The 136,971-nt window shown below is 41.9% G+C and overlaps 3 protein-coding genes across 4 annotated transcripts; all 3 read right to left on the reverse strand.

The window, feature by feature from the left end:
- Positions 1-25,249: 25,249 nt before the first annotated feature.
- LOC141968337 (gamma-aminobutyric acid receptor subunit rho-2-like) lies at positions 25,250-67,842 on the reverse strand. The gene is made up of 9 exons (XM_074922920.1): positions 67,410-67,842; positions 57,906-58,012; positions 43,431-43,498; positions 39,566-39,789; positions 35,457-35,539; positions 33,741-33,881; positions 33,347-33,499; positions 31,111-31,307; positions 25,250-27,283 (listed from the first exon to the last, which is right to left on the reverse strand). Exons 1-9 carry the CDS (start codon positions 67,595-67,597, stop codon positions 26,975-26,977), a joined length of 1,470 nt encoding a protein of 489 aa, XP_074779021.1. The 5' UTR covers positions 67,598-67,842; the 3' UTR covers positions 25,250-26,974.
- Positions 67,843-69,655: 1,813 nt separating this feature from the next.
- On the reverse strand, positions 69,656-101,407 carry UBE2J1 (ubiquitin conjugating enzyme E2 J1). 2 transcript variants are annotated; one of them, XM_074896026.1, is made up of 9 exons: positions 101,200-101,407; positions 86,666-86,739; positions 84,859-84,990; positions 84,129-84,213; positions 82,593-82,698; positions 80,028-80,157; positions 75,974-76,105; positions 71,845-71,956; positions 70,589-70,723 (listed from the first exon to the last, which is right to left on the reverse strand). In XM_074896026.1, the coding sequence occupies exons 1-9, from the start codon at positions 101,228-101,230 to the stop codon at positions 70,719-70,721; spliced, it is 807 nt and encodes a 268-aa protein (XP_074752127.1). In that variant the 5' UTR covers positions 101,231-101,407; the 3' UTR covers positions 70,589-70,718. The 2 variants fall into 2 exon arrangements, with proteins under 2 accessions (XP_074752126.1, XP_074752127.1); XM_074896025.1 differs by lacking the exon at positions 71,845-71,956 and having other exon boundaries at positions 69,656-70,723; positions 101,200-101,404.
- An 11,909-nt stretch (positions 101,408-113,316) lies between these two features.
- On the reverse strand, positions 113,317-134,144 carry RRAGD (Ras related GTP binding D). Its single transcript, XM_074896027.1, has 7 exons — positions 133,871-134,144; positions 126,362-126,657; positions 125,749-125,948; positions 124,663-124,777; positions 118,702-118,844; positions 116,783-116,931; positions 113,317-114,227 (listed from the first exon to the last, which is right to left on the reverse strand). The coding sequence occupies exons 1-7, from the start codon at positions 134,016-134,018 to the stop codon at positions 114,076-114,078; spliced, it is 1,203 nt and encodes a 400-aa protein (XP_074752128.1). The 5' UTR covers positions 134,019-134,144; the 3' UTR covers positions 113,317-114,075.
- Positions 134,145-136,971: the final 2,827 nt, after the last annotated feature.

Below are 136,971 nucleotides of genomic sequence, written 5' to 3' on the forward strand. Positions count from 1 at the left end.
AAGCCTTACAGCTCTGATCCCACTTGTGTCTTATTATAGAGATGTTGCCCTGTGTTCAGCAAACACCAGCCTTGTCCCATCCCTTTCCTGACAAGGTTCTTCTTCCTCTGCCTGTTACCCATGGATTTCTATTTTAGACCAGTTTGTCAAGTCACCCATGTCTTCAAGAAAGCCCTTTCTAGAAACCCTGGGGAGCTGATCTCTACATGGTCTGAGTTGCCGTGGCTTTATTGACTTCAATGTGCATTTACACTGCCTCAGAATCCACAGGAACAACACATCAAAAACCACTGAAATTTCATTCCATCCACTAAAATTCAATTTAATGATTTGCTGGGTTAAAATATTTCCTGCACAAAGTCACACAAGCTTCAAAAGATGGGCAATCAGTCACCAGCAGTCTACAGCAATGGTTAATTACTGTTGCTGTTCAAAGTTGTACCCATCTTATCTTTGAAAATTACCGGCATTCAGTTTCCACTGATTCACATATTCTTCTTAAGAAGAATAAAAAGTACCTTAATAACTGTTCTTTTCACCTGTGGTGATATTAGATATACTCTTCTCAGTCTTTGCAATAATCTGTATAAAGTTTTATGATGTCTTTCATCATAGGAACTTTTGAAATATATTTTGTTACTTCATACGCATCATTTAAAAATGCTAGTCCACTGCTTATGCACCAGAGGAGCAATGGGGATTTACAAGCAATGGATAACTATGAATTCACTCAGCTGCTCTGGAAAAGCTGAAGGTCTCTTGGTACACGAGAGGAGGGAAACATTCAACCTCTCGCTAACAGAGGGAATTTACTATAGGAAGATATGGAGAAGGCAAAAAAATGTGTTCAAATCCCCTTGTTTGAATTGTTGTTCATAGAAAAGTTCAAATATGAGCAATTCATAGAAAAATCCTGGAACAATCATTAGACAGCTTCTAAACTCCTGGAAGAAAATAGCTGGATGGGGAATAGACATGGGCTTATGAAGAACAAATAAGTTGAACAAACTTCATTTCTTTCCCTGACAGGCCATTAGGCTTCATAGCTTGGGGAGAAGCAGTAGGTTTAGATAAGCTGTCAACACCATCTCATACAACATTTTCATAAGCAGGACAGGGAAGCATGGTCTTGATGAAATATTTGTAGGACTGATGAAAAACATTGCTAGCTTTAGCTTGGTTTATCTTGCTGTACCTCAAGAGCAGTTATCCATGACACTACCAACATGCAAGAAAGCAACTTTTGCAAATGATCTGCAAGGAAGCTGTGAACCATCTGGGTGCGTAGCCCAAAGTGAAGGCTTGAAAGGGTAAAAATGGCAAAGTATATGTCTTCAGGTATGTAAGAGTCACTTTAAAGAGAAAAATATTCTGTTCCAAATGGCCATGATATACAGAACAAAAAGTAATGGGCTGAGAGATTAGTAAGGAAAAAATGAGGTTAGATACTAGATTAGATACTAGGAATATTTTCTAATAAGGACAGGGAATCACTGCAGTAGGTTACATGGGAAGAGATCGCAATTGCCGTCATTAGAAGTAATTAAGATAGGTATAGCTGATCTTGTTTTAAGACCAAAGGTTATACTATATTAACTTCTTGAGGTTACTTCCAGCACTACTTCTTTCTGGTTTTCTCAGAGGAAAAATTGTGGAAACTTGGCATATGAGAATTAGATGAGAACTAGACAAGGGATCGAGTGCACCCTCAGGCAGTTTGCAGATGACACCCAGTTGGGTGGGAGTGTTGATCTGCTCGAGGGTAGGGAGGCTCTGCAGAGAGACCTGGACAGGCTGGAGCCATGGGCTGAGGCCAACTGGAGGAGTTTCCATAAGGCCAAATGCCGGGGGCTGCCCTTGGGCCACAACAACCCCCAGCAGCGCTACAGGCTTGGGGAGGAGTGGCTGGAGAGCTGTCAGTCAGAGAGGGACCTGGGGGGTTGATTGACAGCTGGCTGAACAGGAGCCAGCAGTGTGCCCAGGTGGCCAAGAAGGCCAATGGCATCCTGGCTTGTGTCAGCAATGGCGTGGCCAGCAGGGACAGGGAAGGGATCTGACCCCTGTCCTCGGCACTGGTGAGGCCGCCCCTCGATTCCTGTGTTCAGTTTTGGGCCCCTCACTACAAAAAGGACATTGAATGACTCGAGCGTGTCCAGAGAAGGGCAACGGAGCTGGTGCAGGGTCTGGAGCACAGGTCGTACGAGGAGCGGCTGAGGGAACTGGGGGTGTTTAGTCTGGAGAAGAGGAGGCTGAGGGGAGACCTCATCGCCCTCTACAGCTCCCTGAAAGGAGGTTGCAGAGAGCTGGGGATGAGCCTCTTGAGCCAAGTAATAAGCGATAGGACAAGAGGGAATGGCCTCAAGTTGCACCAGGGAAGGTTTAGACTAGATGTCAGGAAGCATTTCTTTCCAGAAGGGGTTGTTAGGCATTGGAATGGGCTGCCCAGGGAGGTGGTGGAGTCCCCATCCCTGGAGGTGTTTAAGAGTCGGGTCGACATAGCGCTGACGGATCTGGTGGAGTTGGGAACAGTCAGTGTGAGGTTAATGGTTGGACTGGATGATCTTCAAGGTCCTTTCCAACCTAATTGATTCTGTGATTCTGTAATTAGAACAAATATGAAAGATTCAAACACCCAGGAAAAAGATAAAAGATAAATGATGAAAGATAAAAGATGGACTTAAATATAAGAAATAAAACAGAAAAATTGAACAAAATCTATCTTTAAATATTGTACTCAGATTTTGCTTGTGTAGATGTACAGTTAATTTTGCCTGCTTTCTTCATGAGAACAACTCGAGATCAAAGTTATAACACTATTCTCATTCACTAGAAACTCCCTGGATACCAAACAAGAAAAGAATTAATACTTTGCTGTGAACAGTAGTTTCAACAAGTTCCTATTATTTTACCGTTTGTACACTAGCTATGAGCTGAATGCAGTCTCCTCAAATGACTATTATTTATCAGGTAAGTTACTTGGGGGGAGAGTCCTAGGGATTTATATGAAAATATTTTAAATTTGAATTATTATTTAGTTTTATTTGGTTTGATAATCCCTCAGCACTTTTTTCCTGTTCATCCACCAAATGAGTATTCACAAACATAAACATACCCTCTGTTTTCCAGATTCCCAACTAGTAACAACGTTAAGTACTAACCTTCCACCCACATCTGACAATATTCACCAGATCACGGAGCAAATTTTAAAATGTCAATCGAAAGCTACAATTCCATTGATTTTCCTAACTTTAACACCAGTTCTATGGATAGGAGACAGCCATCCAAATGTGAAATGATTGTGCTAAATCCCTCATAGGCAGTCAGGAACTGATCCAGGAACAGATCAAGTAGTGGGGATGAACTGTAGACATGAAGTCAACTGAGCAGTGTTGAGTTTTGCAGCAGGAAAGGCCAACGATTTCCTTTTTACAGCTGAAGCCATCTTTCCTGGAATACTTTTGTGCTTAAAGCTGGATACCAGGCTTATTTGGGTTAGAATAGGAGCTGAATGCAAATGATAATCCACAAGGAAAAAACCCAACATCATCACAGGCAGCTGAAACAAGTTATATTGAACGGGAAAGGTTAAAAAAATTTAGAATTCTTGCTCAAGCAGAAATTAAGGTTTGAGTCCTTCATGTTGGAGGGCGGCTCTCAGCAGCTGCCCCCATGCCCAGTGGCTTGTCTTATCCCAAGACTTGCCACCCCCAGGTCCTGCTCAACATCACCAGCTGGTGTTGCTTTCCCTGCTACAGGGCTTTATCATTTTGGTCACTTTGCTCCTCAGAGGAGTTCAGTGGGACCTTGGGTTTTTACTTAGTTGCTGAGGCCATCTAAATGCAGGTTTCCCAGGCTGCTTGGGACTATAATCCTGTATTTCCTGGATTTTCATTAACAACGAATGATACAAAGGTAAGCACTTAATTCAGTTTGACCCAACAACATTATAATTTGTTAAATAAACAAGTTTTGAGCCAACCAAAGATACACTTCTTCCATTTGACCACAGAAAAGTCAACTATTTGTTCAATTCTGTTTATAACCCATCTATCTCCAAAATGAGAACATAGTCAGAAGAAAAAAAATGAGACTTTTTCTTTGAGTCAACCATCTTTTCCAGTCTGTAACTTGTGGATAGCAGAGACCAGGAGTACTGGCAAGAGTGGGACAGGGGAAATCTCCATACAGGAAGATTTTACTTTTCAGTATTAAAGATCAATGTATGAGCTGACATAAGTGTGCAGCAGGATGGAACTCACACCACTTTATACTGGCCAAGGATTTCACTGCAAATAGCTTTTGTGCTTTGTTATCACATTTGTGTTTATGGCTCTGTTCCTCTCTGGTTTCTCTTGCACGCCTTGCTTATAATACCACATCAGAGCAGATTCACATGCTCTTTGTGGCAAACCCTGACACTTCTGAAGGTAGTGACAAGGACACTGGTGAACCTCAAGAAATTTTAAACACTAATAAATAAGTAGATTTCCATGCAAGATGAATGGGGGGAGGATAGAAGTGCCAGCGAACTCATGACCCCAAGCCTTCTTATCACAGAATAGAAATCAGCTAGAGGCAAGGCACTGTACATGTGCCTCTAAGCTGCTATAAATCCCTAAATGGATTGTGCACTGTATAAAAGGCAAGGGAAATAGGCCAAGCCTGCACTGGGCAGAAACCTGAAAGGCTACAGCAAACAATGTGCTTGAGTGAATTGTGGTGCTCCAGGACTAATGCATTCAACCGCTGTTTCTCACTGCCAAAATGAATAACAATATTACAGCACCTCAACAAGGCACATCTTTAATACCACTCCGGTTTCATTAGAGCTCTTTCCTCGGGGATGTCTTTGTCCACTGAATGCTTCTTTTCTCCCCACGTGATGCACTGTTGTGCCCATGCAGACACATTTGAGTTTGCGAGTGTCTTTAGGTGGCCTTACACTCTGCCAGAGAGATTATGTGCATTGAGTGCTGAGCTGTGTCCTTTTGCTTCAGCCCCTTCTGAAATTTTCCTGGAGCTGCATTAGCTGGATTAGGTGGCTGTGTGTACTCAGCCACGGGGCAGCTGACCTTTTTGAGTGGAGGTTCTGCTACTAAAACTGGAAAAAGATACTTTAAAAAGTAAAAGAAAAAAAAGATACTTTTAGAAGGATACTTTTAACAGTTTAAGAGGTCTGAATTAAAACACTGAAACACGCATAGTAGTGCCTAGTGCAGCCCATTGGAAAGTATTTTTGTCTGCTACTAGCAGATATACTAGAGGAGGCAGACATGGGATGCTACTGGTGTTAAGGATTCCTTTGATGCTCCCCGATATGTCCTAAACCCCAGAGCACACGGTACACATTTACCAGGAGGGACTGCTCCCTTAAAGGCTGTGAGTTTAGCTCTGTCAGAAGATCCGGAACTAAAAGGTATGAAAGCATTCAGACTGGATTGAAATTATGTTCTGCAGGTCCTGGATAGGGACTAATTTCACTCTGACTACTGTATTCTGGGCCTCAGCCCTCCTATCCAGCCCACGCCATTCCCCATTTTTGCTTTAAGACCATTTCTTACACATACAACCCTAGCTATTGCACATACATATTGTACACATACAACCCTTGCAGCCCATGTGCATCACCCCCACAGGGAATTTCATCAGTAATACACTAAGGGCCCCTGCCCATCGATGAAGAAGTAATTCAAAATGCTTTTCAAAAGACAGCAACAAAATGGAATAAAAAAGAGGAGTGATGAGTCAGAAATTCTTATACACAAACACTGAGACTCCAGCAGGACCATCTCAAGGCAAAAGCTAACACAGGTATGAATAACAGCCACAGAACTGTCAATAGTAATTCAGAGAAGGCAGAAGTGCTTAATAAGAGAGTTGTTCTGCCAATATTCAGAGGGGATTAAAGGAACAACCGGAGTAATTACAACCCTCAGCCTGACACTGATCCCAGGCAAAATATTGGAATGGCTGATATGACACTCAATAAATAAAGAGTTAGAGGGTAATTTAATTAATGTCAGTTAGCATAGCTTTAAAGAAAAATAGATCTTTCCAAGCTAATCCTTTTTTGATTAATTTAAAATGTGTTTGCTGGAGGAAATGAAGCTATGCAATGTGCTTCTGTAAGGCATTTGATGTTGCACCATGTGGCATTTTGATTAAGGAACTGCAACAATATAGTATCAAAATAATGAAGGTATTTAAAAACTGGATAAAAACCCCGTGAGTATGACTGTAAATGGCAAATCTTCATCAGGAAAAGCAAATATCTTCCCAAAGAGACTGGGTCTTTTTCCTGTTCTGTCCTTGTCAATGAGCAAAACCCAGACTGCCTCCTGATTAAGTGACATGAAGTAGATAAGAAAAACTGAAGAATCACTGACAAGAAGCAAATGGAATAACATAGGGCAAGGTCCAGAAATTACTAGTGTCATTTGACTACAGCCTACTGCAAAATTATGCATCTAAAAGCCAAGAATATGTGTGAGTCATAATTTTATTTTAGGGAGGAGAAATTCTGGAAATCACCAGAGATGTTCTTGAAAACTAGCTGAACACTACCTGATACAGAGAAATGACCGCTTTCTTTGCAAATTATTTACTTCTAGCAACATATGATGATTTCTGAATGTTGCCTAAGAATCAAAATCACTGGAGAATGTTCTTGGAAAACTAGCTGAACACTACCTTCCCATACAAAAAAAAAAAAAAAAAAAAAAAAAAAAAGTGGCCAAAATTTGCTAGCTTGTGTTTTTAAAAAAGACAATTTGTAAGATTATGAAGGTTATATTACCTCTTTAAGTGATGATGCAGACTGTTTGAATCTTGAAAGTGAGAGTTCTCCTCTATCCACCAAGCCAAAGATTCATTAAAATAGCTTTATTGAAGCTGTTACAAGATCCACTGTCTGGAAGATCACAGAAGATAAATTTCAAATAGAAATAAAGTCATTTTTGTTTTATTAACAGTAACGATGAATTTTGTTTCACTATGAGTGTATTTTTTAACTGAAGATAGTACAGTTTTCCAAAGGGTACAGGCTAGTTCTCAAACAGGGATAAATCTGGGGAAGTCCAACAGCCAGTGCCATAAGGAAGAGCTGATTAAGGTGATCAAATAGTCAACGAGCCAGGCTCAGAACCATCAATTATTGGCACCAGCTAACATGGCAAATTCTAACAGTGCTATTGAAAAACAAATTTGTTTGGATCTGAAAACTTCTGCTGAATTTGGCAGTGATAACTTCAGAGGTCAGTATGTTATAACAGTTAAGTTTTACATAATTATTGGTCAAAAAGAGATTCTTAAACAGATAATAGATTATAGCTATTTGTATTTTAAAAAATACAAACAAACAACAATCACAATATTCTCTCTTGGTAGATGTACTCTGAGGTACAGAGTGGTTTTCAGTAAGCTGCTTCTTGGAATCACCTGCTTCCATGGGTGGCCATCTGGTGGACCCACCAGCCAGCCACAAATGATCTCTCTGGCCATCGCTCACAGGACTCACACATTTCAAACATGGCTTCAGCATCACTTTTAACTTTTTCAGTCAAACACTAGGCATCTGTATAGCTTATCTTGGATTTATTTGGCGCTGAACACATGAACAGGACAACTGAGAGAAGGATTTTCAAGCTACATAGTCTACTGGCAGCCTCTGGACTGTGTCCAAATCACTCTGCACCTCCCAGCACGTAAGGAGCCGGAGGGCTCGGCTGTCGAAATTCCTTACCTGCAGTGTGGTCAGCTACATTCGAGCCAGCCACCACGGGCTGCTGGGAAAGTGTCTCTAGAAAGCGGTGCATTTTATCAGGAGGTATCTAAGTCAGTCAGGTGCATTGCCTTCCAGCAGAGGCTGTCTCGGTGTTGAGGGCAGCAACCCGGTGCATCTGGCTAGTGTACAGAGAGCTGTGCTGTGGGGTCCTCCTCCTGGGCTTGTGAGAGTGTTTTTCTAAGTGTGCAGAGACAATGATGTGATTAATGTCAGCAAGTCTTTCTGTTCTTGTTTTGTTCTGATGGAGTCTCGTATGTTGAATGCCCGTGGACAACCTGTCCTGATGACTTCCTACATGTTTCCCCTCACTGGAATCACTGCAATCTTTTACTTTTGGCACAAGGAAATCCAGAAGCTTTTATTTTCCTCTGTGAATATGCTGCATCATCTTCAGCTCTGTCAATTCTGAGATATTTCATGATTTTGCACTAACATTGGAACACTGACTGCAGATCAGGGCAGGTCTAGCAGCAATATTTCTTGAATTTCTGTGCTGAAATGATGTTAGTCCAACATATGGATGTACTGAAGCTCTGTGAATTACACACGGTCATTTAGAAAATTACCAGTTGGCTCCTTTTACTCTGCTATTGATCTTCATCACTATACCACTGATGTCTTAAAGCAACAAGAGACAAACTTAAAAGGTATAATGAACTCCACAGAAACACACCAGGAAGAGAACAGCAAACAGGAGCCACAAATCTGTAACATGGAATTCCAATTTCAGTGGCCAGCTTCTAAAAGCTGCTAGATAGGTTATTGCATATAAACTTGTCTGACAGTTTCACCACTGCAGCTGGTATCGTTTACTGCCTCTGGATCTCAAACTGCCTGCAGTCCTTACAAGTCTTCAGATCGGTGACAAAACAGAAATGCCACAGCAGACATTCCTGACTGTGTCTCCCTTTACCTGTTGCCAGTAATTGTAACCCCCCTGGTGTTCAGTTGCCCTGTCCTCCAGATTTACAGAGATGGAGTTATTTTAGACCATTTTATCAACGAATGAACTCTCTGACAAAAATTCCTGTAATGGATACAGCTTAGATTTGCACTCTTTTAAAAAATTTTATTCTGAAACAATTTTCTGCTTTATTGTCTCCCAGGATCTCAATTTAGGAAAACATTCATTTGCTCGGTTTGTCTTACTGCTATTGTTAATGTCTCTATACAAATAGTGGGCTGAATCGATAGTGAAGCACACTGTATATCTCCGCCAGCTTAGTTTCTGTCCCTTGTCTGCAGATATGGTCTAATATGGGAATATACAAGACTGTAATTAGTAGAACATTAGTCTGATTGGAATATTTAACTGAAATAAAGTACTAATAAGAGGTCTTGTTTTGCAGCAGGAGACTGCAAGTATACAGGAATCAACAGATGATTATGTAGCATTGAAATCACTGCCACTGGCAAATGAGCAAGCTTAGCATGTCTGTAGAGCTTCCTGAGTATTAGAGCAACCTGCTTGTCCCTCTTCAGAATGAGGGGGTTCATCAGGTGTCATCACAGAGAGTTCTTAGAAGATGCTCATGTCACAGAGGGAAACAAAACAATAAAACCCCACCTGAAGAAACCAAGAATTTGTTCTGTCACTCTTACCCAAGGGAAACTTCATTTCAGATTACAAAACTGGTGATCAGGCTAATCCTGGGCACACAAGAAAAACACATCGGGCAGACACCTAAGAAGCTTTTCCAGAAGTCGAAAGAGGAGACCTCAGTGCCCAGTGTCCTGCCTCCATCTGTTGCCAATCTCTGCTGCACCATCAGAAGACAAAAGCAAAGCACCCCTACCCTCTCTCTCACTCAGGTAAAATATGAAGAGGAGCAAGTGTGACAGTGCCCCACCTTTGAAGGTGACCAGCTCAATACTGGAATGTGTCTTAAATCCATGTGATCTAAACAAATGACAATCATCAGCTTCTCTTACCTCCAGCCTTCCTTGCAGCACCCTTGTAAAGAAAACAAGCAAACGGATGCCCAAAATCTACAAGCATATCTCCATAAACTCATCAAGCCCCATCCTGTAAGACTTTAACTTCACTGACCTCACTTCCTGGTGGGTAACACAGGTCCTCAACATTACTGATAGAAATCTTCTACTTTCCAGTTTTGCATTATTCAGTCTATTCCTTTGAACCCATATCAGTTTACTATTTGACATCGATAATTCTCCTTGTCTAGTATTTATCCTTCCTGAAGTGTCTACAGACTGCAGTCATGTGCCTTCACAGCTGTGATTTTTCAAGGCTCAACAAGACAAGCTCTTTAATTCTCTCCTTGTAACACAGTCTCTATTTCCCTAACCCTTCCTAGGAGTCCTTCCCTAAAACTGCACCTATTCACATGCATATTTCGTCAACATAGCTAAACAGAATTGTAAAAAATATTAAAAAAGAGGTTTTACAAAATAGTCTACACCTGGTGATAATACTTTCTGCCTTTACCAAAGAAGTCTTGAATGTGAGACCATCAGCCTTGGTATCTGGTTTCTTGTTATTCCAATAAATTTTTTGGGAGCCAGACTTTTTATTAATACAACCACTATCTAAAGCTGATGTATTTATCCTGTGCCATGGGTTTAATTTCTTCCTTTGGTTTGCAAGAATATTTAAATCTTTATACAAGTATGAACTGAGCCTTAAGAAGAAGTCTTGATGTTTACATTTCTTTTCTGATGACCATACAGTGAAGAACAGGCTTGTTTTCCAGTATGATCTACTCAAAATGTCTTGATGGTACTTTCTGCTCTTAAACCTGGGAGATCCAACTTAGACCAGGCTTCTGAGGTCCCTGGAGTTGAATTTTGGATATCTCCAAGGGTGAAGATTCCACAGCCTCTCTGAGCAACTTTCTCCTTGTACTTTACTGCAGCTTGTGACTATTGCCACTTGCCTTTTGCTGAGCATTGCTGAGAACAGGTCTATGCCTCCCAGAAAACATAAAAGCCTCCTGAACATGCTGCACCGTTACTGGGTGAAGCAGACCTTTCTGTGCTGCTGGAAGCAGTGATTAAGCAGGGAACATCCAGCTCATCAAGGTCAGAGAGGCCTTGACCTGCTGTGAGTAGAAGCTTCATAGAAAAAACAGAGTGCCAGATGTTGAAAAGGAAGGGGTACAGCGTTGGGGTTGAAATGTGAGCTTGTCACAGGAAAAGCCAGTCTTTTTTTTTTTTTTTTTTTTTTTCATTTCCCCACATGGTTTCACCATTGTTTCTTCTTTTCCATTTCAAACCAGGTCAATGCCAGTTATACAAATCCGTGCATGTCCCACTAAAGCAGTCACATGCGGAAGCCATTGAAAAGAACCACTGAAGTGTATGAGTGAGCATGAGGCACAGCACCGGCAGAGACCAGGGCACAAAGAGTCCATCAGAAAGGTCTCAGCAGTTCACTAGAGGGAACAGATAGAATAGTCAGCATTTATCTTATATGGGTCTATTTCCAGCTATAATTAGAGAAAACTAGATGTACGCCTCTTTGCAAGCACACTAGCAGAGTGGTAGAGTTTTAAATATATTCAATACACCCATAAAAGAGGAAAACCTTCACACGCGCAAGCAAAATTAATACAGTTTTTGCTATGACTGTTTTGGGTTTTCACATCATCGCTTCCTGAACATTTGTCCTTTTCCTGCATATTTGTCCTCTTACCCTCTCACAGGCAGCACCTTACCTTCCTAATTCAACCTCTTGCTCTCATTTCATTGCACATTCAAGTCAAGGTATGCAGAAGAAAATGAGCAGCAGCAGGACAACGCAGCCCTGAGCAGCTGCCTGTCCCCCAGGACACATGTCCTCATCGTGGCTGCCCCACTTCTGCCACCAGTGCCCTTTGCTTGTGTCCCACGTGGGACTGGCCTTGGGGACCTTTGGGGATGAGATGGGATGGGAGGTGGGTCTTACACCCAGCACTGAAGTCTGGGGGTGCTCCTGTAATTGCAACCAGGGGAACAGGATAATCTGAAATTTTTATTTCTGTTGGGGTACAGAGACATAGAGCATAAGGAAAAGAAAGGGAGGATTTTTTTTTTTTAATCATTCACTCTATTTTCCTTGTGTTTTTCCACCTGGAATACCAGCTTGGTACTTTTTCTTTGCAGGAGACTCAAACTCTGCAGCTGGGAAGCGCCCCCAGCCCAAGCTGGCTCTCTGTCTCTTGGAGCGCAGTGCGGGCAGTGGTGTAGGCAGTGGCATGGGAAGCAGCGGGGGCAGTGGGGCAGGCAGGTGGGCAGTGGTTGGGGCTGTGGCGCTGAGAATGGTGCAGGCAGGTAGGCAGTGGTGGTCACTGTGGTGGAGGCAGTCATGCAGGCAGGCACGCAGTGGTGCAGGCAGGCAGCAGAGCAGGCAGTATAGTAGGTGGGCAGTGGTATCAACAGCCGTGTAGACAGCAGAGCAGGTGGGCAGCAGTGCAGGCAGTGTTATGGGCAGGCAGGAAAAAGTGTAGGTAGTTTGTGGGTGAGCAGGCAGCAGTGCAGGCAAGCAGGCAGGTAAGTGGGCAGCAGTGCGGGCAGAAGTGTGAGCAGTGATGCAGGCAGCAGTGTGAGCTGTGGTGCAGGCAGAAGTGTGAGCAGTGGTGCAGGCAGCAGTGCAGGCAGGCTCCCACCTGCTGGAGACAAGCAGCTCCACAGTTAAATTTCCTGGCTGCCTGGCAGGAGGGTTCCCGGCAGATGGAGGCCTGGCAGGGATATCCACACTGTGCAGCCCCAACATCATCACCCAGGGGCCAGGGTGGGCTGGGGAAGAGGTGAAGGGGTTTTTGAGAACAAGTCAGGGCTGGTCATATGTTGGTCACGCTGAGCAATCTGTGGCAGGAGTGGAAAGGGAAGGACGCATAAAAGCAATACAAAAAACTCTTCCTAATGGGAGGAATCATTTTTTCATTTAAAAAACCCCATGACCAGGAGACCTTTAGTATATTTGTGGCTTTTGAGGATCTTGCTCCTGCAGTGTGGTGTATTGGGGAAGTTTACCCCAGCATGAAAAAGAGAGTGTAAGCAGATGTATATTTGTATCTGCAAGGTAATGACACCTTCCTGGTACCCTCTGGGGAAGGGAGAGGATTGGGAAGGTCCCTCATAGCCCAGAAAATGCCCAGAGTGGGGAAAGTGTGAAAAAATCCAGAGTGCTACAGTCCACAGCCGCCCTAACCCGTGGATGGCTGGAGACTTCATGGGAGCTGGCTGAGCAGCTCCCACCAGTGGTAAAACTCACCCAAAGATGCAAAAAACAAAATAAAACGTATCTATCCTTTCTTCCCCCTCCCTCTTCAAAAGGCATCACTCTCTGATTATGGAAAGCTGCCTAGCATTAGTGGTTTTGTTTATGGCTTTGGTTTGAATGGCAGTTTCACTGAACTGTCAGGCACTTGAAAACGGGCTCTGATTTCTTAGGCCGAATCCTTTCCCCTCCCTCTTTGGCAAGAGTGAATTTATTATCAGAGGCTTGATATTAATAGCATTTGAGATATTAATAGCATTTGAGTGGTTTATCTTTAAAGGAAAATAATGTAATTATTTCAGAGAGAAATCCAGAGCAGAGCTAATAGAAGGGGAGACAGTGGTTTGAAATGCTCTGAGCAAGGACCCAAAAAGCAGACTCTGAGCATCTAGTTGTAAGTTGATGGCTTTGCAGCACAGCATGCTGATGTCAGCCAGAAATAGTCCAGGAAAAGCAGAAGTCCCCTCTGGAAATTCAGTCCATGATATGTAGGAACACAATGGCTGAGTTTTGTGCAGAATATATGAAGCATAACATGTCTGGGAAAACAATATGCTCTTGCCAAAAGAAAGAATATTCTAAGATCAGACTTAAGTTTTGATTTTAACAGGAAGAGAAAGTTGGTTTTCCATTATCAAACATAGAAATATGACACTATTACACTCATCCATGGATTATAAACCTGCAACTACTGTAGAAAATGGAACTGCACATTTTTTCCATACACGGGCACCTTCAAAGTGTGACCAAGAGACTCGGGGTGTCTGAGCACAGCCACTGCTGTGAGTGAATACTCCCTTATGGCGATACTCCACTCCTCTGTGTGTATGGTGTCAGAGGAAGGAGACATGTTTCTTTTTGACCATTGCACTGCAGTCTTCCCTGCTAAGAGGAGACTATGGGACAGACCTGCTTTCCCCTTTCTACAGTGGGCCCCAGGTAGGATCACTATATTTGTGGCAGAGAGAAAAGGGAGTGGTAGAGAAACATCCGGGAGCCCTGTGCAGAGCAGGTAGATGTGGAAGAACTGCCCCATGTGCCTGCGAGGCCCCAACACATACACATTATCATCAGCTACCAGTGCATGGTGTCCTACCCTACCACTCAGAGCTGAGCCCTGAGAATGCTGCTTCTCCAACATTAAAAAAACAAACAAACAAACCAACACAGAGAAAAAAACACCAAAACAAACCTGAATCATCTTCCCCTCCCCATTAAAATATTTCTGCAAGCTTTTCAAACTTTTTTCCTCTTGTTCACTTCCTTCATTCCCCTAGTTTCTTTTAATAGTAAGACTGAGCAAGAGAATTAAATAAACCCAGAAAAACTACAAAGAATATATTTCTAAGGCAGTATGTTTTGTGACAGAAAATATTGTGAACTTTTTTTAAAGACTCGACTCTTTTAAAACCCCAAAGCCCAAGAACATAAAGATTTCTGAATAATGTTGTCTGTTCTGTTTAGCTTTTCTCTAGCAAATAAAAAAAAAAAAAAAGGTTGCTATTAATTTGTACATGCTTTTTGCACATGGCTTCTGCAGATCCTTGGAAGAGCTCATCTCTCCATTTGACATTAAAATCATTGTCCAGTGTGCCAGAGCCAAAAAAGCCATTAACAATCTCCAGGCTGGCATCCCTTTAACAGTAACTTCTTTCATAGCTCAGACAAAGTATTAGAAAACATTCAACATTTTTGAGAGATGATTAAGATGATCTAATAAGACTGTTCCATCTCTGATGTCAATAATCAAATGTTTTCAGCTCATTGCTCACTTTGTATTAGTGTCACAAAATTTTCTGTTGGCTATAAATGTAGCCTGTAATTTCCATTACAGCACATGTAGATTTGCCCATGAATTAAAAGAAGTTGGATTTTCCTTTGTGCCAGGAAGTATAAATATCCTAATGGACTTTCATGGTAAAAAACAGAGTATTGAAAAGACTCAGAGAGGAGACGATGATCATTTTCTCTGCTCATGTCAGTACCCAACTTCCATTGCTTGCATGGTAGCCTGCTGGGAACCCTCATTTGCACACCTGGGTACCATCAGCTGACAACCCTTTGGTGGTTGGGGACTTCTCAGGATGTCTTCATTGGGCAGCGCTAGCCTGGGCAGAAGCCCCATGGTGTTTGTTTTCAGTTCTTTCATCTCCCACAGTGGCTAATTTGAGCCATGGAGCAGTTAGGGGGTGCTGCTGGCCAGGCTGTTGCATTGGCAGCATGGTCCCTCAGCAGTGGTGCCCCTGCCCTTCCATCCCTGGACCCAGGGAGATGGGAACCCCTTTGGGGCAACATCATGCTCCCAGACACGAGCACAAGTCTCTTCCAGGTCCCCTTAACATGAGTGTATGTAAATGGCAAAAACTCTAAGGAATCACTTAAATAGAAATTTGCAGAGTTCAGCCTCGTTGATGCAGCCTGCATACCTTGCTCTCTCTGTGCAGATTTGTTGCAAAGTTAATCACCTGCTGCGTCTCTTTTGAAGTCTCTGCCTATGACAGTATCTCTGTTGTCAGCTTTTGTCCCCATTTGAAGTCCTTTGCCTGCACAGAACTTACTTTTTTTTCTCACACTTCTTACAGATTTAATCTGCTTTCTGCATCTTGGCATCACTGTGGAAAGGCAAGGTGAAATGGAAAGGAGACAAAAGAAAACCCCAGCATCTGAGAGAGATCCCATTTTACCTGCCAAGGACCCACGCAGCTCAGGAGATGTGAGTTTCTTTTGCCTTCTCCTATTCACATGTCACAGTTTGTGGGGCTTCTTCTACTTTATGTACATTTATTTTGTGTAAGTCAGTATACTGTAAAATATAAAATGCACAGGTAAAATTGAATAATTCTTGCTTTAGGCACAATGGTAAAATTCCTTCCAAATTTTTCCTATGATATCATCAGTAAATCATAAGAAGACTCCTATCAGATCATGGATATAATTAAATATAGTAAAAAACCAGTCCTCCCAAGTACAAATCACTCTCCTGTATGTGAATCAGTTTTATTACATCTGTATCCTTAGGTCACAGGGTGACACTATTTATTGAATGTTCCCATGGATTTGGTTTTCCGGTGAGTTTTGCTTTTGATCTCATGGCTTTGGAAGAATATCTCAGACCCCCTGACAGGGTGTGTGCAGGTGCTTCTGTAAGTCTGCCCTGCAAGAGTGGCACTGGTACAGTCTGGAGAGATGGCGTCACCTGCAGAGGAGCCCAGGAACCAGCTCCTAAAGCCTCATCTCAAGAAACATCTTAAGGGAAGGAGATGAAAGTGAGTCAGTGTGAAATGCATTTCTCTCTTGCAAAGGGAAATAAAGGTCTCAGGAGCCTCTCTGATGGCTACAAGGGTGAAAGCTTGTGTGTGTGTGTCCACCATGACACTGGCTACCAGGGTCCAGGTGGCTGTGTGGTCCCCTGCTGAAATCTCTGCTGCTTAAGCTGGGTTTGACCTCTTACTTTTCACAGCTGATTTCCTCGTGGCTGCTGGGAGATGAGAGCTGGCTATCCCATCTCTACATTTAAGTATAGCCCAATATAGCTGTACCCCTGCTCCTCACACATTCTCAGGGCAACTCTGAGCAATCCAGCATGCCCTGACACACACTGGCCAGCCCCAAGCACCCGCGGCCACAGCCAGGGAGCCGGCATCATCCTGCCAGATGCAAGAGGACTGTCATGGCCAGGGCTGCACAAGGCCATCTCCTGCATTCCCAGGGAGTGGGGGCCATGTGGTACTCCCCTCCTGCCTCACACTGCCTCCTCCACCACATCCACATCACCAGGCTATGGTGCAACATATTGTACTCTTTAGGAAACAAGCTCAGTGCTCCTGGAATTAGCAGACGAGTGACGCTGGCAGAATCATAACCTTTAAAAAATAGATGATTTTTTGGGGGGTCTATTTTTCCCTCAGTGGAACAAAGCCGGATTTGAAGGTCTGCTGTGGGTGGATGATTGCAATCCTTGATCCCTGGCCAGAAGCATTACATTATATAAAGAGTTTTTTTCTTCATTAGGAATTAATCTGTGCTAACCAACTGTCAACAGCTGGTAACGACTGTTTATTAACATGCTGCCCTCCCTTGTCTAGGAGCGTTTAACTGACTTATTACATTAGATGTAATATGAAAACACACTTATTCGTATCCCAGGCAAACACGGGGCCCAGCGTTCCGCCTGCCAGCCCACGCGTGTGCTGGTGCAGTGGGGCAAGGGCAGTCAGGCAGGGAAGGGCAGTGGCTCAGCCTTCTCCTGCCTCACCACTGTCCAGCTGCAGGACATGGCATCAACTCATCAGAGCCTTCCCGCTGGAAAGTCGAGCTGATAAAAGAGATCCAGCCTGTGAAAGTTCTGCTTTGGATTATACTGGGGGCATTGTTTGCCACTATGTCAGGAACCAAAGTTTGCAGCAATGCAGAAGGCATGGAAAAGAACTTCTGTGCATTTATGGAATGCATGAGTTTATTGATGATTAAGTCAGGAGAGGGGTTTATTTTGCCTGGTAGAATTTTTGTAAATGTTCAAAACTGTTTTGGGCTGCCAGGTAATCTTAGTACATGCTATGGAAAAGATGGGGCTGTTGTTCATGGATGAGTTATCACCTCTATGTGGTATAAGGAGACATTTAATGTCATACTTGAAAAATATATAAACAAAAAATACCCCACATCAAACTGCAACCTCAAACCATGTCATTTCTTCTTCAGAAGGAAATGGTGGGAGCAAGCAGGGCTTGTATGGCTTGATGGAGGGCCTTCAAGGAGGGTCACAGACAGAGCAGAGGTCACCTAGTCCAAAGAAGTGAAGAGCAGAGGAAACCTGATGGATATCTGCACAAACTTAAGTACATAAACTTTCCTTCATACCCACTGATGGTAGCACAGGCATAACAGGCCCAAGTCACAGCAAGGCAGACCCAGTCTGGCTACCACTAAACACTTTCTAATTTTAAGACTGGTTAACCACTGGTATAAACTGCCCAGGGAGGCTGTGGGATTGCAGGTTTTGAAGAGCAGGCTGCATGAGCATCTATCAGAAATTAACTATGGGCAGTCGGTGCTGCCTTTGGGTGCAGGAGCTGGCTGGCTGGCCTCCCCGCAGCCCCATGGAGCCTGTTTTGCCTGGTTGCTGCAGCAGCGCTCGGGCATGGCGGCCTCGTCCTGGTGGTGGTGATGTGCCCCAGGTCTACCATTCCTTGGCCAGCAAGGTGTTGGTGTGGGAGCCAGGCCGGGCCTCACTGAGCCACACCAGAGCCTGGGCGCCCACCAGCCCTTTGTGCCATGCATGTGTGCTCTGCCCAAGCACCCAGAGACTGAGCACAGCAGCTTCACCCTCTCTAGCCTTCCCTCGAGAAACATTTTTCAGCCTCTTTCTCTCTTCTGCAGCTGCTGGAGTCTTGTTTCTGGGTGATTCCTGCTCTCCTCTCACAGCCTCATAGGAAGCAGAAACAAGGATTAGGGTAGAGACTGGAAGATGGCCAGAGAGGTGGCTGCTTGGCAGCAAGCATGTGTGAAGTCTTTGAGTCTGTTATCTGCTCTAATGACAGTGGAAAGCTGGGCTGAGGTATGGGCAAGGTGCTCAAGGTATCAAGGCGTATCCAGGTTGAGGGAGGCAGCTGGGAAATGGCACCAAGATCAGTTTAACACGATAGGGCTGAGCAGGGTGAACCAGCCTGAAGGCTCATGAGAGGTGAGCGGCAGGGCATTCAGTCCCATCCAGGCTGAGCCAGGGACCGCAGGCATGCCTAGGAGCAACCATGAGGCTTCAGGGCAGCCTCTGTACGGGGAACAGATGTGCCTGGAAGCAACCACGAGCATTTTAGGGCTTAAGCGTCAGCCCAGCAGCATGGGATGGAGAAGCTGAGGAATGAAACTCTGGATCTGAAGTGTTGCACCAGTCCTGGGGGCACGGGTGGGTCCTCCTGCGGGTTGTCTCCTGGACCAGCACCCACCAGCCGGCTGGGCCAGGCCTCTCATGGCTGTGTGACTTGCATCTGCGCTGGGTTGCTTGATACCCGAAGTGAGGCTAAGCCTCAGACTTCTTTCTGAGGCTGCTTTCTCTTCTGTGAAATCTAACAGAATATGATTTTTTATTTATTTGTACCAAGATGTTTTACCTCCTCCCAATTAAATTGTTCTACTTTATTGGACTCACATGGTAAGGAAACGGCCATACAGACAGGCTTTGTACTTGTAAAGCAGCCTCGATGGTTTCTCCCCTTGGCAGAGCACCAGCGCAAAGGTGGCTTGAATGGAGCTGTTAGTCACATATTTTCATGGGTTTTGTCACCAGCTGAGACGTGGGAAGAATATTGACATGCTGAAACATTTACGTCAGCTGACAGAGGACTAAGGAAGAGAAAGCACAAACTTTACAGCCATGATTAAATAAAAGCTGGAGAAGTGAGGAGCAGCTAATGGCTTGGCAAAATACTGCCTTTGGCACAGTCACAAAAATACTTTCATTTGTGGGAGGACCTTTTTCCTCTTCTTGCCTCTTTCTCTTTCCTTATTTTTTTTTTCTCTTTTTTAAAGAAATCATGTCCTGCTAAGCACTGCATGGCTGGGCCTGCATGAGAGCAGGCAAGAGATGGGGAGAGCCCTTCTGTGGGAGGCTGAGCTTGGGGAAGGGCAAACTGATGGACAGCATCGATCCTGGGTAGCATCACTGCTGGGCACCAGGCATTGCTGTGTGTGTTAGTGAGGTAAAGAATGACACCCGCAGAGCTCCTACCCTGGCTTTACTCTGTGTGAGTGGTGGTGAGGGCTCTGGGCAGCTCAGCAAGAGCTCTTTCCATTTAGCAGCTTGGATCAGAATTGGGTTGCACAGTTTTCATGTTCTCTGTCATTTAGGACAGAGAGCACCTGAGGGCCCTGGGCAGACCATTTGACTCCAAGTAACCCACAGGACCTCTCATTTTGATCCTTTCCTCTGCTTTTTGTGCTGTTCACCAGTTCCTCTCCAAAGGAATCAGCCCTTTGAAGCAAGGACTCCTCCTTCTCCTCTCCTGGGCCATAACCAGGAGGAAAGGGAGGTTTGGCATGGCGGCAATCTGACAGCAAAATCCTGCAAACAGTCACCACATCTGCAGACCAGGGCACTGACTTCCCTCATGGACAAAACACACATGGAGAGCCCTCAAAGGAAGATAAATGTTTCCTTCAGTGCACTGTTCCATGACCAGGTCGGAGCCTTTTGGGGCAGGTGGACACTGATCCCACAAAGAAAGGGTCTCACAGAGGCACAGCATGTGAGACCAAGCCCTGAGGAAACATCCTTTGTCACTTCCCTGGGGTGACAGTTTGCATCTGCGTCACCGTCATGGCTGGGCGTGACCATCTGAGATGGTGACTGTCTCCAGATCTAGCCCAAGCAAGAGCTTCTTTTCCTCCCCATGCAGTCCTCCTCAGCACTGCACCCGAGCACCTAGCAATATGTATTAGATGTTGAGGCTACTATCTGGTGCAAATGATGCAGTCTTTCTCTTGTCCAGCTCCTTGGAGAGTGTCTTGTCTCCCTGCCTGACAGCTGAATAACTCTGCCTTTCCTGTTTTGCAGAATGGCAGCTCTCCTGAAACTCTAGATGAAAAAAGTGGTTTTTCTTGGAGGCTGCTGCCATTACAGTCTGCGCACAGCACTGAAGGTGTCCTCCCAACCGTACCTATAAAAATGTGGTCATTATGCACCTTAATAAGAAAGGTTTAAAATTTCATGGTTGAAATGAATTTGAACCCTAATAAAAATCTAGATAAAATAGAAAGAGCCAGGAGGCTAGAGAGTTTTACAGCTCTAATGTTCTGTTCCATTTCCTGAAATATATTTGTTCAAGTAATTCAAACTGTCGTTACAATTAACTTGTCCTTTCATTTCCCTCTCCAAATTCCCTCTAAGCTAAACACACAATTTTCTTCTATAAATCTGCGTGACAAGTAGAGCAGTAAAATTTTTTTTTCCTCATCATTTATATGCATTTTGCATGAATTGAGTCGTCAGGCACTTTTCCTAAGCTAATTTCTATGCTTGCAAGTGCACATATCCATACTTAGAGCCACCTAAAGACTTGTCAGACAAGTCCAGTTTGGACAACTGGCCAAGATGAGTCTTTTGTGTTTTCTTGAAAGTAGGAAATCTTAAAAATCAGTCTTCAAATCATCTGCCGAGGGCTTTTCTCCTTGCTCCAAGGAGCAGGCAATGCAGGACTGTCCTGGTTTGGGGGTCTTCTTTTATGGGTGCAGCACAGGCTAATATCAAAAGTCAGTGGCATGAGGCATGATTCATTTAATTTGTGGGCAGCTATGGGTGCAAATATTGCTTGTCTTTCAAGGTCCCCCTGCCTCAAGCCCCAGTCCACCGCCAGCCTAAGACTAGCTTGCAGCAGAAGATAGCTTTTTCTTGCCCAAAACAAAAAGTGCCACATGGTGACATATGATGCCCAGGAACTGAGTGCCTTGGGAAAGATGGGTCCTCCAGTCCTCACCTCTGCAACAGGCTCTGCTCAGACTTGTGGTTGCCCCTGCTCTTGCTCCACCCCAAGAGCCAGATGCCAAGAGGAGCACCTTGCCCCATGCTCACAGACCATTTCCCTCCCCAATCTTCTCACTTCATCTGAAATGGTAATTCTTCTGACCAGGAAAGTAATGACCCCGATACATTATTTCAAATGTAATTTTTGCAGAGGAATTAATCAGCTTAGTGTGAGAATGGATTATATTTTAATTCTAATAGTGCTAAAGTCTTGCTGGTTTCTAAATTCATTTTTCTGTTCTTTAAATTTCAGCAGAGCAACATCTCACTTAGTTAGACTGTACCTTGCTGTAATCTCTCCATTATGGAAATCTGACAGACAATAGCCATTAGTCAGCCTGGCCCTTGCACATTTACTTTAGTCCCATTGTCTGCGTTAGGGTTAATAGCTGAGATCAGGCAGCCGGGACCTCAGAGCAGTTTTATCTCCCACTGGTAAATGTGAAGACAATCTTTTCAAAGGCACAAAGGAGGAATTAAATTACAAGTTCTCATTTATAGTCAAATGGAGATTGAGATATATACCTGTCATTTGGGCTTTTGAAAATGTGCCCTTAAATGTAATTACTAAAATTTCTTCTGTTGTGGGCTGCAGTTTTCACAAAAGGTCTCTCTAGCTTATAGCTGTAATTAATGGCTCAGTTTTCCCAAGGCTCTTTGCATACTTCAAAGTACTAGCATTCTTCCACTACATTTCTTCTACCTTGAGATACTTTTTATTAAAATTAATTACAAATGAGGTGCTTATTCAGATCCTTTACCCCTGGACGTTAGCTCATAGGTAACAGATCTCCAAACAGAATTAAAGTCACATTTTAGAGTTCACACCATGAAATGGACTCTTTTCCCCACTTTTCATCTGTTATTTTGTTACCAGGTTTGATTATAGCGATCAGTACAGTGGATTGTACCTGTTGTATAAACATTTTAGCATCAGTCTTTCTTGCAAACTTCTCAACACTTCCTTTTTTCAGAAGGAAAATGTGAGAGAACCCATAATTTTTGCCAGTACCTCATTTCTTGGCCCTTAGCTGACAATAAGAACCTTTTTCCGTTCAACATAGTAAGTTTTCTGGGCATAATAAATGGTAGTTTACATACAATATATTACAAATTAACGTATATACAATATTTAACATAAGTACATGTCCCGGTGTCTTCTTTTGTTATATGCTACCTGCATATACATTATACATATGTGTACATATCCTTATAGAGAGTTACTTTCTTTCAAAGACATCATTTGTTTAGAAGTAAGTAAAAGTACAATGGAGCCAGATGCAGAATGAGTGGGGCCCGACATTTTCTCTCTTCTCAATTGATCCAGGTTATTCTGAGAAAGTGCATTCATCAACAGGCTTTGTTTGCCCAAATTCCTTGTGCATTTCTGAAAATCCTGTCCTTCAGTATGTTAATTGCCCAGATGCTCAGTGCTTCACAGAACTGGATTGTATCCATCAAACAGTATTCAGAGCCTAGCTTCAGACACTATTTTTCAAAACATTGGCTGGATCTTGCAACTAGAAGTTAGTCAGTGCTCTTGTAATCTAGGGGAGATGAAAGGTGAAATATATTCTCAATCCACACTTCAAATATTCGTTCTAGCTTTCTGCCTAGCCACTCTCCTCTTAATAAGCAGAAAAATACAATTCATAGGCTGTCTGAAAGAGATGCCTTGGGTTTCTTTGCATCAATACTTTCATCTATTGTTTTAATGAATAAGTGCAAGTGCTGCTTAAGAGATATTTTTTTTTCCTTTAATGGAAAAATACCCTCCTTGATGGTTTTATAGGCTGTATAATTGTGTCTGGTAGAAACAGACATCAATCTCTGCCAGTTATGTACACATGCATATATAATAACAGTAAGGTAGCCTCTCCAAAAGATGATTAGACTAAGCTAGCATTTAAACTGCAGGGAGCGCTAGTAGAAAGACAATAGGATCTAAAGGTCTGTCTTTGTTGCCATATAACTTCTAAGAGAACAGGAGATGTAATAAAAACAAATGGCAAAGTAAAACACTAGGACTTCTTATTTTTGTATGCCAGGAGGCATTACTCATTGACCGTGCTTTTGGGTTGTTGGGCTACACTTATGTCTGATTTAATAGCATTATAATGTGGAGGAGTTATCTGGCTTAATGTCATTACAAGCAGGGGAGATGCCTGCTTTCTTCCAGCTGGACTGATTCAGAGGACACATTTGAAGAATTCACTGGTAACTAAGACTAAAACCTTTGGATTCCCGCTGGGTGACCTGCTCAGAAATCATAACCATGCCCTGCACCTGTGCTGGTTAAGCAAGTTAAGCCACTCGGCACCTCACGAGGTAGGTAAACATTATCACTCCCCACTCTCCAGATGGAGGAGACAAGGCACTGAGAGGTTAAATAGCACATGCCATTGGTAATGCAGAAAGACTGACGAAACAGGGGGCACAGGGACTCAGTTCCTCACTCCACGCACTGGTGACTTCATGGTGCAGTTCTGATGCCTTTGCCCAGCAAAGGTCCCTTCGCTGTGCTGTCCTGATGTTACTAGCTCCACTATTATGTCCAGGCTTTAACCTCTCAAAAGATAAATGGGCTATTTCTTTAATATTTTTTGCATCTTTATTGTGGTGATCTCCATCTGTTGATGTGAAAAATCTCCAGGTTTCAGTCCCAAGAATAGCAATGTATGGTATATGCACTGACTTGGTGGCTCAGGAGAGAAGTGGCAGGCTGGGATTTAACGCAATCCTTGCTTTCAGATACTGTCCCGCCATGGCTCCTCTTGTTGCCAGCAATTTCATGGATGTATTTAATTTTACGACCAGACAGAACTCCATTCATGTAATTTATTAACATGGCTGATGAAAGGGGAACACGGTTGTTAATTTTAGTTTCTCTCATCAGTTTTCTTTCCAGTAAATCTGTGCAACCATCAGTGTGACCTAGGCAGCAATATCTGAGGCACAAGGGAAAACCTGGGTATTGTTGACAGCCTGGAGTTGACACTTCCCTGCCATCTTCTACATCCCTTGAGATTTAGGGTACAAGAATAACTGCTACAGTAAGCAGAAAGTTTCACATGTCAGGAAATAGTTACGGTTTTATTAATATTTTTGTTTGCTTTACCTTGATTCATGTGATTTATCTGAATCTTCATGGACCAACTTATTGAGCTTCAATAAGGCCAAATGCCAGGGGCTGCCCTTGGGCCACAACAACCCCCAGCAGCGCTACAGGCTCGGGGAGGAGTGGCTGGAGAGCTGCCAGTCAGAGAGGGACCTGGGGTGTTGATTGACAGCCGGCTGAACAGGAGCCAGCAGTGTGCCCAGGTGGCCAAGAAGGCCAATGGCATCCTGGCTTGTGTCAGCAATAGCGTGGCCAGCAGGGACAGGGAAGGGATCTTACCCCTGTCCTCGGCACTGGTGAGGCTGCCCCTCGATTCCTGTGTTCAGTTTTGGGCCCCTCACTCCAAAAAGGACATTGAATGACTCTAGCGTGTCCAGAGAAGGGCAATGAAGCTGGTGCAGGGTCTGGAGCACAGGTCGTAGGAGGAGCGGCTGAGGGAACTGGGGGTGTTTAGTCTGGAGAAGAGGAGGCTGAGGGGAGACCTCATCGCCCTCTACAGCTCCCTGAGAGGAGGGTACGGAGAGCTGGGGATGAGCCTCTTTAACCAAGTAACAAGCGACAGGACAAGAGGGAATGGCCTCAAGTTGCACCAGGGAAAGTTCAGACTAGATATTAGGAAGCATTTCTTTCCAGAAGGGGTTGTTAGGTGTTTGAATGGGCTGCCCAGGGAGGTGGTGGAGTCCCCATCCTTGGAGGTGTTTAAGAGTAGGGTCGATTTACAGCTTAAGGATATGCTGTAGGTGGGAACTGTGCTAGGCAATCGGTTGGACTAAATGATCTCCAGGGTCCTTTCCAACCTAGATGATTCTATGATCCCCAGTCAGATGTATAACTTAATCTTATCATCGAGTCAGCTTCTAACAGTCCTGGACCTTCATGCTTCAGGCTCTGTCCACCCTGTTGAGTTTCAGCTTGGTAACCAGATGTTTGGATGAACATAATCTCCACCACAGCCAAAAAGTCATGGTGTTTTCTAAAACTATGGAGCACACAAACCTGGACATAATTGTCTTGTTGCTATCACGTTTCTACATTTGGGTTTTGCTGTCAGCATTGTTAGCAAGGGAAAGGGAGATAGCATGGGATGAAAAATGGAATGCCAAGCACAGAAGCTTGTTACAATGCTCTCCAGCAGCTTTAAAGGACTTACATTGACCTTGGAACCAGAAGCCAGACAGTCTCATTGAATCCCACAGTATTTTTCTTGGCCATTTATTCTCTGACATGCCTATGTTTCTACAGAGAGAGGTTCTGGCAGACATCTCCCTCTTAATCCAAAATGCCTGAACAGAAGGACAATGGATTGGGAGAGACACACTGGGATATACAGTTTCTCTGTGGGCTGCACTTTCCTCCACAGCGGTGCGGAAAATCCTCAGAAACCACTGGTGCTACCCTCAACACTGTTTTCTGCTTCTGGAGAGAGAAAGTGATGGTCCCAGAGACACTGCCCAATTACCATGTGCTGTCTCTACCTGCTACACATCGGCTTCCCCTCCCATTTTAGAGGGCAGGTGGCAGATGCTACATATCATGTGGTGAGCTCAAGATATATGGAGAACACATGCCTAAACCTTCCTGTTTTCATTACCCATGTACCCTGGCATCTTCTGTGAGTCTGTGGGCTTCTTTGCTCTGCTTCATGATCACTCTTTACTTCTAATCCGGACAGAAGTGACCACTGACTCAAACATACCACCTTCACTCTGTAACCAACACTGTTGGTCCTGACCAGTCAACAGTCCTAATGGTATTGATGAAGGTCCTATGCAGAGAAAGTAGAAGTCAGACCCTAAAAGGAGATATTCTTCACAAACCAATGGAAAGAAATGTTATGTTCATATGCCAAAGAAAAATAAAAGGATTTGCTCAAAAGTGGATAATTTGAAAAGGAAAGGCCTCATTCGGTTCCCTTACAGGAGATGCACTGTCCAGCCCTCCCTTTGCCAGTTGCATTTGTCTAAACCCTGACAGCCCACATGAGCACTGTCACTGGTTGCCCATTGAGCAGCAGACAGCACCAGCATGGCTGGTCCCAAATAAGCATACAGCACCTTTTGGGTGAATGGTGAGCACGTATTTTCAAGTATGAGAAATTACATCATAAAGCAAACAGGAGCTGGGATGTGGTTGGAAAGTAACCATCACAGCAGGTTCCTCTGTGATTCTGGTGAATGGAGTTGCCCACTGGAGGATGTGTCCTCCCCTTTACCCTCCAAGGAAGCAATAAATTAATCAGTTTTCTGGCTTTGCATTCAGATTAGAAAAAAAAAGAACCAACAAAAGAGAGTTTTGTAAATGTCTTCTGCTTCAGTCACTGCTGTGCCAGCATGCTTAGCTAAAGACAGACCAGTATATCAAATTAAAAAATATGTAAGTGCCTGGAAATATTAATCTTGAATATTTATCAATTGCATGACTGTTCTGGATGATGCGCAAGCCCACATGGCCCTTCAGGTCTCTCTTTCTTGGTGAATGACATTCATTGCTCATAGCTAAGTGCGCAACCATCTTTTGTTGGTTTTCTTCCTCTGGGACCATCTGGTTTCTTGTGTATCCCGCCAGGCTGTTGGCATCAGATTCACTGTAGTTTTCATCCAGCATCATAGTTTTTGAATGAGGTATTCCACATGTACATGGAAACTAGGAACATAAACAAGAAATAAAGCTGAACACTGGAAGAACACATTAGCAACAGAAATTATGTCTTTCTGTTAACAGACACCTTGTAAACAGTTGAGCCTACTGTAAGTTTCTCTTTGAACAAAAAACCCCACATTTTTTTTGTTTTGCTTGTGTTCCAAAAGGAAGAGGCATGGTTTAGTTACACTGCTTGGACAAACAGCTTCAGAAAAGATTAGAAAAATGCTTTAGAAGACATAAAAACTAACTGAAGGGTTTTCTTAGCTAGCTCTGTTCAGCCTTGTTGTCTTGAGTTTCCTTATTTGACAGGCTTTGTGTTTATACACATTCAAGGACAAGATGCACTTTTATCTTTGGAAATGATTTATCAAGTATGTTTACCCATGTTATGGAAAAAAAAAGGGCCAAGTTCTGATTTCACAGATATACATGTTTTCTTTGTAAATCTGATTTTAAACCAAGGAGAGGACCAGTTAAAAGCCTAATGTAAAATCCCAGCTCTGTTGAAGTTAATGTTAAAACTTGCATTGACTTCAGCAGCACCACCATGCACCCACCCCACAAGTCTTGAAAAAACAGTAAATACAGGTAGAATTTTGACTAGCAAATACTGTCTTCTACTATTAAAAATCTGCAGGTTTTATGTTCTAGCACTATGGTTTATATATTTGTACGCAGTGAAAATGGACTCCAAAGCCTCCTTTCTGATAGGAGTTCCTACCTCTGCTTCCCCACTGACTGCTTTCCTTACTCAATTACATTTTGCCCCCAGTTCCCTCCTCCATCAACTCTGATGTGTGGATTTTCAAAGGACTTGTTTTCAAGGATAAGTTCAGCTAAAATAATTAAGTATATATACACAGAAATGTATATATCCTGAATATATACATTTTTTTTTAAATGTATATATATCTGAACATGTAATATTCAGGATGCTACTGGAACACTCTGCAGTCAAGGTTTTTTCTTCAAATTATTTAATCAATAGATCATACTGCTTGCTGAAAACCTGAAAATCATCTTAAGAATTGTTTCCAGTGTTCTCATCGTAAGCAAATTATTTTGTATCAGCAGATTGTGTGCAGAAAAATATGACAAGTTTGTAGCCCATTTGCTTTACTTGGTAGACCCATCACTTCAGGAATTTTTTTGAGCACTCCATGGGTATAGCTGAACATCAGTTAGGATTTGAGATGTATTTTATACTAAGCAGGTATACCTAAAAAAAACCCCAAAACCACAAAAAAAAAAACCACAGGGAAAAGTTACATCAGGCTCTTTATCATAATTCATGACAGGTCTGGGAGATGGTAGTGGGGTAGAAGGGAAAGTGGTTAATGGCAATAAGCTGATTGCTGCAGGACCCAGCGGAGGAAGAAATTCTGCAGATGTACTCTTAGCCCCCAGGTCAAATACAGCTCCCATGGCTTCAGGTACATGTGATGACAGTCACCTGTATGGACAGGGGAGCCTAAAGTACTAGAAACCCACCTCTCCAGAGTCTGAAATTACACCCGTCTTCACATAGGCACATACATGCAGAAGTATGCTATGTAATTTCACCCTGCAGCAAGTTTAGTCTATGTCTATACTAATAAATTAAACACTGCCAAAGAGCCTCCCTGGGCATGGGAACTCAGCTGACAAAACTACTGGAGTGTCAGAAATGTCTCAGGTCCAAATTTCGTCCAGACCAAGAAGCATCAAGAAGTTCCCATGTACGGTTTGGGAATAAGCATGGGGCACGGACCTTTTGCCATGGGCAGTTCACAGCAACCACTATGCTTTCAAGGGAAAGGAGGTTTACTTTTAGATACTCCATGCCCATCAGCCTTGGTTCCAGGCACATTTAATTTCTTAATGTTGACATAACATAGAGCTCTTCTCTGGGGAGCCTAACATATTCATATTAGGATTTTTTTGGTCTTTCATAGGGGAGCAGCGTTGGCTGACAAAGTCTATGTTTACAGTGAGAAATGTCTCTTTTGCTTCTTCAGGAGCACTCACCTACATTTTGTCACAATCCCCTCAATTATCTATGTTCCCATTGCCACCACTGAGGATTAATATTGTCACATGCTGAAGACTGGATAGAATATTTTACCTTATGTAATAAAAATGCATTTGCTGAATATAGAATTCTCAACAATACTCAATAAAGGGCAGATTTGTGATATAAATAACAAGCTACACCATCACTGGATGTGAGAAAACGTTCCTGAAAACTTAGCAGAACAGTAATAAAACCCTCTCAAGCTCATTTTATCCTTCCAACACAATTAAAGATAAAGGATAGGGGTTTCCATCTTAAAAAAAAAAAAAAAACAAAACAAAAACAAAACACAAGAAAACCCAACAACAAACAAACAAACCAAACAGGTTTATTCTAGGCAAGTTGAAACTAGCAAGGATGATTTTATTTCCTGTGTACTGTCAAGACACTGTCTTCTTTGGACATGGAAAGTCTGAGCAGGGCTGACTAAAAGGCCACAGATCATTGCTCATGTGCAGCAAGTAAGACATATTTGACTAGCTGTGCTTGCACAGAGCATCTCTACCTTGTGTTGCAGAGAACTCCTGGGCACTGGGGGGGTACTAGGATAAGGGCATAGATAAATCAAGATACTTAGGACCTGCTAAAGTAGCTTTCCAGAATCACACTATTGTTGAGAAGGCCTTGGAGAGAGGTAAAATTTTGTCACAGGAGTCTGTTGAATTTATTCCAATCACTTTTTAAAATGTATCTAACTAACTAAATGGTTTGTGAGATGTCAACTAGGAAAGGTACTGGGCTGATAGGTGGTCTATTCTGTAGTTCAAGAAAGTCACAGGAAAAAGTGTGAGAGGAAGAGAAGGACATAGAAAGCCAGCAGAGTAGTTCAGAGAGGGAAATGACATGGCCAAATCATATGAAATAAGATGTCTGCGTTGGCATTTCTGAAATGCTGATACAAATTTCTCCCAGAGTTAAAGGCCGTAGGTGCCCAATGTTACCTGTGAACTAATATGAGGAGTTCCTAACTGGAAGAAAGAAGCTGTAAAACATGGTGATGTTCTGAGTGTGTAGGAACTGAACAAATTTGGTCTCAAACCCTAGTGTTCAAAAGGTAGTGGTGGGTTTTTTTTTTAATTATAAAGAAGAAGAGCTCACGGGTCTGTAGGATAATTCAGGCTGAAAGGTAGCTCAGGAAGTCTGTAGTCATTTTGCCTGCTCACAGACGGGCCAGGCTGCTCAGGGCTGTATCTGGTCAAAAAAAAAAAACTCCAAGGAAAAACTCCAAGGAAAAACTCCAAGGAAAAACTCCAAGGATGCAGGATAAGACATTTCATAGCACATTAAAAAGTACAAGCATAATCTTGGATGACTTTTTTTTGTGTTTGATAATGGGGAACAACTCCACTATTACATCCATTGAATCCAGTTTCCAGAGTAAAGGTGACTGTAGAGGGAGGAAATGAATTTGCTCCAAATAACACCTTTAGCTTAAAAATATAGCAATTGTGGCAGCTGCAGTGAAGTATCAGATTTGATACTTTCCCCTCTTTTCATCCACACACAGTTCCAGGTTGCAGTTATTCCCCAGTTCAGTTCACACTCTCCTCTTCCCTGATGTTTCTATGAAGACCCATGAGACCAACTCCTGCTTTTCTGATGTTAACAATTCAGTCTGAGGTGAAGCAGTCTAAACAGATTATACACACGTGGATGTCAGTGTTTTCCCATTTATAGACATAAACCAGTCAATATAAAGACCAGTTCAGCTGTATGGAAAAAAAAAAAAAAAAAAAAGGAATAAATAGATGAACAAAACAAATTTCTTTCTCACCATTTCACGGAGTTTCCTCTCCTTCCTCTCTTTCACCGTAGTCAGGTAATTCACTGCTGCGTATTCCAGCACCGAGAGAAAGACAAACACAAAACTGACCCACAGGTAAATGTCCACTGCTTTGATGTAGGAAACACGAGGCATGGAGGCGTTCACCCCAGTGATGATTGTGGACATGGTCAGCACGGTGGTTATCCCTGGAAAGAGCCAAGAGAAACAAACGTTATTGACTAATACAGTCCACAAGGCTTTTGTCTCAAGAAAAATAGAAATTATGCTCTACATGATGCTCCAAAAGATGTTAGATATGAAATAAATTTGTGGTAAGTATCTCTTCTGCCAATCCAGAACTGTTCCACTGCCTGTACTTCTGTGTACATGATGGGTTTAATTCTGAGGAGCAACGAAGCAGCCATCATTTTGCTAGAACAGCATTTAACTCCCTCCTTAACCTCTAGGTTTTAACACAATGCTTAGAGTCCAGTCTGCTAAGAGCAATGGTGACAAGGACTCATTTCCTAACTGTACCACTCTGTGTCCCAGGCACTGCCAGAAAGTAACCTCGGATTGACTTTTGGTCACAGCTAAAGAGGATTTGATCTAAATCACTGATCTCAAAAGGGACGTGCAATAACAATAAAATGTTTTGCATGAAACCATGCAAAAGAAAAGCATTATGTTTTTACCTTTAGGAATATCTGTCCTACAGTTCAAGTTGTGGGAATCAAAATGTTTTGAACAACAACCATTGTTATATATATAGATAGATAGATGTGTGCATGTGTATGTGTTTATAACCATACATGTATGTATTTATGTTTGTATACCTACATGTGTGTGAATATGTATATATATACATATGTGTATGTAAATATATGTTTAGACAGATATAGATAGAATCCTGCAAAATGGTATACAATAAATCATCATGGAGAGAAAAATATTTTCAAGTTTCCAAAACAGAGAATACAGCCAAAACAATTCTTACCTACTGCAGCCATTTCAAAACAGTTACCATTGTAAACACAGCTACCGCTGTTCACTTTTCATCAAGATCTAATTTTTTTAAAATAATACCCACTGAAAGCATTTCTTTCAGTGGAGTAGACTCTTGAATGCCTCTTCTCGTATGTTTGATGAAGTGCATAGTTCTCTGAGACAAATCTGTGGGCTAAAATACTAGTTTTAAGCTTTCAGTACTATAAGCCTTACATATTAACATTCAGAAATGTTTCCTATTACATTTTTGCCTTCCTCTAGCCTATGCATGGAATGATAAACAAATAGGCTCTTTTTATGCTCATCTGAAAGAATTTCCTGCAGTCCTGACATAGACAAAGCTCCTCCTGATGGCGTTAGGTGTCCAGAGAGGCAACCTGGTATGCGCAGGATTTTCAAGCAGCTCCTTCTTCTCTTTCCCACTCCCTCAAATAAGGGGCCTCCTTATCCCAGAAATGTTGGACCCCCAGTGAGAGGCACCCTTGGGAGAGAAGAAAAACAACCTCCACTTCACCTCGGGGCTGGTGACCTCTCATTCTCAGCACTGCAGATGTGAAAGGAAAACCACGTTTCCTTCACTGCCCCACTGTTGTCTGAGGCCTGATGTTACAGAGATGCCCTGAGTGTCCCCAGGGGCACACCAGATGGAGGGACACCTAAGTCTACAGGTGCTGATAGGACTAGATCCCTTGCTGCCTTTCTATCCCAACTTTGTGAAGATGTGCCACATTGTCACCTTCAGGCAGTCTGGAGAAAACCACCAGCCACAGCACCAGTGCTGAGTGATTGGGAAGACACATATCTGGGCTGGGACACCTGAAGTGGCAGCTGGGACGTGGCAGGCATGAAAGGCACTCATGAAAATGGTAACAGAAGCTTTTAACTCCCTGTAAGTGCCTAAACTCCTGGGAAACTACCCTCACTAATGGCAATGTGTGTCTCAGAACATTGAGTCTTGATTCAATGACTCATAGATACTGAAATCTCTCTTCTCTGCCCAACTTTATTTTTAAAACTACAGCCATTTCTGTCCTGAGCTAAGTAGAAATCAGGAGGACTGCTTAGTGATGAAGGACTTAAGACAAACTGCAAGTTTTACATTATATTCATCATCAAATAAAACAAAGATTTTCTTGCCCAGTATCTTTAACCATCAAAATGAACAGTTCCCTTTCCTGCCAGAACTATCACATTCAAAGATTTTCACACAGTCATGGCTTGTTGCAGTTGTTCTCACCCAAAGAGACTCTGGCAGGAACTGCTCGGCGGTCGATCCAGAAGGATACCCAGGACAAGATGACCATGAGGGTGGCAGGGAAGTAGGTTTGGAGTAAGAAGAAGAAAATGTGTCGGCGTAAAGTGAAGTTTATATAGAGGCGATTGTACCAACCTTTGAGAGGAGGAAAGCCAGAATCAGTGAGAACAGCCTGGATGGTAAGAACAAAGACAAGATCTTTCTTTTGATCTTTTATTTTTAAAGGGTAGTGAAAAGAGAAACTGATCTTTCAAAACATGTATTGTCCAGACTGTGGAAACTACATTTCAGTGACATACAATCCCAAGAGTTCTCTCACAAGTAGTTAGTACAGCATTAGGTTTAGCAATAGCATTAAATCAGAAAAGGCCAATACCTGTGCTACTGTAGAAAGCCAGTCTTGATGTAGTATGGAATTTTTGTATCAAAAACTGAGACAAAGAAATCTTTTCATCAGTTTCCAGAGATTCATTCCCCTTTTTCCAATACAGCATCAGCTCTTCATCAGTGTAAGCATCTTTGGTAAAGAAGAAACATGTTGTGATGTGACTTTAGCTTCGAGGGGAAACCAAACTTAATAATTTGGTCAAGATTAGCAAACACAAAGGCATCTTTGGCATGTCACAAATAAGTTTGCTAACAACAGTGAGTTAAAAAGATCTTGCAATATGATATACCATGACATCAACAACAAAACAAAAAATCCAGGTCATCCTGATTCAGGGAAACACATCCTCTTTTTACTCCACACTGATGAAATGACAGCTAGAACGGTACTTTTCTGAGCAACACATATCAAAAATCATAGACAAGGTATTGCTAACTGATAAGAATAACTTGATAGTCATGGGTAAAACACCTGCATTTAGGGGAAGGAGGAAATACAGACTCCTCAAACTATCTTAGAATGATAAGGCAAAAGTGATAGGTGTGATTTGAATCAAAAGTCTAGAAATATTTTAAGACCATAAATTAAAAACTTAAAGAATTAGCAGACTAGGCAGCAGGAATGGGGAATGAAAAAAGGGTAATCAAGATGGTCTTGATGATGCTTGGCTGGAACACATGGCATAAGACAAGAGGCTGGGGGGGCTGGGTTTGTTCAGCTGGAAGAAGAGCAGTCTGTGGTGGGATCCAACTGCTGCCCTGCTGGGGGTCATAGAGAAGATGGTGGCAGGCTTTCATCAGACCCTTTTCCAAGGTGCAGAGCAAAAGGACAAGAGGCAAGGGATGCAAGTTGCCGCAAAAGTTTTTTTTCCAAGTAGGAAAAAGGAAAATTTTTCAGAATGAGGGCTGTCAAACATTTGAACTGGTTGCACAGCAAAGTTGCGGAGCCTCCATTACCTTGGAGATATTCAAAACCCAATGGGGCACAACCCTGAGCAACCCACTACAGAGCGCTCTCTGCTCTGAGCAGGGTATTGGAGCAGATTACTTCAAGAGCAACCTAAATTACTCTGTGATTCTGTCGTTCGTACAGGAAAAATTCAATTAAATAGCTGGGAGGACCTCAAAACAACTAGATGTTAGTCTTGCCACACCCTGGAGAAAGTTTACAGAACAGCCACAAAACTCTTACTGTTTACATCACTTTCTCCACAAAACAACTCCTTCCCAAAGAAGCTGAGCACAAGTCACAGTGTTTGCAGGATCAGGATTATATCATACTAAATGACATCGGTGATGAAAATTAATGATCATTACAATCAGCTTTTTTATTGTTACACTTGAAAGCAGCAACTTCCCTTCAGAAGCAATGAACAGAGAAAAATTCTCCCCCAGATTTCTCATCAGCAAGCGGCTGAGAACCAGTATACGTTGAACATTTCTGATCGTGTTTTTTTTTAAAGTGCCGTCTATTAAAATTCACACAGCAATGCTTTCCTTGCAAATTCCCCTTGTCTTGCAGCATAAGAGCTACACATACAACACAGTAAGTCAATAGATTTACTAAGATTCTTAGTAACTCTGATGAACTATTTTTTTAGGCTCTAAAATAGACTAAAATAGACTGTATTCTGAAATGTGTCCAGTCTATGCTTGTGCAGCCAGCCATGGAGCACATGTAGCTACAAACACAGATACAACATACAGCTTTCCAGCTCCAGAGAACACATCTGAGAGTCCAGGGGGAAGCGGCTGAAGTCCATGTTGCACATTTGTGTCACTGTGATCCTACAAGTCAAAAATGAGAAATATTGGTTTCTGTGAGGAGTAAAGAAGGGAGAACATCATCACAGATAAATCATTCTGCAGCTTTAAAACCAGCAATTATGCATGGTGTTAGCATAAAATCCCCAGGAAAATTCCTACCAATTCTCTAAGTCCAAGATGGGATGTAATGTCCAACCAAGGTGGGTTATACACAGAAACCCAAAGGAAGCTGTAATTTCAATATCAGTCAAGGAACTAAAGCACTATCTTGGACATTACAGTAATATTAATGTCAGTACAGCTACTTCCACTGTGTTTTATATACAACTATTTCCCTACAAGGCAACGATATAAAATAACTTTACCATTTACATTTGAAGGTTCCCTTATGTCCAGTTTGATTAAGGTTTCCTCATTTTCTCCATTGCTTAGTTCCCTCCATAGTCACCCCAACAATGACCCAAGTCTAAGGAATGTGACCATTCTCATTGCAAGCCACAAAATTCCTCCAGTATATTATCAAGGAAAAAGCAGTTTCTTTCAGTTTTTGATCAAATTCTTTTAATTTGGGGGATGAATTTCTGGGGGAGGGGTTATAAAATGTGTGCAGCTGTTTTTCAACAAGTGAAATTTGCCTCTGTTGAGTTCATGTCTTAGCTAAAGAGCTGCAGCAATCACAGCTCCAGTTTTCAAATGAGTCCAGTTGTGCACAACGTTACATAATAAGTTTTCCAGTGTGTCTGAACTCTCTCTTGTGGACAGATTTGCAGTGGAGCTCCCGATTTAGTAGGGGCAAATCAGCTGTGAGTCATCGTTTCAGAGGCTGACTTATGTTGGCCATGACCATTTTCTAGACTCATTGCAGGTGTTGATAAAGAACTTTTCTTCTGTTCAGGGGATTGTGACCCAAATCCTACTCTGACCTACGCACTCATCACCCTTTAAAAGCACATGCTCTTCATTTTGGCTATAAAACTAGAGCAAAATTTTGCCATATGAGCAAATCTTAAAGAAGATTTTTAGGGATATGCTCCAGAAGGTATAATGTAGCATTGACTTTCCCTCGTTGTGTGTAGCATTTAAGCGCTGTAAAACTCAGTTTCACTACGATGTGCTGTTTTCTTTCCTCAAGGTCACCTAAACTGTCATACAGCCTGTGGTCATTAACAGTTTGTTAGTCAGGGACAGCACAGAAACTCAGCTCATCAATAAGATATTCTTCAATCAGAGTGCAGTGTTCAGGTGGCCTTGAAAGCCCGAGGCCCAAATGAGGAATTAAATGTCCCTCAGCCCAATGCCAGCCCCATGCAGACATCGCAAGACACCTGAGGGCATTTCCAGTGCCACCGGACACCCATGGTTTGTCAGCCAGATCACATTCTGAGTGTCCTAAACACCACCAGGCCCAAATACTATGCAGATTCTTGTTCTTAGAGTTTACGTATCATCAAATTATCCATTTAACTCTTGTGTGGTCAGCTGTGGTTAGCACACATCCCTCTCTCTTGAGGGTAACATTAGAAAGTCACATCACCTCCTCGGCAACTCACAGAAAATTTTGAAAGCAAATGCATGTGAGCAAATGAGCAGGTCTGAACAGAGCCAATGTTTGCCATTAAAAATACTTGTTCCTTCATTTTGGTTTTATTGAGCACTGCTAACAAGTGGTGTGCTGCTGGCTTCAGCACATGAGAACTGCAGGGTGTAAACAATGGAAACCGGTTCAGTTACACTGAGCAACATCTGTCGAGAAGTTCCCCACCCTCCTGCTCTTCTCACAGTACTGACTCAAGCCTACATCTAATCTCCTTCATTTTACTTTCTCCTTCTTGTCTCTCCTGCTACATAGCACCTTCATACTCATCCAGTTCTAACACAATACACAGTGTCTTTAGGTGCTTAGTTAAGGTGTGGGTAAACAGACCTTTCATGCAATAAATGGATTTGTCAAATGGGTTCAGAACAGGAAAAGTGTTCCTAGTGTTTGGGTCAAGATGGGATTTTCATCATTATACCAGGCAAAAAGAAGTGGCCATATGGTTCATACTCTCTCATGCACAAACATTTTAAGGATTTGTCCAGGGTTTTTTTTTTAAAAAATCAGCAGAATTATATTTGGCCTATGAAACCAGTTCAGTGGTGCTCTTTCTTCAAAGATAAATAACCTCCTGATTCAAACTTCATAGAAAACCTTTCCTGATTTTTGGTAATTATTTTACCATAGCTAAAGTGAGTAAGTTCTGGAAATATCCTAGAACAGAAATCTTTGGCTACAAAACATTCAAAGGTCACTGTACACTGAGACCACATTTTCTGTCCTGGGGAAATGTCCTTTTGCCTCAGCTCTCAAGCTTTTCTCCTCTGGCAGTGTATTTTTCTATATATCTCTTTTTGTGTTCTTCTGAAGGAAATTAAATCTGCTGGGATTCTGAAGTGAGCAGCCATAAAGGTGGCCTGATTAGAAGAGGGAAATTACTGAGCAAAAGAAAATATCTGCTGAAAAATATTGACGGAGAAAGGCCTGCCAGCCTAGGAACCAGACATGTCCTTGGGAAGCACAGACGGCCTCTCTGAAACACAGACGGGATACTAGAAACTGGAGGTATACTGAGATAACACTGATAAGCACACAGAAGAGGGACTGTAAAGGCAATTTATTGTCAGAAAAGGTGGGAAATGGTATGAAAAATAAAAATTGGTTTGAAAGAACAAAAACCATCATCATCTATTGGCCGTCACAGGTGAAAAATATAAATTAACAGTATCTATTGGCTGCTTAAAGTGGTAGTGTCCTATACTCTCTTATGTCTCTGTGATATACGGAGTACATAAATTTTATCCAAAATTTCTCTCCTAGAGCTTCCCAGACTGCACATACTTTTCCATTCCTAAACAGGGTGAGTTCAGTGCATGAACTTTCTACTAGCTCTTAGACTCTCATTGAGGACGCCAGGCTGACTCAAGACTCTGTGACACAGAGCATCTCTGAAGTGAGACTCTGTCTGGTGTCTCATCGGGCCCCTTCTGGACCCACTTTTGGGGTTGTTTTGGTTTGTCCTCCCATCCATGGGATGATTTGGTTCACTTGTTGATGGTATCACTTGATACTCCTATTATACATCCATACAAGCAATCTATTATAACTGCTGTTATATTGTTGACGAGTTGCTCCACTAGTTATAATTTTGTAGTAACCTGTAACAGTACATACCTATTAGTTATTGCTGTTATTGGCTGTTGCTATATTGATTGATACTATATTATTGATCACTGATAGTAATTTGTAATAGCATGATATATATATATTCACTTTATTAATCATAGGTATACTTGCTAGTGGTGATTTTTGTGGTATTTTGGTAATCTGAAATGAGGTAGGAAAGTTTAGAAGATCAAGCCTCCATGTCCTCGTGTATTACAGAATCCTGCAAACCCACGGTCATGATCTGTGTACACTCATAGTCCAGGTAACCCTTCAAGTCATGACAGACGTGCCTCCTCAGGATTCTTCCAGCCAACAAATCTGCTAGAAAACCAGGGACTGTAGCACATCTTTAATGCTGCCATTTCAGCTTCAATAAACTTAAACCTTTACATCAACGTGCAAATGCTAACCAAAAAACAAAAACAAAAACAAGCAAACAAACAAAAAACCCAACAAAACAAACACCCAACCTTTTTCTAGACAAACAGGAAGCAAAATAGGATAATTATAGAGGTCACCATCTGGTATATCAGCAGCTTCCAGTTTAATCACACACTGACCCCGGGACAAACATTCCTACTCGAATAAGCCCTCCTCTGACTACAAAGAGTTAGTGGAATGCTTCCCCCAGGAGGAGACTGTCCTATTACTGCCCACAGCATGGTTTCTCGCAGCTTCCTGCAAGGCATTTTGTACTGGCCATGCCAGAAACAGCTCTGCATCAGCAGTGGGAATAGCAGGCTTGGCAGAAGCAGTCCTGGTAGTCACCAAAGCTGTGCTGGGAGCAAAATTGACAGCAAAAACTCAGTGGATGCTCAGGAGCAGTGGGGCTGCACCATTACCTCATGCTGTAGAGGACATGACCATCGGGGAACACTCGCAACATGATGTTGTCCTTGGTGGTATCGTGAATGAAGGACCTTTTGGAGTGCACGAAGAAGACATCAGGAACCCAGATCTTCTTCACCAGCCTGCCATCGAAGGTCATGCTCTTGTTGGTGGTGCTGGGAAACGAGAGACGCTCATCCTTCCAGTAGTGCCTTAAGTACAGAGTCATAGTAAAATCCTTCACAAAAAAAAGGAAGAGAACCAGAGAGAGGTCTGTCAGTGTTGCTCTCTACATCTAGGAAACACCAGAAAGAAAACTTACTCCTTCCTAACAGGCAGATTAAATCCCTCCCCTCTCAACTGCCGTTTCTTTCCTTGACCAATGCTCTTTGTGAATAGATTTTCCTGACAAAATACTTTTAGACAAAACAAAACATAAACAACCAATCAGTGTATTACAGTACCCAGTAATGTTCAGTCCCAAAAGGGATATAAAGATGCCCCAAGAGAAGAACCTCCCTGCAGAAATGATTCTTCAATCCTGGCAAAATTATCTTGAAGGTCTATGGTATCAGTAGCATGTTCAAGAGGAAGCACTTTGAAATTAGCTTAATGATCAGGCTAAACACTAAGGAATTTATCCCCAAAGAACCAAATTGTTGCAAACAGCAACCAACTGAGGGAACCGTTTTTCTTACCATACAAATGTATAGATAAAGCTCCCTTTTAAGCTAGGGCAGGACCTTCAGTACACAAAGGAAAACATCTGTTTGTTGATCCCAACCTGGCAGCTGCTGCTTTCAGAGCTGAATCTACTCACTCATGCTGAGAGATCAAACACACTTGGATTTTTTATATTCCCAATTAAGTGAGGAGTTATGGGAGCTGTAGCTGCCAGCTCCAGGCAGGCAGCAACACAGGCTGGGATCTCTTCCTAACCACAAGGCAACTGCTTTCTAAAACCACCACCACCTCATTTTGCTTTGCTGATGACAATCCATCGGTTAACCTGACTCTCCATTTCAAAGGGTTGTCTGGCAACAGTCTTGCATGGCCAATAAGTTTTTCATGAATTTGCCAAAGAAGTCTCTAGTGCTAGTTCTCGCCTTGCTGCCCTGCATGGGGCAGAGCTGGCCAGACAGCTCCCTCTCTGACCATGGCAAGGATCTGTCAGAGGCACACTTCCACTCACCCACCTACAGATCCCCATCTTGGCAGACTGCTCCCAGTCTCCATCCCTGCTCCCACCAGGGATGCTGCCAGCTCCTGTTCCCTACCAGACACTGGCTATCTTCCCCTTACAGCTACAGTCCCAAAGAAACACTTCCAGTGACTGCTGCTACCAGCAGGGATTAGGTTGCAACCTGACTGGAGGAGCCAGCCTCAGGGGCTGGACATCAAACTCATCAGCTTGACCAGACCTGGGAAAAAGGAAACCAAGGAAGAGGCATAACTGATGATTTCTTAGGACACAGTGCCAGTTACACCAGAAGTCAAAAATGCAGTGAAAAAGAGCCTGGCTATTCAGGGTCACCAGCACGCACTTCATGGCCCCAGGCATGACATGAGATGAAGGGACATCAGTACCCTCAACACAACTTACAGCCACCATGGAGGGAGAGACTGCCTGTAGGGACAGCGTGGAAAGGGGCACGGAGATTGCCTGTAGAGACAGTGAGGGAAGGGCCGCACCACTTTCCAGACCACTCCTTTCCTTGTCCCCCTAGGCAGAAGCCCTCTCACCTTCAGCCTCCTTCTTTCTCCAAATGGGCTTCCAATGGCCAAGACACAGGGCACCAAGTGTTGCAGACACAAAACCGAAGTGGCAGCTGGCAACACCTTCTAAATATAAAACTGAACTTACTGATGTTTTCTTGTAGTGTGAATCAAACGAGGCAGTTTGCAATCACTAACAGCTTGCTCCTTTCTGACCAGCACATGCACTAGTTACAAGCTGAGAAAAGGGGTTTTTTCAGCACTCGTGAGTAGGAAAATCCCTTAGGAAACAAGTTTTACAACAAACAGAGAATGATAGTACCTGCTGGAGGCACAGTGAACAAGCATACACAAGTGCCTCATTTTTGGCAGCACACTTTGTGCCTTGTACCACAGTCCAAGCAGCCTCAAGAGCATGCCCCTCCAGTGCACACAGCAGCAGCCTATCCATGATGACTGGACAGGCACCAGTTTTAAAACCACATGCTTTAAAAAACCCCTGACTGCTATCATTGACGTGCTGTCTGAAAAGTACAGTGCGTTGCAGCTGGTGACGTTTCAATCTGGTGCTTCTTTGGGGCACCAGGTGCCTGCTCCAACAATGATGGGCAAAGGACTGACCAACCGAGGGTACCTGATTACTAGGGACACTAACCCTTCAACGTGGTGCCCGCAGCTCCACCCTGCCTTCAACGGACAGATGAGGAGGGCACCCTGCTGCAGGCACCGCCAGCCCAGGGCCCCTGGCCGTGCAGATCGCTCACTGCCTGATCTCCTCTCCGCAAACATCCATGCTGGGACAGACTGCAGGACAAACAGACCAGCATAACCCAGAATGACCTGGGAGACCATTCTTCCACCCCAAATACAAGTCAGCAACTGCTGTGGGAAGTATTTGTCTTGTGTTGGGAAAAATAAGTTATCAACAGCAAACGGAGAGAACTGACCTCAAAGGTACCCGACAGGCAAGACTTCTGTTGAAATCAGATGTTCCTGACAGAAAGCACTGCAGGTTATTTACTTGCACTAATTAGGTGTCTTTGCTGCTCTGACATTCTCTTGATATATTAGAGCCCCAAGTCTCCCTGAGACAGACATTGTGCTCTGACAGCTCCCTCCCATGAGCTTCATTGCACGCATCCCCCCCCGCCCATCCTCTCTTTCTGTATCCAGGCAGGCAAGGTCCCTTGTTTTAATGAAGATGTAATTTCACCACAGTAAAAACTGATCAATCTGAAGATCTTTCTTCAAGTCTTCATGTTTTGTCTGGACCAGAGAAGGTGCCCAAGAGCAGGGAGAAAGAGGCAGAAGGAGGAAGGAACCAAGAAGCTTCCTCTTTCCCTCTATGTTCCCCTTTCCACTTCTCTTTCCAGTGTTTTTATTCCATTTCTACTAGTGGAAAAAAAAAAAAAAAAAAAAAACCAAACCAAAAAACCCAGGAAGACACATGTGAATATGCCTTTGGGAGCACCTTGAGAACTGTTGCCGGTTAACAACTGCATGTATTTCTTTTTCTTTTTTATTTAATGAAAAAATAAAGATAATAAATCACAATTGAACTTGGTGCAAATTTACTGAACAGCATCATCAGTGACTGAAAAACTATACCCCCACACTAAATTCCACTTTGGCAGAGGCACTTCAGGGTCCCCCTGACAGATCCCACTTACACTCCTCAGTGAGGTTACTCCCAGTGATGAAGAAGGAGCGGCTCCTTCTCATTTACATTGTCAACTTAATTTTCTAATGCACCTCCCAGAATCATGCATTTAAAACAAATGAACTCAAGGAAAACAAATTAACCTAAGGAAAAAAACTTGCTGTAAATGCAGCTTACATGAACTTCACCATATACCTTCAAACCTTCATACGCAGCTTTACGCAGTTTATATTTTTGGTTGTGATAGATCCCTCATAGCACTGATTATTCTCCCATTTAAGGTCCCTTTTCCCTTCATACTTTTAATCTTTATCTGAAGATACAGAGATAAGCCTTTGATCACCTGGTTTTATCAAGTCTTTAGTTCTGAATATCAGATTCTTTGAATTTGCCAAATGCAGCTATTACTTTCATCTGACCAATCATTTGAAATCCACAGGTTTCAAGTGGGAGGGACTTTTTCATGTCTAGAAATAATTGAGGTTTAAAAGAGGATTACGTACCATGTCAACCTCAGAAATACTGTCCAAGCTTTCAACTTGCACATCCACCCCAACAGGAATTGCAGGGCCTGTAGAAAATTACATTTTGATATGTAAATAACTGTTCTTTTATATCATCTGCATTTAATTAGCACTATAAAGTGGCATGCAAAACATTTCTGAACTTATGTTATGCTTTTCTGTCCATGATTCTTCATGAGGGGTCTGGGAGAAGAGTCACTGAATAACCATGTAAGGCCCCTTTGAAACACTGAATTATCTTCCCCTTGGCATGCTCTGCAATGTTGACACTCTGCCCAGCTAATACAGTTTGGATGGAACATCTGCATACATTTTTAAAAACTAAGCCATCCCATCATAAATTTTAGGCCTTTATGAACAAATTGAGCCCCAATAACAGAGGACTGAGAAGTAGAAACTGCAAGCAGTGAGCTCTTCCTTTCTTATCAACAAGACAAGCTGCATTAATCTCTCAAGAGCCCATCACCATTTTAATTCATATGACTCATTGGTTATATTACTAGTTTTTCCACAGTAGTTATAAAATTAGCAACCAGAGAATTCACAAGAGTAAATAAACAGAAAACTTCCCATAACAAATGCACACTCCTCTATTACTAGAAATCCTGTATCAAAATTCCTCCGTAGACTGCTGATCATTAATGACCAGGACCTCCTCGGGTTACTCAAGTTCCCCATAGTGTGCCTTCACACAGCTTGTTCCCTTTTCCAGCTCACTGAGGAGGTAAGTGCCAACAGGGATGTGCACAACAGCACAACCCACTGAGGCAGGTCAGCAGGAACTGCTGAGGAACAATCCAGGTGGATCCACTGTGACCTTGAGCAATCTGTACAGACACATCTGGGGCTTGCCCAGCAGAAATGAATTTTCCAAGGACCATAATGACCTCCATGAAGGTTTGCAAAGATTTTTAGCACTTAGATTTTGAACTGGATTAGCAGTTGGATGGTATTTAAGAGGCACCACGATCCCTTTGTAGATCCAGACCCATATTTGCACAGTGCCATGCGCAGCAGGGCCTGCTGCATGTATGTATTAAACTACAGTAACTTCTTCCTCAAGACCACATCCAATCTCTGAATACACTGTAAGCCTAACAAGAGAGCAGAAAAGTTGTTCTGAGAAAGCAGCACGCTTTTGCAAGCTGCCATCCGTCCTGCTCCTGTACCCACAGCTGCACGCAGACTCCCATGAATCTTCAGGGGTTTTGAACACGACCTTAAGTTTGCCTCTGCTGGAGAAGTATGGTGGGTTGACCCTGGATGGATGGCAGGTGCCCACCAAAGCTGCTCTATCACTCCACTCCTCAGCTGGACATGGTAGAGAAAATATAATGAAAGGGTCATGGGTCGAAATAAGGACAGGGAGATCATTCAGCAGTTACTCTCATGGGTAAAACAGATTTGATTTTGGGGAAAATTAATTTAATTTATTACCAATCAAATCAGAGTAAGATAATGAGAAATAAAACTAAATCTTAAAAAAACACCTTACCCCCCTGCCTTCTTTCTGGGCTGAAATTCATTACCTCCTCCCTGACAGTGGCGCAAGGGGGGCAAGGGACGGGGTTACGGTCAGTTCATCACAGGTTGTTTCTGCTGCTCCTTCCTCCTCAGGGGGACTCCTCACACTCTTCCCCTGCTACAGCATGGGGTCCCTCCCATGGGAGAGAGTCCTCCATAAACTTCTCCCACGTGAGTCCTTCCCACAGTCTACAGCTCTTCATGAGCTCTCCCAGCTGTGGGTCCCTTCCATGGGGTGCACTCTTTCAGGAACAGGCTGCTCCAGCGTGGGTCCCACATGGGGTCACAAGTCCTTCCAGCAAACCTGCTCCAGCGTGGGCTCCTCTCTGCACGGGTCCAGGTCCTGCCAGGAGCCTGCTCCAGTGTGGGCTTCCCACGGGGTCACAGCCTCCTTCAGGGGCATCCACCTGCTCTGGCGTGGGTCCTCCCCAGGCTGCAGGTGGATCTCTGCTCCATCGACAACCTCCACGGGCTGCAGGGGCACAGCTGCCTCACCAGGGGCTTCAGCACCGGCTGCAGGGGAATCTCTGCTCTGGTGTCTAGAGCACCTTCTCCCCTCCTTCTTCACTGACCTTGGTGTCTGCAGAGTTGTTTCTCTCACGTATCCTCACTCCTTTCTCTGACTGAAATTGCACAGGGGTTTTTCCCCCCTTCTTAAATATGTTATCACGCAGGCACTACCATCATCACTGATGGGCTTGGCCTTGGCCAGTGGCATGTCTGTCTTGGAGCCGGCTGGCATTGGCTCTATCAGACATAGGGGAATCTTCTAGCAGCTTCTCACAGAAGCCACCCCTGTAGCTCTCCCACTACCAAAACCTTGCCACACAAACCCAATAAAAGGACAAAGAAGCACCAATTCATCTTCGTTGGGGAAAGGGTAATTGCGAAGCCTACGAGACAAGCTGATAACTGTGACTGGCCCTGATACATATTTTGACTGGCTTTGATAAGCCAGGCACACTGAATTACAGCAGAGCATGCTGACAGTGACACTGTCCCCCTTCTGCACACACGGCTCCAGCCTGTTGCGCCCACACCATCCATCAGCAGCTGTGCTGGGTACAGGAACCCTGCAGCAAGCCCTGGGGAGCAGGACCAGGCTCCTCAGCACCACCAATCCAATTTAAGTGACTGTTGCCCTCAGCAATGAAGCTGAAACATGGCTAACCCAGAAATTTTAGATGACTCCTAGATGCTTACAAACACCTACATGTCACATTCAGACATGTAACTCGGGGTTAAAAAAATGCCAGCAAACATTTGCTCATTCCTATTCGTATCTTGGTGGTGTCTGTCCAAGCTGAAGGGTGTTTGTCTGAAAGATTTACTTGAGGGAAAATTTCAGTTAATCAGCACTGACATATCTCTTAGGAGCCCAGAGACTTTGCTAAGATTTTTTACTCCAGTAACACAAGCCATCTTGCTCCCTTTCCTGTCTGCCTTTCAGATGCTTACATAGTATAAGGAATCACCAGAGGCCAACGAAACTCTCACCCTGTTGGCATTCAGTTACCGTTCTCACAGGTATTCCCTGAAACAGGGAAAATCCACAAAGCCCCAGACTGCACCTGCTATGAAACACCGACATGCTGTCACAAACGCATCCATCAGCAGAGCAGGGCTGAGAAGTGCTAAAGATTTTTTCCTCTTACAAACAAGCCTTCACAACACCGGTGTGCTCATCCAGCAGGCAAGAAAAGTCCTCAGTCCCCCTCCCCAAATTACACAGGGAATGACTTTCAGCAAAGGGTGAAATTGCACAGCGTAGCCTGAGCTTGTGGTGGGACCTTGTGTAAGACTGTTCAGCTCATTGACACACAGAAAGTCAACTCAGTCAAAACCACCAACAGCAGCAGCAATTGGACTACTTTCTTCCAAATCAGTGACTTGATTCAGCCCAAGGAAAGACGTGTCAGGCATCAGCCACATGTCAGCCACCAGGGCCAGAGGAGAGAGGCGTGGAGGAGGACAGCAGGTCAGAGAGCCTTTGGTGGCACTGGCTTGGCTCCTCACAAGCCAGTCCCTGCCTGTCAGGCCAGGAAATGTACTCATTCCCTACTGATCTGGCCACAGGACCCAACTGTTCCTCAGCCAGTAGATTCCTTTTCAGATCACCATAACTCAGCAGAGAGAAGCAGATCCATGTCAAAATCACAGGTATCTTTTCCTTGTTGCCCTTGCCATGTGTCCTTTCTTTTGTCTGGCGCCTTGCCCTGGGAAGATGCATTGCCTATGTCCCTGCCAGATGTGTCATTCCTAACATGCAGTCCAGAATCCTGCAGACAATGACCAGCACATGGTCCTTCTGTCACTCCACAAATGCCTCATCTTCTGTTTTCACCAGAGGAAATGGTGGCTTCCTTAAGTGAAAATATTGTGGCAATGGCTTTGCAGTATTCTACTCCCCTTTATTCTCTTCAGTTGAGTAGTTATTGACTATGATAATGTCTAATAAGCAAATTAGCTTATTAGAGTGTTTATGGAGTGCTGTTTTTAGGGTGGTGTTTTGTTACTTCTGGTTCTTTTCAGTTGACCTAATAAGTCATGCTACATCCCTCTACCAACCCCGTTTGTCTTATGTATAGTAATTTAATGCGGTCCTTTTCAATCTGAAATCACTCTATGAGTTTATACCTTGGTTGCAGCCACACTTCTTTCTACTCTCTATGATTACTTAAGACATTGAGTAAACAAATGTTAAAAACAACACCAAGAGAAAGAATTTCTCTATGATATTCCTCCTGATCAGTAAAATGTGTTTTGGTTTTTTTTAAAACAAGGTAGATTGTGTAGCAAAAATCACTGTATCTGTGGTGTTAACATGCATTTTGGTGTGCAGTATGATCAACAGGGAAACAACACAAGCTTGATGATAGGCAGTGCTGTGTTGGTAGCCAGTTAGCCTTTTTTTGCTCAGATTTCTCATGAAGTCATGCATGGTGATCAAGAAGAGCCTAGGAAATTATTTAAATACTTATCTATTCCCTTAATGCCTTTAAATACCCAACAGGTCTTCAGTGTAACATATTTTTGATACTTAACTTGGCCCTCTGCAAGAACAAGACTCAATGCTCAGAGTAAGACACTTCAGAAAGGCTCCACGGTCCAACACAGCCCATGTCAGGGCTGGCACAAGGCTGCCATCAGCGCTGCCTCTGGCTCTTGCTCTAGAAAACGTTTATAACTATTATTATTCATTATCACACACAGCTGTTGACATTGTGGTAGTGCCCGCAGTGCTGCCATCCCAAACAGGCATGCCGTGGTAGGCACAGTGCTAACAGAGAAGACACAGTCTCTGCCAGGACAACTTCACAGCACAATCGGGCTGTGCCAGAAGAGGAAGGCAGCAGTCAGCCACGGTACTTCTTACTGGGTGTCCTTGGTGCCGAGGGGCTGCATGCCCAGCACATGCTGGACAGCCCCCACCCAGCTTCCAGACTGCAAGAGACACTCTCTGTGTACAAATGCTTAATTTAGCCTTGATTCAGAAAATCAACACCCATCCAAAGTCTATTTACTGCTCCAATTTCCATGCTTGACTGAACACTAATCACAGATTATAAAAAAAATCAGCTGAAAACGAAACACAAAAAACAACAAACAGAATGCTGCCAAGTTAGTATTTGTCCCTCTCCGGTTCCTTCCCTATCTGCTCTTGAAGATAAAACACTATGTCTACGTTCTTTCCTTTTTTCATATTCTTGCACCAATCCCTCGATTTAGCTCCCAGATAACCAGCAGTTATCTCATTGCAAGGCCAAAGTCTAAGGTTCAGTCTGGAGCTGCCATGAAGCTATATTAAACTCAAAATATAGGGTGTTCAGTGTAAAGCTGGATGGTCTGGAAAGCCCTTGAGAAAAGAGGTCTGAGGTTAGGTGTCTTGTACATCGGTGAAACTGCTTTTACTTTTTTCTTTTCTATGGTTAATCATGAATTTGAGGGATAATAAAGCAGTCAGTATAATAGAGAGAGGGAGAAATAGTTTGAACTCTGGACTCAAATGTGAAGTTCTTAATACAGACAGAATGAAGATGAAACTGTAAAATTACTTATCAGTGGAAATATTTAACTTGCCTTTCTTGGGGAAAATCCTACTACAGTCATCAGGAGCAATCACTGCTTTTCCCTTCTCCCTGCTCCTCATTCAGCACCTGGAGCTGAGGTGATGAGAAAGCACATAAATAGCAATGAGAGTCCATTGAGACACCAAGAAGACCCTTTGGAGGAGGCTTGGACAAGAGGCTGAGCTGAGCAGGGAAGAGTGGATGAAGATCTAGTGGGGCCAGCCCAAATGTTTCTGCCTGGGAGCTAGTGGTGGGAATCAGATGATCACCAAGTCCTGCTCTAGGCAATGCACATAACTGATAATGATAATTGCATACTCACTTGGCCCACCACTCTTCAACACTTCTACTATGATGCAGTTTTACAGAGGCGCTTGATGCGAAGAACATTGTAAATGCATGCAGTGTCTGAAGCAAACGAGAAGCCCTGTAAAGAAATGGCCTCTTTAAACCACAGAAACAAACCCTGGGTTTCCTTAAAGGTCATCTTGGCTACAGCACATAGCATTGAGTTAAACGGCTGTTGATCAGTCACAGAAAGATGTCAAGAGATCTTTGGTCTCACTAGTCCTTTGAGTCAGCTGGGAACTGCTAGCTTTTTAATCGTTTCTCTCTGGAAACTAAACTGTTGAACCACTGGCAGTTCAGATGCTTTGCCAAATTCCCCATCAAATGCCACTAGGGATGAGCAAACAGAAAAAAAAATCTTTATTGAAAGGGAGCAGAGGATGAGGAAGGTGTGAATGGGAAGGGAAAAGAAAAGCTGAGATGGTATCTGACACATTGAGCAGATAGACAGAGGATGAGTAACTTAGACTATAGCATTAAAAACAAAAAGCCCTCATCAACCAACTTTTCCTTGTCATAAAAAATATTTTATCAATATTCATGTTTTTTTCAGAGAGACGAAAACCAGAAGGATCTGCTTGGAGAATTACAACCAGGAAAAGACCTGAATACTGTAACACTGGAGAAATCTCAAAGCTCAGGCTCCTCTCTAGGATGTTCACTGCTGGATGGAAAGCTAAATGAATCCACATGAAATATGTGGGTTTGGCTGAGAAGAGGAAGCAGTGCTGCTTTGCTCAAAGACTGCATGCAGACCAGCAAATCTTTTCAGCTCATACTTTAGGGTCTCTGAAACATGTCAGCCAAATTAATGGAATTATTCAAATTAAACATGAGATCAAGTATTTATAGATCAAGGTCTAGAGAGAAATTGCCTAACCTTCAACTGAAACATTTCTTCTAGAAACAGCAAACACATCAACATCAATTATCTCCATCGCCGTCTACTGCAATATCTTGCACAACTGAAATTCTAATTCAGCAGGACTGATGCAACCAGATAGCAAACCCTGGACTCTTAAAAAACTTCATAAAAGTCACAGAGTTCCACAGAGTTCCACACAGAAACAAAGCCACAAATAAACTATTCCCCTTGCATCTCAGACACAGCACAGTGGCAGCTTCCAAGCAAACGCAAGACACTCACAGTCATTAGCAAATTCAACATTATACAAATTGGAAATGGAAAATAGGATCTTTCCTTCTGAAGGAGATATTTATATTTGCATGTTGAAAGAGGATTTAAATGACCTGAAGCACAATCTGAGGCTGATGGGAGTGCTTCTGCTTTCTCTCTTGTATTGGGCAATATCCATTAGCCCCACAGTTTCTGCATAGGATTTATATGTGACATGGTAGAGCACCCTTGAACCTTCTCACTGTAAAGATACTGCCGTCCAAAACTGAATCAGCAACATCTTATTTCTGTAAATTCCTGTATGTCAGTATCCTTGCCTCAGATCAAACTTGGTGTGAGAGATGAGAAAACAGGCCTGTGAGAAACTAAGAAAAACAGCCTGGGAAAGCAAAAGTTGAGGTTGATTGAAGAAATGCCTCAAACACTCGCAAGACAAAACTCTGAGTCCCAGGGTGCATTCTGTGGAGGTCAAAGCTGATAACGCTGCCCGATGTAGCTGGGGGAGAGAGCCCCGTGGAGAGAGGATGGCCCTGCTCTGGGGCACCTGTGCAAATTTGAAGGGCCATGTGCCTGTTGAATGAACTTTGCTTCCTTATCCGCGAAATGCATATTAAAGTTAACACTCCTCAATATGCTAACGAGGGCTGACATGATCATGCTAATTAGATCATCCCACGAAACACCTTACCCCTCCTCCTTGTACATAGGATACGTAGCTATGTGGGTCGACCTAGGGGACGGATCCAAGGAAAGTGTGTATAGATCAAGAGGGGGAAGAAAGGGCCATCTCTCTCTGCCCCCGTCTGCCCCCCCGCCCCCAGCAGTGTAGCAAAGAAGACGGATGCCAACAAAAAAGACGGCCTCCTCCTGGAACCCTCACTGGCGGGATCAGCGCAGGAACCCAGGCTGGTCATCTGTATTTTTCCCATTCCCTCTATCTCACTCTTTTCCTTTTTCCAGTAAGAAATGCAAGGCATATTGTATTGCTTACCATAACTTGCTATATACTTAGCCAATTATCGTGTGTTCAATTAGTACATTGTGGGTAGTTAATAAATGCTTGGACTTGGAGACTTGTTGTCCGCTCCACTGTGGATTTGTGAATCTGAGTCACTTGTCCCCCTCCTCTGAGCAGGACGTGACACTTGGATATTAAAAAGATACTCAGGGACCAGTCTGTCAAGGTGTTTGTGGCTTTATGTCTTTATTCCTTTGCCAAATTCACAACCTGATGTCCTGAGAATCAGTGGTGAGAGTGCTCCCTCATTTCTTTTTCTTCTGCAGTGAGCTTCTCTGTTTTGTGACCAGCTCTTCAGTGAAAGCCATTACACATGTGACTTAGGTGCTGCATATAGAAAAGATGCTGTACAGAATACCTTTAGAGAAGACCCACTTTGCCTCTGCATTCAGTGGCTGTACAAGTAGAATAGGTGGACCCAACCAGTCTCCATTTTGCATGGGTTCTGACACCAAGAAGACTTTGTGGCTTGTTGCATCTTGCAAAAATTCCAGTCTGAATACTAAACTCTGCCCCAGGTGGCATGGGACATCTGCTCTGCAGCTAACCCCTCCAAGAGAACCCAGGAGGTTTCCACGGGTCCCATTCAAGAATGACTTCAGAAGGTGCCCAACATTAAAGCCTGTTGCATCCCAGTGTGTCTCAGCACCTAAACCCACCCACTGAGGAGCAGCATGAAAGCTGCAAAGGACCAGTCCGTTCTTAGTCAGAAACAGGTACTGGTCACAAACACAGTTTTTTATTTTTTAACAGTGAAGCAGGCTTTGGAAGACAGGGAATAGCGTGCTACCATGAAAATGCTGGAGTCTGTTTTCCACTCCAGCTGAGACTAAAGTTTTGTGACAGCTCTTTAATTTTTCTCTTTGACAGTGATTTCAAAGGTTCATTGTTTTCTCTGAGACAGTCTCTCTGTCCCCTCATCTATCTTTGAAGGAATGAGGCAGATGTAGGCCCTGAGATAAAAATATCTACATGGGCAACAGGCAGGTTTGAGACTTCTTTGCTGCCAGATACATTGCGCCACTCAGAGAGGCTTGCAAATGTCCATGAGGGATCCATGTCTGCAAGCTGCAAAACAGTCTTCAGTGCTAGTATATATGTGTGTTTATACATGAATTTATTCTTTTTTTAATGTACGTATATATGTCTGGGACCTCTTAATGTGAGCAGCTTCTGGGAACTCACCACCAGGATACACTCATCAGCTGCCACAGGACTGCAGAGACCTTTGTTTCCCCTCATCTCATTGAGGGAGAAGTAAGTTTTATTCCAGCCCTTGATATGAACCCTAAGTGAACTACCGATGCTTCATTCACCCCACCATTCATCCATCCTGACAAAAATACTGCCAGGAAAGGGCAGCAAGGACCAGCTGATGTTAGGCTGTTAAGCTATGAAGAAATAGAATGAAAGTACAGCATTAGGCTGTTCCTCAGCAGAGACAGCTATTTTAAGTATCAACTAAAGCTGCTTATTCACAGACTCCCTGTAAAATACGAGATGTCATAGATGAAATGCTTAAAATGGATGTTTAAGGAAAGCAGAAAACCAAACATTTACATAATCTTTAAATATTAATATTTGTAAATAATACCTGAACATCTGCTAGCTAGAACAAGGTCACTGACATGGACATAACTGCCTAAGGGTCATAACAAACAGTCTATTTTAGCTTATGGAGGCTACTTTGAACATCAGCAAAGCAAAAATCTTTGCCATTACCACTGTTACCACTGTGCTTGTCTCTAATGGCCTGAGAGCAGCCAAGACAACCATGCTTACTGGGCTGTTAATAACTCAACTTATACAAAATTTGCTTGCTCACTTGCTCTTTACAAAGATACTTTTTCTTAAGAAACTCTTCACTTTCTCTAATGTTTTTCTTCCATTTCACCTTGTATAACCCCAGACTGCTCTGTTCAGTGGTCACAGCTGTATTGGGCTGGCAGCTTGCTGACTGTCCCCTGCAGACCAGCAAGAGTCACTATGGCCACAATAAAGCAGCTAAAGACCCCATCCCCTTTTAGCTTAAAGTTTAGTAGTGAAGCTGTAGTCTGCTCCACCAAAAATGTTGAAGGTTAACAGCTGCCCATTATCCCACCAAGCTTTGGAACCATAATTTCTGAAGTATTTGGTTTCTTTATAGTCTAATGTCACTCACAATTTCCTTATTATTTATGTTTTCCAGAGATGAGTTGCCTTTCCCACCTGCACCATAACATCACAGGTCCAATGCAATGCCATGAAGCTGGACTCTCCGTTAGACTGTGGTCCCTGAGCTGCTCCCAGAGAGCAGAGAGGGTCCTAGGGCAGTGACCAGCTACAGCCACATGTGTTCCACAGGCCGCTCTACTCTGCCTCTGCAACACAAAAGCCTTTTTATCTTACACAGGTCAGACCACATCAGTTTGACTGACATTGCCGCAGCAAAACCTGGAAGGACTCGCAGTGCATAGCAAATCATTGTGACTGCCTGACGAATAGCATTATAGAACAAATTGCAAGGATTGCCTCTTACCAGACTTCTGTTTTCGTTCCTTTATACTTTTTTCCATCAGGCTTATCGTCTGTCACTAAAAATACACTGCATAGTTCTGCAGCTGTGCAAGAACCTGTAGCACCTGAGCTATCTCTGTGCATGTGAGTCATGCTTTCCAAGGCTGGAGCCTCAACAAAGCTGTTGCCATGTTTTGCCCCTTATCGCATGCAACTTCAGCACAACTTTGCTAATATCCCACCTTTGTGCCAGGTAGCTCTGCAAGATAAGGAGGTTTTGAGCCTCTGCAAGATAAGGAGGTAATGAAAATTAAAGAAAGACCATGTTTTCCTTTATAAATAAAGTCACTTCTCTCTGAAGGCTGTTAGGGTATTTCTCAATTATATAAATATTACTTCAAGTTTTTAGGCTCTAGGAGTATCCTAATGATGCAATGGGATGTAGTATGGGAAAACAAGAAAAGAGGGAGATTCCAATTAGCAGTGGAAGACTAGCTGTGTAACTAGGTGTGTCTATTCAGTGTGAAGTGTGCACAGAGGTGTTCCTCATGGGCTCTGTGACACTGACAAAAATAGTAAAACTTTGGTCTGTTTACAGAAATACGGTGCAGTGGTGACACTGCACATCAAAACTTAAACCATCAGCACAACAGAACAAAACCCCTCAGCTTCCCCAAAAAGCACAGGTGTCATGCCCTGACATACATCCATCTAAGAAAAAAAAAAAAAAAATCACAGTGGCTCCCCAGCTATCTCTAACTGAATCAAGGGAAAGAGTCCAAATCTCCTCCCAGAGAAGCATTGCCATGCCACCCCATCAGACCCAGGAGCAGGTCTTTTGGCCTGAGTGGTGACACTAAGGACAGAGTGGTGCTTCCAGTCTGTCCGCATCAGGCACTCAGAAGTCATCAGCCAAACTGCAACAAGTGATTGTGACTTAGAAAAAAAAATCTGAAAACTCAATATGGCACCCAAATCTTCAATGACTTGGGGGATTTTTGAGGCACATGCTCTGAGGCTTTTCTCCGCTACCTAGAAGACTAGTGAGATTCCCTCTCTGATGCTGACACTGTTTTCTGCCTGCTGAAGGGAAAGCCTGACCCCTTCCCTTTGGGACCAGCAGAGTTTGTCATTGACTTCACTGGCTGGGAAAACCACATACTGTTAAAACCAGCTCTATTCAAAATTGAGTCTAAGGATCCCATAGCTGCACTCTCTCTGAGTTGGCTATTTTTCTCTGTTTGTTCTATTCCCTTGCATTTTAGTATGATGACATACAGCCTGGATGGCCACCCTCAGTGAGACTGGTTTGGTGGTGACAGCTGTCTCATGAGCATTTCGGATTCTCCTCATTCCCACTGTCGTAATTTACAAGCCATGCATGGTTCTGTCCACTCAGTACCTGCAACTGCATATGATGCATACTGTATCAGTACTCAGGGCCACCAGCCTGGGGTCCTCTGTGCTTTCAAATCTGAGCCTGCCTCTGCACTTTGCTTCTCCCCTCTTGCTTGCTTCAGGAGAGCTGCTGGAACTAGCACACTGACTTCCACCGTGTGATTAAGGGCAAACAGGAATGATCTTCAGCACCAGAAACACTGTCTTGTCTTCTCTTCTCTGAAGGAAAAGGAAGAAATCCAGCACAGGCAACAGCTTTGCAATGAGGAGTGAAGATGGTCATCAGAGGAAAATGTATTTGCAGCCAGATTATTATATAATAGTCATTCCTATCTGAATGTAGGAGAAGAATAAAGCCAGGAAAAAGTTACTGCTCCAATAGGAACCATAGGAGCTTTCCACATATGTCTCTTTTAAGGTTTTGTGGAGGGAAGAGGAGAAGGAAGGAGGATCTACAGGATGGGAAGCAGGGGGAACCCTATGAGCCTATAGCAGGACAAGGCATATCTGGTATTTAGGGAGAAATGTACACATTAGTGAACTCACTTAACAGAGAATGATACCTCCTTCTCAGAGTCTAGTCTTCTGTTAGGAAAGATGAAGCATAGCAAATTTGCAATCCATCTTCATGTATGTCAAACCATATGCAACCTCCTAACCCCCTTCAGAAGAAACACGCAACCTACTGACACAAATCCATGATAAAGCAGTGCTGTGCTGGGCAAGCCATGTGGGATGGCACATGATCACTAACATCTATGACGAAACAGCGTGCCAACAAAGTAATGCCAGACCAAAGTCAATGGGTATCCAGCCAATACATCACAGATCCAGGCTTTGCAGACAGTAGCAGGTACTGCCTGAAATGTGAGATGTGCTTGAGAAGATCAGAAGAATGAAAAAGAGAAGCCTAAAAAGTCGGGTAAAGAAAACTAAGATCAATAAATAAACAAGTAAATGGGACATCGAGCCAACGAGAAGGCTGACTGGACAAACCCAACAGCGACTGTCTCCCCCTGGAGCCAAGAGGATGTAGGTTAGTCTGTGAAACCAATTTCACAGTTCCTTGGTCTTTTTATCTCTCAGAGGTCATATTCCTTCCCAATTCTACGCTGTTGAAAGGCTTACCTTCCACAAGAAGCAACCTGGCAGGAGAATAAATACCAGTAAGCCATAATCTTCCTCTCCCTAACTAGAGGGTGGAGCAGCAGTATCACTCTCAAAGAGATACCCGTCTGGGACAAGTGAGGGACCTGCAGGCAGCTCATTCAGCATCACTTTTACAGATGATTCAAAAAGGAGCAGGCATGTCCAGTACCTTCAGAGCCAGTTCCCAGACTTCAGCCCTGAGCTTCAGCTGCACACCTGGGCTTGTCAGATGTGCTGACAACAACCCCAGGGAGATTTGCCTGTGTTCCATTCAGAGGATAATTTAAGGCAAACTATTCAACCCTAGAAACAGCAGATTAAGTTTACTGCTGGTGATCAAAAGAATTACCTCCAGCAGGCAGGATGGATGGCAACCTGTTAGCAAATTACAGTGGGGGGGGAAAAAAACACTGCTGATGACACATTTTGGACTCTGGAGTTTGGAAAAAACCAAATTGTGAGCATGGGGACAGCACTGTGCTGTCAGATCAGCTACTCCAGGAAAGGGCAGGTCTGAGAAGCTCTGTTCTATGGGCTGGATACATAACACAAAACACTCATGTGACCCACTGGAAAGGGAGATGCTGCACATCACCCTAGAAGGCTGACTGACGAAGGATTCAGTATTAGTCATTTAGCAAAAGCTGCAGAAAACACTGTCCTTAGTTATGGAGAGGCTTGGTTATTGATCTACTCAGAAGAATGATTTCCATACTGGTATACCAGCACATTTTTTATTCAGGTACTCTCTTACCTCTGCAGTAATGAGCCTAGAAAGATCAGGCAAACACATTCCTGTAACTGGGTATGACAGAACGCAGAAGTGAAGATGATGGTGGCCTCCTCTTCTGCTCTTTTGGTTGCTTTAGAGAGTTTGAGACAAGATTTTATCTGGACAAAAATACTCCATTTTAAGGATGTGATCCACCTAATGAATTTTTCACTTTGCAATTTGATCATGTCAGCTGTAAGGCTCAGTGCAACTTCACAGCTACAAGCGAACATTAACACCTGCATCTTGTTCATCTTCTCAACAGTGAAATACTTAATGAGAGGGTTCATCCTGAGCTCTGGGGTACACTAGCCAAAAAAGAGCCAATTTCAGAAATAGGAAGGAGAGTAGGAGCTGTACAGAGGACTATGAGGTGAGGATGAGGCCTCTCTGAATTGCCTCAAATATCTCCTGAAGTCATCCAAGTCCTTTCCCTTCACACTGGTGCATCTGGCCGGAGGCTATTTTTTTAAATTACATGATTAATTAGATAATTTTAAATTAGATGAGCATGAAATCAAGGGAACCATTCTATTCTCACCTCCAAAAGCTGGTCGCATGGTGAAGTCATGGTTGTTGACTCTCAGAAGCTGCTCTGTCTTTCCTTTCCAGGTTTTGGTCACGTCGTGATTCTTCTTATAGATGCGACTGCAACAGACAGCAATAGTGTTGGTCTGCCATCCCTGCGGCACTCTGCAAACGACTTCTGCCGGCCCGATTTCAGAGCCCTGGGAGTGGCAGCCTGGTGGGCTCAGCCCCATGGAGGGAAGTGTGGTTGCTGCCAGCACCACGGCGTAGGCCAGCACAGCAGCCCCAGCACTGCTTCTCCACAGCATTAACTCAGACCTGGCCCCTGCTGCGGGCAGTCCTGCTGGCTCAGCCAGATCCAAGATGGACATGATGCTCTTTCCACTCCGGACACCACAGCTCCCGGGGAGATACCAGACCGAGAGCACAGCATCTCACAGAGGAACCAGGATGCAGCAAACATGATGGAGTGAGCAACAGTAGAAGCAGATGACTCTGCCCCACACCTTACCCAGCCAGGACTTGGCCGGTTACCAAGGCAACATTATCACAAGAAAGCTCTTTTAGACCGTGGACACACAATGTGATATGCTATTCTGAGACTATCTGCCCCACAAACATCAGTTGAGTACCAGCAGTTTGTGTGAACAGAGGGCTCACTTTGCCTTTTGAACGTAACAATGACAAAAACATAGTTTTCCCTCCACAGCAGTTGGAAAAGAGGCGGTTTATCTAAAGAAGTCAGCAAGATCTGCAATCCTTCACTTTTCTGAATATTAAGGGGGGAAAAAGCCTAACTTTTTATTTGAGAGATCATACAACAGTAGAACGACAACAAACTCCTGAGAAAAGTCACTATGACGTGTGTAACTAAACAGCAGAGACATACTGCACGCTCTTTCAGAAGAAAATGCAGATCAGCATCCCTGGTGTTCCCCAGCAGTGCAGGAAGGACTTGGACCGTGAAGATTCCTCAGTCCCTTGGCTCTTGGCATAAGATCGGACAAATTTGCAAATACTGCTGCAATTAGCTGCTTGTCAGCAACTTACTAAAAGAAATAATAATAAATAGAAGGAACTTTCTACAAAACAGTTGAGATTCATTTGCCTGTGTGGGAGAAATATTACCGGTCAGTAAAGAATAAAAATCTTGGAGGAAAAATAAAGGGACTATTCTAATAAATACAAATATGAGGATGAATAAGGCTTAAAATCTTGGTCACAAATTCAGAGTTTAGAAAACCATCACCACATGCAGAAATGTGGCTATGGAAGGGTCATGGATGTGCCTTAAGGTCATTAAAATACAAATCATTATGAGTAATGGGAGCATGAATCGCAAATCAGAAGTTTCAATTCAGTTCAGAAAAGAAATGGTAAAACCCAAGGGGCATTGGTAGCTGCTGCTGACATTGATAACCTGTTTACTTTAATAAGGAGGTGAAAAAGAAGCAATAGAATTAAAATATTTGTATTAAATGGATGTTTTTAAGGAATATAAGTCCTTGTGCTCCAGGGCACATGCTACATAGGAAAATTTTGAGTCACCTCACTTTGGGCTCCTGTTTAAATCGGCATGTCATAGCATCTCTCTTCCTGCTGGCTGTAAAAAAGGAGCCAGCTGGAGAAAGTACACTCCCAACACGGCTGTATTAATGTTTACCTGAAACCAGGGGGATAAACCCAAGCACAGCCATTAATGGCAATGATTGGAGGCAAAAGTTTAGCTTTTAACTGCTTGCTGCAGCAGAAGGTTGTGTTTCTTTGCAAAGGTTAGGGCTGCTGACAAAGCGTGCCACTTCACAGTCTGCAGTATTGCCTCTGCTCCTGAAAAGTTGGAAGCGGAGAAGAATGATCTTCCCGTGTCTGCTTGACTTTAACCATCAGGAAAAGGCCTAAGTACCAGTGAATGTTCGATCAAACCTGTCTACTTAAAGAATGGATGAAAAAAATCAAATTAAAAATCCAGTAAAACTTTGGATTACATGCTGTATGAGGAAATAGTATGGAAAACCCTGATGGTATTACAATAGCCTTACTGAAATGCCAAGCTCTGATCGGTTCATTTAAAAATCATCAAACAGCAAATAGCACACAAGAGAGTTGTTAAGAACAAATCTGGGGCTGCAGGGGCTTCAGAGTGCTGGCTGGGAACACCGACACTCCCTTAGGAAGAAAAAAGAGATTTTTCAGGAACTTCCTGAGCCAAGGGTTGAATTTAATAGCTGGCATTTAATCATCAGTTCATGCCCAATCCTTCAGGTACGTGATAGATGATTCAGAATTTACAGAGGTCTGTCATTTAATTTTTAATCAATTTAATCCATTCACAAAGATTTTGCGTAGAGCCATTTTTAATGGCAAGCAATCTACACAGCCTTTGAAATGTATAATAACTATTTTTGTCAATGTAATCCAAAAGCAAGACAAATTAAAAAAAAAAACCAAAACATTCCTTATAACAGTAAGTGATGTCAGCTATGCTGGTATCGTCTGATCCTCTCCGACAGGTATCCCCTGGCACCCCCACACTGTCTGGCATAGGAAGTATCTCACTATTTGCAGCAAAGGTGAATAACACAAGAACAAAGCTGCCAGTGCCTTTGCAGAGCTGAAGGATGCGCTGAACACTCCTGCCCATCGGGTGCCTTTACTCACAATCTGATCACTGGTATCTCATAAATCCTCCCTGATGTACTTACAGTCTTTAGCACTTCTGATTATAGATTTGTCAGGGTTTCTTTCAGCTTTATGCACTCTCTGCAATTCACCACCATTCATTTAAAGCCACCCATCTCCCTTTCTCTTTTTTGTCATGTTTTCATTTAATTTTATTGCTGTTTACACTTCACTCAAGGGGGATGAGTTTGATAAAACTGCATTTTGCGAGGACATCTTCCTGTTTACAGAAAAGAGAAGGAGACAAGTATCTCATTGAGCTTCTGTAAAGGCTTCTCCATTATTGCCCTAATTTATTTTTTTTTAATTTTCCTTTCCAGTCACTTTTATTCAGAATTGTTCTCAATTGCATAAAATACATCCTTTTTACATTGCCAAATAGATCAAAGAAAATTAAATTTGGGTAGCATGAGAAATCAGGTAACAGCTCAGCAGGACTCAAAAAAGCATCAGGTATCTATTCAGATATTTGGACCTTTCTATACCAATAATAAGAAAAAAACCCTGGAAACAGTCCTCATGTTGTAGGGTGTAAGGCAACTGCTAAGTGATAAGCCTGAAAGGAAATGTGATCTCCATATGGAGCATGGTCCAGCTGCCACTAGCCAGGGTCCACCAGGGTCCAGGAGATTTCTGCACATCCCTCTGGAGAATTCAGCATAGACTTTGGTCACAACAGGATGGTCATGGGACAGTGGCTCCAATTATCTGATTTCCTATCAGGATCCAGAAAATATTTCTACAGTTTCAGTGAAAATCTTCATAGAATTGTTTGGGTTGAAAGGGACCTTAAAGTTCATCTAGTTTCAACCCCCTACCATGGGCAGGGACACCTTCCACTAGACCAGGTTGCTCAAAGCCCCGTCCAACCTGGCCTTGAACACTGCCAGGGAGGGGGCAGCCACAGCTTCTCTGGGCAACCTGTGCCAGTGTGTCACCACCCTCACAGTGAAGAATTTCTTCCTTATGGCTAATCTAAATCTACCCTCTTTCAGTTCAAAACTGTCACCCCTCATCCTATCACTACACTCCCTGATAACGAGTCCCTCCCCATTTTTCCTGTAGCCCCCTTAAGGTCCTGGAAGGCTGCTGTAAGGTCTCCCTGGATCCTTCTCCAGGCTGAACAACCCCAACTCTCTCAGCCTGTCCTCATAAGGGAGGTGCTCCAGGCCCCTGATCATCTTCGTGGCCTCCTCTGGACCCACTCAAGCAGGTCCATGTCCTTCTTATGTTGGGGACCTCAGAGCTGGACACAGTACTGCAGATGGGGTCTCATGAGAGTAGAGGGGGAAAATCATCTCCCTCAACCTGCTGGCCACACTTCTCTTGATGCAGTCCGGGATACAGTTGGCTTTCTTGGCTCTGAGTGCACATTGCTGGTTCATATTCAGTTTTCCATCCACTAATACCTGTAAATCCTTCTCCTCAGGGCTGCTCTCAATCCACTCATTGCCCAGCCTGTATCTGTGCTTGGGATTGCCCCGACCCATGTGCAGGACCTTGTTGAACTTGATGAGGTTTGCACAGGCCCACCTCTCCAGCCTGTCAAGGTCCCTCTGGATGACATCCCTTCCCTCCAGTGTGTCGTCTGCACCACACAGATTGGTGTCATCAGCAAACCCGTTGAGGGTGCACTCAGTCCCACTGTCCATGCCTCCAACAAGGATGTTAAACAGCAATCAAAATCTTACCATGCTTCACTATATTCTCTGAGAAAAAAACAGCTGAAGGTGTCATTTACTTTGTGTAGCAGCCACAGCAAGCTGGAGATGCACACTATGTAAACCTAGCACCAAGAAAGGTACCAAACCTACTGGTTTTCTAACCAGCAAAGCATACAACTGCTGAAAGACCCCCTAGAGGATAAGTGAAAAAGAGAAGGTACAGTATCAGTTTATGACTGCCACAACAATTAACTCACCTCTAGATGAGTATTCCAAATTCATTATCTTCATTATGTATCCCACATAGATGCATATCTTTAATAATAATGTGCATGGATCACATGGGATCAGATATGGTCAAGAACTTTCTGACAAGCTGGGAACCTCAAGGTCCTAAATTTTGTGAAGGTCTCTTTCCATCACCTGTCAGGGCCATCAATTCAAGGGCTTGATGGGTCCCAGCTGCCCAAGAGGCCCCGGTAGCTCCACAACAAGGCAGGTCTATACTCGTTTACATGGATGGCCCCACCAGCCCCTTTTATTTTCAGAGCTGCAGGGGAGAGGGGCTCTGTTGCCCTATGTCTGGATGTAACATGCTCCACGACGACATGTCTGTGGGTTTATGCCTGCAGCAGGAAGTAAAGGAAAATTATTTTCCTTGCCAGATTTCTAGAAAAAAAGCTAAATCAGACTCTGGAAAATAACAGACACAAATTCAGAGGATGTACACAATCACTATTATCATACACATTAGGAATCTTTCATGGTCACACCTTATCATCTGTTGCTTAGGACCCTCCATTTTTGCTTGGTTTTTAACCTCGAAGAAACCCCAAACCTGTTCCAGGGTTGTTCATGTTTTCAGCTTATTAAAAATGAATGCAGAATAGATTTTTCTTCACAGAGATACATGAAACCTCTTTTCTACCAAGCATATCCCAAACCCTGCACTCCTTGCCTCTTCCTACATCCATCCAGCCCAAAGCCAACAACAGTAACATAAGCAGATGGCAACAGGTCTAGTGAAGGGACCCAGAGGTGGCTGTTCTGCTTGAAGAGGCAAGAGGAGGCACAGCTGCTGACAAGACAGCACTGAATGCCTGCAGGCTGGTGAGGAAGCAGTGCTGAGACTCTGAACATCTCAGTCTACATGGACAACTACACAGCTACTACAAAGTCAGAGGGGGCAACATCAGCAACAGCAGAGAAGTCATAATGGTAAACATGAAGACATGGAGCACACAGCCAAAATAAAGCAAGAGCTTTTCTTCTCAGATCTGCTGTAGCCATTTGAGTGTATGCATGCCTCTCTCTGATTTTGTTTCGCATTGCTGCTCGGCCCTGCTGTGACGCTGCAGTGTTGGTGGAAAAAAAAAAGTCAGGAGACATCAGACCTTGCACAACTAGAAGGTGTGCAATGCCCTGGACTTGGACCCCAGGCATGCAACTTTGAAACACCCCATTTTCTGGAAAACCACCATACAGCTGAGAGGATCAGTAGGGGCTAGGAGGAACTACAGGCCAGAAGACACGTCTGCAGCACCTCATTCAAAGTTGGGGAAAAAAACGCAGCCCTGCAAGGCATGGAGGGAGCACACCTTGCCGGCCACAGCCGTTTCAGCAGGGACCAGCAGACTACTTTCCCCAGCAGACCCCTGTGTGGAAAAACAGTCCCTGTAATAAGCCTTGTGCTGCCATGTCCTGATGCTTCACTTCTGTTTCCAGGTCCCAGCCTAAGGCTGGCATGTTGCATGTCCTGAAAATTACACCCCCTGTGAGATACTCCAAATCACTGACCACTTCCAAAAACCTTGGCAGGAAGTCTTTAGCCAACGGAAGCTCAAAGCTGCTTCTGTTTCAAAAGCACAGTGTTTCTGCTGGCTGAAGCACGAGGCTTTGCACAACTGTTCGGAGGGAGGAACAAGCAAACTCGGAGCCAGACTGCGTCTGTCTGCCCAGTGCAGAGGCCATTGGAAAGACAGCATTCCCAGGCACAGCTAAGATGGGAAATGTCTCCTGAGGCCTCTCTTCTAGGACAGTTTATGCGGACCAATAAACATTACCAGAAGCATTATCAGCAGTTTTTATAGAGCAATAAATACTAACAAAAGCACTATTTTTCAGTTTCTCTGTGTGGAAATTCTGTCCAGATGGATAGTCTAGGAGGACTACCAGCATTTGTTTGCGATTCCTGAGATGCAGCCACCACAGAGCTACTGAGGAGTCCCCCAGACTGTTTCCAATCCAGTGCTGGACACACCAACAGCACTTGCCTGGCTCTTACAGTAAGGCAGATGTCCCAGGGAAGCTACAAGCACACGTACACGTGCACTGTACAGTCAGAACTACACATTGCAAGTCTGGCATGGCCTGGCAGCAGTACACAGCTCCTGGAAAATCCCAGCTAGCAACACGGCAGCACAGACCATGGCCCATCCGACACATACACCTGCACCTGTCCACATTTACACCATCTCCTTCAGCACCAAAGTCTCTACCTTCTCTCTGGAAATTTATTCCCTGGCGTGTAGGCAACGCTGGGGCCAACATCCCCTCCCCAGCAGTCACCCAGGTGACTCTGACAGGTTTTACTTTGCAATTCATTTATCACTTGATTTCTTTAAAACAGAATGAAATGCAAAAAAATTTAACGAATTCTTCTATTAGTTATGAGCCCTTGGTTTCGTGCACCATTTGCCAGCTTGTACATTAGCAAAAAGGCTCTCAACTTCATACAAATAGGTGTCACTGAATCCCTTCACCCAGTTTTGTAAGATAAGAGACAAAGCCAGAAGCTGCTACTCCATGATCACACATTCCTAAGCAAAGCCCCATCTCTCCAGAGTATAATGGGAAGCTGCTTCAGGTCACGTTCAGGGCATTGCTGCACAAAGGCAGTTGATTCTTTAAGTCATACCTCTGTTTTGTAGAAGAGTTGCATTATCAGTGAGGTGGGGGGTGACAGAGTAAGGGAATATGAAACACAACACAGTTTCCAATTAAACAAGTGTTATCCATTCAGCATGCTGAGTGAGATACCAGTCACAGAAAAAACAATCCATTACAGTTCACTAACATAAGGGGAGTAATCAGGGATGCACAGGCAACTCTTAACCTGGCATTTCTTAATTTGGGTTCCCAACTCCACAGACCTAACCTGGCTTGAAATCAACATAAAGATCTTTACATCGGGTTGATATATCATCTTAAAGGACACAAACTATCAAACTTATCAATTGTAAATTCCCAAACATAGCAATAAATTTTTTTGGCTAATACACTTACTGTAAAATTTACTGTATTTCTTATGGTAAGTCAGCAAGAGAAATACTGAGCAGAAAATGCGATGAAATTATTAAAGGACACGGTTTTCATTCCTCTCACATCCAGCATAGGAACTGGTTTTAATTTTCTTTTATTAGAAGAGTCCACTATTCATTGCTGGTTTAGAAACAACTATATTTTTTCTATGTAACTGGAAATTTAAAATATCAATGTTACTGCTCCATACACTTTTTTTTTTTAATATTGCAGAATTCTCTGTATTTAAAATGTCATTCACATTTGATAGTCCCTAAACTTTGATTTTATATACTTTTAAATAAGTACATTGCATAGGAAATGTGTATGTGTGTGTATATATATGACGCATAGTTTCTCAGGTTCTACCTGGCTAGAAAACTGTTCATTAAAATCATTATTTCACAGGAAACCGAATAGTATCAGTTATTCTTTACAGTAAATTCATTTGGATAAATAATTTTGTGCTTTGACTTCCACTTTATCACAGCTTCACAAAAATAACAGCACTGTAGAAATTGCAAGTTACTTTTACAATGCTTAAATGAAATGAAGTACAAAATATTCAAACAACTTTTAACCCAGAGAAGGGTACTACTTTTGGGCAAAGTCATGTTTATTAAAAGAAAGACTTATATTACTTTGTCACTTCAAAGCTGATGATCTCTCCTACACGTGAATGCTTTGCAAGAAAATGCCACTGTTGAATGCCCTTCATTTCCCAGAACATGGACTTGGAAAAATTTTCACAGATAAATGAAAGATCTCATTCAGTAACAGAGATTCTGTGGCAATCAGTGGTAAAACTTCAGCTGGATTTAGGATGTCAGGATCAGGCTCTAGCTGTTTCAGCTTTATAACATTTACGTCACTAAAAGCATATGCTGCTATATTTTTTCCATAAGTAGTATAAATCTGAGAGCAGATTAGGTATTCTTTGCTTTCATCACATTTCTTTGTAAAACATTCCAAGTAACAACACTCACTATAAAAGTGTTGAGTGTCAAACCAAGAAAACCCAATAGAATAAATGAAAATATGAAGTTTTACAGCCATAATGAAGCAGTTTCATGGATTAACCCAATTTTATTTTTGAGCTCTTCGAACAATAAACAGTCTTGTAAGATAGAATTGCCACTGGATGACATAACTACAAGAAAGGATAACATACTTTGGACTGTCTGACAGGTTTGGAAGATTATCTTTTCTAATGTAAACCTCCGGTCAAATCTCAGCAACAGTAAATCTAATAAACTTTACTAAGACCTTTAACTCTTTCTTGTACTTTTGCTTGACTTTAAAATATGTATTTTTTTTTAAAGTTTACATTTCTTTCTTCAAAACATACTTCTAATTTTACAGTTCCTGAGTAACTTCCAGGGATTTATTTGTTATTAATTAGTATAACACATGCTAACCAACATCCCCACCTCAAATTGTCAGAGAATAACATGGAATTTCAGGTGAACATAAGTAGCACAGACGTTCCAGCAAGCACGGTAAATAACCTGCTCTTGAAACAGTGCTGAAACAGTATGTAGATTTGAACATCTCTATTAACTGCAACTTTCTCTGAATTCTCTCAGTAATTCAGATATAGGGCTAAGAATATTTTAACCACAGTCTATGCTGAAGTGGTCAACTTCTCTGCAAAACCTGCCTCATTAAGAGTTAATTAACATTAGCATTAAATGTGTCCATTTACAGTTAAAACCAATTATACTGTCAGAAACTATTATAAAAACATTATGTGTAAAGCTCTTTGCACATACCATATACACAAAGACAGTGACAGGGCAGATTTTTATGTCTATGTAGTAATGTATTTGTAACACTCCAGGAAAAAAAAAAGTATGTGCTTTAATAACCCTTACCTTCCCCTCTGCACCTCCAGCTGGCCTGTCCACCTCCTCCTCCTGTGCTTTCTGCTTTCCACAAGAAGAACTAAGCAAAAGATTAATAAAAGGAGCTTTGCAAAATAAGGCATCTTGCTGGAAATAAGAGTTGGGCACTCTGCACTCCAGTAACCTCCTGCAGTACAAGTGCCCTCGGGTTTACACATTGAATCAACTCTAATTCCAGTGACGTGTGTTCGTCCACGATCAGTGCTAGGAATGCTGCTTCCCCAACGTGATGTTTTCGACAGGCTTTCAGGGGCTTCCCACTCCAAGATTTTCCCTCATCACCGCTTAGTGATTGGCCATTACTCATGAAGTTTGCCTCACCAAACATTTCCACTGGGTCCTAAAGGATATTTACTAAAACCGTTATATAAAAATTCTCAATTCTGCACACTGGCTTTTTGCTCAATCCTCTAATCTGAGGACAGTTCTAGCCTTCTGCCAGACTGTGTAAAAAAGGGCTGTCCCTTTTCATTAGGCTTTCCAGATTTTCTGGTCCTTCACGTGGCATCTTTTTCACCTGGAAACTGCCTGTGACATGTTTCAGACACATATATCATTGTAAAATGTACATACTTTCATGGGTTTATAGCAGTTGAGATTTTATTTTGCAGTTTAGTCTGGCTCTTTATGCTGTTGGAAGATAAAGGATGAGCTATTTCCTTCAAAAAATTATTTACTGTTAACTTTTAAGGAAAATTAAACCCAGTAACCCCCGAAGTACCTACAAATGCAATAGACTCCGTACATAAATCAAGTCACCATTAATATTTATTTTTTCAAACAGCTATTTGCACAATCAGGCATTTTAACTTTTATTTTAAAAGTCTGAAATAAAAATTAAAAGCTACAAAGCAGCTATTTCTTTAATCACAAAGGAAGAGGCTGTTTTCAGAAACCATTTTAAGCTCATTTTGTCACCGCCCATTCAAAGGGCAACACAGACTGCCTCTTTGCAGAAGACGTAGCTGCTTTACTCATAGCCAGTGTGTGGTACAGGTACGAGAGCAACAGTTTGCTTGGTGCAGCAGTGAGGGTCAAGGTAAAGCGAAGCACATTCAGATCAAAACTTCCAGAGGAGCAAGCGGGTCAAAACCCAGCAAAAAGGTCTTTTGGGTCAGACCTCTTCCAGAACTCTCTTCTGTGAGCCCAGGTTTGCAAGACTTGAATAGAACAGGTATTCAAGCAACACAAACTAGGAAACACTGTACTTTTGTTTTAGAGGCTACACGATCTGGAGAGGTTGGGGGGGGGGTTGGTGTGGTGTTTTTTCAGGCATAGTTTAAAAAAAAAAAAAATTCTAATGAAACAAATATGCAAGTTAGGTAAAAACACATCAATTAATATACTGACATCAAAAAGTTCTGCAGCAGAATGTGTAAGCAACTGCTGAACCAGCTGAACAAACTGTATGCTTTTGTCTGAACTTCTTAAGAAAAGTGTTTTTTGATCTTTGTTCCATAGTACCTACAAACAAGATTATCAGCAATCCACAAGAAGTGCTAAAAATAGAGTCAGGTTTTGTTGTTTGTAATTTCCACATTCCCCTTAGACACACAAAGGGCTTTCCTTAATTTAGAAGTTGTTGTAGCTACTTTAATGTTTTAAAACACTAATACCTAATATATTTAACAAAATTTAGGAAAGCTGTATGTAGCTTGATAAATACTTGCCAAGAAACAGGATGACTCACTTAAGTTAGTGCTATCATGTTTGACAGCAACAAAACGAAAGTTAACTAAATCTCATTGTCTTTGAAATAAACATGCTAGAATACATTTAAATCTGAACAATAATACAAGAGGAAAATTATCCCACTGACTGCTTTCTTCTACTTCACTGCAATACTTAAACATTCACATAAAAAACCTCTCAAAACCTTAACACCTGTAGGTCTATTGCTTGTATATGTGACTTCACAGCATTCATGACTATAACCAGTTATTTTTTGAATAAACTAATAATACAGAAAGCCTCTGAGTCCAATATTGATTCTAGGTTTAAAAAACCCATGGAAACAAAAAAAACCCCAAGCCACAAACAAAAAACCCAAAAGGCCATGTGATACTTGAAACATAACCAAAGACTGGTTTGAAACTGTTTATTACTACCAGGGTTTTAATAAATATTTCTCTTAAGCATGTTTATATATATGACAGTTTAAGTATAATAAGGTTTAAATTTTCTTTAGTAAATAAAACCACATATGAAACTTTCAATTCAACACATTATGTATATTTCTGATATAATTAAAAGACAATAGCTCTGGGTAAATAATTATATTACATATTTATAACTATTGCAAGAATAGACATGTTTTATATAATCTTAAAATTTAAAAAAAACACAAGATATACAATTAGAGTATTAGAAGAGGACATTCAAATCTTGCAGAAGATTATCCAATCTTTCTTCCAAAAACTAAAAATCAAAATAATGCAAGTAGTTTTCTGGCCCCTTCTTTCTTCCTCTGCTCCTTTCCCCCTTCCACACACACAAAGCAGCATCACAACCAATTTATATATGTTCCCCCTCTAGAAATGTGTCATGGCAAATAGAAGTGGTTACAAAATGTATTCCCTCTAAATTAAGAGTTCACTGGACACAAACACATAGTAGTGTTTCATTTTATAATCCCTTCTCCAACGTCAAATCTTGTACTAACATAGATAGGGCAATTAATTGCATTTACGTTCCATAAAAAAGTGAATCAACCACTTTTCTTAAATTGTCTTTATCTAGTTGATAGATTACTCACATTGACTCCGCTCCCACATGCCTTAATGTTACTATTCCACTGCACTGTTTCTCCAAGTTTCTAGTGCACCACCAATTAATACTTGTAGTTAAATGTCCAACTTTGCTTTTCTTACAAGTAATGTAACTGTAGGTACATTAACATTCATAAGGATTTAAGCGTAAATACAAAAAGTAATCTTTGTAAACAGTTCTCATGTCATACCCAATACAGAATGTTCAATGAAGCATTCAAGTCACTGCTGTTACGACAACCAACCTTATAACTCAAATATATACTCATTAGCCAAATATATTCTACGAAATATAAGAACTGCCAATGCAAAAGTCAGAAGGACAATCAAAACAGTTGATCCAGTGTGGTTCGTGTTGACTCTTGGTTGCTGTACCCGATTAAATTCAGTTGAAGATGGAGCCCGTCTCTGACTCTGCTGCTGGGCACGGCGCTGCCGAGGACTCATAGACGTGTTAGTGGACACGGGTGGAGCATGCTCTTGACTGGCCACTGCACTGCTACTCTGAGTTTCAGACTAAAAAGGAAAGATGGAGCATCGTGAGGCAAGACCATGCGTAAAACTAGCACATAATAAAATCATTAGGAGTAAAATGTACTCTTCAGATAATTGTTCATACCTGAAATCCTGATAATACATGTCACTAGTAATTATGAAATTGTTATAGCCATCATTTTTGTCCATACGCTATCTTAAGAAGTCTATTTCAAACTGCAAATTAGCTGTTCTAAGGACAAGAGAAGTCTGAGAAACAATATTTGAATTCTAGATTGGTTCCAAATCAAGAGATTTCAAATATCTTTGTCTAGGATTTGCTTAATTCTTTGCAGTTCAAGATATCTTTAATAATCCTCCAGACAGTTAAGTCTCTGAGGATTTGTAATGTTACCTATACTGAAGGGGAAACAAGTTGGGGAGGGCAAGAAAGGAAGGAGTCCTGAGAACTAAGTAAGCAATCCTGCACTGCTTCCTGTGGACAGCTGGGCCTAAAAGTCTGTTCTCAGCACCCCCACCTACACTGAAAAATAAATATTAAAAATCCTGAACACAAAACACCTAAGTGATTCCAGCACGAATCACTGAGCACTGTACTTATGCATGCACATACCTATTGCCCTCTACTGGTCAAATGTTGGTCTACCGCTATATGCAGTAAGAAAATAAACATTGGCAATTGATGTTCCAGCTCAGGAGAGTATTATTCTAAAGAAAATAATTTTTCCGTTTGTAAGATTGAAACTATGGGTTCTGATATTCCACTGGCCTAATCCTGCTTGCAATACTAAAAGGCTCAAACTTCCAACGTTTTAATATTAAAAACAGTGACTTAGCAGTTGAGAGAAGTAAGCATATTGACAAGGTTCAATTTTAAAGTGTTTTAAAAAAAAAGTAGCTCTGAGAAGTAGCTTTGAAGGTCTTTTCACTTCTCACAACAGTTTGCAGGTATTCCCACTGAAAGCAACCTGCCACTATTTTCCAGATCTAGCTTTCTCCCTCCTCCTTTCTTCTGAAAGATTATCATTACAGCAGGTAAAACTAGAATTCTGGACATTTTATATTTGCTTCTAAGCAAAAGGCTTTTAATGAACACAATATCCACAACACTAAGCACTGTTTCGGCCAGCTACTATACCCACAAACGATATCCTCTCCACACGGCCAGGTAGGGAATGTCCTCAACTGTGTATCAGGTCTGACGATCCACAAGACAGTAAGTAGCACTTGGTCCTGTGACTCTGGCCACATACTCTGCATGTAGGAGAAGAATTTCAAATTTTCACCTAGTTAGCGATTTGACTAGTCCAGGAAGAGATCCTCCTTTCCTACCTCCTCCTCGTTAGTATTTCCCACTGTTTATTATCAGCAAGGAAGTACTGATGTAATTACTCATCACAGGTTCCTTGCCTAAGCAAGAAAGCAGCTTGAAAAATATTTTTAAAAGATTTCTTTTATCAGCAGAGACAGCCAAGAACATGAGCAGCTTGCCATGATTTCCACAACAGTGCAGAAGAAAGTAATTCTGCTTCATACTGAGCCCACATGAAAGCTCCTCATGTCAAGGAAAATGAAGACTTAGGGAAGCCGAGCCACTGAAAAATTAAGTTTCTACATTCATCTACACTCTCATCTTTCACAAGAGGAGAGAAGGAGAAGTGAATTCAGGAAGAAAGAACTGCAAATTCAGAAGGCAAACTGTTGCTCTTCTTAAAGTAGTTTTCAATAAAGGAATTTAAAAACTAAGTCTAGAAATATTCCTGATCCTTCATACTTACTAACAACAGTAACTAGCACTGGCTATCACACACGGGTTTCCTCTCAACGCTGCAAATTTTTAATTTAAACATAAACCAGAAAGGTCCTGTTCTGAATGAGACAACATGCCATACACTGACATGAACAGAGCTTTGATTCAAGAGAAACCTTGCTAACAATTGCAAAGCTTTAAATTATTTTTTGGAGGAAATTATATAGACGCATCAGGGCAGCAAAAGACTGACTGCTTAATCCAAAACTAAGCTAACCCACTGCCTTGGGATTCCCAACATAATCAATGACCAAGTATCAGCAGACATGCAGAAGCAAGTTAGAGAAGGAGTGATCATTACCTGATATAAATTTGGGTCCAGATGCTATTGTATCTTAAATAATATATACATCTAGATAAAGATTTTTGTGTTTGAAGATTTAATTGTTAAGAATCCCAAAAATGGCACATCGACTGTATTATAAATTAAATAAATCACAATCTTCTTGTCTTCACTTACAATAAGTTTTTAAATTCTCCTTAAGCAAAAATGTCAAGACTTTTAGACTAAATGCAACACTTTACATGACCCAATATCTATACAATTTTAAGTAATCTTCTGCCAAACCATACTGGAAATGTTGGGGATCAGGGTTTAATAGATTAAAAATTAAAATATTTAAAAAGAGTTACATTGTAGCCACCTTTAGCATCTGATCTTTACAGTCTTTGAACATGAACTTCATGTGTCATATTATTTCTGAAGCTTCTGAAACTGTTAGGACTGGTAGAAAACTTTGAGTTTGATAAATAAGGCTAGTTTAGTAAAATGTACATATATTAGAATTAACAAAAATTTCTATTGTATAACAAAATGCATGTAAGGAAATCTACACTATGTTCGGTCTACTGAAGAATAGTATCATTCACTTATGTCTCCAGGCCGATATTTTTAAAAATTTTTATCAGATGGGATGTTTTAAAAATATAGCAAACTCTAGGAACTCAGAACCATGTAACTCCTCTGGGTTACTGAAGCCTCCTTCATTTATATTCATGATCTCAGAGAGACAGAGACATAAGAAGATAAACGGATAGGTGAAATACTTGCTTGTCTATGTAACTTCCAACTGAAGAGCAGTTGAAGCTTGACACAGCATGGCTTAAAGGCTAATAAGAAATGTCTGGTTTTTAATGGATCAAAGTCAGACCAAGTACTCTTGATTGCCAAGACATTTAAAATTGTTGCTGCAGTATTACAAAACTTAAGACACCACTTAATAGTGATAAAAGGAAACACTTTTTACCAATATATCATTCAGAATGTATGATTAAAAAGAAGGGCTTCTATAAGTCTCACAAACATAGCCCCATTTCCTCACAGAAACCTTCCTCATCAGTTCAAGATTAGTTGACTTCTGTTGCACTGTTTATTTCATCGCTCCTCATTATAATGCTTCATGCAGCCAGTATATTAGTGCAGGACACTACTATAATAAATTGTTTAGTAACAGGTGTACTGAAGGTTTAATGTATTCCCAGGTTACCAGAAAAAAGTTTAACCACAGATTTTAGCTTCTCACTTTGTAATTCTTATCAACTTTATTCATCAACTATAAGTACCAAGGTGGGACATCATTCCACATCAATACACTAAGTGTAGGTTACTACAGGTGTGGTAGTAGCTCAGACTCCCATAATAGCCCATGTAGGTTTAGTCAGTGCACTCAGGGGGACAGATAGAGCAAGGCAGCCTACCAGCCTCTGCTTCTCAGTGGGCTGCAGGGCTCTCTAGCTTCCACTCATTAGTCCCACAGACTGTGATGGGAGTTCAGGTACCAACATTTAGATGACCACTGGCATAACAGATGACTTAATCTGGACCTGAGTCCTACCTGAGTATCTACAATATATTCATTGGCATAAACTTCAAGTTCACAACATCAATTTTTTCTACAATAGCCTTTAATTAAACAAACATTTGTAACACAGGTGGTAAACATTTTATCCAAGAGAAAAAAAAAAGTTTTGATGTTGCCCACATCTAACACTTACAACTTAGTAAGGTAGAATTAGGTCTTCACACAAAAAAACTAACCCAACAAATTGATTTTACACATGCAAGAAGCCTAGCTGAGGAGAAAGGGTATGGATTTTGCATGAATAAGCCAATTGCAGATCAAGGCATCTGGACCCCTACTTTGAGAAGATTTCTATCAACTTTCACAGAAATAGCAAGCTCCAATTCTTTAAAATAGTCCTTCCTGCCAGACATTTCTTTCTTCCACCGTGTGACTCTATGTTTTCACTCCCCAATGGCTCCAGAAAATTCCTAACGCTCAAAATGTGCCAGATCAGAAACACTGGTATTGCTTCAAACTCAAACTAACAATCATGAGTGTGACAGTCTGATCCCTTAAAACATAAATCCACTTTTCATCATTTACAGTTTATCGCATATAAATATTTTTACATACATTTATATGTTTAAAGGTCTCATTTCACATGGTACTGTTCTGCTGAAAATTAATAATTAAATCAGCATAACTGATTAAAACAAATTTCTTAGAAATGGGATTAATAAAAAAATCACTCTTTTTCCTCAAGAAAATGCTAGCTAGCACTGGCTTGGTATTTTGGCTAGTTCTACTATATTAGCCAGCATTTGTAGTATAAAGAATAAAATAAAATGGTTTATTAAATCCAATCTGGAAAAAAAACTTATTGTGGGGAAACATGTATGCTATTAGCATGTTTATATTTCTACATAGCTTGAAAACATGCTGCAAACGCGCAACAGATGGTCTGACGTTATCTGACGTTCTGGTTTTTTTAACCGATCTTCAGCCCCATCCTCTCCAAAAAAGACAGCTTAGCTGGGATTTGCCTGCAATTTATCAGTGAATTTAGACTGCATTTGTCACAGTCATAACAGCAGCTGCCTTGGCCCATCACCAGGCCTCGGTCACTTACTTCCAAAACTATTATGCAAGCCCTACACCTCACAGATATTAAAACCTAAATGTCATACTTCAAATGGTAAGAATATTTTAGTCAGATTTACTTATGTGGTTACAAAACCCAGAAAGTTATTCTTAATTAATATTTAAAAGCTACAAATTATCACTGAAACATTTTTTGCCTCTGGCTAATAATTCTATTGCAAAAACCTGTGATATATTATGCACATGGTAAACGGTACTGCTTCAGACACCATAATATTTTAATGAACTGTTAACCCATATATTAAAGGAACTATTGGGAACAAGAATTGCTAAAAGAGCATTATTTATTGTTTCTAAGAGAAGAATGAGAGCAAAGGGACCGCTATTTCTAAAAGTGATTCAGCATACTATTTGCTAAAGTTTACACATAGATTTTATATAAAAGTATACGGAAGTCCTAGAAGAAATGTGTGAACTACATACTCTCAATGAAGCCTCCAGTCAGCTTAATAGTACTGATCTCACATTCAGACTATGCCTGTACTTGCACTGATGAAGCTCAAAGACAGACCATACCGTTGCACTTGTTGGATCCTGGAATGCTCTAGCTGCACCATCCTGCTGGGGCTCACGTGAAGCAGCAGAGTGGTTTAATCCTGACAGGTTTGAGGGTCCAGAATCTGACTTCCTGGATGTATTGACTTCTGCCTACAAGGAGTACATATGTATGTTTCAGAGAGAGATCAAAATTGCTCCAGAAAGATTTAGCTTATTTTGGAATGTGTATTTTAATGTATGGAGAACACAAGAATGACTGAAATGTAATAATCAAGTATGCCAACTGCATTTCAGTTACACACCACCAGGTTTAAGAAATTCTCATTCTTTAGAAATAAGGCTATAGATGTACAAACATCGGTTTAGAAATCAATTTTGTTTGCACATAACAACAGGTGTAAAATTCAAAAAATGCACAGATGTATAGAGCAAAACCCAAAATTCTTTAGAAAATCCAGGACAATATTATGCCAGAAATAACACCATTTTTAAAAACTTTTGTTTCCCATGTCCTTACATGTATGCTGACTACTGCTGTTACAAGTGAACTAATACAGCCTGTTTCTTAGCAAGTCTAACTAGCCTCCAGTAAGTGCTAATTTAATGTGGCTATACTGGTTCCACTATCAAAGCTGCCTCACAGCCAGAGTGGGCCTATATGCATGGCACTACACTGTGTCAAGCATGTGTACCTCAGTTTCCAGTATCTAAATTTCAGCACAAGCAGAGCAAAAATAAAAATACAAGTCTTAACAATATTGCTTTTGTACACATTTATAAAATGTATAATAAGCATCAATTCCCAGAATTTAGGTTTCATGTTTTTGGAAATTTCAGACAAGAGATCAGTAGTCACATACAGAGACCATGAACAAACCTCTTGTTTAGTCAGATTTACTTATGTGGTTACTATGCCTGCAACAATACCTTGGGGATGGAGAAGGACATAACATCATAGTCCTGAACTGAAACACTCTAATTTATAGATATTAAAAAAAAAAAAAAAAGCCACGACTAGATCAATTTTTATCAGCAAGTCATCTCCCACATCATGTGTCTAGATGTCAATTTATTATAAAGATGACAATTCCAAATCTAATACCTGTCTTGAAATGCAGATATAAGTAGTGGTAGTAGTAGTAAGAAATACAAACAGTAAGTAGTAAGAAACCAACCAGTTATGGTGATAACAAGCTGGTAAGATCACAAGACAATAATATTCTGTCATGGTACTATTTTGTGTGATGAAATTAAATTCCATTTCTTGATGTATATTATCTCATTATCTCAGCAGAATTTGAAAAAATATGTCACTGAAAGAACGTGAAGGTTAATTTAAGGTTTAAAAATACTTAGAATCTGACAACGTTGCTTCCTTTTTGCACTCGACTATTATGAACTCTGATATTAGACAGGACAAGTTATGACTCAAATATAGACCAGCAAAAAACCAACACAAGATTAATTTAAGATGGAATGCACCCCTAGATGTCACCTGGTCCAACTCCCTCCTCAAAGTAGAGTCACATTCCATCAAGTTTTGAGCATTATCAAAGCTGGACATTCCACAGCCTCTCTGGGTAGCCTGCTCCAGCATTTGATAACTTGCTGGGTGAATATTCCTTTCCCATATCCAGTTGTAAGTTCCTTCCCTGGAATCTGTGACCACTGCTTTTCATACTTCTGCTTTTTCTAAGAAGAGCTCATTTCATCTTTATTGTTAATCTCTATAAAGCACATACACTACAAAATGTGCATTTATTTTAGTTTATGAAAGTACTAAGTCTAATATGCTAGACTGAAGTCAGACTAACGTTCAAAACAATAAAGCACTTGAAAGTTCGCTAAACTGGAATATCTTTTTTGTCGCCCAGTTTCTCTTTTCTCCAACCCCTATCTCTGCTTCCAGAGAAGCTGGAGAGAAAACAGGTATCAAGGAAAGAAGATCAACACAGTTAAACGTAATAATGAGGGTGAGTGAAAAATTTTTTACTGCAAAATGTGCCTTGTGATGGCAACATGTGGATAAACCATACTGTTTTACAGTAATGCATATGCATTCATCTTTTCTTTTTTTCTTTAAGGTGGAATGGAATTTATGGTATATAGCACCTCAAATGCACGAAACAATTTGCAAGTCCTTGTGAAGATGATTAAAAAAATGTAATTATCTATTAAAACAGACAGGAACAAAGGTGAAGGGTCACAGAAGCAGGAAAACTGTAATGAGGAAATGTGGTTTGCTATTTTTTCTCCTGAATTTCATATTCCTTTCTCAATACCACACATGTGGGGTTTTTTTAAAGTTACCCTTTTGCTTAAGGCTGGTATGAAATAACTTCTCATAATCCCAGGATCATCTAGAAGAAGTTAGGAAAACTCTTCTTTAAGGATCAAGATAATGCAGATTGCTTGTATGCTTGCTAGTAGAGAGGCTCTCTCGAACAATACACTCAATCAGCAACCTGATGTTAAATCTTACCCCATAAATTGACATAGAATAGATCCAAAAGATTAAAAACTTTTGTACTCCTTGCTAGTAATTCATACTATTAGTTTACTACAAACACATCAATCTAATGCCTCATCTTAACATCAATCAAACAGAAAGTCAAGCAAAGCAGAGAAGCAGAAAGATTAAAAAAATGCAATCCCTAAAATTTGATTTAAGGAAGGGACAAAAGGTGCAACCAGAGGACAGAACTGTTTTACCTTGTAAAAAAACCCATAATGGATTGCAAAAGGCTGTAGAAACCTGATGCTTTTGTTCATTTTTCCCTTACTGAGTGCTTGTTCTTAAGAGGTGGAGTTAAGTATGTGGATACGTGAACACAATAATATTCTTTAGAGACTGATGTCCCTAAGTCTTTCAATTTAAAACAAAATGTATGAAATGTAAGTTGTGTTCTTTGGAAAAAAAAAAAATATATACTCTGATATTTGTAGAATTTCTGTGATGAAGATTATCAGTTCTTAATTAAAAATTAATCCTACACTTTTTAACCCTTACATATTGTAAAAAAGCCACAAGCAGGCAGTCCATTGCTTCTCCAAATAGCTCATCTTTAAAACTTGGTCCCTGTATCTCCTCATCTTTGTAAAATATTTTGAGATGTTTTTATCATAAGCGTTATGACACACAGACCCAACCATGTCAACATGTCTAGATGCGAGATCACACAGGAATACGCAGGTCCTGCAAAACTGACAGTAGTGCTCAGTAGAAGGCAATCTTTACCCTCACAGCACACAAAAAAAAATAGTCTTTAGGACAGTGTTAGCAGAACACTGGTGAGAAAAGGGGACATACTAGCACCCCTGACCTTGTGAGGATATATTCTGCACTAATGGTACACTGTCATAATGTATTTCACTGTAGTTCCCTGCCCTCATACACAGCAGTCTTCCTTAGTGGCTGATTTAAGAGTTTAGTGGAAAACCCAGTGAAAATCAACACTGCATGCAAGACATGCAATTTTCTAAGGCACATATTTGGCTAAACAAACCTTACTTTCACCGAAACGCAAGCTAGAGAACACATTTTGGGGTAACAGGAACTTCCATTCCAGAGTTCAACTTTCAGTATCTTCCACTGCAGAGTAGTTCAAAAGAATTTGCAACCATTTTTCAGTAGGAATATGTTTTATTCCTTCCATAAGCCAAAAGGAGGAAAAAAAAAAATCACAAAGGAAAAAAAATTTAGGTTAGCTTTGCCCAAACTTTCCTAACACTTTTATGATAAGACTTAATTCTGAAGAACTTATTCAAGTTATTAGTGACTGAAAACATGGAAGTAAAAGCAACATAGTTAGGCAGTTCTTACCACAGTGCTCACCATTTAAATTAAAACTAATCAATCAGTGCTTGAGATGCACAATTTATTAACTGGCACATTGCAAGAGATCCACTCCTTCTCTTTCAGACTGTGCTAAAAAAACAGGTTTCTATGTAGTGACTGATAAGGGTTTATGAAATGGTGAATATTTCTGCAATTTACAAGTTTTTCCTCAAATTTTTTTTTTTTTTTTTAAATTCCATACAACAGAGATAAAATTTTAAACGGTGACTTCACCTTGAAGCTAATTTGTCTGGCAAGTTCTTTAGCTTCCTTGTCTGCCTGGCTTGACCCGCTTCCGGATGTTAGTGGTAAGAGGGCTGTCTTCATAGATGTGCCGCACATTTCACAACAGAAGTCTTGTGACCTGGCCACAAATGACATAGCTCAGAATAGCACGTTCTTATAATGTTCTTGTGATTAAACGAACTAGTTGCAAAACAACCCACAGAAAGACAAGTGGTGTCAAGACCAGTGGCTTAAAAGTACTTCCCCCTACCCCAAATCATACCATCTTGAAAAAATATGTTGAGAATTATCTGTACTATGAATAAATATTCTTTCGTGTAATTTAGGAAAATATTAACAACTGACTTGCATGTTGCTATTATCTACACTTTGTTAATAATTTTCTACCATTTTAAAACTTACTTTATATCTGCAGCAAATTAAAACTGTAAATTATAAAGATCTATTATTACAAAAATTAAATTGGACCCAGAAGCTTGCACCTCAAATCCAGGAATTTCAGTTTCTGCAAGAGCATTACTTTTCCTGTTTGGCACACATAATTTGTCTATGGGGCACACTGCAGGCAGCTCTCCAAGCCCATGGGAAACCACAGAGCTTTGATAGTACAGTATCAAGACCAACCCACTAAGCCCTACCCCTCAGCAGGGTTTATTAGCTTGGACTCAGCGCCATGCTAACAGGAAAGTTGTAGCTTCTGACTGGCTCAGAGTACAGGCAGAATAAGCTCACATCTGCTTGTAAAATAAGGTACTAATTACAATTTGAAATACAGTAACTTGGCTTCTAAAATAGGGAAATGGTCTTTCAATTCAAGTACCTTCTTCTCCCCAGATGGGAAAAGGAGAAAGACCAAAAAAACCCCACAGGTGTAAGATTTCATTTAAGGATAATCACAGAGTAGTTGAGGTTGGGAGGGACCTCTGGAGATCATTTAGTTCAGTCTCCTTGATAGTTCAGTTTGAGGAGTTCCATCTCCTCAAAGCAGGGTCAAGCAGAGCACATTGCACAGGTCTGTTTCCAGTCACATTTTTAATACTTCCAAGGATAAAGACTCCACCACTCCTCTGGGCAACCTGTGCTAGTTGTTTGACCATATTCACAGTAAAAAAGTGTTTTCTTGCATTCAGATTGAACTTTATGGGTTTCAGTTCATGCCCGTTGACATTTATCTTGTCACTGGACGACACTGAGAAGAGCCTAGCTCTGTGTTCTTTACGCCCTCCTTTCAGATATTTGTACATGTGGATAAGATCCCCTGAGCCTGCTCTTCTCCAGGCTGAACACTCCCAGCTCTCTTAGCCTCTCCTTGTGTGAAACAGCCCCTCAACCACCTTTGTGGCATTGCACTGGATTTTCTCCAGTAAATCAGTATCTTTCTTGTAACCTGACCTGGACACAGCCCCAACCTGGCCCCAACACTCCAGATGTCTCACGAGTGCTAAGTACAGAGGAAGGATCACTTCCCTCTACCTGCTGGCAATGTTCTTCCTAAGGCAGTCCAGGAAACCACTGGACTTCTTTGCTGCAAGGGCACGTTGATGCTTCATAATCAGCTTGGTGTCCACCAGGACCCCCATGTCCTCCCCTTCCAAGCTCCTTTCTAGTTGGTCAGCTGGCATTATTCATCCCCAAGGGCAGGACTTTGCTTTTCTCTTTGCTGAACTTGATGAGATTCCTCCAGTCCACTGAGGTTCCTCTGGATGGCAGCACAACCTTCTGGTGTATCAGCTACTCCTCTGTTTTGTTTCATCTGCAAACTTGCTGAGGGTGCACTCTGCCCCATCATCCAGGTCATTAATGACAGGGGATAGCACTGGCCCCAGTACTGACCCCTGGAGTACACCACTAGTGACTGGCCTGCAGCTGGACTTTGTGCTGCTTACCACAATCCTTTCAACCAGGCAACAAAGCCAGTTCTTAATCCACCTTACTATTCCCACTTATCTAGGCTGTACTTCATGAGTTTCTCTATGAGGATGGTAAAGAAGACAGCGCCAAAAGCCTTGCTAAAGTCAAGATAAACGACATCCACTGCTTTCCCCTTGTCCACTAAGCTAATCATTTCATCACAGTCACAAATCAAATTTCAAGTTAATTTTCTAAAACTCATTCCAAAGAAGCTGCCTCAGAATTTTCTGTTGTTGTTTCATTAGCATTATTTACTTAAGGGAAATAATGCATCATTGTTTTGGTTGTTTTCTCCCCCACTTACACTTACTATCAATTCCATCATACTAATTTTTCCTCCACGCTGCAATTATGACTGTATCACAGTGTTTATCACATTTCTAAGCCTGAATTTCAGATAAACCTCTAATTTGACCACACAATGCTGGAAGGAACACAGTCCTCTCAAAGTATGTTGTTTGACCATAAGTTCTCAGTTTGCACAACGTTCAGGAACAAATAAATATATACAAGGCACAAAACTTTTTTTATATTTGAAATAAATTCAGGAGAACAGACCAAAATGACTCACTTTCTACTCAATGCCTTACCCTAAAAGAGAGTGCATATATATGTACCTACAGTAACAAACTTCGTACTTACTTCTTTGCAAGAGCTCTTCTCTCTTCTGGTGTGTAATCTAGAGATCCTATTGCTCCTTCACCTTTGGTTGGCATAAATCCAATAATGGCTAGTAAAGCTGTTCTTACTAAAATGGGAAAACAGAGATACAAAGTTGCAGAAACAACTCTTATTTCATCTCACTCTATACTCAGTATAGAGAAGTTGCAGTTCTGCCTGCAAAACTTCATTTTGTCCAAAGGAGTAGTCTGAATTTCATACAAGCAGCACTGTTTTTTTGGTACACAGCAAGGCTTCTTCATTTTTTAAACTTAACATTATAAATGAAAGATATGGCCTTATTCTTCCATCAGCCAACACGGAGAAGAAAAGAGAAGTTGTCACAAAAATGTTACATCAGTATAAAGATTAGAATTCCAGAATTTAAAAATAGGTTTTGAAGAAAAAAAAAGGCAGATTGACATATAATGGGGGGAAAGAAGGGGAGGATTCATAGAGCATTTTTCTTTTTGTATGTGTTTTCTATTAGACATGAATTCTGAAACTCAGTGCATAGAAGCTCAGTGGTTTTCTTTTATGCAATGTACTACAGAATTTTTCTTTCTATGTGATCATGCTGGGGAAAGAGCTTACTTAAATACTAATAACAGCTCATAACAGAACTGTCATCTCAAACATCTCTTTTGACAATATCTATCCTTCAATCTCGTTTTACACAGTCATGAAATTTAAGAATTCAAGACACTTTGCCAGTAGATCTGATAAACTGATATCACAGGAAGATGAGTAACACAAAATAGAGACAGGATATTTACACTTCCTACTTAGAAGACAGTATTTTCTAATATTTTAAAAAATGTAAGAGACCTTACAAAAGTTGAAGAGTGGCCTGCTAGAACATTTCTAAGATCTTATCAACATATGTTAAAAGTGCAACAGATATCCAAAGAAATAACTGATGTACTGTACTCTGAAAAGCTAAAATTATACAAACATGGAAAAATATTGCCTCAATGAATTGTGCCAACTCTCATTTTCTGTGATAATGAAACTTTTAAAAAAAGGTAAAAAACATTTAGTTATTCTGGACTCAGACCACATTGTCGTTACTCTTGAGTGTTCAGAAGTACAGCATCAGAATTAAAAGCTGACCACTCTTCCCTCTATCAATATTCAAGCTGATTTTAGTGATTATACAAAAATGGGGTTAAGCAGAAGGATTTACAGTCTTTTCATAAGAACAATTTAAAAAAGAAAAAAACCATGCCCAAAGAATCTTCAGTAGTCTGAGAATTCTTAATGCTTTTGCATGCAAACAAATAAGAACCTATGATCACTCCTCTGTTTCTCAATCCTTTCACTCCACATTTACTTAATATCATTCCCAAATCCTCCTACACCGCTCTTTCATGACTTTACATTTCTCAAATTCTCCCATACTTTTACTCCCTCAAAACCTGTTTCCTTTTCCACTATAAACATTATTTGTGAAATTTTTTCTGTTTAAAGGTCTTGTTGCTTGATGGGGGTAACATTTTCCAAATTATTGTTACTTACTACTCCATGAAGGCTGCCATGTTTCAGGATGGTGCCCTGAGATGCTTAAACAAATTTTCTTCCCCACTTCAAACCTGCCATTGGCCTTCAAAGGAAGAAGGAGGATATAATAAAACATGCTAGAAGTTAACTCTTGGGTTTTGGTACAAGTTGTAAAAATCATCATCAAATAAATCTATATGCAAACAATATTTGATAACTGTATTACTGCCAATCTCACAAAATTGGCACTCTGCCTTCTGAACAAAGTTGTCTGCCATCTGCCTCCATGCATGATGAAACACTTAACTGATACCTCACATGTCCCAGTGTGACATGGTGGTTTGCCTGTTGCTCCTGTAACCCACAGACCACATGTAGAGAGTCTGACAAGCTATAGCTTTTCAGCTGTATGGGGGGCTTTGCCTCAAACCACAGGTCTGCCTTTCTACATGTGACCAATGTCTCCAACAGAGACTAAGAGGGCCCATGGAGAGAACAGAAGGTTAGAAAGAACATCAGCAATGTGATTACTCCTGGAGAAAACTTCCAGTTGTTAGGTGCAAAGCTTCATGTAATTACAGAATACCAAAGTCAACTGGAAGACTTTTGGTCTTAAACTGGCAGCATTAACTGTACTATGCCACACTTCTTACAAAAATAGCATTACCTTAAATGCCAAGAATCTCTCTCTAAGACACCTACGGTTAAAACGATCATGTAAAAATGAAAAACTATCAAACATGCTTACCGTCAGCAAAATAATGCTGGGTGGTTTCATGGGATATTCAGGTGGTAATACTATTCGCCCGTGATAAATCCCTCCATCGAAATCTGAATCTGGAGGGCCTCTAACAGTAAAGTGCCATTCAAAAAGATTATCCTAAAATGCCCCCCACCAAAGGGAGAATTACAAAAAAAAGAAAGAAGAGTGTGTCAAAGAAGGAGACAACTAAACACCATTTTCTTGAGCAAGGACAGGCTAAAGAAACAGTGCACAGCAGAGGTTTTATTAAGTCAAAATCAAATGGAAAGTAGGACAATCAACACAGTACTAAGATTCTGGTTAAAAGGATAAAATATTGTAGCTTTCTGGTAATTTTCTTATACAATGGCTTTGTTGAAACCCTCAAATTCATTATTCAAGTTCTTCGCTCTAGTTGTATCAATTATGACAAGAGGTTTATTACCCAACAGATAGAAAACTGAGTCAACTAAGGGAAAACTGGGTCTTTGCCCCAGCGAATAGTAATTCCTGGAGAAACAAGGGGAGACCCATCCCAAGGAAGAATATTAATGACAGCCTCCCCAAAGCCCCTTTCATGCCCAAGTCACAGGGATCTGACACACACCAGAGAATTTCTATCCTCTTTTGCCTCTCCATAAACAATTTTGAAATAGCTACTGTGCCTTACTGCACAACAGGTACACTTTGAAATTTGGAATATTATTGTCATTGGACATAAAAATAACTTCTCTTTAAGCATTATTTCTTTGGGGTTCTGTGTTTGGCTTTCTGTATCAGATCTCATGATGCCCAGAACTTTCTGAATATGTACAAGCAGAACAACTCCTATTGTTAGACAGGAAGCCAAATGAGGCTTGCTGTCAGTGAAAAAGATCTCTCAACTAATGCCAAACACTGGCATCACAAGGCTGCGACTGCCCACCTAGTTATAACTTTTTCAAGGATGGAAGGTATGTCAACATTTCCAGCATTTCCTTTCACCCACCACTGTTCTCTTCCCAGAGAGTCACTGCTCTAACCCCAAAATAAGACTTTCATGTAAATTACAATAATGAATTAAATCTTACATTTCATCACAGGATGGAGAAACACAAGGTACAGACAAAACTAGTCAATAATAATGTATATGTTATTGCACCTAGGAACATGCTGTTTTCTCTAAGCATGTTAAGTATGCTATGCATTTCTGTGAACAGCTAAATCAAACCCACAGAACATTGCCTTCTGCAAAATCAGAAGGGGTTTCTGTTTAAGCTTCTAACCACCAGAACTTCCCTATCCTCTCAGCCCAAAAACTCAACTGGGTGTTTAGAAGACTTCAAGAAGCTACTATTGAAGTGAAATCTAAGCATTCTCACTTACAATGCATCCAGAACTGCACTCATTTTTTTTGTATGCAAAATAGTGAATCCTCATAGATCACTGAGGCTTAAGTTGCTGAGCAACTCAGCAACTGAGCCAGATGTCCGGTTTGGGTGTGAAAAGCTTAACTTAAACATAATGCATTTATGTAGTCCAAGGAAGGAGGAGGGGGAATAAACATATTATATCTGTCTGAAAAAACTACTCTTGTGCAACATAAAACTGATATTATGTACTTTCATTAACAACCTGGAACTACAATACCATTAAAGTGGAATTCTGCTGTTGATTTCCATCATAGGAAAAAAAGAACTGAATCAATTTTAAAAGGTCTGCTAGTATCTAAATATGCACATTTTAAATACATATGTGCACAGAGAACTTAAGAGTATATATTAATAATACAGCGCCTAATTACAAACTCTTGCAAACATGTATAGAAACAAACCTCCAAAGGCTGTGCATGATAATGATCTGTAGGATCCTTCAGTTCTGCAGCCTCTTTCATCAAACGTTTGACAGCTGAAAAAGAGAAAGTGTAAGTCATGAAAATGAAGAAAAAAATTAATACCTATTGCATACAAAAATACATTAACACTTCTTGAAGAGCTCTTTTCAGCTAACTGATTTTTTCACCACATCCCAGCTTCTTCACTGGAGCTAATAATCCAAGACACAATATAAATTACGCTGAATAAATCTTATATGAGTTATACAAGCACAAATTTATGAAAATTATGGTGCATGGTCACAGCATTTCTCAACACTGAACACTGGGACTAAAGTAGTTTTACATTATTAACTGCACCAAAGACATGAGGAAAAACACAGGTGTCAGTGGAGTTTCAGACTTAAGTACAAGATGTACAAGACCAATAACCTCAATATTTTATCATAAAGGACATCATGTGCATCTTTAAACAACTGCTGAAAAGCTTTATCCTACCACCTCTCGTGACTTATTACATGACTACTCCCTTAATTATTCCGAAGGAGGTCACATTAAGATTTGAGAGAAACCAACACATCAGTAGTACAGGCAGATGAAGATTTGTACAAGATTTTAAAACGCTTATGCCCAGCCAGAAAAATTTATTCAGGGCCTTTATAATTTGAACCGGAGTGTGGACACACAGGTATTTTTCTATCTTAAATTCGGGATAGTCATTAGTTACCCTTTGACCCCAGAACCACCATCAACATCTGTATCTTCTGCATCTCCTTTTTCCTTCCCCTTTAGTAAGTCCTATTACATCATTTGTCCTGCCAGGTACCCTCATGTGCATCGTGCATTAATGTCTAATAAAGAGCTAAACATAACTACAGACAAGAGATTTGAGGATGCTGCCTTATGAATAAGGTTAGGTAGAAAGTTCTTACTCCCTTCTACTTACTGGAAAAAGTGCAAATACCAGTTACTTCTTTAAGAAACTACCTAGGGGCAGGATCCATTAATCCATCCTCCACATTCAGTTCAAGCTATGGATGTCCCTTCCACTCATGTAATTACCTAACTACAAAGGAGAAACACTGTCCAAATTCCCTTATGGTGTAAGCATAAAGATATGGTGAAAATGAACTGTAGTTATTCGATTTACAAAGACTGACATCACCAGCTGACTGTAGGCTGTGTAGCATGCTCAGACTCCAGGGCTTTACTTATTTCATGATGCTGTGAGGGAAGCTACTCTAACCTTCCTGCAGAGGAATTTTGATTTCAATCTACTGTGAAAAGTTCTTTTCCTCCTTCGCACTTCCTGACAGCTATAAACAACAGCCCAAAGTTTGAAGATTTCACTTCTTACAACCCAAAAAGCAAACAGACTATGCAGAAATTTGCTGCTGCCAGTTGTCCCAATTCTGTGCTGCTGCCTGGGGGAGTTGTCAATTAAACACCCTTGCAAAGCCCACGAGGTCACGCCACAGGCAGCTGCATCAGAGCTCCACTGAAAAACAGTTTGACTCTTTCATCTGGATTAAGGTTTGCCAGTTCATTAGTGAGGAATAATAAGAAAACCAGCCCGGACCAGAAGCAGCTTCAGACCCAGCACTGCTTCACAGACCACAAGCCTGGACACTTGCCTTCAGAAGAGTGGCACACATCAGGATGAGCTAACTCAGGAGTGAACACTCCACGAAGCAAAAGGGTAACCATAAGAAAACTGAAAACATATATAACGAAGCCTAATGAAGAAAGAATAGTCATGGACAAGGCAGACAACTCTTGTTACTGAGATTTCCCAGATGAGGGACCAAGATAGAAAAGAAATACAGGCCAACCTGTAGCAGCATCATATGCAGTTACCCATGTTAACTGAGGGAAAGCTAACGATTAGAGCAAAAAACAAAAATTCAAGACCATTCTACAAAAGTCTACTGGCACTCAGAGAAAGGTTTGTACCCAGCCTGTAAGTGGGTGCAGGATCTTTGGCAGCGCACATTGGCACTTTGGATTTGTCCCAAAAGGAACAGTCTTTTTACCGCTTCAGCTCCAAGGCTGTCCCCTGGAGGACTGAGTGCCAGCAGCTGGCAGGCAGGAACAAAGAAACCAAGGGTTTGCACTGAGAAATAACAGAGACAGCAGCCAGGTAGGGACAACAAGAAGGTGGGCTCCTGTTAAGTAGAATTTAAAATGGAAGCAGTTTAAAGCATGGTGGTTTTTAACATATTTTTTGTATTTAATTAACAGTGACAGTGATACTGTATGTATTTTTTCATAGTACTAGTTTATTATCAAGAAGCCAGATTATAGGTATTTTAGGAAGCCAGCATAAAATACACTGAAAGAATATGAAATATTATTCCACTCTTGGAGCACGAAATACAGCAAAATATATAATTTAGCTTTTGTATACAGATAATTTGCTTATACAAAGTTTTCAGTATTAAGCAACCTAGGATATCTTAAGAAAAAGAATCACAGGTCTATGAAGAAAGGCTAAGAAAAAGAAGCACATATATACAAAGAAAAGCTGAGAGTTAGCGTTGTACAGCCTGGGGAAGAGAAGGGGCTTGTAAGAAAGACAGAAAGAGACTTTACCAAGATCTGTAGTGACAGGACATAAGGAAACAATATTTTATGATGAGGGTGTTGAGGCACTGGAACAGGTTGCCAGAGAAGCTGTGGCTGCCCCCTCCCTGGCAGTGTTCAAGGCCAGGTTGGACGGGGCTTGAGCAATACGGTCTAGTGGAAGGTGTCCCTGCCCATGGCAGGGAGTTGGAACTAGATGGTCTTTGAAGGTCCCTCCCAACCCAAACCATTCTGTGGTTCTACTTTCACATTGCTGAAAAATGCTAACTGCCAGACTGCCAAGAACAGCTTGGACCAATAAAAGCTCATTCTCAGAACATGTGATCCGGTGAAAAAAGCATTAAATTGTTTCCTCTTTAAGCATAGCTGCAGTATTCATGAACAAAGTCCCTTCGTTGGCTAACGAAAACGTAGTAATTCACAAAGTCTGCCCGCAACAAGTACATGTCGTTCTTATCCAAACTTCATTAAAGAGTTTTGATGCAAAATATGGTATTTCAACCCACTTAAAATCACAATGAGTCATCTGAGCAAACGTTTGGCAATGGCAATTCTGAAAAATGAGAAGGGTTTGAGCCCATTCAAAATAAAGAATTGCAAACTGTCAATAAAGGAAAAAAGTATCACTAATTCAGCCAAAAAAAAAAAAAAAATCCAGATCAAGACATTCACTTTGTCAAAGACAGGTTTTAGAGACGAAGTATTTTTTAATGTGGTATGACTGTCAGCATGAAAAATAACCATGCTCTCACAGGTACACTTGTCAACACTTTATCATAACATTCATTGAAATTAAATACTGAAGAAATTAAGTTTCTGGGCTAACTCTAGACAGGGAGGGAGAGTTTCCACCCTGGCAGGAGGTGTGGAAGCTCTCCCCTGCTCTGGGGAGGAAAGAGTGGGTGCTAGGCACCAGAGGCTCTGCCTGATAACCTGCCTCTTGTATTACACTGAACGTACCAAATTTTTCTGAAAAACAAAACATGGATGTTAAAACTCTAAGAATCAAATTTAAAACCATCAGCTTGCTTTAGGACTGAGTAGCAGCAGAATAACACAATAAATGAGCAACATTTGTGTAATGTATGCATGTATGATTTGTAAATATATTTGTCAAAACTGTGTCCTCGTCAAATCATACTTCTTATTAATATTTACCTTAAACTGTCCTGAAATTTCTATTCAACACAACTGCTTCTCTTGGATGTATCTTGAAGTCACGTTTAAGTACTGCTATCACACATGACTAGACTACTCTGCACCTTATGGCCCAGGAAACCCTTCTGTACACAGAAAATGCAAGTGATCAGGCTTCATAAACATCAATATTGCCGCTTAGACAACAGGACTTGAACATGGATGATGTTCTCTTAATAAAATATTTTGTCTTATTTTCAAAAAATATGTTATTGTGACAATAAAAATAGTCTTAAAATAAAGCAATCACATTTAGCTTTTACAGAGCTCTGTTTTGTTAGCAGTTCTGCTGGTTTTGGCTGGGATAATTTTCTTCACAGTAGCTAGTATGGGGCTATGTTTTGGATTTGTGCTAAAAACAGTGCTGATAACACACGGATGTTTTCCTTATTGCTGAGCAGAGCTTACACAGAGTCAAGGCCGCCTCTGCCTCTCACCCCACCCCACCAGCGAGTGGGTTGGGGGTGCACAAGAAGTTGGGAGGGGACACAGCTGGGACAGCTGACCCCAACTGACCCAAGGGATATCCCAGACCACATGGCATCATGCTCAGCATAGAAAGCTGGGGGAAGGAGAAAGGGGAGGGGTAACGTTGAGAGTGATGGCATTTGTGTTCCCAAGTAACTGTTACATGTGATGGAGCCCTGCCTGCCAGTGGGAAGTGGTGAATTAATTCCTTGTTTTGCTTTGCCTGTATGCATGGCTTTTGCTTTACCTATTAAACTGCTGTTATCTCAACCCACAAGTTTTCTCACTTTTACTCTTCTGATTCTCTCCCTCATCCCACTGCAGGGGAGTGAGCGAGCAGCTGTGAGGTGCTCAGTGGCTGTCTACTGTCACAGCACAACAGTCCTTTTTGATGCCCAATGCAGGACTCAAAGGGGTCAAGATAACGACAGGTTTGACTGGAATGTGATGAATTGAATTTGCAGCCATTATTGCTGTGTAGCTATTAATTGGCAGGCTCCTGTGCTTGACACGGGCCTTGCTTGCCTTGTTGTATATTAGAGTCCAATGCTTGTCTGCGGCTGCCTTTTGCTTTCACTGCTTGCTGTAGTGCTGCGCTGCTGATCATCTCACTCTGCTGTGCCCTGGGATCGTTTTGATAACAGAAAGAGCGATGTGCCTGGGCTGGCAGATGGCTGGGGCATCACTGCTGTTTGTGTGCTGCTGCACTGGGCAGGCTGGAACTCCAGTGTGAACTCGAGTCAAAGGGACTGTGGATGAGTCCACGTGGGAGCAAGACACCCTGAAGCGTCTGTGGCCAAGGATAAATTCACACTAGAGCAGGTACATCTCAAAGTGTCTGTGGCCGTGGTTATGTCTGTGCTGCAGCAGACCTCTGAAGGGGCTGTGGTCCAAGGACAAGTCCATGCTGGAGAAGGCAACCTCCAAGCATCTGTGGCTGTGGGTAAGTCCACACCGCAGCAGGTACATCCTGAAGCATCAGTGGCTGTGCAGGAGGTCACGCTGGAGCACCTCAAAGTGTGTGGCCACAGATAAGCCCACAACAGATCAGGTACAACCTCTGGAGGGACTGCAGCCCTGGGTAAGGCCATGCTGGAGCAGGCTCACTTGTGAAGGGACAGTGGCTGTGGGTCAGGCCATGCCGGAGCAGGTTTATCTCGGAAGACATTGTGGCCCATGGATAAGGCCACACTGGAACAGCTGCACTTAAAGCAGCTGTGACTGTGTCTGTCTATGCCACAGCAGGTACACCCCTGGAGAGACTGCAGATCCTAGATAAGGCTCCACTCAGAACAGGTACAACCCTAAGGGACTGCGGTCTGTGGATAATTCCAAGCCGGAGCAGGGACAAGAGGAGGAGTTCATTGCAATGTTAAACCCTGTACCCTGATGAAAAGGGACCAGGAGTGGAGACTGTAATGAAAATACCTTTAAATCATTGTAACCCAGGATTTGAGTTGCATGTTATAGGAATTACGGTAGCAGGAACCATCGAAAACGGTGGAGGACAAGTCTTACAGGAAGCAGTGCAGGTGCAGCAGTAACCCGACCTGAACTGGCTTTGGTGTCCTTTGGTAACTCCACGCCAACACACCACATCTCCTGTCCTGAGTGTCCACCATAACAGATGGAGTGCCAAGTCATGGACTAAATGAACTCAGTGGACATATGTGGACATTTTAATGGATGTGGTCCATAAACTAAGGGAACAATCTCTGTATATTACATCAAAGGATGGGAAGGGGGATGATGGTTAATGAGGTTCTATTAGACAGCACAGCACCTAAGCATGATGTAAATGTTAGAGAATACAGGGTTAAAGAATGTGCTGGTTTTGGCTGGGATAGAGTTAATTTTCTTCACAGTAGCTAGTACGGGGCTATGTTTTGGATTTGTGCTAAAAACAGTGCTGATAACACACGGATGTTTTCCTTATTGCTGAGCAGAGCTTACACAGAGTCAAGGCCGCCTCTGCCTCTCACCCCACCCCACCAGCGAGTAGGTTGGGGGTGCACAAGAAGTTGGGAGGGGACACAGCTGGGACAGCTGACCCCAACTGACCCAAGGGATATCCCAGACCACATGGCATCATGCTCAGCATAGAAAGCTGGGGGAAGGAGAAAGGGGAGGGGTAACGTTGAGAGTGATAGCATTTGCATTCCCAAGTAACTGTTACATGTGATGGAGCCCTGATTTATGCCGTGGGGGAGTGAGTGAATGGCTGTGTGGGGCTTAGTTGCTTACTAAGGTTAAACCATGACAGTAGCCTTCTGTACTTAATAAGGGAGGATTTTAGTTCATTTTTACATTATCAGTGAACAGTATATGTGGCAATCAAATGAGCTGACCAAGGTTATATTAACATAAACACACAATATTGCAACAGGATTTATTTCAGCATAATGAAGTTGCATACATTTTGTTCACTGGAAGTTCAAAAAAAATCTGATACAATTCCAACTCCCTCCAACACTCAAAGACCAAAAACCTGGACCATCATAAGCTTCCTGAAGATTTGCCACAACTTGTCTACAAAAGGCAATAATACTCAGGTACAAGAGTTCAACAAGAGAAGCAGACCCAGGCAAGAGGAGTGGAAGAGGTGAGGTGGGTGAGACTGTAATGAATCCTAAGTGTAGAAAGCATGGGAAGGGTGAGGTCTCAGTTCAGCAAGGCTCAGTCCCTAGTATTTCATCACATGAAGAGACAGCATTTTGCGCACAAAGATGACTGCAGGATCATCAATGAAACAAATTCGTATTTAAGTGACATGGGTTGTGCATGACAGTATCTTCCTCAAATAAATAGCAATCATTTAATTCTACAATTTTCAGTTCTTCTATTGAAAAAGAAAGCATGTAATAAATACAGGAACATGAAACAGCTGGCATAAAACCAAAGAACTCAATCTTTCAAGTTGACTTACATGATCTGGAAAAAAAGAAACAAAACAGTGTGACAGCTTTTACTGCTTCAGCAAATACTTTCCACTTTTGTTTTTAAAGGCTGCTATTATTTTTTTTTTCTTCATTTTAAATAAGATTTATAGGTCTACTCAGGAGAAATACAGAAATCCCATGGTTCTGCTGACAAACTAAGGATGCAATTTACTTTTGAAACCAGGTTTTCCAATTAATTAGTAAATAAAGTTTCTCTGAGATGAAGGGTTTTATAACTATTGAGCCCACTTAAACTATTAGTAAAATATTATCCACAATTAGGAAAAATATTAGACAATAATTTGAGAAAAAGAAAAAATTAGCCTATTCACAATTAGGAAAAATATTAGACAATAATTTGAGAAAAAGAAAAAAATTAGCCGCAGAATCTTTTGAGACAAGCATCAAGGCCCTTCAATTAGATGACGCCTACATCATGGATGACATTTTGGGAAGGTCTTTTTAAATCCACCTGGCTTTGTTTTTTTCCACTCCGCTCAATACCCAACCACTGAGCCAAGAGTACCTGACCCACGGCTGGTGTAACCATCAAGTGACTTCAGAGCTCACAGCACAGTGACACCCACTGAACCACAACCACCACCAGTTCCTGCTGCAGTCCGAAGCACCTGGGAATCCGTTCACCCAAACTGCCTGTATTCACATTCAAAAGAAAATCCTGTTTACTCAAGGTAAGTTTAAATTTTGCATAAGGAAAAAAGTAACAGTGAATCACCTTCAGTCAGCAGTCCAACTGCACAACAATTGGATCACAGAATAACAAAAAAAAGGATTACATTTATGTCTAAAGTACATAGGATTTCTTGTAAGATGACAACACTTAATGAGCTTTGATGTTTAAGTCAAAAAAAAAAAATCAAAGTGATGTCACTAAAGCAGGCAAGAAAACATTTCAAGCGAAGAGTCATAGGCTGGAAAGTTACGAAATACTTTTACTACAGCTCTTTGATATGGTATTTTGGTGTTTTTTAAGTAGTGCTGTCCTCTCTAGAGAATGGTTTATTAAATATAAACATACAGATACTATTAACAGGTTCACAGCAACCTCCACAGTGTCACTAGGTAACTGTGTCACCTGCTCCATTGTGGATGTGGTCTTCCTGGACAGCTTCGAAATGATATGTGATCATTAATGAATTAAAAACATTAAAAAGTGGGAATAAAGGGACTTGAGACAAAAGTACCCTGAAATATAAGCTACAATCCTTTTGCAGAATAGAGCATCCAATGGTATCTACTCTAGAAATAAACTGACATTACCATACTTTCAAGTGAGCTTCACATTACTAATCACCTTCTCCTCTACCTCTGCATTCCTTGTGATTAACTATTTTGCCCCACCTTTCTTAATCTGAGTGAATGTCTGGTTTTAGATTTTTGAGTTCCTGTATTTTTGTATGTTATTTCACAAAAGTGTGACCACATTCTCATAAAAATTTGCATAGTTGTTTATAGTCACTTAATTTTGAATTAAGACCCATTTAAAGTTTCATACCTGATCTTTCTTCACAAAAAAACCCACAGGTCCCAGTCATATCCACCCAAAATAAAATCCCTGGAAGACAGATGAAACTTCCAGTTGGGCAAGCCCTTAAAACACTAATGAGGAAAACATACTACAGATTTTGTTTCTTTAAAGCTTTAAAGCTCCAAAGCGTTCCCTACTGCACCTGTCCATGATGGGAAAGGGGATGACACAAATCTTTGTTCTGACAATTCAGCAACAGAAGCATATAGAAACTAGCATACTTGCAAGAGACCATGCAAAGATTTTTAAAAGATTTTTCAATATTCTGGAATGAGAAAGCCAGAAGTGGAAGCAACCCATAACACTAATAATCCTTCCCATACCACCGATGACAATCTTATCAAACGTCCATCCTCCAGTACTAGAGGAATGAGCAAAACGAAAAAGAGTTAGAACTTCAGTCTCAGGTGAAGGGCGTCACCATTTTAAAGTCATCTCTACTGAAAACTACTACAGTTTCAATATTATTCTAAACATTGTACTCTGCACAACACTATTTCTCCATACTAGAGAAATCACACTTCTCTAAATAAAAGCAAAGGGAGACAATGATGTTGCTCATCATTCACTGCTGCTGTTGTGTTCTCCACTAGTCAAGTTCCCATTTTATGCTAATCTCATGTAACAAGACAAAACAATTGTTCTTACAAAAGCATAAGTGGCTTTGTGTGGCATTGCAGAACTATCTGGGGCAGCCATAGGTTCCAAAATTGCTTTTATTTTAATATTTGGTTTGACAATTCCTTTGACTTCTGCTACAAAACAAATGGAAACATCATTTGCCCAGAGACAGGCCAGCTGCTTTCCATCTTCAGGGTCTCACATACATCCCTTCCAAAGACCCACAAGCCTCCTGTAATCATATGAATATTGACAACAGTAAAAATTAATACTTTTAATTAGTCTATTCTCTTTCCTCTCACCCCTGAAAACAACAGCCCTTTAAGTCCTCACTTCCCTCAGAGCAGCAGTAAGTACAGTACTCTTCCTGTAGTTACAGTTCAAAACAACTGTTCAGACAACACAAAGACAGATAAAACTTATCAAAGGTAAGGTGCTTGTTGAACACACTAAGATCAAACAGTGTCTTCAGCTTCAATACATTTTTAACACCAATTCGACATTTTATCTTTAAAAAATTCTCTTTATTTCATACCCTGAAGGTACTAAGAAGCACAGTGTTTACTGGCTATTTTCTATTAACTGTTTTTTATTAGCAAAGAACTGATGCATGCTTATTGACAAGGAACATCCTTACTTGTAAAAAGTATGGAGAAGAGAAAGAATTATAGTTTGCAGGAAAAGCAGTAAATGTATTGGAGATAATGGCTAAGAGGATCACAATCTTGGCACGTTACGTTTCCTGTGCATCCAAGATCCAAGAGCACCAGCCCTGGGCAGCAAATGCAGGACACGCGTACCATGTGCTCTCCCCAGTTCTCCAGTGCCCTCATTAGGCAAATTCTAGTTCATGAGGTCTGCTGAAAACAAAAAAATGGCCCAAAACTAAATAAAACAGCACTGCTGTTCATGAGCTCTATGTGAGTCACTCTAAGTAGCTGTTCATAATTCTTCAAGTGTGTCTGTGCTAATACCTGCTCAGAAGACTGGTAACATCCTACATGAAAGAGGGAGTTTTCACTACAGAAACAGCTACTAGAAGATTTGGTGTCTGATCTTGCAGCAAGTTAAGGGTCACAGCTCTTTGGAAAAAAAGTAAAGCGATTATTCCAAGTAGCTCTTATAAATTTCAGAAAATAGGGATGTTCCTGAAGCATGAAGAGGATGAAGTCTGTGCTTTAGTCAGCTGAGCTTTAATATTGATGGGAGAGGTTTATCAGCCATATGGTAGCAGGCTGATATACATTGACTAATCCATTTTGAAATCCTAAGACAGAAAATAGCTTGCCCTTTTACAAGTGCCAAAAATAGACATAAAAATATGAACCAACAGCTTAAAAGGCTTTGCCTTATTGAAGCAATACAAAGAAGCCTGAAATGTGGCGTGTGAAATTTCTTTCCTTCCAAAATTAACGGTCTTTTGGGGAAGAAATAAGAAAAAACCCACATTCACAGATGGTGTGAGTAGACAGCTTCAGGTGAATGCCCCCATACCTCCTTGCCCATATAGAGGGTAACTGACAGGAGCCAGCAGCAGCTTAGCACGCCACCCTTGCCAAGCCTGGACCTGCAGTGGCCACAACGTGTACCTATGGTAAACTGAGACCTGCCAGAGCACCAGCTGCACTGCCTCATATCAGCAGAGACACAGCGTGCAGGGGAACAACTTGTTTTGGGTTGTGGAGAGTTACCATCTTTTAGGTATGTTAGGATGAACTAACGTCAGCTGGAGAAACTGGGATAAGGAAGAAAATTAATATATTGACTAGCAGCAATTAGCAGCAGGACAAAGCTGTGTAGCAATATTGCTCTTCACGGTCTGTTTGAAAGCACACAGAAAGAAAGGCACTAGAGAGACTAACTGATCCTCATTCATCAATCTGGTCTAACACACCTACTCACAGAAAATGGATCCACGTAACCATGTATAACCATAGAAGAACTTCAGCTCCTGTCACCGGTCTATAATAGAATTTGGCTTAAAAGGAAGATCAATAGAAGCACACGTTTCTTTTAACAAGATTTTCCTATTTAAAATGTGTTTTCCTCTACGACATTCCAGATAAAGCCTACTATAATAATTAAAATAACTTTAAAGCCCTAAGTAATATTTGTTTTCTTTAAAACTGCTAAGCAGATGGAAGTCACCACCTGCAACCAGAGTTTGCTCAAGTTCAAAAGCAGATTTCAACAGGAGAAGGCTCTTGTGCAGCATACTGGGTCTGGCTGAGCTGGAATTGGTTTTCCCCTCTAGCAGCCCTCATGGAGCTGTGTTTTATGCTGGGAGCTGGCAGGGTGTTGATGGCACCCTGGTGTTGTGGCTACTGCTGAGCAGTGCTTACACAGCACCGAGGCTCTTTCCGACATTTCCCCCCCAGTGGGACGGGGTGGGCAAGATCTCGGGAGGGGACAGAGCCAGGACAGCTGACTCCAGCTGACCAAAGGGATATTCCAGACCATGTGACATCTGCTCAGTATAAAGCTGGGAGAAAGGAGGAAGGGGATGGGGTCACCCTTGGTCCTCTGAGGCAACCACTACGCGTATGGGAGCCCTGCTCCTGAGAAGGCCCGACAGCGCCTCTTCATGGGAAGGAGAGAATAAATCTGTTTTCTTTTTTTTTGCTTCCACGCCTGGACCTTTGCTTCGCTTTGCTTATATTAAAACTGCTTTTGTTTTACCCACAAGGGTTGTCTATCTTATTTTCTTTCCCCTCTTTGCCCTGTTGAGAAAACAAGGGGAAAGGAGGGGGAAGTGATAGAGCAACTTGGTAGGTACCTGGCATTAACCAAGGTCAAACCACCACATGCAGGTACAAAATTATTACTTTTTTTCACTCTGTCTCAAGATAGCACATTACAAATCCCTAAAGCTGACCAGGGCCTAAATGTAAGCAGTTTGGTCCTTCCTCTATTCAAGTCAGAGCAACAATAACAACAGGCACAAGGTAGCTACTAGTTCTAAAGTTTTAGAGGGTTTGGTTACCAAAAGAACCCCCCTCAGCCCACAGATGACAGAATCATTTGAAACAGAAAACACAGTGGATTTGTCTTCATGTGTTTCAGAGCATTTACATTAATTAAAACCACTTTAATATTAGAACACCTTACATTTCCATCTTAACCCTTCAGTTGAATGGCAAGTATAAGATACCATCATTAAACTGTACATTAACAAGATAGGAATTTGTAAAATACACACAAAAATATTAAATAATTGCATATGCTTACCTACATAGTTAGCAAGAAAAGTGCCAGACTAAAAGCAATGGCTCTATATAACTACAGACAACACATTTTAATGAACAACCATTGAAGAAACAATATTTATCTTAAATATTTGTTATTTATTCAATACCTTTTGCCCATCTTTCAAAATGAAAGATTTCATGTATATTTAGTGACTATTGAAACAAGTGTTTTAAATCATGCTATAGAGATTTTAAAAGTGATTTAAATCATTTAGAGACTTTCAGCATTCATATGGAAAGAAATAATTCAGTGTGTTAATATGCCACAGAGCATGTTTAATTTGAGGGAGCAATACTGGCCCATTGTATGAATCATTCATCTTTGCCCAGTAAGGTTCATTTTGCTATGGAACAGCACAGGTGCTGAAAATCAATTCCAGTAAAAGTAATTATCTCTTGAAAACAAGGGGGTCTAGTAACAACAGAGAGGAAGAAGATTTGTGGTTTAATTTCTAAATTAAACCACAAATATTTGCCTCTCCACCCAGATCCCAGGAGCACGTCATACAGCACACCACCACTATTTCCAGTGACGTGGCAAACCGTAACTAGTGAGCACGTTTGTGTGGCCTTGCAAATTCATATATGCAACATATCCAGCATATGTCCCTAAAAAAAAAAAATAATTAAAAAATCTTCCTTCCTGATATTTTAAACTATAACAAGTACATCATTTGCTTTGTGATTCTTCTTATCTTTCAGTTAAGCAAATTGGGTGTGAGGGCAAGGGACAAAATTTAGCAATAGATACATCATCCACATGAAGCATGTTTTGTAAATAAGCCTGTCATTCAAGTTTGTAAGGTAGAAGTCATCACAATCTTCAGTTTCTCCCCACCTCCCATGCTGGTAATAGGACAGTATGATTAAATAATAAAGCCATTATTCATCGTAATAATATGAAGCTGGTAATACCTAATTCCCCAAAACAGATTAGAGGAAAGCAGGGGCAGGACAGTGACGGACACACAAACCCAACTGGCCCTTACAAGCTGTGGAAGGTTTTGCTTCAGCAGCGACCGGCCTCCTGCTGCGCCTGCAGCTCCCAGGAGGTGAAGCCCGGCAGAACCGGCGAAGAGCCGCTGCCCCAACACAGCCACGCGGGAGGGACCCGGCCTGTCCTCCGTCTCCCTTCCTAGGAAGCAAAACCTTCCCTTCCAGCGCTGCTTCTCAAGACATGTTCCACATCTCGAGGCATCCCTCTCACTTCAAGGATTCAACGTCTAGGAGTTATAAGGCATGAATTTTAACGCAGAATCCCACGAACACTCACAAACGCATGTAAATACAGCGTGTACAGCAACACTTCCGTAAAACAAACTAAGCTAATGTTGGCAATCTGTCCCCTCACACGCACCTACTTGGAAAGGAGGGGATACCCAGGTGAACAGGGCGCAGCCACCCGATAGAAAGTTCAAAGGTACGCTTGCACAAACCAGCGTGGGCACTCAGCCGCCCCCCCAGATCGCCAGGGTGTTCTGAACGGAGCCACAGCTCAGAGGGAGTTTTCAACGCCACCGCACTGGGAAGCAAAAGCGACCCAGCCGGTCCCCACCTGAACGCCGCCGCTTCCCCGCCACCCACACGCGCGGGCACCGCGGCGGCCCAGGGCCCCCAGCCCTCCTCCTCGCGGCGCTCTCGGCCCGGCCGCTGCACCTGCCCCGCCGCGCCCCGGGGGGGGACAGCCGGCCCCGCCACCGCCACCGCCACCGCCGCCGCGCCCCGGCAGCGGCCCTCCAGTCCTCCGCGCTCCGCGGTACCGCCGGGGCACGCCCGCCCGCCCGCCGCGAAAGACAGCGGCCCGGGCAGCCTGCAAGGACCGGCCGCGCACCCCCCGCCCGGCCCCGCCGCCCCCCGCCCGGCCGCGGCCTGCAGGCGAGGCCGGCGCCCGCCGCCCCGGCGCCCGCCGGGCCCTGCCGCGCCGCCTACCCGGGCTCTTGAGGTTGTAGCGGGCCTCCATGGCAGCGGGCACCGCTCGCTCCCTCCGCAGCGTCTCCGGCAGCTGGGGCCGGGGCAGGAGGAGGGGAAGGGCCGGGGCAGGAGGAGGGGAGAGGAGGGGAAAGGCCGGGCCCGGCCCAGCCCGCCGCGCCTCGGGAAACTCCCCTGACGTGGCAGCAGCGGCCGCGCCGTGACCGCGGAGGGAGGCACCTGCCGCGCCGTTCCCGCCCCACGGCCTGGCCCTCGGCAGGGCCCGCCCCGGGCCGCGCAGCGGGGGCCAGGGCAGGCCGCGGCGGCTGGTGAGCGTTGGTAGGGTTGTGTCGCACAAATTAACATTCTCAAGCTGCCCGCCCTTCTGTGTTGCAGTGTGGAAGGAGCAGCCGGTTTGCAGCGCGATGGGTGACACTCGGGCCCCACAGCAGAACCGCAACTCCAGGCGCTGCGGGGACGGGAGGCGACGCTACAGTCGCTAGGCCGCAGTTCTGCCGTGGCGGCTACAATAGCGAAAATGCCCCCCGCGTCCCCGTCTTGTCTCTGCAGAGGTGATGGGGTGAGGTGCCTCAAGACGTCAGCACGAGTAGATTGGTTTGAAAACTGGGGGCTTGAGAAAAGGGGCTTCAGGGACCCTGCAGACCCACCAACACCCAACCTGAAAGGCTTCACCACCACTGTAAGACTTAGAAGCATCTTGTTTGTTGGTTTTCAAGATCATGAAGGAGTGACATGGTGCTACACACCAATGATTGATAGTTCAGGCAAGGATTACCAGCAAGAGCTTGGCTTGATTCGGGAGATAACCTTTTCCATGCCACAATGCTAAAGGAGTATCTGCATCTACAGCTTCGGTTTAGTTAGAGCCATGGTTCACTTGGGATAGTACTTTTAAGAGCTCATAGCTAAGGAAATGCATAAAGTCATAATCTCAGCAGTCTGTTTCCCTTTAATTCAGTACAAACTGTAAATAAGAAACATGTTTTGAGCTCTCATGTGCTTCTCTTCAACAGCATAAGCATGAAACTCTTGTCTCTAGCTCGTGAATTGTCCTTAATTTAATCTGTGTTACTTCTGTATTCTTCCTAATCATCTTTTAAAAATATTTTTCATGTTTTGATGTCTTCGTTATCTTTTCCTCTTTCCTTCTTTGACTGAAGTGGAGTGGAAAACTGTTGTAAACTGAAACATTTGAGTAGGTATATTTTTTTCACCTCATGTTCTCAGAATTGCAAAACAAGGTGTTACTCTTCCCTTTCCTGTTCTGTTGCACAGTGATGATGTGGTAACAGCAAAAAATAAATAAAGCAACTTTACTCCACCTTAACAAGTAGCTGAATTTTCAAAGAGGCAAAGTGATCTTCCTTTTTACAGGACAAAGCACTACAAGTAATGTAAAGCATAAATAATGTATATAGCAGAAGGGAAAGGGATGGTGTCAGACATTGGGGTTCCCTCTTACACTGAAAGCGCCTCAGGGTACATTTAATGGCCAACAACTTGATGACATCTCAGCACTTCTGGCTAACAATGGTTAATCTGACTGCTGGAGATGGTGAGCTGTGTGCAGGCCCTGGGTGTCATGTTTACAAACTATTTTGGTCATTCTTAGCAGGTATGTCCCACCTTTCCTCGTTTGCTGGAGCCATCTTGTTGTCAGCAGGAGAAGAGCTCTGAGACTAAATCTTGGCCTTCCCGAAAGTAGGAGGGCAGCATTTTGCTTTTGGAAATCTGGATTTCCATGTAAAAAGTTCTGGGATCTATTTTGATAGAAGATAATTTAAAAATGGTATTATAAAGTGAATAATGGCACGAATTAAGAAGTAATAGTTGTTATGAACTAGTCAAGAGTAACGTGGAGTTCAGCTTTCCCTTCTGGGCTCTGGCCTTGGACCCTGGCAACACTTAAGATTCCTTTTTATATAGTTCAAGGAGGAAGCACCTGCAGTGCTTTTAGCTAAAAAAAGCAATACACAGTCCCTGTAACTATATGACAGCTAAGTATTTTTGAAAATGGGCTGAAGAAACTTAAATTTTAAGTAACAGAAATCCACTGATAGGACACAGAGGTTTTCCCCATTTGAGCAAGGCCTGACTGAGTGCTGGGGTAATCACCATGTTAAATTGTACAAGCCCGCTTTCATTTTCAGCTGTATTATTAGTTAAAAGTCAGAGCTGCAGGAGATGAATGCTGCCACATGAAACAGCCGATTCCTGTGAGGTAGTACAGGTAGAAATCGGGATTAATTCACAGCCCCACATGTCAGCAGTTGCTTGCAGCAGGAGAGGAGCAGGCACTGCAGAGCTCTTCCACTGTCAGTGTTGCCAGTCTGGAGCGGCAGCCTCCTTCCTCTTCCTGCCTCTGGTCAAAAATGCCCTTTGGATTTGTGTTTGCATCTGCCTTTTGTTCAGACTTTTGCACGGAGAAGCCATTTTGTGCTAGAACTTGTGGTTTTTAAAAACCAAACACCAAATATAGTAGCAAAATTGCAGTCAAATCCTACATGCTGGCAGCACTTCATGTAGCTTGTGTATCCTGTCATATGATCTAACTTGGTAAAAAAATAAACATGCTCAGCTGAAGCATATAGAAACTGAAAGTTTGCCTGAACACTGCTGCCACAAAGATTTTGTTAATACCACACTGAATCCTTGCAGACAGATTTTGTACAACTTCTCCAAATTGGTTGCAGGACAGCAATAAGCTGACAAAAAAAAAAAAAAAAAAAAAAAAGTGTGTGGCTTTAGTAAGTGTTTTACATTGAAGTAAGGCTTCAGTTTGGGGAAAAAAAAAAAGGTTATAATTTCTAATTTAAAAAAAATATCTAGTTTCCATTAAAATGTTTTTGCTCATGTTTCCATGTACTTTTCTGCAGTTGTGGTATACTGTTTTTTTTTTCTTATGGATGAAAACAGAGACTTTGATACAGCCACATAGCTTCAGAGTAAAGAAGCATATAGGCCACTCTGTTGCAAAAAATATTACAAAATTACAATGACAATCATAAGGTCTGATAAAATGCATATTGCAAAATTAATGACAATCATAAGGTTTTATAAAATGCATAATTCAATTGCAGCCATTTCTACTGTGAAAGAAAGGCCAAATCAGAGTAAACATATGGGCAGAATTCCACTGAACAATTGCAGACAATGGATATACATTTCTGAACTGATTGCTTGAGGGTGACTTTAGAGATAATGGAGAGAACCAGGAGCTTTTACAGCAGAGTTCATCTTGCCAGGAATAGATGTTAACTGTAGATCTGACAAATCATGCTTTAAAAGTTCCTGAATTTCTCCATTAGCTGCAAAGGGGGATTAGGCTAAATCATCTATGTTCTAGACCATCCTAGTTAGGTATTTTCATACGTATATATAGCTGCATCTGATATAAATAGCTCTCTATATCTGACACAAATGTATAATGCATTTCCCCTCAGTTTGAAAGAATTAGAGACATTTCAGTTGGTAGAGCCTCTTATTTTTAACAGTAAGACTCTCGATGAGCTGACTTTAAAGGTCCAAGAGGGGAGCTCAGCAGGTCAGAATGGGAGTTACAGAGTTCAGCATGCAGAACTGGAGGGATGGACACCAAGAAGCCTCCAGCAGGAGCCCCCGAAGAGGGAGTTACTCCCAAAACCTTCCCTTGCTCTTGGAGGCATGACACTTGTGTGACACAGGGGTTCAGTTTTTGCACTTGGGCCTGATGCATCAGTGTATATTCTTGCATATCTCAGGCAATTAAGACAAGTTGACACTGAACTATTACTTATTTGTCTGTGCAGGTCATATAATTGTGTGAGGTAAGGTACATTTCATATATTAAGTGATTACCTAAAGTTGGTTCAGAGTGGAGTTTGTGTGCTTTGTAGGCTGTCTCATAAACTCAGCTGCAAATCATCTCTCCTAGAGAAGGTTTGAGATCACAAAGCTTATGAAAATATAATAGTTCTTTGTACAACGCATTCACACCCTGCTTTCACCAGTTCACAAAATGTAGAGTGGTTTACTTCATTTGTAATGCTGCCTTTTCAATACAGACAGTTGGCTGCGGAATTAAACTCTAATGGAATTAAGGAATCTAATATGAATATGTCTATATTATCAGTGGGAACAGATATGACTCACTTGGAAGAGAAACCATTGTTATGCCCATTGGTGACTAATACAGTCTCAGCTTTTAAAATCCTTTATGTGAATTCAGACCTGGTAAATCTGGATTCAACAAATTTACCTCCTCCTCACTGATAAAAACAAGCACGGCATTGTGTAACCAATGCCCTGTAGCAATTGCACAGATGCATGGTGCTTCTCAGGAAAGCAATTACTGTCTTTTCTTCAAGCTTAGTTCTAAGGCAACCTTCTCACAAAATGGGTGGCTTTGCCAGCTGACTTTTAATTAGTGTTATTTCAGAAATGGAAGAAAGAGAATGAGGGAAGAAGTTACCAAATTGCTATAACTGCTTAAGCAAGCGAGTGCCTCATCTGTACCATCACTGCAGTCTGTGGACCATCTTGCAGTAGTTCCACACTATGTGAAGTCAAAATAAAGGTACATATTTTTCTTTTTTTTTTTCTTCCCCCTGAAGAATGGGAAGAATCACTTGACTCACAGCCCTCTGGCATCATGGTTGTAATAGTTCAGATGGTTTCCTTGTTCAGAAGAAACATGCAAAGGCAGAAGTCAAACCTGAAGCTGCTGAGTGACAGCTGTTCATGACTCTGGACTTCCCTGATCTAGTTACTCTATCTTTAGCAGCTACAGATACTGGCACAGATTTTTTCTGGTGCATATTCTTTACCATGCAAATTGCAGAGAGAGCTAGATAGTTGGAGAGTAGTTGTGAACTACTGCAATTAAAAATTTTGGTCCTGTGCCACTATTTAGGGAGAAAATACCAGGCATACCCTTTGACTCACGCAGTGTTTTTCATGATCCCTCCCTCTTCAGGGCTTCAGGCCCCAGATTTTCTTTTTGTCACTTTTTCCTTAGGTGAATTGCTCCCCATGCCCTTCACTTTAACTTACTCCCATAAGCTTCCTTCTGGGAAGGCAGCATCTGTCTTCACAATTATATGGCAGCCAGAGGGAAAGCAGTCAGGATTATGTCTGTTGGACTGCCATCAAGCAGTCTCTCCACCCCACCCATTCCAAAAATGTTACTCATGACTCTAACATGAACTTGCATTTACCTGCTTGCATACAGCTCCTACTGACTCAGCAATGGGAATAAAGGATTTATGAGCTGGGTCTTAATTTAAAGCTCCTCAAAAAGTGTTTTACAACCTGGTCTGAGGATGATTAAAGCTTACTGTGCCATTAACCAAGATATATTGAGAGTTATTAATCATCTCCACCAGCACCCTGTAGATATCTGGGACACCTAGGAGTTTCTCAAATGGTTAGTGGAAATCGAGGGCTTGATTCAATTGCACACACATAAGCATCTGATGACATATGAGGTATCCTGAGGTATGCCAGACACCCACATGGAGCAGAAAGGTATGATATGGGATACTGGTGCCATTCTGGATGAAGCAGTAGCTGCAGGCCAGGTGGAGTGCCTAGAGCACCTTCAATGACACAAGGAACCCATGTGGGCAACTGAACTAAACCCCTAATCACAAGAGTCAAGAGTGCCCAGGGAGTGACTCTGCTGACCAAACATGTCTACCTACCCTCTGGCAAATGGTATTGCTCTCTGGGCTCCAGCTGACCATATTAACCTGATCTCCACTGCCTGCTAGCAAGTCACCTCCCTTTGCAGTTTCAACTGCTTGGGCTCCACTGCCCAGCCCTGGTAGGGCCCAGCTGCGTGGCCTTGGTTCAGCACACTCAGGGGACTGCTGCACCCTGAGAAAGGGCTGCACAGCAGAGCCTGGCAAGGTAAGGCAGAACCAGAGATGGAGGTAGGGTTGTTGAGGTGAGGTCCAGGAGAGAAATGTCAAAGTGAAAAGGTATAAAATGCTGGAAAGGAAAAACAGAGAGTCAGAAAACGGCAGTTTGGTGACGGTGACACTGGCTAGTGAAGACACATGTGATGTCTTGCAGGGGGAGGCGAGCATGTTAATGCTTAGTCTAGTAGCTTGCTAGTCATAACTACCTGTATTAACCAATAAATTATTACTTTACATTCTTAAATTGTGGGTATCTGCTTGCAAGGTTTTTTTGCAGATGCTGGAAAGTGTCTAAGCAAAGTGACTCAGGGGGTGCAGACTCTCAGGGAATGCAGGTTGCAGAGGAATTTTGTTATTCTGAAAGAGGATTAACAAAAGCTGAAAACAACTGTGTAGTCTGGTGTTATAACTATTCAAATTAGAAATTTATAGCTTGGAATTTATGGGGGCTATTAATGGTAGCAATATAAAGAAGGGAGAAAAGGAGGGAACAAACTTTTATATCCTGAGGAACTTTTTAAGAATGTCCTCAGTTCATGGGAGCAGGAAGCTTTCATGGGAGAGGGTGCACTGAGAAAAGCAGGGAAGGCATTTGTCGAGAGAACAATTCAAGACAACAATTTGTCATGTCAAGAGAACACTACATTTAAAGCCAATACTCAAGTTTCTGCCTAATGGGCTTTATGTAGAATTGCGGAACTTGGAATGACTGCTGCTTTATAGACAGAAAATGTGGAAGTATGAAATTAAATTGCTGAAGGAACAGGACTGGAAACAGTGCTGAACAAGGGGAACAGGACTGATGGGAGTGAGCTTATTTGTGTCCCTCTGCTGCAGAGCTTGCATTCAGCACTTAGGTGTGAGACCAGACAGCATGATGAATGGCAGACTGGCAGTCGAAAGAAGTTCAAGCAGCTGTGAAGGGAGTATCGAAAGAGAAGTAATTGGTGGATCAGACCATTTGGCTTGCCAGAGGATCATTCTGTCACTGCAAAGGGCACTACAGAAAAGCAGAGTATGGTTCCACCTCTCAGTGAAGGGTTTAGAGACAAATAGGTTGGCCCCTGGGACTCTTTGATTTGGCTCTGCAGGATTTCCCAGAAGGCACACCCCTGTGCTCTCTGTATACTGCTTTGCAAAAGGAGTTGAAACAGATTATGTTTCCAACAGCTCAGATGGCTCTGGTTGCTACCAAAGTAGTCCCCAAAATTGTTGTGGATGTGCATGAACAGGAAAGTTCAATCATTAGATGATTTAACCTCAGGTGTCAGGTCCCTTGAATGATACCATGGCAAAGTGGATGGTGAGGCTTCTAGAAACTCCAGGAGTGTTGGTTAAAGATTTTTATTTTATTGCTAGGACATCCACCACTCCCTCTAATCAGGCAGTTTTATCAGCAGCTTCAGAAGAGAACTCACAGCATTGGGTGTGAAGGACTGTGAAAGCATTACTGGCTCCAAACTGATGGGTGGTTGTTTTATCTGGAATAACAGAAAGCTGAGGAAGGACTAGAGCAGTAGGTATGGGACTCAGGTTTTGTGTGGGAAGGAGCAAAGAGGCAGCCTAATTAGGAGGACCAGGAACATAAACTTGCAGTGATGAATAGATTGGTACTGGCTGAGTGGACACCCACCCGACATACAAACATGAGCTCATCTGGGTCAGAAACTCACAGAAGTTGATGTGAAAGTGAGCTAGGACTACAGCATTCCCTGATACCAGTGCTCTCAGGTAACTGCCATGTTCACTACAATTTACACCCCTTTTCATTGACAAGCTGAGGTTCCTTTTGGACATAGTCAGGCTGTTTGCACTCCAGAACATCTCTGCTCTCTTGCTTTAGAAATCCATTTCCGATTTCCAATGTGAATGTGTTCATGCCTGGTTTATACTTGTATTTGTACTGACACCATCCTTTAGTTCAACAGGGTCCAGAATGGGTTTTAGTTTGCCCTGAGTGGACATTAAAATGTGTATAAAGGGTAGATCCTGCTAGAATAGCAAAGGCAGCTCTGGTAGCGTCCTGTAAGTCACTGCTGCAGCAGTACTGCATGGGCCTTTTTGGGACCATATGGTGCATCTGAGCTCACCCAGACCACTTCATCATGGCTCAACATACATGGTGTATCTTGTTGTGATAAGCCCATCATCTTTTCTTGGCCTGTATTTTGTGAAAGAAGGCAGCTTGGAATATGCTATGAAATGTTCTGGCCTACACGTTTGGCCTATTTTTTTTTCCTCTCACATTTGCACTCACCTATGAGGTGCTTAATCCCAACCCTCAATTTAGGCTGTGTTAAACTGCTTTGCTGGCTGTTGGTTTTTTGGTGTTTTGTTTTGTTTTTTACAAAAAAAGGACATGAGTGTTTTTTTCCTCTACCTTCTGGTACTCAGCAATTTTGAAATAAATAATCCTTCCTTCTCATAGCAGCTCCCAGTCTTATTACAGAAAATACTCAGTAGACCATCTTATCCGACTAGTCTGGAAGTATTTTATCTTATCAAAAATATGTTTCGTCCAAGAGACATTGTGACACACTGCTGTATTAGATAATCTTTTTTTTTGAAGTATATTCTGGAGATGATTAAGAAATGTTTAAAATCTGAGTGCCAGCATAAACTATAACTTGAATATAAACACCTATTTGGATGGTGTGCATACGTGCCAAGATTGCATAACCATGTTGTATCTTTTTAAGGATGTCAGTAGCATGTAACTGATTTTACACAATTTATATGTTTTTGCACTCAATATTTTTTCGGTTACCTTTTGTTCAAGACCTAGTATGTAGCTTTAATGCTTGTAAGCTGGCAAGAACCAAGAAGACTCAGTATCTGACCTGTTTATGACAAAACATGTATACAGAGATAAGAAAATGAGAAAGGTAACACAGAAGATATCAGGGAGAAAACAAATTAAAAGAAAGTCTGTTAAGAGTATTTTTAAATGTAGCAATTTGAAGATATGTGCATGAGCTAATGTGCAAATATTAATACAGTGGGAAATCAAGTGGGATGGCAACCATATGGCACCATATCAGAGGAGCTCAAAAGAATTTCCCAACCAAACTTATTTCTCATTTTCCACACAGCTGAAATAGATGAAGTTGATGCGTTTGTCTGTAATTGAGTTAATTCACATGTGGCTATTGATAAATATTTAGAATCTGAATAAGAAATGTTGGTGTTAATGATCTGATTTTCCCATCAAACAGAACAGAGATAAAGCTGCAACAACAAAAATCACGATATGCATGTCATTCAGTACAAAATGGAAAAACCTCAACATTCAATTTAAGAAAAAAATATTCTGCAATGACTACTGCAAATGACAGGGACAGTAAATAAACTATTAAAGCAAACAGCTGCTACTGTGATGATGCCCTGTTTAGGGTTGTTTTCTTTAATTCTTCAACTTAATCTGATGATGCATACGAAAAGTTTGTAGGTTCTTTAAAATTTCTTTTACAAATTGCTGCAGTAGTTTCATAGCATGAACTCTCTTAGTATAAAACTTTATCACAGGAGTGCAATTTCACATGCAAGAAACCCCAGAATTTTTGTTTTAGTGAGGAAAAAAAAAAGTTCCATCGCAAAACATGAGATCTCAAATGATGCATCTGAATTATGCTTTGAGTAGTTTGCTCCTGCCAATTACACTACCATGCTAATGCACAGCATGTCTGTAACCACAGGATTTTAGAAAGACATTCCAGCACTGTAACATTTTAAATAGCCATGATCCAGTGCATGCTCAAGGATGCACTTTAACTCTTTGAAGAATCCATTAAGTACTCTGAGCTGCTGCATACTGAATTAATTACAGAGATTTCCTCAACGACAAGTTGTTGGAACCAATGTTTTACAGTTATTCAGCTTCTGACTTTAAAGTGTTTATAGGATACTAAATTGGTTTGGTTTTATTCTAAACCAGTGTTTTAAAGAGACAGGGCTAGTTCAATAATGGTCCCTACTATGACTAGGCAGCTCCAATGATATAAAAAATGGAGACTTACAGATCAGGTATTTTGGAAATACTGCACTATTTGGGAAGTGATTACTTCCTGCACAGCTTCTAACTTTATTTTTCAGTGCTGCCTTGTCAGAGCTGGCTCTTGTAGCATATGGGGTATTTCATCCCTTTAAAATAAAAACTAGAATCTCAAGAAAATTTAAAAGAAAAAGCAAGAGATTTTAAAAAATATGTTCTTTAAAAAAATCCCAACCTTGCATGCCTCACTCAGCGCTCATTCACTTTAGCTAGAACATAAAAATCTGAGGTACTGATTAGAAGATGATTACTCCAAAGTGAAACATGAGAGTCATCACCTGAACTGAAACTACCAAAGTTAAACAGTAAAACTAATACATTTGTAACATTCTTTCAATTTTACAATTAAACATATTTGAAACATAAGTAATCTTATAAAAATTATGCTTACTCTGATAACATGCAATTAGAAATTTTATATGTTTGTTAGTCATCTTCGACAAACTATGCAGCATAGTCTATGACAAATTCTGGAGGGGACTACCAAGAGCCAACTTCATGGTATTAAATAAGTTAATAGTCTCTAAATACAAGGGTATGCATGACTACATAGAACTCAGGCCAAATATATGGCAACCACGTTCTTTAGTTATGATTCATACCATAGCCAGTATGATGAGATACTTTAATTTATAAAAAAGTGTCTGGTTCAGTCTGGTCGGTGTGCTTTGTCTCACTGTCACCTATACCTGAAGGAGTGAAGGGATTGAAGAGATTGTGACCCAGTGGTGGATCTCAACCAAGCGAAAGACAAATGTGTGGCCAGAAATTATGGCAGCCCTTCAATGAAAGTCCTGTGGACTGGAAAGCTGTCAAAAGGTGGCTGTTGCTCACCACTGCTTTGGTGAACTCTAAAGACAGATTTGCATTACTTTAACTGAGGCACAGGTCAGAAGAGCTGCCCTCACCTAAGATGACAGGTCGTGACAGTACTGAAAGGAATTTCAACTCTCTATTTTTGAAGTGTTTGCTTTGATTACAGCTACTGTCATTATCCTTCAGGCTAGCACCAGGACCAGTACTTTTCGCTATTCTCAATGTTTCTCACCTTCCTGAGCACCTAGAACTGCATTACTTATCCAGTGAGTCGTGAAGGAGCTGAGCTCCATCTACTGACTAGCACCGTTTTCTAAGAACTCCACCTATATTCAATAGACTCATGCCAAAAGAGCCAGTTCGTTCCCAAACGGTAAGTCACATGCATCAGGCAGCAGTAAAGGGCTTGGAAACTACTGGTCTCCCTTTTGGCAGATGTTTGTGTAGAGAGCCTTTGCATTCGTGCCAACTGGCTCTCCTAGCTCACATACTCAGTAAATTACTCAAGCTTCAAGATATGTCAATATATAGCATATATATAGAAACTCTGCATCTGCATTCAAACCACAACTGAATTTAGACTTTAAACCCCTCTCTGTTAAACAGAAGCCAGTAAACACTGGGCGCTCTTAACACACTGATACACATGCAGCATTATGCCTTACCTTGGCTAAAAGAAGACTTTAAAATTCCATCTTCCTGTCTGTCTCCAGAGCACTCTCAGCTAGGGGCAGATTAGTTATGAATGAGTGAGGTACAGCTCCCCTTACCTGTTTCTGCTGTACAGCAAGCTGCCTCTCCCATTCAGGTCAAGCTCTTCCTACTCCCAAGAGCTGCCGACAACACCACTGGACTATGCATGCAATTGAATTGCATCAGGACTGGGAAAAAAGTTTCTCTTCCGACTAGAAACTATAATTTTGTATCATTAATTAAACAAAAACAGTGAATACAGAACTCAGAAACTACGTTTTACTTCTTTTTAGGTTTGAGAGTGCTCTGCTGTCCTGGTTGATCCTGTGGTAAGTCTGCTCATGTTCAATATTAAAATAAAAATTAGCGATGTACGCTGATTACCACAGCAGGTAAATTGTCCAGTCCTCATTTTAATGGTCTCTTCTTGATTTCAATCACAGACGTACCCCTATTAGAGGGAATCACAACCCAACGCTCACATCTTTAGGACTTCCTATCAGTACACCAGAACATCAGGATGGAAATACATACAGATTCTTCACTGTGCCAACTGTAGATGCGCAGGCTCTCAAAACAAACTTAGCAATGTAAATTCAACCTTTTGGGTAACACACCCTCCTCTGAAGCCTTATAAAAATACCAGTGCAACATAGAGCCATTTTACAAAACAATTATCTTTATAGAAAGGTATTTTAGTGGTATATGCTGAGGTAAATAATAAAAACAGACCCAACAGAGGGTATGACCAGTGTTATGGAGAACTCCAGATGAAATTTGGCCAAAAGCCTGTTTTATAAAAGCTAATATTTACCTACCAGTTATGATCCCTGGTAAGGTGCTTATTGCTGTAATACTTCAAAATTATTCTTCAGTTTACAAATTGAAAAATATACGAAATTAGATCTGTATGAATGTTAGGTATTAGCTGTCACAAATTTTAAAAGGCATTGTACCAAGTTTTCTTAATTGTTTACTAACCAATTTGATTGTAGCAGGTAAATAAACTACAGCATACACTTTACCTGACACCATGCATCAAAATCACCATAAAAACTAAGTTTATCAAAGTCCAACTCCACAAGGAAAACATGAAAAAGTGCAAATTATGTACCCAGTATTTCTGTCACAGCTGCTTTTTCTTAATATGGCATGAAAAAGGTTTACAGCATATATTAAGAAAATTCTTACAAGTGTTCACCTCAATGCTTATATATACAACATTTTGCTCAAAGTGCTCACTATATGAAAAAAACTGATTGGATAAAAATATTTAAACAGTGCTTTCTGAACGTTCAGGGAAATTCATATAATACATCAGTCTCATTTGTCTTCCTCCTCACTCAGTGCAATGAGATGCTGAAGTCACATCCACTTCACAAAATCTTCGCTTGCCACATTGCCAGATGACCTCAGTTACAGTGGCATTCTTGGTGTTCCATTGGGAGTGGGTCTTTTATTTTTTTGCATGTGGCTTTGATGTTTTCGAGATCTTACTACTTTCATTCTCACTTCAAATACTTCTTGTATGGCTTTTCGGAAACAATGGAAATTGTAGTCTATTAATCCTAGAGAGACAGAAATGTTTTCCATATTAATGAAGATATATATACAAATTAGGTAATGAAAAAATTGCTTATATTCTACATTTAGTGAAATACAACACTATCTCTGGAGATCACAATCAATTAATTTATCAGGCATTTTTTTGTGCATGTTTTATAAATACAAATAATTCAGTAAGCATTATAGCTTCATACTATGTCCAACACTAAATAGATTTTTTAGTCTTAAGAGAAAACAAATAGAAGCTCATTGGCAGATAACAAAGCTTTAACTTAATAAAGAGCTTTGAAGCAGTGCTCAGTATACTACAAGAAAAATTACAGTATTTCATTTTGTAAATTTCTTTTACAGAGTAACTGTGATAAAAATAAGTAGCATCTAGTAATCGAAGAATTTTCATTTTTGACAATGCATAAGCTTTGAAATGGATACTTGATAGAAATATTACCAAGTAACAGCCAGCTACACTGTATCTTACATTGTAACTGAAAAATAACACAGTAGACATTCTGTTAGATTACATACATACATAACAGGCAGATAACATCACCATGTGAGTGGGCTGAATATGATCCCACAGAAAAGCTGTAAAGCCATATTGGTAGTCAACTGGAAGTCTTACTGGGTGCTACCATTGTGTAATACTGCAATACAATTATAGAATTTTGGTATGGAGCTTATGATCTCATTCAAGGTTAATGCCATAAGCTTTCTTAACTCAAATACTGCAGCGTTTTCCACTTCAATTTCCGTAACAGGAGATGATATGTATTTTAAATGGTTTAAATCCACCATGTTACACTTCGATTTTTTTCCCCAGGAATTATTTTGCCTCTCCCTAGGAGTTCAGACAAAATATTACATGGAGGTCACCAGGCACCAAAAACTAATCTGCACTACAATACCAGAACTGTACTGTTAAAGAGTACAGGCTACAGCACAAAGCATCCTAAACTATGTAGACACAACAACCTGACACAGTTGTGGATAAACCCTAATGGGTGTTTATTTAACATGGTGTCTTTATTGAAATAGTGTTGTTAGGTATGTTGAAGTAACACTTCTTCGGCTTAGAGCAGCAGAAGAAAGTGACTGCATCTAACATTCACAGATAATAAAGGTGGTATGGGTATGAGAGAGAAATTCAACCAGTTCAAGTTCTATAAAATAAAAGCTACATAGCCTGTCAAACAGTCCAGCAGACATGGTATGAGTACTGCATTCACAAACACACCTACACTGACTGGTGGATTAGTATTACAAGATGGGGACACAAGCCCAGATGATGCCTCTTTCTTCCACTGCTCAGTTCTGGGGCATCTCACTCGGACCGGTAACTCAGTGGACATCTGAAATGCTGGGGTTTCAACCCCAAGCCCCAAATTAATGTTGACATATGGGTGATTCCCACAGCCCTTCACAAAGGGGGGTGAGTTTGCCTTTAAGCTTCCCTCCAGGGTGGGGCCGGCCTGGCAGGGAGAGCCATTGGGTAAATGAGCCCCGGGTGTCTGCATTAAGTAAGCAAAGGTCAGGTGTCCCACTTGGGGATAAAAGCTGGGACCACTTGCAGGTAGGGGCAGTGTCTGTCTGTGAGGTGGGTGCACTTTGCGGAGTTCCCTGTTGGGGAAGGACCTCCCAGCTCTCTGGAACTGGGCTCCAGTCAGGTCTGGCTTTTGTGAACGCAGGCTGTGTAGAGATTCAGTATGTGGCTTCCTTGGTCTTATGTATTTGTTTTCTTGACTTGGTTGTCTCCTGTCCCTTCTATGGGAAACTGCATTTCACCATTTATTCCACCCATTGTTGGTTGTGTGGTGGTGTTGTTGGGGTCAGTGGGATTGATGTTGATTATGTATAATCTGACTGACTTGTACCCCCAGTGCTCACCCATGTACTGACCCTTTTGTATCAAATACAGTTTGGTTATTGGTTCATCTTTATGCTGGCTGTGTCCTTTATGGTAGGCTTAATAATTGGCAAAACAACATCATGTCAGCGAGCAGAGCGATCATGAACTAAGCTTTCAGTATTGACCATGACCAGGGTCAGAGAGATAAGCAAGAAATTTTATGCACTTCAACTACAAAATATCAAAGCCACCCAGGTCCTAAACACGCAGCTTTTCAAAAGCCTCCTTTCAAAGATGAAAAAAGCAATAACATATTTCTTTCTATCGGCTAGTTTCAATAATTTTCTCTTGGTTATGGCACACAAGCTGTTCCAAATGTGTACGCTGGTGCCAACAGGTACAAATTGCTGTTAGCCAAGATAAACCAACACATTCTACTGTTGCAGATGGAAGCTTTACTGCACTGGATGTAAACTTTCATATGCTTTCACCTCATAAAGTTGTCAAATACATTTAGGATTTCATCTTATCTTAATGCCAGCACAAATACTTCATGCCTTCAGACAAGTTATGTCAACTCTATCAAGCTGTACTTACCTTTAGTATTTGTGATACAGCTAGAGACTGTTATCAGCTAATGACAAACATAGTTATTCATTAACTCGCTAATATAAGGGAAAAGTAATGCAATCATAGAAAAGGGAAAAATACCTTTTCTCTCAAAGCTTTCTTCTCTGACAAAACAAACAAGAGCAAGGAATTTTGTCACCTCTTTTAAATAAAGGACAGTTGTATTGTTCAGTTTTATGATTGCCATTGATTCTTTGTCATAAGGAGTTCCAGTGCCATCGTCTTTAAGCCTAAAGGGCAATATCAAACAAACAAGATAAACCATGAGATGAACTAACATTAAGTACTCCCACATTGGTTCTTACACCAAATAATCTCAAACTTGAATAAATTTTCATTTTAACCTTTCAGGGAGACTCTTCTTCAAACTACACACTATGTAAACTAAGAAGATATAGAGATTAAATAATTTACCCAATCACACACCAGATCTTAGATCTGGGGCTAGAAATAAGATTGATTGATTGAACTGGGGCTTTATTTATTCCTCCATTTTTTCTTCCAAATTACAACAAGGTTGTGTTTTCTTTTCATCAGTGCACTATATTATGACTTTAGATAGAACATGTGAACCTCTAAGTCTGTACTGGTAATTCCAAATCCAGTAACCTTGCTTGAGCAGTGGCAGCTGACTGACAGTTTAAGCCATGAGACTTTCCTCATGAGATGTTGGCTTTTGCAACATCATATCATGAGAAGAGATTTCTCCTTCACAGATGATGTGTCATGATGATGACTGTGTTAGTTTTGTACCTTGTAATTTTTCCCTCATTCCTGAATGCACATGTAGATTTTGTTAAATGGATAGTAATTGCCAATCTCCCAGAAAAATTAGTATCAATAATATATTAAGGCAGCAAGTTCCACAGATGCTCCAGGAACAGAGGACAAGAAATGAATTGTAATATTATGTCTTTAGTCTATAGCTAAAAACACCACAAGCAGATTTCTGGTGATAAATGCTAAATGTTTACACAAAGACAGTGGCAAAGTGACATTTTGTGAATAGAATGCCCCCCCAAGGGTCATTTGAACTACACAGCAGCATCTTTCTCTGTACAAAACTAAAATGCCACATAATCAGCATCCCCTATTGTATACCTCTGTAAAACACAAGTTCTTCTACAGTTACTGAAGTGACTGACTCCAAAATCTGAAACATACAGTAGAGTATACAAACTTCAGAAATTTTAGAAAGGTATTCAACAATTTGTTATCATTTTTAAGTTCTAATGCTTCTTGCACATCTGCACCAGTATTCTCCCCTGTACCTTCTCCAAGAGTACGAGTCTATCAACAGGTAAGAATGCAAGGCTGCCAAAGACTACCACACTCTAAGCATGCTGTGGTTTAGCCTCATAATCTAGGCATCTTAGTGCACTAATTCTTAATATGCACCTGCCTTTCCCATGAATAGCTCGCCAAGGGCTAAGCCACTTAAAACATAACTTGCCAAGAAAATGTACATGCTACCCCAGGATATCTCCAGTTGCTAATGTATAAGGAGGAAAAACTGAAAAAAACCCCACAAAGGTCACGTAGGGAAAAAGAGAACAGAGAACTGAAGCAAGAGTGAAGCAGCCCTCTGAGGCCAGTAGAGGCCACTAGCTATTAAAGTAAACAAAACTAATATGGCCCCACCACGTTTTGTTTTTTTTTTAATGGGAAACATCCTTCTGTTGAATTCGGCCCTGGGGAACAGAAAGATAATGTTTCTTTTTATTTTAGGTTGGTTACTTTCCACTCCTTCCTTAAAATAAAATTACTAGCATAGAAAGAGGAAGGTGTTCGCAAAAGAGCCTGGGCAGGGAACAGTGCTTGTTGCTGGCAGGGGATCTGTACCTCAGAGGCCAGCCGTTTCCTCTTTCTCCCCTGTCCTGACAAATTGCTCCGGCAAATTACACTTTCTCATTTATTGTTTATACCCACATCATTCTAATTTTGAGGCCATTCAGATTCTAGGTACACAGTTTTATGAAAATCATTAACAATTTACTTACCCATATATACAAGAAATGTCAATCACAACATCTATCATATCACAGCAGAGCTCGTAAGTTTGCATATCCACTGGAGTACTGTCCGTTGCAATATAGATCTTACTGACTACATCAAATAAAAATGCTTTTTCAATCCCAGAATTCTATTTAAGGAAAGAAGAAAGAAAAATAAAATAGAAGCCATATCTTCAAATTAATACCAAGCTTTTTTGTTCCCCAATTTGCCTGTTACACAAAAAGCTAGGCTGCAAGAAGTGGAAGTTATACCACAATCAGGGTCATTTTGAAAGAACTGTACATACAGAACTGTTGTATTTGTAGCAAACTCTGATGCTCACAGACCTTCCAACGGTTTCTGCCTCTGAGCAGCCATAACTCCAAGTTACACTCACAAACTTCCCCTCTCTGGAAAACATCTGGAAGGACTATTTTCAGTAGAAAATGCAAGGGGGGAAAACAATCTTCCAAGATCAAGCTTTTGGGTTTTTGGCTGTAACAATGGACATGAAAAGAGAGATGTAATTGAAAGTTATTCTAGCTGGACATGTAAGAAGGTAGAAACAAGAAAAAACCTGATGGACAAACAAGGCAGTAGAGTTCAGGAACTAATTGCTCAAGGAAGTTGAAAAATTGTCTCATTGGGGTCTGTAGCTGTTTTACTGTCTGGTTCCTTAGAACATCTTTTAGGATCACAGGAAAGACCAGTCATTTGATGGTGCTCTTTCAGTTTTCAAGTATCATTGGTGGTTAAAGCCATGTTTATAATGCTAAAGCTTGCTAATGTGATGACAGCTATGTTCCTGTCATCCTGCCAAGCTGATTCAGACTCTCTCCATACTAGAGATGTATCATATTCGCAGCTCTCAGAGGCCAGCCAGGAATGCTAGTTCATATTCTTTGTGTAGATAAGGTAAACTGCCATAAGGCTCTGCTTCCTGGAAAAAAATAGAGGAAAAAATGTGTACTGTTTAATCAAAAATAGTAGCATTGCTTGCTGATATCAAGGGATAGCACCCGGGTGGCTGTCCCAGCATGAACAGAAAGGGCAATTTCCCAGCATTGCTAAAGCTGAAGCTATAAAATATGTTTCAGAATTCACCTATACAAGGAAGAGAAGCAACTTTCTCCCATCAAACCGAATTTTCTCCATATATGGTCTTCCCTTTTTAATATGGTTTGAGAATGCTGCCACAGCAGTTTTGTAACTACCAAAAAACCACACTGAATACCCCTAATAAGTTTTAATGGCTTCAGCTTCTTTGTAGTTACAGAACTTTCCTTTTTCTTCTTCTTTCTTAAGTCAACTATTTAACACATAATTAAGAGACTAAAGTGACCTTTAGTCAACACTTTTCAAATTTCCCAAAATCGCTAGAAAAATTTCAACCCTAGGTATGCTACTGAACAACGGCCAGCAATATTTTGGGCATTTTCTTCTTAAAGAAGCTTAGTTCTGCCACCATCACACACAGAATTAAGGCTGGAAACAGCCATCAATAATAACAGAGTATAGTGGTGAATTTCTTGCATTGCATTAAGGAAAAGACTTTACGAGTGGCACATTTCAGTAAATATTCAAAGAATATTCAAAACACCATATACACTGTGGATACCTTAAGATACATGGGCTGAAGCACACGAAGTACAAGAAGAGTCTCAGAGAACTGGATTTGTTCAGCCTGGAGAAGACTCATTGCTATCTAAATACCTAATTTAAGGGTGTAAAGACAGAGCCAAACCCTTCTCAGAGCTACAGTCTTGAAGGACAAGAGGCAAAAGGCACAAGCTGGAATTCTGACTTGATACAAGGAAAAAAAAAATAGCATGAGAGTGGTGAAGCACTGGGAACATGCTGACCTGAGCAGATGTAGAGGTTCCATCCCTGGAGATACACAAAGCAGAACTAGACCCAGACATAAGCAACCTGCTCTAACAGGCCTGACTCTGAGCAGGAACTGACCTCTAAAGGTCCCTTTCAGCCTACATGGCTCTATGGGTCTACTTTCTTTGAGCACTAAGAATAAAAATGTATACATATTTATTTTGATTATTCTTGCCACATGTGCTAGTTCTGTAATTCTTAAATAATAGTAATTTTGACAGCACTTCACATACTTCAACAGATGCTGCCAAATAAAACTAATCACAAGATTTACCTGTAAATATCATGTAAGTATACGGCTGTAATTCAAAGCCAGAATATATATTTGAAAATACAAGTAATTTTTGACCAAAGAAGTTGGAACTCGAGCCCTGTAGTGTCATTCATCAGGAGCTGATTATAGAATTTTGTATTATATAAAGGGAGACATAGTGATAATTTCAGCTGTACAGGTAAGATGTACCTTAAATTATTAAGATGCCAGTGACAATATAATAACATTTAGCAATGAGAAGTGATTTTTCTATCTCAGAACTCCAACTGCCGCAGCCTGCCTGTACTTGCAGTGACAGTTTAAAAGGTTTCCATCTTGTTTGTCATGACAGCAGTCATGCTTGCTGGTAAGGGCAGAGCTTGGTGTCTTAAATCATGCTTGTTTTCAGTTGAAACTAACACAGTAGTGGTAGGACTTGCTGAGAAACTGCACATATTTGCTTCTGTCAAACTCTGTATGGTGACAGAAACCTTGGTGAAAGGGTAGGATGGACTGCCAGGAGTAGTAACCACTAAATTGTACCCGCATGACTTCACAGATTTCCTTTGCCAGGGCTTTTAGTATAACTTTAACTGAAAAAGCAAAGTATTTGTCAGAATGTTTGTGATTAAATTGCTCAAGGAAAAAATTACCAGTACAAATAATAATTACAAATCATTACAAAAAATCAGGAAACAGTGAATAAAAAATACTATTCAAAGAGACATTATATCATTAGTGCTCCATCAGAAAAAGTGACAATAAGAAATCAGCTGTTTCTGTTACTAGAGCAGGAGGGTTCCTTATGAGAGAAACAAAGGCCAAGAGCTGCCTTATGCAACTGAATAAAATGCTACCATTGATGTCAATGAGAGCAAGGCCAGAATAAACAACAGTCATCTCTGACACAACCCTACAGTCTGGAAAGAAGATGCAGCATGTGCTAGAAACACTGTGAATTGATGTAAGAATATTCCATGGCTACTCTGAATCAAGAGAATCATTGCAAAAAATCTTCTGCAATGAATATATGAGATTTTGTTTCAGACAGATAAAAACCATGAGGTAGTTGAAATTCAAACCATGTTTCTCAACTACACTGAGTTTGATGAAGTAGAAGGCAGTTTCTATTCTTTAAATGGAACGGCTTCAATAAAACTGGTAGTATTACTCCAATTCCTAGGTTAGGTAAATGGGCCTATCTTTTCCCTTCTTGAAAGTATGAAAAGTAAGCCAGAATTTGGCCCTAAAAACTAATTTTTAAAAGAACTTACAGGGTATCACCCATCACTTACAGTTAGGAATGAATTCTGGACAGTTATTTAAACAGGCCTTGCAGCATACAGCAAATTTAATGAATGAATTTTAAGTACCACATTTGAATGTACAGATTATTAAATTTAAATCATTAAATAAACAAAACTGTACTTAGAGGGTTTTTTTACCATGTTAACTCATTGTTTGTTTTTAACACATACTTTTTCACATCCCTCAAAACCCCCCCAACAACCCTAAAACGAAAATCCACATTCCTGTGTCACACAACTTGATTGCTTGGTAAGGCCACTGTAATTAAAAAACAGACATCCTTCTATATGAAGCTGATAGAGTGTTAGGTGGGATTTATACAGGTTTTGAATGCCAAACCAACTGTTCTTTTATGCTTTACAAGCAGTTACATTAAAGAACGTAGAAGCAGTATTATCACACTGATGGTTCTTCCAACATACAAGCTAACACACTGGCACTATAAAGTTAGGCAAAAACCTGCTGTGAACTTAAAAGTGATCACAGATCTATTTTTGTAATCATCAGCTTCTCCTGTTGGAACTCTTCATGGCATAAATGAAAGCAAATCCTCATGAATATTGCTGCAAAACCCAAACTAGAACACCAATACACCCACACTTCGATATCCAGCACACTGGCTTTCTGAGGTAAGGCATGACCAAAATCCATGTCAAGATTTGTTGTCACTAAGTTGCTGAAGTAAAATGGCACCTACTAACTAATTCTATGCTGGAGAATGTTTAGTCTTCCTGTGGTTGCAAATAAGAGTTATTCTGAGTCTCCTGTCTACAGACAGAAGGTACTTATAAAAACTGACATCAAGCATGCTGAGGACATAGTGATGCAGCTACATCTTGCTTTAGGTCATTAAAAAACTCGATTTTGCTCTATTTGGAGCTAAAAACCAGTCTGAGACTGTTTCCCCTACTGAATAGGGGAAATAGCACACCTCTCTCACTTTTTTGGACTTCACATTCATTTGAAGACTTGTTGTTCCTTACAAATTACATCTGATATTCTAGATATTATTGGAACTGTCTTCTGGGTGTTCCAGACACACAAGCAACTGTCAGCAGTCATTTGGGAAGCAACTCGTGCTCATTCATCTGGTGGTTTGGCAAAAATTTTTCACCAGCTTCAAACAGTGAGGAGACCCCATGCAGAGATCAGACTCACAATGAGTGACTGGGGTGACTCTAGCACAACGAGGACTATTATTCAGACAACTTTCTCTTCAAGACTGTGTAACATATTCAATATCCAATTGCTCCAGAACTGTTGCTATCACTCCTTCCTTACCTTTCTGTCCTAAGTGGACTTCAAGACTGGATGGTAACTGGTCCAAAACTGGTCCAGCCATTTTGGTAGAAACAGATCTTTGCAACAAACCATTCATTATGAAGTAGCATCATTTGTTTTCTAATAGTAAGAGAACAAGTTTTGGAAAGACCTTCCTCTAATCCTAGCTCTCCCTTTCAGCAACACATCCAACTTTTCTCTCTCCATTTTCACACCCTCCACTGAGAAACTGTGAAGTCTAATTTTATCTTACAGGCTGTTGAATGATATTAAATAATTTCATTACTTTAAAATCACAAAAAGGCACAACAAAATACCTTGCTTAAAAATTGAAGCTTGACAAACTAATGCTAGATGCAAGGTGCAAATTTAGAATACTGTGAGAAAGGATGCAGTTTCAGGAGCTGCTATGACCTGACTTCACCACTACCAAAACAGGGAGTTCCCCCTTTTCACAGCCTACTCACTGTGTTCCCCTTTGCTCATGGCCACATGTTCCCATCTTTTATCTTGTGCCAAAACAAGAGGATGTTGGACTCCTCCATGACCTGCTTTTAACTAAATTAAAGAGGGCATTAGTGTGTGTGTCATAGTGACTCCATGAGGGAACAGGTGCGTGTCAGAACCAGTACAAAGGAGAGGAAGGACATATAATCCTCACACATACAGGAACAGTGGAGCAAGCAATTACCTCCACAGTGATAAGAAGCCACCAGACAAAGCTCTGTAATTGGCCTTAGGAGTAACTATGGAAGCTGTGAAAGCTGTGATGGACTCTACCTCTAAAAATTTCAAGATGAGAAGATTTTCTTAAGCCGGTTAAACTTTGATACAAAGTAGAATTAATTCTAGGAGGCACTACAGTCAGCCCTACATAAGAGGTCAGACTAGATGATGTTCCTTTAAGAATGTATTTACACAAATTTTAAGTACTACTTAAACAAATGCATGCAGCACAGACCTTTGCAACATTCAGATTAACATATGAGCAGGAACACGATGGCTGCTAACCCACTTTATGTGATTCAGGAAACACTATGAGTATCTCAGCAGCTCAGCAACACTGTTTAGGGAGGTGAGGCCAAGCAATGCAGGTGGGTGCATTTCAACTAAGTTTTGATAATTTCTCCGAGAGTTCACATTGCTCATGATCTCTCAGAAGGCAGCAAACAGAGTATCTGAACATGCATGTTGGACACAGCCGGATCTACAGACAAAGTATATAACAAGTACTTACTGAAATAAAGATGTTAAGCAGGTTTTCCAGTGTTGGGAGCTGTGGAATCAGTTTCTGTACCACTTTGCTAAACGCTTCAAATATAGAATGATCATATATGCTTGTCAGATAAAAGCTGGAAAAAAACGTCACCACATTTTCCTTTTAGCCACATACTGTGAACATGACGGTACCTTTCATAATATGAATGAAATGAAATATTGTCAAACAGCAAGCGCCTACACTTACGCAATTACCCCTTGTGATCAAAAGTCACACGTTATGATTGAAGCACAGGAATTCATCTCTACACAAAAAAACCCCTAGACACTGCAGACTAGACCTCAATGTAGAACTTAATGCTGCAACTCCCACCTTGGCATTCTTAAGAAAGTATTTTTCTAATTGCAGGAGAGGAATATTACTGAGTATGTCTGTTGTGATCTACTTTTTGAGAGCTGTGGATGCATTTATCAATGCAATGATGCAGTCAAGCTGTTAAGAGCTCTAAAGAGCTGGCATGTTCATGGAACAGGTCTCTAATATATCTGTACTTGGCTTTAAGTGCTAAGAAAGACATGACAACTTGACGTCCTCTAGTTCCCATCTGCAGAAGTCCACTAGTTTTCATTATTTGCTACAATAATCTGCTTGATCAGCAGACACAAGGCAAAGATACAGCACCTGTCTTCCCAAGTGGCTCCAAGCAGGCTGCAGCAGTGAGGACTAGTGATTGGGAGGGGACTGTGAGGCTGTGAGGTTTCAAAGAAGGCAAAAGTGATGTAGGTGGCATATACACTCTACTGACTACTGGTTGCTGCCACTGTCCAAGCAACTTATTAAGACAGCAGCTGCAGCAAAAACTTGTAGGACTCTGGAGTATCTGTCATCTGTATTTAAGCACACCTCCTCTCCATCTTTTCCTCCAAGACAGCAATCAGAAATCAGATACTTTGTTTGGCTCAGGTCAAATGCAGTGTCTCGGATTATCCTTTGCCTTCATATATCAAAAGCTTGTTGCCTGCTACTTCAGGAAAACAGAAAATGGTAATTTGTCAAATAAGCTGCTCTCCTCTTTAGGATTCTCTGCACAGCAGCTTTTCTCACCTGAGGTGAATCTTCTCCAATCCAGCATCTGCAAGGTCATCATTTGCCCTCTGGTGAATATCTCTTTGTGTTTCAATCTTGTGATCATCAGATAAACCATCTACTTTATGGATAAAGATTTCAAAGTTGATATCTGGATTCACTTTATAGGCTCTGGTCACAGTAAGATGAAGTCGAGCTAATGCTTCCATATAATCATCCTAACAAAGGAAAAAAGAAAAGCTACAACTGTGGGAAAGTTCTTAAAAATATATGTAACATTTTATGATACTTTTAGATAGTGCTATAGTTCAACAAGAGCTTAATTTTTTTAATTTCTTATAAGCAGAAGTCTGAGCCTACATCCATCATGTGCTCTCATGCTGTCAGCACTTAAGAATCTGAGCAAGAACCTTGAGATGTTAAAGCAAATTAGTTACCTTTTGAACACACTGCAGAGAGAGATTAAAAATAACTAAGCAGCTCTTCCAAGTTTTAATGACTTTCTTTTAATGTGTGTTTGCGATGTAAGTTAAGTCATCTATTTGCTTTGAAAAAAAAAATCTATGCTTTCCAATTTGTCTATTGATAAAGGAAGAAAAGAAAAAGGTCGCTTTAAACCTCCGTTTTTTACCTGAGAATCAATAACAAATATCAGTGCTCCAGTGCCTCTGAAAATCATCTCATAGTCAAACGTAGGGTCAAAGAAGTCAATCTGCCCAGGAAAATCCCATATCTGAAAGTTGACAAAGGAGCTGTTGGAAACATCCTCTCTGCAGATCTTGTTTGTGCTCTCCAAGAAGAGAGTCTCATTTGGCGACATTTTGTGAAAGACAACTTTCTGAATGGAAGATTTCCCACTTCTTCTCAATCCCATGAGCAGGATTCTTGGCTTAACTTCAGTACTGAAGGGATCATTGAAATCCAAAACTGAATAAAATCACACAAGAAAAAAAGTAATATACTATGGCAATATAATTAGTAACTCCCAGATAACATGCATTTGACATTTATTTTCATGATATTTTTACTTGTATATATGTAAATGTTACCAATTTTTAAGCTTAGGAAGTGGTGCTGCAGGCATTTTAATTTGAATTATTTGCCCCTTAGGATATACTACCAGAAAACCTACTTCTCACCTGTAAAACAAGAGTCTGCAAAAGCTTGATCACTCAGTTTGTATGTGAAAAATGTGTTACCACACACAGACACCCTAGAATACTTTCTTTTACTCTATTTAATACTATACCACACACATTCTAAGCCAACTTTAAAAGAATATAATCTAGTAACAAATACCCTTGTCAACTGACTGCTGCATCACACTGCTGGAAGAAAGGAGTAAGTTTGTGTTAGAGCTATAGGAAGAGGACAACTCAGCAGGCACGCAGTTCCTCTATGTTGGGACTTACAGTACTGAGCTCATGAGGAGTCATTTTCTAAGGTGGTTACGATTTCACCTGTTGTTGAATAATCTGTGTGACAATCTGTAGAAGTTTGTTATCCGGTAAATAAGATTACAGCGTATCTCCTGCTATTTACAAAACAGAGGCCTGGTAATACAGTGATTTCATTGTTATCTACCCCAGTTTGAAACTGGTACCACCAAAACGTTTTCTAGTGCTGATGCAGTTGTATTAACATAAAGGAGTAAACTATACTGTGCATCTCTAAGGACATGAATGTATAGCTACCCATATCTGTAAGCATACCAACTTCAGTTTCAGGTATCTCTAATCAAAACATTACAACAGCCTATAAATTGCTGCATTTAGTTCGTCTATAACTTGGAAATGTCCCTTGGTGCTGAGCTGAAAACTCATCTTTCACATAGATGTAAAAAGCCTTCAAACACCTTTGTGATACCCTGTCTGCAGCATCAAATACAAGCAATGCAAGAAAATGAGTTGTCAATGCTAAATCTGCAGAGTAAGGCTCCCAGCACACAGTGGTCAGGTTTAAAACTGATCAAACAACAGGCTAAACACACTAGTGATGAGGCAGACTTTCTCTCACCCACTGCAGTACACACTATTCAACATAATTCAGAGCACAACACAACTGCATTTCTTTCTCGTTTTCTATTGGGACAAATTTTGTATTGCATAAAACCAGCACACATTTGTTCATATGCATCCTTCCTGCGTATGCCCTGCATACATTAGGTGATCAACTTTACTCTAAGAGTATAAAAATCCAAAACAAGAAACCTCATCAACAACAATTTGAACCTGTCATTTTATTACATAGCCTTATGGCCCAAAAACCGTGGAAAGCTTGAAGGAATCCCTTGCCTAGAACATGTTTTGCACCTAGGGGTGGCGATCACGTCTGTCCTCTTGTGTTCCTCAAGCCTTACCCACAACTTTCAGAAACACAAGAGCAGGATGTGCCTACCAGCAGGGCATAGAACCTTGTTCACCTTGGTTTGTGCCTTCTGAGCTTCAGTTACAGAGAATGAGGACTTCTCAACTGAAGGTCCTGTGATGTTAGCGTAAACCATCCCCTTGGCACCATCTACTGGCTCCTGGGTGGTTATGCCACTCAGAGTGGGCCCGTGCCACCACAGTGACTGACAGGAGTCGAATACTCATTATGGGTGGGATCCTATTAATTTTAAATACATTTGAAAGGCCTTGACAGGCATTGCCACTTACTGCACTCTTTTCAGTTATCAGACATGAAACACTGCCAGGCTGGAGCAGTGTGCAGATGAAACCCCTTCAAGCAGAAGAGCAACAGGTACCTCTGTAAGAATCTCATCCTTCTAACACAGCAATGGCCAACTTCTGCTGGTCTACAGAGAACAAATTTAGGAAGTAATAAACTGCAGTCAACATGCTGGTGTACTCTTTCTGTCAGCCTCAACGGTATCCTCCTGTAGCTCCAAGAAACATGTGCTTACAATACTTCACACCTATAGAGGAATAATAAACCTTTGCTGCACAACAATGTAACAATACGTTTTGGGAGGACAGTCTTGTCAATAAAGAAAACCAAAGGTACAAGATTTAATGCTGTCTCCTCCACTCTCTGCTCTAACGTACAAATTTTCCACAGCTGCCAAATGTATAGTCAGAGTTTCATTAATGTTCATTTATCCATACATCATGCAATTTGCATTTTGGCCATCAGAAGGGAGAATAATTTATTCAAAGCTTTTCAAGAACTAGTATGAATAAAATACTTTATAAATGCATATAAAGACAGTCTTCTGGTTGAGGCTTTATTGCATGTTTCAAAAAAATTTTTAGAACTCCCATTTGCTCTGTACGCAACAGAACTTACAAAGTCTAATTTGCTATGGATTTGTACTTTGTGTCCCCTTTCTCTCCCTACCACAGTAACACTAACTTCCCCCTGTATGTCTTATGACATATCCTCCAAATAACAGATATGACATGCCGTGGCTGACCTGGAGCTCAACACATGCTGGTTGGCTAGACTTTACACATGTCCATAGCAGTTTGCCAGCTGCTGCCACAGAGAACGCACATATCTGCTCACATGTCCCTCTGAGGACACTTTCATTTGGGTCTCCCGCCTCTTCTGAAAGCCAGCTTCCATCAAACTTGTGGGAACTTAATCATTTTTGAGACATCTTTTGTTCAAATTGGTTGAAAGTGGACAGTAGTTTCCAAAGTTCTGACCAGTGATTAGACAACCAAAAGACAGGCTACCTACGTAATTCCCTTTTCTTTAAGAAAAGGGCTAAAAACGCACATGTATCTAAAAATATATTTTTATTATATTATTATATTTTATTTAGATAACTTGGGGTTTTACATTGTTGTTGTATGAAATAATGACAGGCTGTTAGATTTTTGTAGACTGTAACACTTAAGTAGAAAGAAATTGCTTTATATTAAAGCCATACTAAAAAATAATATAGTTGCAAGTGCAAATTGAGTTACTAATGGGAATGAATGCTAGGTCTTCTGCTAGTCTGCTGGTTTGGGCTGGAACAGAGTTAATTTTCTTCACAGTAGCTAGTATGGGGCTATGTTTTGGATTTGTGCTAAAAACAGTGCTGATAACACACGGATGTTTTCCTTATTGCTGAGCAGCGCTTACACAGAGTCAAGGCCGCCTCTGCCTCTCACCCCACCCCACCAGCGAGTGGGTTGGGGGTGCACAAGAAGTTGGGAGGGGACACAGCTGGGACAGCTGACCCCAACTGACCCAAGGGATATCCCAGACCACATGGCATCATGCTCAGCATAGAAAGCTGGGGGAAGGAAGAGGAAGGGGTCTGTTCGGAGTGATGCTGTTTTGTCTTCCCAAGTAACTGTTACACGTGATGGAGCCCTGCTTTCCTGGGGATGGCTGAACACCTGCCTGCCAATGGGAAGTAGTGAATGAATTCCTTGTTTTGCTTTGCTTATGTGCGCAGCTTTTGCTTTACCTATTAAACTGTCTTTATCTCAACCCACGAGTTTTCTCACTTTTACCCTTCTGATTCTCTCCCTCATCCCACCAGGGGTGAGTGAGCGAACGGCTGGGTGGTGCTTAGTTGCCAGCTGGGGTTAAACCATGACAGCTAGTAAGACTGTTATTTAGCTTTTGAAAACCTGCCAGTTCAAAGACAAGGAAATGTAAATGAGTATTATCCAAACCTGACTAGATAGCAAGGCTGCTATAGCACTTTCCTCTCAGAGAGAGTTAAGAAATTACCTTATATGTAAAGGAATTGGACGATGTGCTGCCTGCCCACATTCCTTTGCAGAGTACATGACAACTCCTTCTTTAATTTGCCACAGAAATGCCAGTAGATGTATCACTGCAACTTCCCAGACTAGGTTACTGAGTGAGATCATAATATGTCTAAGAGGAACACTAAACCCTTCTCTTGTTCTGTAATGGGAGAGACAATTTTCCCTATTGTGAGATGCAACACATTTCCTGCTTCATTCACTTTTGCAAAGTGTAAATGTTATAAAAGGCCAGTTTCTAATGCCCATCAACATTCCTTCATATTTCAAACTTTCTAAGCAGCCATAAAGAAGTCAGACTGTATAGAGGCCATATCCCTTGAAGCTTTCACAAGTCAAACTTAACAAACCCCAAAGCACTTTCCCCACAGAGAATTCTCAATTCTTTACAAAATTTCTGCAATTGCAGTTGTGTCCTTGCTTACGGAGTGCAATCCGCATGGGTTGCAACATGCAGAAGAGCCCAGCTTAGGAGTAGTTAATTGGGAACAGCACATAGTAGTCCTGACCTGTCTCACCAGGATGCACGGTACACAATGAATACTCTAGTATCTTCTTCACGCTATTAAGAGATATTAATTGATAGTTCAAAATCGTTTTTGAAGCCTATCCTGCATTCCATATCAGTTGCAATTCATTGTCAAAGCAGCTGACTGTCAGTGCTTCACAGGCATATGTGACAGGGACGCCACATTGGAAAGTGTATTTGTAGATCTTACCAGTTTTCAAACATCCAAATACAGCACTGCAGTTCATCTGCTCAAGTGATGTCAAGCCAAAAGAAATTATTTTGCTCATGTTACCGTCTGAAAGGTAACAAGCCTCTTAGTCTAGTTTTAAACTAATATAGCTAATAATGTTTTCTTTTTTCCCACCTATGCAATTATTTTTAACCTTTTTTGTGTAAAGGAGAATTAGCAGTCCCAAATCTTCCACTCATGTACCTTCAAGCCCATTGATCTCGTTACATTTCCAGTACTTCTGTGATTGTGACATCTGCAGCACTTTGGAGTGCTGTCAATAGCCTTACAAAGCACATACAATGAACACCTTCAACACTAACAGATGGCCCGAGTCTGGTGAGTTAACAGAAAAAGCTTATATGCAATCAAGAAAGCTGTTCAGCTACTGTGGGTTCGTAAACACTGCAGAGATGCCTGGTGGAAGGAAATTCTTGTGGCTAAAGAAAACACTCAGAACGAGAAGACCTGGTTCCACTCTGCCACAAGTGTGCCACTCTACAGTATGGTTTAAAGGTACTTCCTTGGACACTCTGCACAGAGGGTTTCCTCGCTTCTAAATACTTTTTAATTGCATATATCAAACAAATGACTAGGCTTTACGTAAACTAAGTCCTTTAAGGTCTCTGAATATGACCCCATGTGTAAAGTAAAAAGATTAAGAGGACAAGAGCCGTGGTTTCAACATTCAGGCTGGAGACAAGAAACCAGTATGGGGTGAGAGATGACCAATACAAAGTTTTGAAATTTCCTGTATGCCTATAAACAGAAATTATGTTTTTACTTTTAAGCCTGGCTTAAAAGCTCTTCTCCCTTCACTTTCAACAGCCACACACTGAAGCTGTTCTCCTTATATTGCTCTTTCCATTCTTTCTCTGTAGAAAAGTGGAGGATGTGACACTGAATTTTGGACTACTTACTGTTCAGATTCAGGAAGATAAGAGGACAAAAACTGGGAAAAGGGAAGCCCCTTGCCCTGCAGCCCAGTGTCAAATACACAAAACACAGACCCAAATCCCAACCCCCTCCATTACAGATGCTCTATGCCTCTTTCTCCAGAGACATCAGAATGAAACAGAAAGCCAGGGGATCTGGACTGTTAAAATGGCCCTTTGTTAATTCTACATAAAAAAAGGTGTCTGCATGGACTGTCTTCTGCTATTCTGGATGTAAAGATTTCGTTCTGTTAAGTACAATACTTTGGTATTACTATAAAGAAGCAATTGAAATTTTTAGTAGTCTAACAGAGCTCCTATTGAAAAATATCCAATAAATTCCTCTGAAGACAGAATATGGATTAGTTCTCTACAGAAAATGCCAAGTTAGTTTAGCACTAAAGAAATATGCTAAAATATATTCTTTTTGCATCGAAATAAAGGCAAATCTTTAGCAGTTTCAAGTAAGACTTTGATTAGCCTCAGCTAAGCTCTTACATCCTAGCATTCCCACAGTGGTTATACTCAAAAGCACTGACGTTCACCCCCTCCCCAAAACTGCATTAGTCAACGTGATACCTCCCACGGCAGTCCGTAGGACTGGGCCTTTAAGGAGAAGGGTTCTACATGCTAATAATCAACGTAGCCTTAAAACATGTGGCCTGTTATTGCACTTTTATAAAAAAGCAATTCTTTTTTCGCCCTGAGATACTACTGAGAGTTCTCCAAGTGCTTTTGTGAAATACGTCTCAGAAGAATGAATTCACGCTCTGAATGAAAGCAACAGGCTCTGAGCTGGCATTGCCTTTTTTTTTTCCTGAATGAGACTGCTTTTCCTGGTAAGCTTGTCCTTCTGAGCATCACCATCCATCCCGACAGATCCGCAGCGAGTAACGTGGGTCCTCACATGCACAGACAGACGGACACCAGACACTGAGCAGAGCCTGCCGCCGTGGGGACTGACATTCACAGCTGCAGAGCAGCCCTGGACACAGGCTTGTGTGTTGTCGCTGCCTTTTATAGCCTGACACCCAACCTCCCGCCTCCTTGGCACGCTCAACTCACATCGTCAGGCTGTGTCCACTAATAACTAATAACTCTCACCCCAGACATGGAAAATACTGAGATTACCCCACACACACTCTGCCGCACTCCTTTTGCCTCGTCCCTTTTCCCCAACGCTTCCTGCTACCTGCCAGCCCTTGCCCCGCTCCTGCCACAGAGCTCCCCGCTCGCTCTGACCCCACGGTAGCGCCGGGTCCCCGTCCCGTCCCCTCCCACGGCCACCTCCGCAGCATCCCCGGCCCAGCCCGGCCTCTCGCCACCCCCCGTCTCCAGCGAGGCCTGCCCTCCCTCCGCACGCCTCGACAAACCCGCACCGCTGTCCCTGGCTGCCTTCGTGCCCCGCTCGGGAGCTCCCGCGGGGAGCCGCGCTCCCTCCCTCACCCGCACCCGCAGGACCCCCCCTCGGCGGCCGCGGCCCCGTCCCGCCCTCCCGCCGACCACCGTCCCCGCCTCACCTCGGCCCCTGCCCCGTCTCCCCCGCAGCTCCGCGCACACGGGGCCGGCCCTGCCCCGCCTCACCCTACACACCCGCACTCGCCGGCGGTCGCTCCCCCGCAGCCCCCTCCGAGGCCGGCGCCAGCCCCGCCCCGGGCTCTCTCCGGGAGCAGCCGCCGCCCCCCGCAGCCCCACGGCGGCCGCAACGCCGCTCCCCGCCGCCCCCGGTGCCGATGCCGCGGGTGGCACTCACACGCCTCATCGCCGCCGCTCTCCGCGTCCCCGTCCGAGAAGGACTCGGCCCCGTCGGCGTAGCCCGCCAAGCCCACGATCTCCTCCTCCTCTTCCTCCTCCTCGTCCCCCTCCTCCTCCTCCGGCAGCTTCCTCGGCACCTGGCTCATGCCGGCCGCGCTCCCGGCGGGGCTCCGAGGGCCCCTCTCCTTCCAGGCGGCCTCGGGGCGCGCCTCGCCGCGGGCGCGGGGGGGCCCAGGTGCCGCGCTGGCGCCGTGCCTCGCCGCCGCCGCTCCCCTCCCCCGCACGGCGCTCGGCGGAGCGCGCGGCGCAGCCTGCCGGCGGGGCGCGCAGCGGACGGGCGGGCGGGGGAGGCGGCGGCGGCGTGACCCGCGTCACCTGACGCGGCCGGTCACGGGCCGGCGGGGCCTCCGCGCCCGCCGCTCGCCCAGGCCCGGCCCCGCCGCCGGCAGGCAGAGCCGAGCGCTGCGCGGCTCACGGGCGGGCCCCGGGGCCTGCTGGCCGCCGCCGCCTCCTCCGCTCCGGCCCCGCTGTCCCGCGGCGCCCTACGCGGGCCTAAAGACACCCGTGGGAGCGGGGCACCCCCGGGACGCTGCCCCTGGCGTGCGGGGGGCCGGGGTGGGTGAGCGGGGTGGCGGCCGGTCCGCGGCACCGAAATGACCGCCGGCATTTTTATGAGAGGTAGCCCCCACCCCGGGGGGCCTCGAAGTCTGCCCGGTCCTGCAGCCTCGCCCTGCGCGGAGCCCAGAAGCGGGCTCTTGGGGCCCTCCTGCGTCACCCCACGCACGCCTCAGCCTCAGTGCGTGGGAGCCCGCGGGACTCGGGCCCGTGTCTGCCCGGTGCTGCTCAGCTCCCAGACCCACCGCGCCCGCTCGAGGCACGAGTGGTGCCGGCAGCGCTGCCTCTGCCCACCCTGTCATCATAGGGCCAGGCCCAGGACATTCAGCCAGGCACTAAATGTGGGTGGCAACATCTTTGCTGTGTGGGTGGGGGAGAAGATTCTTTTAGAAATAATACTTTGGTTGAATCGGGAAGACTAAAGAAAGCCATAGTAGTGAAACCTTCTCAGAAGAGGATGGGCTTTTGAAGCCCCTGGCAGAGTGAGGTGCACTCAGCTGCCCGCCATTGCTTCCTCCAGATCCGCGCTAGGACAGGCCTGCTGCCCCTCACCCAGGCCCCTCCTCAGGAGTCTCCCCTGCTGTTCTTGTTGTGTTGCACCATCTCAGCACCAGCACACGTGTGTTAGCCCCTGGCTGTCATCCCACGCTGCCCACTGTGGTGACTGGAAGCTGAGTTCCCAATTCTCCAGCAGCACATTTTACTCTCTTTCTGTTTCTCTCTTACTAGTTCTTCTTGTCCCATTCTACCTCCTTGCATTCAGTTTAATGTTTGGGCTTATGTTTGGAGTCTCCACATTTCCTGCAGCGGCTTATTTTTCCACCTCTATGCTGCACGGCAGTCTTCTCATCACCAGGCCTTCCAAGCTGCACTAACCCACTTGAGATAATGGAGGCACACTTTTGTACGACAGGGGAAAGAAATTCCCCTCTTGCGTTCCACACAGTGACAAATTTACTGAAATGCCTTTATTCTCAATATATCAACCTGCTTGTAAGTTTTACTTGAGCAGATTAACAATGTACCAGAAGATTATGGGAAATATTTCAAAGCTAAATCACTTATAAGGAATTAGGACTTGTTTGGAGCAGGAATTTTTACCGGTCATGTTTTCAGCGTTGTATCTTGGGACAGCCCTGGGAGGCATTAATCTGCTAAAAACTGATAGAAGGTGGAGGAGAATTTCTGGGTCAGCAATGAAGGACCATCTATCTCACTCACTGGCTGACCACATCTGCACAGAAAGGGCTATTAGGTTTTAAGGGCGGCTATGGGAAGCAGGCCTTGCCCAGAAATCTGACTGTCTGTATTAATTTTCTTTTATACAAAGAGCTATGAAACATTACTAGTGAGAGAGTAATTTAGGGATATTAAAATACCAAATCGGGGTGTCGAATTTCAGGAATGACAGGACTGGTTACAGTGCAGCTCTTCCCACAACACTGATGTCAATGGCCTCCTCCTTGACCACAGCTTTGGGTTCAAAGCCACGTCGACTCCAGGCCTGTTGCCAGATTAAGTTTTCAGAGTAGGACTGAAGCGCTTCTGCCAACCCCTTGGCAATGTAATCTGTCATGGACTCTACCTAAGCTTCAGGACTTGTTCCTTCTCTGCCCCTTTGCCACCAGGTTGTTCTCTGTCCCCTCTGTACCTGGTCTTTTTCTTCCCTTCTTTTTCTTTTGTCAGGTCATTTAACGTTGAAGCCTTGCACATAATGAAACAGCACCCAGCCTTCAGTCACAGGACCTGTAGTGAGGGCAGCAGGCAAGGGGCTGAGCCTTTGAATATGTGATGAGTACAATACTAGATGTGACCAGACTCTGTCTGCAGGGAGCTGCAGTTCATAGACATGACATACTTTGTTTCAGGCAGCTGAGGGAATCCTCATGAATTTATCTTCCTAACAGAAAAAAAAACAAAACAAAACAACCAAAACAGAATAATATCAAAGTGGCTGTCTGGATTAAAAAAGATTAACTATAATTGAGCTCAGGGAATGGTCCCACTGACATCCACACAATCAAGGGAGTCTGTGTGTGCATTTAGGTTTGCAGGATCATGACAGCATCTCATCCCACTTCCGTTAAAGGGGAAAAATTCCCATTAAATAGATTGGTGGCAGATCAGTGCCAAGAAGGCCTTTTTCTGCAGTTGTGAACTCTTGTTTCTCAATCATAATGATCAAACATAGCCATAGTCCTGCAAACATTTGCATACACAGAACTCATTTAACATATAGCTTTAACTGTTGCTAACACAAATACTTCCATTCCTACATCAGAGTTTTACACTATAAAGTAAAATAGTATTCCCATGAAGTAGGCTTATCCTGAACACAGAAACGAGCAAACAAAATTAGAGTTTGAGAATCACAACATATTTTTATGTATTTTAGCAACTACATTCTAATTTCAGTAATGACACCAGACTTCAGACTAGTGCTGTAGTTTTGACAAAGCGACAAAGCTTTGCTGAGATCAGAGA

The sequence above is a fragment of the Athene noctua genome, chromosome 1 (genome assembly GCF_965140245.1).
Source record: "Athene noctua chromosome 1, bAthNoc1.hap1.1, whole genome shotgun sequence".
NCBI lineage: Eukaryota > Metazoa > Chordata > Aves > Strigiformes > Strigidae > Athene > Athene noctua.

Bases quoted from the DNA above. Each gene is read 5' to 3' on its own strand.
- LOC141968337 (XM_074922920.1), bottom strand. From the start codon at position 67,597: ATGTGTAAACCCGAGGGCACTTGTACTGCAGGAGGTTACTGGAGTGCA. The intron at 39,790-43,430 runs GTACGTAATCCT...TTTTTTGTGAAG, and splicing joins GTATTTCTGAGGTTGACATG to GATTTTACTATGACTCTGTA. The intron at 33,500-33,740 runs GTATTGGCCTTT...CTCCTCTCAAAG, and splicing joins GGCTTTCTACAGTAGCACAG to GTTGGTACAATCGCCTCTAT.
- UBE2J1 (XM_074896025.1), bottom strand. From the start codon at position 101,230: ATGGAGGCCCGCTACAACCTCAAGAGCCCGG. The intron at 86,740-101,199 runs GTAGGCGGCGCG...TCTCTTTTTCAG, and splicing joins CTACAACCTCAAGAGCCCGG to CTGTCAAACGTTTGATGAAA. The intron at 76,106-80,027 runs GTGAAGTCACCG...TACTCCTTGTAG, and splicing joins CCAGACAAATTAGCTTCAAG to GCAGAAGTCAATACATCCAG.
- RRAGD (XM_074896027.1), bottom strand. From the start codon at position 134,018: ATGAGCCAGGTGCCGAGGAAGCTGCCGGAGGAGGAGGAGGGGGACGAG. The intron at 124,778-125,748 runs GTGAGAAAAGCT...GTTTTTTTCCAG, and splicing joins TTGGAGAAGATTCACCTCAG to CTTTTATCTGACAAGCATAT. The intron at 114,228-116,782 runs GTATTTTTCCCT...CTGTCTCTCTAG, and splicing joins AGAAAGCTTTGAGAGAAAAG to GATTAATAGACTACAATTTC.